This window comes from Budorcas taxicolor, chromosome 25 (assembly GCF_023091745.1).
Source record: "Budorcas taxicolor isolate Tak-1 chromosome 25, Takin1.1, whole genome shotgun sequence".
NCBI lineage: Eukaryota > Metazoa > Chordata > Mammalia > Artiodactyla > Bovidae > Budorcas > Budorcas taxicolor.
This window is the reverse complement of record NC_068934.1, coordinates 26,347,029-26,489,905: the sequence shown is the minus strand read 5'-3', so window position 1 is coordinate 26,489,905 and position 142,877 is coordinate 26,347,029. Positions and strand designations below refer to the sequence as shown.

The window sequence follows — 142,877 nt, the reverse complement described above, 5'->3', positions numbered from 1 at the left end:
GCCTTGGAAGGGCTACATGTCCTTAGGCCAGTTACTGTTTTACTATTTTTTTTTTTTAATGCATGTATTGCACGGTATTGGGGTTTAAAACATTTTTAAGCTTATTTTTATTTTTACCTTTTTTTTTTGTATTGGGGTATAGCCAATGAACAATGTTGTGATAGTTTCAGATGTACAGAGAAGGGACTCAGCCATACATATACATGTATCCATTCACCCCAAACTCCCCCGCCCTCATCTAGGCTACCATATAACATTGAACAGAGTTCCATAAGCTATGTAGTAGGTCCTTATTGATTATCCATTTCAAATATAACAGTGTGTACAGGTCCATTCCAAACTCCCTAGTTATCCCTTCCAACATTCTTCCCCCATCCACCTCCTGTTTGCATAGTATTTGAATCCAATGCTTGATGTGAAAAAATTTCAAACAATATAAAAGCCCCCATCTACCCTACTCAATTTCCCCTCCCCCTTACCTGAGGAATCATGTTGCTAGAGAGGTTTTTATATGTATTTATATGCACAATTATATCCAAGGTAAAATATATGGGTAATGCACATATTTAGGGTACAAAATAGATACCTACATAGAATATATAATATTTTCATATCAATACAGATCTAGAACAGATATATTTGGAAACATGATTTGATATATTTACAGAAATAAGATCATCCTTTGTGTGAATGTATGTATATAATTTTTTTTTCAGTTTAAAATACATTGTAGAGCTCTTTTCATACCAGTACTGTTAAAAAAATTTAACCAAGTAAGTTTGAAGATCTAGTTAGCTTTAATCAATAATTCATCCATCAGGCAGAATCCTATCTTATGACTAGATGGGCGCTCTAAGCGGGGTCATCACAAACTGCTAGGTTCTTATAGGAAGAAAGGTGGGGCAAGGGAGCTATGTTGTTGTTCAGTCACCCAGTCGACTTCAAGAATCTTCTCCAATACTACAGTTGAAAAGCATCAATTCTTCAGCCCTCAGCTTTCTCTATAGTCCAACTCTCACATCCATACGTGACTACTGGAAAAACCACAGCTTTGACTAGATAGACCTTTGTTGGCAAAGTAATGTCTCTGGTTTTTAGCATGCCGTCTAGGTTGGACATAGCTTTTCTTCCAAGGAGCAAGTGTCTTTAATTTCATGGTTGCAGTCACCATCTGCAGTGGTTTCGGAGCCCCCCAAAATAGACAGGTAAGATGGTTTGGTATTCCCTTCTCTCTAAGAGCTTTCCACAGTTTGTTATGATCCACACAAAAGCTTTAGCGTAGTCGATGAAACAGAAACAAATGTTTTCCTGAAATTCCCTTGCTTTCTCTATAACCCAGTGAAGGTTGGCAATTTTATCTCTAGTTCCTTTTCCTTTTCTAAGCCCAGCTTGGACATCTGGAAGTTCTTGGTTTGCATAATGCTGAAGCCTAGCATGCAAGATTTTAGGCACAGCCTTACTAGCATGGGAGATGAGTGTGGCTATCCAGTGGCTAGCACATTCTTTGGTACTACCCTTCTTGGGAACTGGGATGAGAATTGACCTTTTCCAGTCCTGTGACCACTGCTGTATCTTCCAGATTTGCTGACATAATGAAAGCAAAACCTTGATGGCATCCTCCTTTAGGGATTTAAATAGTTCTGCTGGAATTTCATCACATCCACTAGCTTTATTAAAAGCAGTGCTTAGCAAAAGAAAAAAAATTTAAGGCCAGGATGTCTACTTTTGGGAGGTGGGGAATGGGCAAGGTCTTTATCATGCAAACTACCTCTTCTTCCAGGAGGAGATTGGGAATGAAGAGGGAAAGGTGACAGGTCACCTTTGTGTGCTGACCAGAAAATTCCAAAGACTAGTTAAGATTTCATTTCTGGTGAAAGTCAAAGCTACAGTTAGTTTAGGTATTAAATCTAGATTTGGTGTCCTGGGCACAAATGACGCCATTTGGAGCTTTTCTCCGTCACAGTACATATTGATCTTTTAATTGTTTATAGGAAAAAATCATATTTCATAGTATGTATTTTGTAGAGTTTATTTAACCAAACTTAATGAACTATAGGGGCTTCCCTGGTGGCTCAGCCTGCAATGCAGGAGACCCAGGTTTCTTCTGGATTCTTCCAGATCCCTGCGTCTGGAAGATCCCTTGGAGGAGGCCAACTCACTTTAGTACTGTTGCCTAGAGAATCCCATGGACAGAGGAGCCTGGCGGGCTGCAGTCCTTAAGGTCACGCAGAGTTGGACACGACTGAAGCAACTAAGCAGCAGCAGCAGCAATGAACTGTAAGGCTTTAACAAATTTTTACTATCACAAAAAGTGCTGCAGTGAGTATCCTCATACGTGCTTTAACGTGTAAATAAATATTCCTCATGTTTTCCCATGTTAGATATTTAGATACCTAGGAACTGGATTGCTGGGATGAAGTGTATGCACAATAAAAAGTTTGATAGCTACTATTTGATTGTTCTCCTACTATTTAAGTTTACCTATCAAGTTAGATGGGCTCCCTTGGTGGCTCAGCGGTAAAGAATCTGCCTGCAATGCAGGAGACACAGGAGATACAGCTTCAATCCCTGGGTAGGGAAGATCCCCTGGAGGAGAGCATGGCAAGGCTAGTATCCCTGCTTGGAGAATCCCAGGGAAAGAGGAGCCGGGCAGGCTACAGCCCATAGGGTTACAAAGAATTGGATGACTGAAGAAGGGACTTACCACGCACGTACCAATTTAGATTCCTATCAATAATACATTGAAGCACTGTTTTCTCTATACATCAGATCTGAATAGAATTCAACTTAAATTTTTGCCATTTTGATGGGTTAAAAATATTTCATTGTTGTCTTATTTTTCCTATGCTCCATTACTAGCTGGGGTCTTTTCATATGCTAATCAATCATTCGTTTTTCTTTTTCTTCTGTAAATTGTTCACATCTGCAATGGATATTTTTGATTATTTTACTGGCATCCATTCCACTCACTCTCCTATAGTATTAACAGAGATTCCATCTGGGTGTGACCCTACTATCAGCTTTACTGAGTGCTACAACCCAGTCAGCACAATCTCACCTTTGTTTTCCAAGTGATTAAATTAAAAGGCCTAAACCAATCAAGCAGGAGTCTGTATTCCTTAGACTGAGTACAATGCCTAGGGCCGATAGTCTTTTCATGAGCACAGAAAAACATCTTGCTGCTGCTAAGTCACTTCAGTCGTGTCCGACTTTGTGCCACCCCATAGATGGAAGCCCACCAGGCTCCCCCATCCCTGGGATTTTCCAGGCAAGAACACTGGAGTGGGTTGCCATTTCCTTCTCCAATGCATGAAAGTGAAAAGTGAAAATGAAGTCACTCAGTCGTGTCCTATTCCTAGTGACCCCATGGACTGCAGCCTACCAGGCTCCTCCGTCCATGGGATTTTCCACGCAAGAGTACTGGAGTGGGTTGCCATTGCTTTCTCTAAAAACATCTTAATTTCTTCTAAAATCAAAATTTTTAAAAAAAATTAGGTTAAAGAAGGTGCTTTAATAAATGTTATGGGAACTTCCCTGGTAGTCCAGTGGATAAGACTTCAAGCTCCTAATGCAGGGGGCACAGGTCTGATTCCTGGTCAGGCTTCCTAGGTGGCTCAGTGATAAAGTATATACCTGCAATGCAGGAGACAAAGGAGACACGGGAGACCTGGGTTTGATCCCTGCGTCAGGCAGATCCCCTGGAGGAAGGCATGGCAACCCACTCCAATATTCTTGCCTGGAAAATTCCATGGACAGAGGAGCCTGGTGGGTTACAGTCCATGGGGACACAAAGAGTCACACACGACTGAGCAGCATGCATGCAGGGAAGTAGATTCCACATGCTGCAACTAAAAGATTCTGAGTGCAGCAACTAAAACCGAGTGCAGCCAAATAAATACATATTTTAAAAAATAAATGTTCTGGACTGAATTGTGTCCCCCCCAAACTCATCCCAAATCTCCAATATGATTGTATTTGGTGATAGGGCCTTTAAGGAAGTAATTAAGGTTAAATGAAGTCGTGAGAGTGCAATCCTAATCCCATAGGACTGGTGTCCTTAAAAGTAGAGATTGAGATACCAAAGAGTTCTCTTTCCATGCCTAGTTGGAAGAAAGGCCATGTATTTTGCCATGGCCACTGAACAGAAGAATACAATACATAATATTTGTGTATCCATCTTAGCTTGCCAAGAGTCAGACATAACTGAAGCCATTTAGCATGCATCCATCTTTGCTATCAGTGAAGTCGTAAAATATAATTAAAAAACATTTTTAGTTCAGGAAGGGAACCATGAAGGCAAAGGTGCCTAGAGCCCATGAAAGCCATAATATGGCCCTGAAATTAGGCTCTAACATCTCTTGGTGCAGGCCTTTAGAATAAGAGTAGGGAAAGAGGGTTTCCTAAGCAGTTCAGTGGTAAAGAATCCACTTGGCAATGCAGGAGATGCAAGTTCAATCCCTGGGTCAGAAGATCCCCTGGAAAAGGAAATGGCGACCCACTCCAGTATTCATGCCTGGGAAATCCCATAGACAGAAGATCCCATGGTGGGCTATAGTCCATGCGGTTACGAAGAATTGGATGCAACTGAGTACAGTCCCAAAGAAAGGCAATGCCAAAGAATGCTCAAACTACTGCACAATTGCACTCATCTCACACGCTAATAAAGTAATGCTCAAAATTCTCCAAGCCAGGCTTCAGCAATACGTGAACTGTGAACTTCCTGATGTTCAAGCTGGTTTTAGAAAAGGCAGAGGAACCAGAGATCAAATTGCCAACATCCGCTGGATCACGGAAAAAGCAAGAGAGTTCCAGAGAAACATCTATTTCTGCTTTATTGACTATGCCAAAGCTTTGACTGTGTGGATCACAATAAATTGTGGAAAATTTTGAAAGAGGTGGGAATATGAAACCACCTGACCTGCCTCTTGAGAAACCTGTATGCAGGTCAGGAAGCAATAGTTAGAACTGGACATGGAACAACAGACTGGTTCCAAATAGGAAAAGGAGTACATCAAGGCTGTATATTGTCACCCTGCTTATTTAACTTATATGCAGAATACATCATGAGAAACGCTGGGCTGGAAGAAGCACAAGCTGGAATCAAGATTGCTGGGAGAAATATCAATCACCTCAGATATGCAGATGACACCACCCTTATGGCAGAAAGGGAAGAGGAACTTAAAAGCCTCTTGATGAAAGTGAAAGAGGAGAGTGAAAAAGGTGGCTTAAAGCTCAGCATTCAGAAAACTAAGATCATGGCATCCGGTCCCATCACTTCATGGGAAATAGATGGGGAAACAGTGGAAACAGTGTCAGACTTTATTTTTTTGGGCTCCAAAAATCACTGCAGATGGTGATTGCAGCCATGAAATTAAAAGACGCTTACTCCTTGGAAGGAAAGTTATGACCAACATAGATAGCATATTCAAAAGCAGAGACATTCCTTTGCCAACAAAGGTCCATCTAGTCAAGGCTATGGTTTTTCCAGTGGTCATGTATGGATGTGAGAGTTGGACTGTGAAGAAAGCTGAGCACCGAAGAATTGATGCTTTTGAACTGTGGTGTTGGAGAAGACTCTTGAGAGTCCCTTGGACTGCAAGGAGATCCAACCAGTCCATTCTAAAGGAGATCAGTCCTGGGATTTCTTTGGAAGGAATGATGCTAAAGCTGAAACTCCAATACTTTGGCTACCTCATGCGAAGAGTTGACTCATTGGAAAAGACTCTGATGCTGGGGGAGATTGGGGGCAGGAGGAGAAGGGGACGACAGAGGATGAGATGGCTGGATGGCATCACTGTCTCATTGCACGTGAGTTTGAGTGAACTCCAGGAGTTGGTGATGGACAAGGAGGCCTGGTGTGCTGCAATTCATGGAGGCTCAAAGAGTCAGACATGACTGAGCGACTGAACTGAACTGAACTTAGTACAATGCATGCATGCATTTGGTTTTAAATTTTATCATAAAATTATTAAATTAAATATTAATTAATGTTAAACACTAAGATTATTTTTAATAAGAATAGTTTTTTATCCACTCCTCTCCATACTCTTCAGAGTGCACCCTCCCCGCCGCAAGCAACCATACTCTATCCTTCTGGATGCTTCCCTATTATTTAACTTTTAAATGTCTAAATAGTATCTTTATAATCTCTGTCTTTTTAAAAGTATTTGTGAAAAGAAGTGAAAGGAAAAGAAAAAAAGGAAAGGTATACCCATCTGAATTCAGAGTTCCAAAGAATAGCAAGGAGAGATAAGAAAGCCTTCCTAAGTGAACAATGCAAGAAATAGAGGAAAGCAATAGAATGGGAATGACTAGAGATCTCTTCAAGAAAATCAGAGATACCAAGGGAACATTTCATGCAAAGATGGGCACATTAAAGGACAGAAATGGTATGGACTTAACAGAAGCAGAAGATATTAAGAAGAGGTGGCATGAATACACAGAAGAACTATACAAAAAAGATCTTAATGACTAGATTAACCATGATGGCGTGATCACTCACCTAGAGCCAGACATCCTGGAGTTTGAAGTCAAGTGGGCCTTAGGCAGCATCACTATGAACAAAGCTAGTGGAGGTGATGGGATTCCAGCTGAGCTATTTCAAGTCCTAAAAGATGATGCTGTTAAAGTGCTGCACTCAATATGCCAGCAAATTTGGAAAACCCAGCAGTGGCCACAGGACTGGAAAAGGTCAGTTTTCATTCCAATCCCAAAGAAAGGCAATGCCAAAGAATGTTCAAATTACCCTAAAATTGCGCTCATTTCACACACTAGCAAAGTAATACTCAAAATTCTCCAAGCTAGGCTTCAACAGTACGTGAACCGAGAACTTCCAGATATTCAAGCTGGATTTAGAAAAGGCAGAGAAACCAGGTATCAAATTGCCAACATTCATCAGGTCATTGATAAAGCAAGAGAATTCCAGAAAAACATCTGCTTCATTGACTATGCTAAAGCCTTTGACTGTGTGGAGCATAACAAACTGGAAAATTCTTAAAGAGCTAGGAATACCAGACCACCTTCCCTGCCTCTTGAGAAACTAGTGTGCAGGCCAAGACGCAATAGTTTGAACCAGACACGGAACAACAGGCTGGTTCAAAATTAGGAAAGGAGCGTGTTAAGGCTGTGTATTGTCCCCCTGCTTATTTAACTTACATGCAGAGTACATCATGAGAAACGCTGGGCTGGATGAAGCACAAGTTGGAATCAAGATTGCCAGGAGAAATATCAAACCTCAGATATACAGATGACACCACCCTTATGGCAGAAAGTGAAGAGGAACTAAAGAGCCTCTTGAAGATTAAAGAGGAGAGTGAACAAAGCTGGCTTAAAACTCAACATTAAAAAAACTAAGATCATGGCACTTATTCCCATCACTTCGTGGCAAATAGATGGGGAAACAAAGGAAACAGTGACAAACTTTATTTTCTTGGGCTCCAAAATCACTGCAGATGGTGACTGCAGCCATGAAATTAAAAGACGCTTACTGCTTGGAAAAAAAGCTACAACAAACCTAGACAGCATATTTAAAAGCAGAGACGTTACTTTATAGTCAAAGCTTTGTTTTTTTCAGTAGTCATGTATAGATGCAAGAATTGGACCATAAAGAAGGTTGAGCACTGAAGAACTGATGCTTTTCCACTGTGATGGTGAAGAAGACTCTTGCAAGTCCCTTGGAGATCAAACCAGTCCATCCTAAAGGAAATCAGTCCTGAATATTCATCGGAAGGACTGATGGTGAAGCTGAAACTCCAATACCTTGGCCACCTGATGCGAAGAGTCAACTCATTGGAAAAGACCCTGATGCTGGGAAAGATAGAAGGTAGGAGAAGGGGACTACAGAGGATGAGATGGTTGGATGTCATCACTGACTCAATGGACATGAGTTTGATCTAGCTCTGGGAGATGATGAAGAACAGGGAAGCCTGGTGTGTTGCAGTCCATGGGATCTCAAAGAGTCACAGACACGACTGAGAGACTGAACAGAAACAAAAGGTATTTGTTTATTTGGCTGCACCACATCTTAATTTCACCATACTGGAGCTTTAATTGTCGTTGCAGCACATGGAAAGCTGCAGCATGTGACCTCTTAGCTTCCACTCATGAGATCTAGTTCCCTGACCAGGGATCCAACCCAGAGCCTGTGCTTTGGGAGCTGGAAACCTTAGCAACTGGACCACCAGAAAAATCCCCTGATTTCTGTCTTTTTTATTCTAATAATGATCATAGGGGGCTTCTGTAGTGGCTCAGATGGTAAAGATTCTGCCTGCAATGCATCAGAATCCCTGCGTCAGGAAGATCCCCTGGAGAAGGGAATGGCTACCCACCCCAGTGTTCTTGCCTGGAAAATAGAAATCAACACATGTAAAGTGTTTAGTGCTCAACAAATTGTAGCTTTAATGTTATTAGTCATCAAAACAACACAGTGAGGAAAACATTCTTCTGATGAGGAAACAGAGGCACCAGAGCGGATGTTACTTTCGTGAGATTTCACCTCTTGTAAGGGGCTGGAGCTAGGATTCTAAATCCAGAGCCACGGTAATTCACGTATCACCTGCAACCACCATCTTGAAAACCCCTGGGGAGGAATGTGATACGGTAGAAGTGTCTGAGAATAAGGGAGGTAAGGCGTGGTGAGGCTGGGAACTCAAATTTTTCAAAGTTCTGGAATAGGATTGCAGGATAAATTATGCAACACCTAGTTATATTTGAATTTCAGATAAACCAGGAGTAATTTTTTAGTACAAGTATGAACCAGCTAAAAAGTTCTTTGTCATTTATCTGATATTCATATTAACTGGAGATCTTGCATTTTAATTTACTTAAAGAGGTACCTAGGAACCAAGGCTCTTGTTCCAGCACAGGAAGCTGGCCCCAGCAGAGTAGGCAATTAGAGCCCTGGGGATGGGTGGTAAATCCACCCCCTGCCACTAGGAGGCAGTAGAGGACTGAGTAGGAGGGGCCGGGGGAGCTGAGGGTGTCTGCAGAGCAGGCCTGGGAAAAGGCTTTGGGACTGCTGTCCATCAAGACTAGAATTTTAAATCAAATCACAAAAGAAAGAGCACGAAGCTCACAGAAAAAGAACAGCTTATTCATGACTAATAAACATGAACCGAAGCTCACTGCCATTCATAATTAAATGAATAAGCCTGAAATAAAATGAGGTATTTTCCAACTCTCAAATTGGCAAAACTAAAAATATCAAAAGGATTAAAGACTCAGTTTCATGAAAGTATGAGGAAATACTATGTGAGTGGAGTCTAGCATATCGTCTTTGGATTAATATAAAATTTAAAAATGCATGTAGCCTTTACATGCCTTTAAAAATTCATAGGTTTCCCTGGTGGCTCAGCCAGTAAAAAATCCACCTGTAATGCTGGAGACCTGGGTTCAGTCCCCGGGCTGGGAAGATCCCCTGGAGGTGGGCATGTAACCCACTCCAGTATTCTTGCCTGGTGAATCCATGGACCAAGGAGCCTGGTGGGCTGCAGTCCATGGGGTCGCAAAGAGTAGGAAACAACTACTCTTTGAGTGACTAAGGACATGTAGCCTTTAACCAATGGTTTAACTTTTAGGGATCTATCAGACAGATCTGCTTTCACATATAGGTGGAAACATATGAAGATGTTCATTTTTGTATTAGCTAAAACCAAGGCAAACAAACTGCCTAAACATTCATGCAAAGGAACATGATTAATAAATGATAACAGATAATGTAATACCATGGAATCATTTAAAGTATGCTATAGATCTGTATGTTGATAAGTTTTAAAAATCCAGGGTATTTTTCCAAGTGAACAAAGCAGTGTGCACACCATTATACAGATTTTTTCCAGTTTGTATGTAACAGAGAGGTAATGAGATGTATTTATAAATTCATAAAATATTTCTGATAGGATACCCAAGAAACCATCCACAGTAGTTCTGTGGCAGAGGGATCTGGGATGGGCAGGGGGCCTGGGATGAGCAGGAAATTTACTACCTACTGTATCAGTTTTACTTGTTTGTTTTTTTAAACCTTATGTTGGTATAGCCTTTATCAGTTTAAAATAAAGTAGAAATTTGGGAAGATACCCTGGAGAAGGAAATGCAGACCCACTCCATTATTCTTGCCTGGGAAATCCCATGGACAGAGAAGCCTGGTAACTCCATGGGAGTTGCAAAAACAGTCAGAGAGGGCTTAGTGACTAATCAATAACACAAGAAATCTGAAGGGACAAAGAACATCAAAGTCGGGCTAAGAGATAGAAGGCAATGTGTCCAAAAACGAGATAGGAAAAGAAAAATGGTCTAGTCCCTGGGGAACGCGTGAGTCAAGAGGCAGCAGCAAGCTGGGAAGGTCTGTGCAGAACCCATGGAAAACCTCTGCCTCCTAGGATGCCTGGCCTACCTTGGGGTGAGCTAGAGAAGTGCCCACAATCTCCGTAGTCAAGAGGCTACTGTGCAGGGACTCTGCCCATTGGTCGCTTCTTGTGCAGCCAGAAGATAAGATGACTAATACAAACTGGGGTGAGGGAGGCCAGCCCAGGGCAAGGCCTGCAGCCTCTCCTCACCTGGGTACTTTATTTCAATTAAGACAGTCTGAGTCATCACTTTTCTGGTTTCACAAAGAGCTTGTGATCATGTTAGCCACTGGGTTGTTTCTTGTTTTTAAATAATTTTATTTATTTGTTTGTTTTTTGGCTGTCCTGGGTCTTCATTGCTGTGCCGGCTTTTCTCTAGTTGTGGAGAGCCAGGCTACTCACTAGCTGTGGTACACATGCTTCTTATTGCCGTGGCTTTTCTTGTTTTGGAGCACAGGCTCTTGGGCGAACCAGTTTCAGTAGCTGTGGCATGTTGGCTTGGTAATTTCGGCTCCCAGGTTCCAGAATGCTCTCAATAGTTGATTGCGCACTGGTTTAGTTGATTTACGGCCTGTGGAATTTTCCTGGATCAGTGCTCGAACCCATGTCTCCTGCATTGGCAGGCAGATTCTTTATCATTGAGCCACCAGGGAAGCCCAGCCACTGGGTTTCTGATGCTACTGACAGGAGGAACCTAGAATATTATGGATGTGAGAGATGGACCATAAAGAAGACTGAGCACCGAAAAACTGATGCTTTTGAACTATGGTGCTTAAGAAGACTCTTCAAAGTCCCTTGGACTGCAAAGAGATCAAACCAGTCAATCCTAAAGGAAATCAGTCCTAAACATTCATTGGAAAGACTGATGCTGAAGCTGAGGCTCCAATACTTTGGCCACCTGATGCAAAGAACTGACTCATTGGAAAAGACCCTGATGATGGGAAAGATTGAAGGCAGGAGAAGAAGGGGACAACAGAGGATGAGATGGCATCACTGATTCAGTGGACATGAGTTTGAGCAAACTCAGAGAGATAGTGAAGGACAGAGAACCCTAGTGTGCTGCAGTTCATAGGGTCACAAAGAGTTGGACACAACTTAGTGACTGAACAACAAGAACAGAATATTAACACAAGCAAGAAGAGAGAGACAGAGAGGCCAGAAGTAGCGGGAGGGGCTAAATGGGAAAATATGAAGATGTTTAGTCCAGGAGACAGAATTTAGAACGAGAACAGTGGTTCTCAAAGTGTGTACTGCAGACATGGCCATAAACATTGAAAAACACTGATTCCACCTCTGATCACATTTGTAATTAAACAATAAAAAGGTATGGAAGTCCAATAAAGTTCTGAATTTTCTCCTTGTGACATTTTCTCCATTGTTTTGATCTTTTAAATATCAAACAAAATCCTTTCCTCATCTTTCTGCCTCGCTTATTTGCTAATTCATGGAACTTGTGATTTAATCTCAGTACTGGATAATTACTACTAGCATCGAACATATTGGGTTGTCCAAAAAGTTTGTTAGGGTTTTTCCATACCGTCTTACAGAAAAACCCTAACAAACTTTTTGGACAACCCGATACCTGGCTCTTTGATGGCTACCTCAGCACTACTGCATTGGAAGGTCTAGAGGCAGGGCCAGGAAATTGAATTTTAACCAGATGAGGAAATAATAATAAATCCTACAGTAACCAGCACTCAAGATGGCCTCACTGATGCCTGCACCATGATGGTCCCAGCCTTGTGTGGTTTTCTCCTGCATGGTACTGGGGTTAGCATCTGGTGGCTGCAAAGTGATTTCATGCCCAAGATTAGGCTATAAATGTTTTTGGCTTCCACCTTGGGTGCCCAGTTTCCATCTCTTTTCGGAATCTGTCACTCTGGAAAAGCAAGCTTCTACGTTGTGAAGCTTACGTTTTTTGGAGAGGCCTACAAGGCAAGCACTGGGGCTTCCCATGTGGCGCTAGTGGTAAAGAACCTGTCTGCCAATGGAGGAGACATAAGAATGAGGAAGATCCCCTGGAGGAGGGAATAGCAACCAACTCCAGTATTTTTTGCCTGGAGAATCCCACGGAGAGAGGAGCCTGGCGGGCTATAGGCCATAGGGTCACACAGAGTTGGACACGACTGAAGCGACTTAGCATGCATGCACGCGCACAGACACACATAGGCAAGGACTAGAAGCCTCTGAGTAGCTAAGAACTGAAGCTTGTGAGAGTGAGAGTGAAAAAGCTGGCTTAAAACTCAACATTCAGAAAACTAAGATCGTGGCATCCCGTCCCATCACTTCATGCAAATAGTTGGGGAAACAATGGAAACGGTGACAGATTATTTTCTTGATCTCCAAAATCACTGCAAATGGTGAGTGCAGCCATGAAATTAAGAGATACTTGCTCCTTGGAAGAAAAGCTGTGACCAACCTAGATAGCATATTACAAAGCAGAGACATTACTTTGCCAACAAAGGTCTGTCTAGTCAAAGCTATGGTTTTTCCAGTAGTCATGTATGGATGTGAGAGTTGGACCATAAAGAAAGCTGAGTGCCGAAGAATTGATACTTTTGAGTTGTGGTGTTGGAAGAAGACTCTTGGACTGCAAGGAGATCAAACCAGTCCATCCTAAAGGAAATTAGTCCTGAATATTTATTGAAAGGACTGATGCTGAAACTGAAGCTCCAATACTTTGGCCACCTGATGTGAAGAACTGATTCATTGGAAAAGACCCTGATGCTGGGAAAGATTGAAGACAGGAGGAGAAGGGGACTACTGAGGATGAGATAGTTGGATGGCATCACCAACTCGATGCATATGAGTTTGAGCGAGCTCTGAGAGTTGGAGATGGACAGGGAAGCCTGGTGTGCTGCAGTCCATGGGGTCACAAAGAGTCAGACACGACTGAGTGACTGATCTGAACTGAACTGAAGCTTGTGAACAACCATGTGAATGACATTGGTAGAGGATTCTTCAGCCCCATTTGAGCCCTGAGATAACTGCAGCCCCAGGCTTGACTGCAACCTCATGCAAGACTGATTCCAATCATCTCTGCTAGCTACTTCTGCATTCCTGACCCTCGGAATCCGTGAGATAAGAAATGCCTGTTGTTTAAGTTTAGAAGTAAAGTGTTCTGCAGCAATAGAAAACTAGTACAAGTACTTTTAGGGGGAAGCTTACTATGTATTACACTCTCTTCCAAGTGTTCAACACACATTATGCCATGTGAATTTCTCTGCATATTTGTGGGGTAGGGATTATTGTCCCCTTTTTACAAGGGAAAAACTACAGTTCAATGAGAGTGCTAAAATACCATCGTTTTGCTTACAAAGGTTGTACTAGAATATACAAAACGTTGAGTGAAGATATCACAAGCCAGTTACTTTAACAACAAATTAAAAAAATTTTTAACTAAAACTAAGCTTTGGTTTAATTATCAGACAAAATCATTTATAATTCTTCCCCAAAATGTACTCCCAAATGTACCCAGAGTAGCTAAATTAGTTGGCCATTCAACATAATATTTTTCACTTACATTTTGGAGAATTCCTGCCAAGTTTCAGTATATTAAAATTGAGGCATAATTAATGCTAAGGACAGAGCAGGCAACGGCAACCCACTCCAGTACTCTTGCCTGGAGAATCCCATGGACAGAAGAGCCCACCTGTCTATGGGGTCGCACAGAGTTGGACCCGACTGAAGCAACTTAGCATGCAATGCTAAGGCAGCCTTCTTACAATTAATGGGTAGTAAAATAGTAATCCCTTTTTAGTGAGTTTATCAACTTGTGTCAATAAAATCATGCCATTAGCAGAAATGATAACAAAGAAAAAGAAAGATTGAGAGAGTTTAAGAGGCATGTTCTCAGGAATTCCCCGATTTCAGCCATTAAGACTCACTTAACTGAGTGAGCATTCACTGCACAGGGCATTGGTTTGATCCCTGGTCGGGGAAATAAAATCCAGGAAGCTGCATGGTGTGGCCAAATAAATAAACAAATAAATTTTAAAAATGGTAGAGATTCTATGACAGAATATCACAATAAATCTCATTTTCAGAGACAGTGGACTAGAACAATAGTAAACCTGTCATTGATAAACAAGACAAGTAACAGTCACTCACCTTAGCCAAGACAGAAGGATGAGTGGTAAAGATCCTGCAAGCCTCGACTTGGGCCAAAAAATTAAAAGCATGTTCTCACGCTGGGTAGTTGCTAAACTGGAATTTAGCCTAGGCCTCTGCACTCCTGAGCTGGGCCCATTCCTATAGCTTGAGGCTTTCTCTCTGTGAAATCCTGCACAGGCCTCTTACAGAGGCAAGATAGAACTGGGTCACAGGTCCTGATGGCCGCTGGATGTGAAAATGGACTTTACTGGCCATGAAGTGTGACTGGACCTGAGGGAAGAGATAGGGGAAGCTCTGATTTAGCGAGCTGAATGTTAGCTAACTCCTTCCTCCCAACTTCTTCCTCCAACAGTGCTTATCTCTGCTGCAGCAAAGACAACAGATTTTTAGAACCAGCTGGATCTGATGTCTAACCCAGGCTCTGCCACTTACTTGCTGTGTGACTGTGGCCTAGCAATTTCACCTCTGTGCCTAAGCTGCTTATTTTCATTCATTCATTCATTTAATCAACCAATTGCATATTTATTAAAGAGTATTGATTGAGAACTTACTAGGTACTAGAATTTCGTGGTGAACAAGACGAAGTCCCTTATCTGCAAGAGCTTTCATTCTAGCAGGTATGAAAGGGTGTTTGGGAGACAGAAACAAACAAGAAAACTAACAGATAATGTCATGGGAAACGTAGTAGACACTATAAAAGACAAGAAAACAAGTAAAAGGATAGAGTGACCAGGCGTGCTTCTCATATGTAGGAGATGGTAATCCCTACTTCACAGGATTGTTATAAAAATTCTGTAAGATATAATATACAAAATACTTTGCACTGTACCTGGGACGGAGTAGTAATAATGGTAACAGTTACCGAGTGCTTGTTACGTGCTAGATACCATTCCAGGTACTATAGATATATTAACTCATATAATCACCTCGTTCCATAGATGTGCAAACAGGCACAGGTAGGTTCAAGGTCAGGAGGTTAACAGATGATAGAATTGGGACTTGAATCCTAACATTCTGGCCTCAGAGCCTATGATTTTAGTTGATTTGCTAAATGTTAGTGGCTCTCTCTGCCATCCATATCATGGCATCCGGTCCCATCACTTCATGGGAAATAGATGGGGAAACAGTGGAAACAGTGTCAGACTTTATTTTGGGGGGCTCCAAAATCACTGCAGATGGTGATTGCAGCCATGAAATTAAAAGACGCTTACTCCTTGGAAGAAAAGTTATGACCAACCTAGATAGCATATTCAAAAGCAGAGACATTACTAAGGTCCGTCTAGTCAAGGCTATGGTTTTTCCTGTGGTCATGTATGGATGTGAGAGTTGGACTGTGAAGAAGGCTGAGTACCGAAGAATTGATGCTTTTGAACTGTGGTGTTGGAGAAGACTCTTGAGAGTCCCTTGGACTGCAAGGAGATCCAACCAGTCCAGTCTGAAGGAGATCAGTCCTGGGATTTCTTTGGAAGGAATGATGCTAAAGCTGAAGCTCCAGTACTTTGGCCACCTCATGCGAAGAGTTGACTCATTGGAAAAGACTCTGATGCTGGGAGGGATTGGGGGCAGGAGGAGAAGGGGATGACAGAGGATGAGATGGCTGGATGGCATCACCAACTCGATGGACATCAATCTGAGTGAACTCTGGGAGTTGGTGATGGACAGGGAGGCCTGGGGTGCTGCGATTCATGGGGTCACAAAGAGTCGGACACGACTGAGCAACTGAACTGAACTGAGAACCGCAGAGGAGGGCATATTCAGTTTTGTTGGAGTTGGCAGGGATAGACACCAGGTGGGGCTTAGGGCAGCTTGTGGAGCAGAAGCAGGGCATCTGGAATTGAGTAACCAAGTAATCTGATGATGGGACTAGATAACAAAGAAGGGGAGAGTTTGAGATGATGAAGTTATGAAATAATGGAGTAGGATGGTGTCTTCATTGGCTTAGGCTACTGTAACCAAATGCTGTAGACTGTGTGGCTTACAGAGTAGACATTTATATTCTCATAGTTGTAGGGGTTGAAAGTCTGAGATCAGGATGCCAGAATGGTCAAGTTCTGATAAGGGCTCTCTACCTGGCCTGCTGATTGCTCTCTTCTAGCTGTGAAATCAGTGGTGGACAGAAAGATAGAGAGGGAGAGGCCGAGGGCAATGTCTCTTCTTATATGGGCACTAATCCCATCAAGAGAGTCTCACCCACATGACTTCATTTAATCCTAATTACCTCCCCAAAGCCCTATTTCCATGTACCATCGTACTGGGGATCAGGGCTTTAATATTTTAATTTGAGGAGAGACACAATTCAGTCACCAGCAAAGAGGATAGATAGAACCTATGGAACTTACTGCCAGAATCTGGATCCACAAGGCCAATGGACAAGAATCAACAAGGATTAAACATAGTAGGAAAAATGCCAAGTCCTGAATTTAGATACAAAACAATTACAAAGTCAAAGGATGGAAAAAAGTATTTCTAGGTAATTAACTAGAAAATAACCCAAGCTGGTGGGACAAGATGGTCATCAAAAAAGCTGATTCTTCTTTGGTCAGATGTAGGCATTTCTGGGACAGCATTCTATCTGGGCATCCCCCACAACACAGTTCTAAGGTGCTCTGAAGCTTTAATGTGGGGTCTCCCAGCCCCTGCCACCTAAAAACAAATCCTGCCATCCGCAACCCACTTTCCCAGATTTTTTTTCAAAAAGGCTGTCATATTGGTATTCACGAACTTTATGGAGCACTGATACATTAAATTTTTAGCGACTATATGTTACATAACATGCCACAGTATGCTAGATCTTTGTATAGATAATGAATAGCGGTTATTAAAAAGTTAAAAAAAAAACATGAAAATAAAAATTTAAGTTGAGAAAATTAAAATTGAGAACAAGTCTAGAATTATTTTAAGTGGTACAAAACCATGTTCAGGGCAACATACAGAACATTAAGAAACAGTCTGAGAGCGACTGCTTTACTGTGTAATTGCCTCCATCTTTTCAGTCCCTTAAGTGCCTTGTTACCAGTGGGCTTTTCATACTGTGGCCACAAAACCCAGTCCTTCTGTTTCTCCCTCTTCATCATTTTTAGCTCTCCTCCCTCAGTGGCTATATGGCATGTCTAATCAGACAGTCATTCATTCATTTGCCAAATATTTATTGAGCAGCTACTGTGCCAGACTCTGTGTTAAACATTGATGATACAATATGACCAGAAATAGGCATGGTCTCATCTCTTAGGAAACTTCTAATCTGGTAGGGGGAAAGTTAATCAAATAGCCTCATTTAATTGCATCTATAATTATAAATTGAGATGACAACTATAAAAGAACAAATTGATGTAGGCACCATGGGAACAGATATCAAAGGCAGTTCAGTCACCTTTACCATTAAATTTACTTGATTAAGTTAAGGAAGTCATAGGGAGTTAATTATGACAGATCAATACAATGCCTTATGAAAAACACAGTTTATCATCTTGAGTAAACAACCCAGTTTCATACAAAAAGCATCTTAATAAAAGTAATTTCTTTAAAAAATATTTATGGGGTAAATGTTGTTAGTCAGCATCCTTGAAACCATGAAAACCAACCTGTCATATTACAAGGAAGTTCTTTGCCTCTTAGTAAGTAAATATAGAAGCTCAACTTTATAATGACAGGCTATAAGTTAACATAGATTTAACATAAATTTTATGATAATAATATGTAAATATTCTCTAGTCTTTAAATTATCTACCCAAGATGTAAGGCCAGCTGAAAACTTTGTCTCCAAGCAGCTGTGTCAACAGTCATCTTATTCTTTTCAAGATTCCTCATTAAATGGGAAATTAAAGTTTGTGGCCTCTGGCTTCAGATATAATTTCTGCGCAACGTTAATTAAAGAATTCTGGGAGATTTATAATTTCTGTTTCCTTGTACGTGACCTAAGTCAAGTCTCTTAGCCTCTCTGAGCCTCAAGTTACTCATGGAGACAATAATAGGGCCTATATAAAAAAGATTCTATAAGAATTAAAAACTATATAGGGAATTCTCTGGCAGTCCACTGGTTAGGCATTTGCACTGCAGGGCTGATGGGTTCAATCCCTGGTCAGGGAACTGAGATCCCACAAGCTATGTGGGGCAGCCAAAAAAAAACAAAACAACAATAAATAAACAAATAAACTGAATTATTATATAATATAACTATAAATAACTTAGTTCAGTTCAGTTCAGTCACTCAGTCCTGTCTGATTCTTTGTGACCCCATGGACTGCAGCATACCAGGCTTCCCTGTCCATCACTAACTCCCAGAGCTTGCTCAAACTCAAGTCCATCGAGTCACTGATGCCATCCAACCATGTCATCCCCTGTCATCCCCTTCTCCTCCTGTCTTCAGTCTTTCCCAGAATCAGGGTCTTTTCAAATGAGTCAGGTCTTCACATCAGGTGGCCAAAGTATTGGAGTTTCAGCTTCAAAATCAGTCCTGCCAATGAATATCCAGGACTAATCTCCTTTAGGATTGACTGGTTTGATCTCCTTGCAGTCCAAAGGACTCTCAAGAGTCTTCTCCAACAACACAGTTCAAAAGCACTTATATACAGATACAATAAATATAAAATATTATATAATTCAGTTTATTTACTTATTTATTATTTTTTCCCTGTATATATACAGTGAAAGTATCCAACAGAGTGTCTGGCGTATAGCAAACACTAAAAACATTTGTTGTTAATGATTAAAAATTTTTTTTTCATTTGTTGTTATTAATACAGGAAGTAGAGGTTCTAGGAAATTAATTAAACAGAAATGTGATCTTTATATCAGGCTTAAGTGAAGAATTTATATGCTTATTTCCCAGCTGAATTACTGTGCTTCATAGTCATCATAAAAGGAAAAAGGTTTGTTTGGGGAGTAAAGTGCTGGAGAGATGTTTATGAATCATAAATATAATACTTTGCTTTGGCTTAATCATCTTACTTCTAAGAAATTTTCCTAAGAAAATAATCAAAGATGTGAGTAAAGATTTGTGTGGAGTACTGTGTGATTCATTATAGCATCATTCATATTAGGGAAAAATCTGCATATTCAGCAATATGGGAAAATTAAATTATAGTGAATTTATAGTTTAAAACTTAAATATGCATGTCAAACAATTGGAAAGAAATATACCAAAACATTCAGCTCTGATTATCTCTGGACTGTGACATTATAGGTGATTCTTATTATTTATACTTTTCTATATTTTCCATATTTTTCATAATGAATATGTTACTTTCACAGTCAAAAGAGGTTCTTTTTAATAGCTTCATAGACAAATTTGCTCCATTTCCCAACCAGTCAGCAGGAAACTTTGGGAAGGTCCTGCCAGCCCTTGCTCAATTTTCTGGCCTTGGAGACCTAGGGAAGAGGTGTGGAGTGGATGTGGGAGGCTGAGATTGTGGTTTCATTGCATCGGCTTGTCCTGCTGGATCGTGAGTGCCACAAGGACAGGAAAGGTCTGTTTGTTCATATCTGTGACACAGATCTAGCCTGGCCCACTGTAAGTGGTTGATAAATACCAGATTCATGAATGGATGACTGTATCTCAGCGAAGTAACTAGACAAAGAGTCCAGTGAAAGTTCATCTGTTTGGGAAGATGCAGTGTTTGAGAGGAGGAGATTGGAGGGTCTGCTCTGGACAGTTAGCCTAAGGGAGCCGAGGTTGAGGACAGAACTACGCATTCGGTGTCCTGAGGCTTGATGAGTGGGATCTTCTAGGTTTTTGTTTGTTTCTCAAAACCATCTTCCTGCTTAACCCCCAGCCACTTCACTTTTCTTGCTTCTGCTTCCTCATACTAACTTACTTTTTAATAGCTGAAGGAACCATCCAAATGCACAAGCCAGAAAGCTTAGGGTCTGGATGGAGGGAGCATGTTGGGTGGTGGGGGAGGGACTGAGGCTGTTGGTGAGACAGCTGAACTTGGATGACCTCAATACAAGGAGTGACTAAAACACTTGGACTTCACGAAGTTTGGGATGCTAGACTCTTGGGTGTTGGTGGTCTTCTAATCCCACACATCTCACCAAAGTTAGGTATCCCTCCTAGACATCCCTGCACTGAACCCCATCAGGAGAGCCTTGATTTGGTAGTTTCACAGTTAGAGAAATCCACTTATGTTTAAAGTCAGTGATGTCCCTGTCGATAGACAAAGGAAAGGAAACAAGAGTAAGAACCCAGGTGTGTCTGGCCCCAAGCCCAGAAGCCAAACAAAGAGCCCAGAATGTCCTTAGAGATACCGACCCACAAGTTATCTCAAGACAGCATTAAAATTTCGTCCTAATGGAGGGTCTGGAAAGGTGAGTTTTGCTAAATATCTTTTGTCCTTTTCCTAAAGGCTCCAGGAGCAGACCATGAATCATGGGCTATACCAGCTACTCCAGGGCTCATGGTTCAGGTGGGGTCAAGCATGAGAGAGGCATTCTGGAACCAGCGTCTTCAGAGGATGGGTTACACTGGGATTTGGTCCACCTAGGCTGACTCCTGTAAGCAGACAGGGCAGGAGAGACCTTCAGGAATGCCCTGGGCTGGAGTCGAGAGAGTGGAACACACAGTGAGGAATGAAGATGTGTCATTGCTTTCCGTCTTCAGAGTTTCTGAACTACTCCAATAAGGAAGCAGAACCGCCATGTGTCCCCTGTTCTGGAAGGAGGGAGCCAAACCACAAATACCATAGATCATCTATGTGAACATACGCTTCCCTGGGTGTGTCTGTCTCTTCCCTGATGAGTATACTGGAGGTGTCAGAAACAGCTTTGACCTGACTGTTGACCTGTGTGTTTGTCTCCTTCCCAGTTCTCCTCTTTTTTTTTCTTTACCCTGAAATATGACCTTCAGGGCTTGGTCTAGTCCCCCTTCTCTCCTTCTTCAAGATCTCCCTGGCTAATTGCTTCCATATAGTCTTCAGAATGGCTTTGGCTTCCAAGTCTCTATCTGTCTTTTCACCTTGTGTTCTGAGCTCCAGATTTGTAACTGATTCCTCCCAAATGCCTCCACTTGGCACACACATTCAGCTCACTTTCAACAATGCACCAAGACACTCCCCCTGCATTGCTATAGGAACATCTAAACTTATCACACCCTCCTTAATATTTACTCATCATTGTCTGATTTTCCTCCCCAGATGTCCAAGTGGGATAGGGATTGGATGGGGCGGGGTGGCTTTGAGAGTTGGTTAGAGGTGTTCTGGGGATCTGAAACAGTCATGGAGAAATTAGCTGAGATCCAGCAGTAGGTGAGGAATCAGGTAAACAAGCAGATGGTGACTGCAGCCATGAAATTAAAAGACGCTTACTCCTTGGAAGGAAAGTTATGACCAACCTAGATAGCATATTGAAAAGCAGAGACATTACTTTGCCAACAAAGGTCAGTCTAGTTAATGCTATGGTTTTTCCAGTGGTCATGTATGGATGTGAGAGTTGGACTATAAAGAAAGCTGAGGGCCAAAGAATTGATGCTTTTGAACTGTGGTGTTGGAGAAGACTCTTGAGAGTCCCTTGGACTGCAAGGAGATCCACCCAGTCCATCCTAAAGGAGATTAGTCCTGGGTGTTCATTGGAAGGACTGATGTTGAAGCTGAAACTCCAATACTTTGGCCACCTGATGCGAAGAGCTGACTCATTTGAAAAGACCCTGATGCTGGGAAAGATTGAGGGCAGGAGGAGAAAGGGATGACAGAGGATGAGATGGTTCGATGGCAACACTGACTCAATGGACATGGGTTTGGATGGACTCTGGGAGTTGATGATGAACAGGGAGGCCTGGCGTGCTCCAATTCATGGGGTCGCAAAGAGTTGGACATGACTGAGTGACTGATCTGAACTGAACTGAAACAGGTTAGAGCTGCATTACAATGCCAAGTGGGGCAAACCAAGAAAATATCCCAGGGCAAAACTATGGTGATCAGAGATAGAGAAGGCTACTGGTGAGAAAAAGCCCCCAAAGAGGAAAAAAGGCAAGCCCAGACGAATGATCAGTCACCATTTCTGCGTATCCTCCATGTATCTGGTGTGTGAGAGCAGAAAACAACCACAGAAACTAAGGAACAAAAGACAACTGGCTTCTTGGCACTTGTTAGGTCAAGTCCAAACTGGCTGGCAGAACATTCAGATCCTTTCTGATCTGGCTCCTTCTTACTGCTCCAGGTTCACCTTTCCCACCCCCCAGCACTCCCCAAGATGATAGGTGTTTCCCTGAATTCAGTGTGTCTCTTGTGCTTCTGTGTACACACACAATTCCCTCTGTCCATTGTTGACCAAATAAAAAGCACAATATGAGAGTTGTGAGTTAAGTTTTATTTGGGGAAAATGAAGACTATAGCCTGGGAGACAGTGTTTGAGACGGATCTGAGGAACTGCTTCAAAAATGTGTGGCAGGGGACGGTATTACGTATGATTTTAGTGAAGAGGGATACGTGCATATATTGGGCAGAGGGTTGCTGCTAGTCATGAGAAATTTACTGCTAGTCATGAGGAGCAGATACCTCTGTTAATGAGTTTAGTGCTTTTCTAGATATGAGAAGATATGAGAAACTGGGGTCATAAAATCTCCTGAAAATATCTATCTGAAGGCCTGTTCTGCCAGTTTTTTCCAGAGCACAGAGGGCCTCATTCCTGGTCTCCTCCCTGATCTCCTTTCACAGTGTGTTAAAGGTCAGAGACTGCAGTGGCTAGTGGCCTTGTAGAGGTAGAAAGCAAGTGATAATTTTTAGTTGGCACCTAGAACATCGGTGTCTACTCAGTGAAGACCAGCTCATCTCTATAGATTTAGCCGCAGCTTTCTTAGCTCCTCAAGGCATGCTAAAAGATAATTTTAGATGTCTTTTTGATGTCAGGACTTCCCTGGTGGCTCAGACAGTAAAGCGTCTATCTACAATGCGGGAGACCTGTGTTCGATCCCTGGGTCGGGAAGATCCCCTGGAGAAGGAAATGGCAATCCACTCCAGTACTATTGCCTGGAAAATCCCATGGACAGAGGAGCCTGGTTGGTTACAGTCCATGGGGTCACAGAGTTAGACACAACCTTCATACCTCAATTATTTAAATTGTGTAATTACTGTTTACTTGCCTGCCTGAACTGAACTCCATGACAGAACCTATATTTTATTTTTCTTTTGGTTGCACTGCCCGGCATGTGGGATCTTATTTCCTGGAACAGGGATTGAACCTGGGCCCTCAGCAGTGAAAGTGCAGAGTCCTAACCACTAGACCGCCAGGGAGTTCCTAGAACCTATATCTTAAAGAAGGTTTTAAACCCCATCATCTAACATAGTGGCTAAGACATACTTGGTGCACAATAAACATTTGTTGAATGAATGGATGAACATGCTCAAACTTTGGTAGGGGAAACAAGCAAACAAAATTACCAAGTTGTGTGAAATAGGTAGTTTTGGGTACAGAGAGGAAGGGATGTCTAATTTTAGGCAGCCCTATCCCATTTTCTGCCTGTTATACTATGTAATCAACATAAAAACACTACACAGTACATACAATTGCATTTTTGAAACAACTGAGAAATCTTATTCATAGGAATGAAATTAGATAAGCTCTTTCTGTAGGGGAAGGGGGCAGTGCCTCTGCCTCATTGATAACTCACTGTATCAATCAAGTTGCTGATTCAAGAATATAACTTATGAGACGGCAGAGATGTGGGCAGGGTTAAGGAAACTAGTCAGAGCTGAAGAGCAACAACTAGCCACAAATCAGTCAGGGTTGAAGACTAGCAATAGCGGGAAGCTGTTGCCAATCCTAGGCCTGGGGTCCAGGGTGGAAGCCTGGAGTTGTAGCCACGGAAGAGCACAGCCACTATTGGAAATTCAGTCTCACTCAGCAGACTAGTGGTGGGTGGAGGGGGACCTCAACCATGTTCTCTTCCAACCACAGATCAGCCTCTGCCTCTTATTAGCTGACTGCAGAAGCCAGAACACAAGTGAACCCTAGTGATACAGTTCCTAGAGGTCAACCTCCAGGGGCAAGGTGGAGAAGGACCAAGAAAGGATCTGGGTGGTAGAAGGGCAAACAAAATAATCAGCATGGAGGGGAGATGCCTCTGCTTTGTGGACGACCTATATAATTGATTCTCGCCTATTCAGTAATCAGACATTGATACAGCCCTGTGGATTGCAATTCTAGGTCTCATGTTTTATCTATTTGCTGTGCTTAGTTGCTCAGTCATGTCTGACTTTTTCGACCCCATGGACTGTAGCCTGCCAGGCTCCCCTGTCCATGGGGATTCTCCAGGCAAGAACACTGGAGTGGATTGCCATGCCCTCCTCCAGGGGATCTTCCCAACCCAGGGATCGAACCCGGGTGCACGTTGCAGGTAGATTCTTTGCCATCTGAGCCACCAAGGGAAGTCAAAGGTGTTGATATACTCAAGTTTATTACAATCTGTGCCACCTAATTAGCAGGTCTGGGGTGGAACAAGGGTATCTATGTTTTTAAAAAGCTTCCCAAGTACTTTTGATAGGCCCTAGTTGTTGAGAACCACTGTGATAGTCCTCTCATTTTTATGGATAGGAAACTAACATCCAGAGAAATGAAAAATACCCTAACTTGGCCACTCTCTGAGAATTATCCCTTAGGTGACATTAAAGGGTTTAGGTCAAAAGCTGACACATTTGCACATATCTTCTGGCCCAATTTTACCGATAAGAAAACAAAAGTGGAGTGATGTGCCCAGCTATATAACTAGTAAGTCACAGAGGAGGAAGGGCTAGTACTGTGTTTGTAACTTTTAATCCAGTGTTCATTCCAGGCAGCACACTTGGTAGGAGTGTGTGTGTGTGTGTGTGTGTGTGTGTGTGTGTGTGTGACAAAGCAGCTGGAGGCAGCAATTCTAGTCTCCCGTTCTGGTAAGGTGAGTTTCCCCACAGCTCCTGACTAGAAAGAAAGTAGAACAAGGGGAGTTCATACCACTGGGACTCTGTAGCAAGAGCCTGGAGGGGATAGGGGAAGAGTGTGAGTGAGCCTCAGCCCCAGTCCTTGCCTCTCACCTTTATTTCCCTGGCTCTGAATCTCTGCCAATTCTTTCACTAGAAGAGGGCTGCTCCTGGCTTGGAGAGACTGTCATGTGGACCACACTGGCTTTAGGGAAAGTAGGCAGGGTCCAAAAAAAAAGAGGCCTATTGCGGGAGGGGCTTACAGGAGATCTCAGTCTGTGGGCTTCTCCCCAGCCAGCACAAGGAAGAATTAAGTACTATGGTGTCACTATTCCAGGATGCTGAAAATTCCTTTATGGCTGCTAATTAGAGATAAGTAGGGCTGATTACTCCACCCCAGTTCCCAAAGGCTGACACACAGCTACTTCCCTCTTTGTTGCTGTAGTTCAGTCACTAAGTTGTGTCCGACTCTTTGCCATCCCTTGGACTGCAGCACACCAGGCTTCCCTGTCCTTCACTATCTCCCGGAGTTTGCAGCAGATCAAAGACCACCGGGACATCCTTTAAGATGTTTCTGAGATCTGAAATTAATGCTGATATTACACAGACTAAAGGTACATGGACACATTTGGAACCAAGCATGTTCAGAATCATGGGAATTACATGAGAGAAGTGAGAGGCAGTCAAATGAACTGGGACCTAGTCCCAGTTTTACCACTCCAGGAAGACCTCTAGACTTAAATTTCCTGACACCAGCAGCCCCTGCCCTTCCCCATCCTATACATATTGGACTTGGGAGGAACATTGGAGATCATCCACTCATATATGAAGAAATCAAGATGAGATGGGGGAAATGATTCACCCAAACACACAGCATGGGAGTGGCAAAACTGGGACTAGGTCCCAGACCATTTGATTGCCTCCCACTTCTATCACCCAATTCCCATGATTCTGCATGTGCTTGGTTCCAAATGTGCTTGTGTACCTTTAGTTTGTGTTCTATCAGCATTAATCTGCTTAAGTTGCATTTTTGGCAGAGTTCATTCATACTCCTTTGGGTCCTTGAGTATGCTCAGGTCTGCCTGTCTATCATTCCCGGTGTGTTCTTGTGGGTGTTAAGGTGTCTCTTGAGTTGTGAGAGAGTGTGTCTAAGGGTGATTGAGTAACTGTGGTTGTCGGTCTATAGGCATGCCTATATATGTGTCTCTCTTTTCACCTTGAAGGATATATGTGCATCTGGGCCTGTCAGTTTTGTGGCTATGTATTGGTTTGGTGCTTAATTGTGATCCTGTATGTGTTTGTGCATGTGTATGGGTCTCTGCGGGGGCTTCCCCAGTGGCTCAGCGGATAAAGAATATGCCTGCAATGCAGGCGACACAGGAGACGCTGGTTCCATTCCTGGGTTCGGAAGATCTCCTGGAGAAGGGCATGACAACCCACTCCAGTATTCTTGCCTGGAGAATCTCATGGATAAAGGAGCCTGGTGGGCTAGTCCAAAGGGTCACAGAGAGTCAGACACGACTGTGCCACACACACACACACACTCATGGGTCTATGGATTGCTATATGTTTCTTTTTATGTTAAAAAGTTGTGTGTCTACGGACCATCGTGTGTCCATTTCGATGTGTATTTGTGTACAGTGAAGGTTGTGGGTCTAACCAGATGTGTCCATGTGGACTGCATGTTTAAAGGCTGAAGGGAATTTGTCTTTGCATTTTACCCCGGTTTATGAGAAAAATATGTGTAGCCCTGTGTCCGGGACAGGAAAGTGTTTGTCTCTCAGCCAACCTCTGTCGTCCCTCAAAGCCTGAGGTCACAGTTAGGTTCCAGGAGGCCTTGGCACGGACTCCTAGAGGGGCGCGGCCTGAAGAGCCTCTCTCTCTGGGGCAGTAAAGATGGGGTACAGGAGGGTGGGGTGGGGGTGGGGGTGGGGGTGGGGAGGGGCGGGGCCTCTCGCGACTCCCGGGCCGCCCTCCTGCTCTGCGCCCCCGCCCCGGCCGACTCCAGCCCTCTCATTGGCTGTGTCTGCCGTGACGTCGCGCGGATCGCAGACAGAAGCTCCGGCACCCGGCGCGCGGGAGGTATCCTGGGTCACCGGGGCTTCGTTACTTCGTCGCCTCCTCACCTGCGGCGCGTCCCGGGCCGCTGCCTCCCGGAACCGGGTGCCCGCCGCCGCCGCCGCCGCCGCCATGGTGTCCCCGGTCACTGTGGTGAGTGTGTGAGCGAGCGAGCGGGCCAGTGTCCGGCGCGGCCGGAGCCCACCGGCCTGGGGACTGAGCTGCGGCAGGCCAAGCCGCGGGCGGCGGGGCGGGGGCGGTACGAGGAAAGGCAGGGATCCTGCGGCCGCCCGCGTCCCCCCGGCGGGAGGCGGCGCGGTCACGGCCCCCCGCATCCCAGACTCTGGCACCCCTCCTCCGCGCGCCCCCCGCCGGCCCGCGGGAGGGAGGAAAACAGCGGGCACGTGACTCGGAAGCGTGACTTTGTTGATCTCCGTGTGTCCGGCGCGGGTCGGCCGGGTGGCCCGCCTGGGAGAGGAAAGGGACGGCAGCGGGCCGCCAGCTCTGCGTGGGCAGACCGCAGCGACGAGGGGGAGAGCGGGAACGGGGCTGGGACCTCCTGGGAGTCTTTCCCAATTTCTTCCCTCCCTTTCCTCATCTTTACAAGAAGTCTCGGGCAGTGTAGGTGACGCCTCTGAGTCTAGGCAGCCTGGATCACGCGCAGAAGGGAAAAAGGGTCGTTCTCTATTGACACCCCTTGTTCAGACTTTCTCACCTGAACTTTTGTCTCTTCTCTGCCCCTCTCCTACTCCTAGCGCTGGGTTCTCCAAGACTGTCAAAGCCTCCCCCGCTACTACTGCTGTTTCTTCTTCTAGGGAATAGGGGACCTGGGGGAGAACTGTGGGACTGTGCTTCCAAGGGCTAGCAGGTGAGGCTGGGGAGATCTGGGGACTGTGAGGATAAGCTCTCTCCTCCTCTGCCCGTGTCCCTACCCTGACCAGCCTGCACTGGGGAAATCTCCATAGGAAGGAACTCTTGTCATCTCTTCTCACTGCTCTCACCCCTGGCAGAGCAAGGGCAGGCTTAGCCCCTGGATCCGCATCTGCCTCTTCCCAACCTCCTTCATCACAGTCTGTTCAGTGCCAGGTAACCACAGCCTGGAGATCTGAGAGTCTGAGTGTGTACCCATGGCCCTGTGCTGGGCAGCTCACTGGCCCAGAGACCTGTCTCTTGGGCAGAGCATGAATATACTGGGAACCTCAGCTCCTTCACATCACTCTCTGAGCCCCAGTACCAAATGTCCAAGAAAAACAGCTTCAGGGTATCCGAAATTCAGAATATCCACAGCAGCTCCCTCCCTGAGCTTGCAGAGTGCCTGCATGGCCTGGGAAGCAACACTTCTTTAGCTCCCTTCCCCCCTAATCCGGCTGAGACCCAGTCAGCTGCTCTAACTTCCCCCTCTCAGTTCCTCATCTCCTCCCAGCCTGACTGCTGGCTTCAGATCAAAAGCTGGTGAGAGAACCCTGCCTCCCCGTCCTGCCTCTCTTTCTGATGTGCCTGAAGTTGCTCTTGTTTTCTGGGAAATGAGAATGACTGACACCCTCTCCAACCCCCCAACCCCTGAGATTGCTGGTATTCCAGGGACAGCTTTCTTGCTCCCCACTCATGGGTGCATTTCTCTAGGCAGTATCCCTGTCTCTTCTCCGTGTCCCTGATGGTACCTTTAGGCTAGGGTAGCTAAAGTGGAGGCTGAGTTGGAGACTGGCTGAGAAGAGAGCCGGTGGGAGCTGAGATGGTTGACAGTGCTCATTCTCACGCATTCCTGGCACTCACCTGGTGTTGCTGGGCCCGTGTCCTGGCCCCACTGCTGAGGATCACGAGTTGGCCAGCTGTGGCATCTCTGTGGTCTGCTGCTGACTCCACTCTATTCCAGACAGCTGGGGATTGATGCTGCCAGAGAGAGGCTGAGGGGGCTTTGTAGGGGAAGAAGGAAGGGGCAGAAAGGGAGAAGCCTTGGGCTGCAGGATGGGACACTATCCCAAAGTCTGCTTTCTGCCCAGTGACTATTTTGGTCCTGCCCCAGGGCCAAGAATGGGACGTGAGTAGCAGGCTCAATGGAGCCCTTTGTCTTCCTAATCATTTAAGCCTCAAGTTAAGACGGGCTCTTTCACACTGGCTGCTTGGGGCAGGTCAAACTGGGTTTGTGTCAGTCCTCCCTGCTTTGGTGGTGGGCCTGTCTTTGGGGTGGATGCCTGGGCTGAGGGTCCTGCTCTGAGCCCTGCTCTGGGCTCCCATGCTCTGAATGCTGCCTTTGTCCCGTGTCTTCCAGGTGAAGAGTGAGGGACCCAAGCTGGTGCCCTTCTTCAAGGCTACCTGTGTGTATTTCGTGCTCTGGCTGCCCTCGTCCAGCCCATCGTGGGTCAGCGCCCTCATCAAGTGCCTGCCAATCTTCTGCCTCTGGCTCTTCCTCTTGGCCCATGGCCTGGGATTCCTGCTGACCCACCCCAGTGCTACCCGCATCTTCGTGGGGCTTGTCTTCTCTGCCATAGGCGACGCCTTCCTCATCTGGCAGGACCAGGGTTACTTTGTCCACGGTCAGTCATCACAGTCACCACCTGGGAGGAATCTTGGGCTAGAGGACCCTGGGGAGGGGCCAAGGATTTAGGAAAGAGAATTTTTTTAAAACAAGAACATGGGGAATTAAAGGGGTTCTGAGGCCAAAGACTGTTGGGGCCCCTGTTGCCGCATGACCTTGCCAGTGATACGGTGATCCGTTCTGGAGTACCACAGGAGAGTTTGGAGGTATCTTTGCCTTTGTGGATTTCTCCCCACCCCTGTTACTCCCCTGGCTTATCCCAAGCACTGCACTCCTACCCCACCTCCTGTTACTCGTTCCTCACCTGAGCTTGCCTTCAACATCCCATCATCCCCTCTCACTCCCAGGTCTGCTGATGTTTGCTGTGACCCACATGCTCTACGCCTCGGCCTTTGGCATGCGGCCACTGGCTCTTCGGACAGGTCTGCTGATGGCAGTATTGTCGGGCCTGTGCTATGCCTTCCTCTACCCAAACCTCACGGGTGCCTTCACCTACCTGGTGGGGGTCTATGTGGCCCTTATCGGCTTCATGGGGTGGCGAGCAATGGCGGGGCTACAGCTGGTCGGAGCAGCCTGGCGCTGGACTGAGCTAGCGGCGGGCAGTGGCGCACTGCTATTTATTGTCTCAGACCTGACCATCGCCCTCGACAAGTTCTGCTTCCCTGTGCCCTACTCACGGGCATTCATCATGTCCACCTACTACGCCGCCCAGATGCTCATCGCCCTGTCAGCTGTTGAGAGCCGGGAGCCAGTGGAGGACTACCGACTGAGCAAGGCCAAATGAGGGTCAGGTTCTGGTCACCTCTCTCTTCTCCTGGGACTGGAGTCCAGAACCTGGGCGTCTGCCAGAGCTGGATTGAGATGACCACAGTACCAACCTGGGGCAGCAGGTACCACCTGTGAAATGTGCAAGTTTGAGGGATAAGTAGAAAAAAGATTCTAGCAAAGCTAGTGGTCCAGGACCATGCTGAGAACTAAAAAAAGCCAGCCTAATGCTCCTTGCCGGAGCCAGGATCTTCCCACCTCTACCCCATCCAGACTGTCAGAGCCCCTCTGGAGGGCTGTGGTGCTCAGCCTCTTGACCTCCCCCACTTCTGCTAGATGGAAGAGTCTGACTCACCCACTTCCACTCTTTCTGATTTACGCAGAGTTGAGTGAGGAAGGGAAGAGTCTGTGCTGAGATGCCCAGGGCTTGAAGCCCCTTTCCCAGGCCCCTAGGTGGAAAGACTGGATGAGGGTGGAGTCTCCCTTTCCTGCATCTATCCTTGTTACTTGAACAATCTTAATGTCTAAGTGTTGGGTGGGAAGGTGGAGGGGTGTCTGTCTAGGTAGGCAAGATTGGGGACTACTTTGGCCTTGGGAGTTCTGCGTACCAAGGATTCAAGTTGGTCCCATCTCTCAAAGGGCATCCCAGAGTTCAGGCCCCACACCACTACCCTCAGACCCTATCCCCAGGGCTAGGGTGAACCATGCCAAAGGAAGGGGCCAGCCTCTGTGTGTGTGTGTGTGTGTGTGTGTGTGTGTGAGTGTGTGAGTCTTGTTTGTATGGTCTGTCTCCCAGCCTACCTATGTCTTACTCTGCCAGCTGTCTCTGACCTGCTGTGTGTCAAAGTCTTACAGGGAGAGGGCTTCAGGGAGCTGCTGAGGGGTTGCTGAGCCTGGCTCAGGTAGCTTGGCACCCCCCACATACACACCCACTCTCAGTTCTTTCCTCCTTGCCCCTCCTGCACTGGGAGCAAGAGGAACGGGCTCCAATGACACTCTAGGGTCATAAGACCCAAGGCACATTCAATGCAAGGGGAGCAAGGATGGGACAACTCCATCCTGTTGCTCACATGAAAAAAAAAAAAAAAAAAAACAAGAGTCACTGGCTGCCCTGCTTGTCTGCCTGTGTGGCACGTGCCTGTCCTGGAGAGGTGGGGGTGGGGCATGGCACCAGGGGCCCTGGATGTCCTCACAGCGCGGGTCACAGTCCTGTCCAGTGCATGTTGGCATCAGGCCGGCTCCCTGGCTCTGGTGACACTGTCCTGGTTGGAGTAGGTCTCTTTCTGGTCACGTGTGTGGGTAAGGATGTAGTTCGGGAGGATAGGGGATGGGTAGTAGTTGCCACCATCCAAACTTGTCCTTAATGCCCTCCCCTATGCACAGGTGCCCCGCGTCTCATTACTTGGTGTCCTCAACTGCTAGCCACCTCCTCCCCTCCCCAGCCCAGACTTGCTACCTGCTCCAGAATAATCTAGATTCCCTTCATGCTTCTCCTCCTCCCTGGAGTCTGGGCTCAGCTGAACAGCTGGGAGGAATGAGATTAGATTGTATGATTCATGCTTTAGATGTGAAGCCCTGGCAGAATAACGTGTCACCTGACTCCAGGGGCATTTTCATCTTAATGGGCAGTTCCCTGACCCAGAGTAAAAAGGGAAGTCATGGATGGTAATGAATACTCCATCAGGAGAGGGGTTGTACAGTTGTGGGGATGTGGTAGACTCAAGCCCCGTATGGATGTTGGATGAATCAGTAATTTTCAAACTAGCATCTGTACAGAGATTAGTGTTGGGAGCTGAAAGTGAAAGTCACTCAGTCCATCTGACTCTTTGCGACTCCATGGACAATCCATGGAATTCTCGAGGCCAGAATGCTGGAGTCGGTAGTCTTTCTCGTCTCCAGGGGATCTTCCCAACCCAGGGATCAAACTCAGGTTCTCCCACATTGCAGGCCAATTCTTTACCAGCTGAACCACCAGGGAAGCCCTGCTGGTGGGAACTAGCAAAAGAATAAAGTAGAGGAGGGAGGTTCAAAGACCCCCATCCTTGTTTCAAGTCCAGTAGCTTAAAATTTTTTTAAGGAAGAGTTTGCTGCTGTCAGACATAGTGAGGTGGATGACCAATCCTATTTCAGATTCTCTAATTCTCAGGAGGAATATGCATGAGTGTGTGCTCGGTCGCTGAGTTGTGTCCCCCTGGACTGTAACACACAATGCTCCGCTGTCCATGGGATTTTCCAGGCAAGAATACTGGAGTGGGTTGCCATTTCCTTCTCCAGAGGATCTTCTTGACCCAGGGATTGAACCTGTGTCTCCTGTATCGGCAAGTGAATTCTTCACCATTCAGCCACCTGGGATGCTCAGATAGTAGGAACCCTGCACACTAAAAAGGCAAGGTCTTGATCCATTTAAATCCCAGAACTGAAGACATACCTACTTGTAGTTAAGACATTGGAAGGGCAGGCCGGGGAGGAAGTTGCAAACTTCCCTGCTAAGCCCTGAGGGGAGGGCCAGGTACAGTGCAGCTGTAGAGGAGGGAAGGCAGGGCAAGGCCCAGCCAAAAGGGGACTGGTCACTCCCCATGTGGGTGGGTTTGGAGCAGGCTCTTGGGGGTTGGGCTTCTGAGTATCCCCATCCCACTCCCAAGTCCCATTGGTCCCTGGTGCACACCATGGTCAGGAATATACACAAAGGCACACTCACTCAGTGTATTGTCCTATCCCTTCAGTGAATGTTTATGTTGACAAAGACCACAGAGCATACAGGGCCTCCCTCACTGGAACCACACAGAGGACAGGCCAAGAAGCCCCACATCACAACATCCTCCTGATGCCTGGGCTGGACTGGAGCTCACATGAGGTACTTTGATTTCTTCTGCAGACTCTCAGTGACAGATGCTAGAACTGACTTGTCGTCTTTGTCTGAAAGAGCAAAGAAAGTTTTTGTCAGTGTGAATGACCCTAGGGACAAGGGAACCTCCAAACTCCTGGACTTTGAGTCACTATGCAGAAACCAGAGGCTGGACCCTGCCTAGGATCCTCAGTCATTTCCAGCTGCAGTCTGCCAAGGTCAGCCGAGTGTGTGGGGCCAAGAGCTGCCAGTTATTCATTTAATGTATGTCACGCATAGTGCCAGGCGCTTCTATGCACTATCTCATTTAATCCTCATAACAGCCTTAAGAAGTAGATGAGAAAACAAGCTTAGAGTGGCTTGCCAAGGTCACATGGCTGATTAGTGTTAGAGCCAGGGCCTTGTGCCCATGTGCTTAAACCAGAATTAAGTTGTCAGGGATCTCTCTAGCTGTGGAATGAGAGCTGGATGTCTCCCATGGTGCCTTCCCTGGCCTAGTTCTGTTACACAGTTCAGCAGCCACTGTGGAGGCATCATCTCAGTGCCAGGCACTTAGCTGAGTACTTGAGAGACAGAGCAACAGGACATGGTCCTTTCCCCAGAGAAAGACATCTGTAACAGGATGGTTACAGTCTGTAACCATGGAGACTGTGGACACCAATACATGCCATGGAAATTTCAGAGAGTGGCAGAGGAGGAGGCTGGAGAGGTAGGTGGTGGGGAGTGAGTTTAAAGGATCATAACAAAGCTAGGAGGCTTAAAGCAAAGGCGGAAGAGCAAGGTAGGCCATCTTTGCATTTAGAGAGTTCATGCAACTAGCTGTCTAGCTGTGAAGACAGTAGAATGTAGGAAGAAATAAAACATTTCCCCTACTTGTGCACACACGAGCAGAGACATGGCACACCTGTGTGCAGAGGGAGGGCCTCCCTTGTGTGCTTCAGTCATGTCTGACTTTGCGACGCCAAGGACTGTAGCCCACCAGGCTCCTCTGTCCATGGGATTCTCCAAGCTAGAATACTGGAATGGGTTGCCATGCCCTCCTCCAGGGGATCTTCCCAAGCCAGGGATCGACCCCTCCTCTCTCCTGCAGTGGCAGACAGGTTCTTTACCACTAGCGCCACCTGGGGGGCAGCCTTTATTCCCTTACAGCACCTCCTGTCTATCCTTATCCTGAGCCACTATAGTTTTGTCTTGGTTGCACATCAAAATATATTGAAATTTTTGTCAATATAAAAGATTCCTTTTAGAACCCTACCAGGGAGATTGTGCTTGTCAAGTCTGGTTTAGACCTGATCACTACTGTTTTTTTTTCAAATGCGTGTTTAGGCCCACCGAGGGTTGCAAACTACCCTGATGCTGGGAAAGCTTGAAGGCAGGAGGAGAAGGGAACCACAGAGCATGAGATGGTTGGATGGCATCACCGATCCGACAGACAATGAGTTTGTGCAAGCTCAGGGAGTTGGTGATGTACAGGGAAGCCTGGCGTGTTGCAGTCCATGGGTTCGCAAAGAGTCAGACACAACTGAGCCACTGAACTGAACTGAAGGGTTGCAAACTACAGACTCTTTTTTTGCCAACTCCCAAATCTGCAAGGGCCAGATACATAACAAATGATATGGAGAAGATGGCAGAGTGGGTCCAACTTTGGTCAGTTAGAGAATATTTACACCACCCCATGGTAGATTAAATAAAAGGTAGTGTCAGCCATAGGAAAATAATCTATCGACCTCCCACAAGACTGCCATTTTGCGCTTCCACCCCCGGTAGGACTCAGCCTGGGGCGCCCACCACCTCCAGGCCTGCCGGAGGCAGGCTCGGCACCCTCACCGTAGACCGTAAGCTTGCAGCTGCTGCAGTCCTTGCCCAGCTTATTCTCCACCAGCACGCAGTACTCGCCGCTGTCCTTGAGCGTGCAGGTGGGGATGACGATGGTGCACACGCTGCTAGTGGAGATGTACCAGAACCGTGAGTTGGCTGTGATGTTGACGTGGCCCTTGTAGAGGGTGATGGTGGGCCGCGGGGTTCCCCAGGAAGGCGCGGGTCACGGTGCAGTCCTGGCCGCGCAGCACGTGGCGCCAGTCCTTCTGCTGGTACGGCTTCAGCTTGGTGCTCAGGTCCTCGATTGTGCGGGGGTCGGGTGGGGGTGAGGGTGGGGGACGTGGCGAGCGGTAAGCGCACCCCAAGGTCCCCCACCCACCGCGCTCCCGCCTAGAGCTCGAAAGACCCGAATACCCATCTCACGAAACCCCGATGACCTGGGTTAGATTCCCACACACCGTCAGCTCTAGGGCCCCGACTTCATAGTGGTTCCTGAAGTTCTCCCTTCGTCACTCTCCCACTCCCATGCCACTGCTAGTTCCAAGACCCAAACCAGGTCCGCGGGCTTTTGCGTTTTTCCAGACCTCAGCATCCTAGACTTCTTTCTGGCCACCAGCTTCTGGACCGGGCTGTTGACTGCCATTTTTTTCCCCCTAATTAATTAATTTATTTTAATGGAGGCTGATTACTTTACAATATTGTGATGGGTTTTGCCATATGTTGACATGAATCAGCCACGGGTGTTCATGTGTCTGATCACCACTCCCCACCCCCACCCCACGCCCGCCCCCGCACCGGTCCAAGCTTTCCCCAAGGCCATCCCAGTCTCTACCGTCTCTGCTCTCTCCAGTTGAATCATATTTTAAGTTTCCTGCAGCTTTCCCAATCCTTAATCCCCTCCCGCCGGGGTTTCTGGATGTCGTCCCGCTTCTTGGACCCTCCCTGAATCCTCAGTCAGGACGTCAGTTAGCCTCTCCCCTGAAACAGCTTCTCAGCTCCACATCCCCGTCCCCCACCTCCATCCCCGCCCCTCCTTCCCGCCCCCTACCGGCATCCCCGCCCCCAGGGGGATCTCCCCACCTCCGCGTTAGTCCCACCCCTCAGAGTCCCCCGAAGGAATCCCCTCCCCTAGGCTTCCAGACCTCAGCTTTTCTCCCCAGGGTCCCCGACGTTAGTTCTTTCACCTCAGTGCTTCTCAGCATTGGGTAACCCTGGCAATCCTTATTTCATCCCCGCCAGCAGGGATCAAAGATCTGAACCCCTAAGTCCCCAGACTCACTCCTGTCCTTGCTGACAAGCCAGGCAGGTATCGTTGGAGTCACCGCTGCGTTCTGGGCCAGCACTCAGAAGTAGTACTTCCTGCCGAGGAGCGAGTCGGTCACCGTGTACTTGTTGCTGAAGACGCGGTCGACCGCCTTGAGCCAGGTGGCGGTGCTGGCATCCCGCTCCATGATGGCGTAGTGGACCTCGCCGCCCTCCTGAAGGTCGGGGCTGTGGTTCCAGGTCAGAGTCACCGTGTTGGTGACCTCCTCCTGTGGCTTTGTGGGTGGCCGCGGAAAATCTGGAAGGGTCCGAAAAAAAATCCATCAGCCTCCCTGGGGAAATATCGCGCCCGAATATCGTGCACATCCCCGTCGAAATATCGTGCCCCCGTGCCAGCCACCTGCCAAGTCCTAAGGAGGATGGGACGGGGCACCTTCACCTTCTAAGTCTCAGGCAGCCAGAGTCTTGGAGTCAGAACTATTTATGAAGTGTAGCTCTAGCTTTGTCATTTACTAGTCCTGTGAACTTAGACAAGTTACTATCAGAGACCCATTTCCTCACTTGCAAAAAAGGCTAACAATAACTATCATAAAAATGTTTGGGTAAAGTGCCCATTTAATAAAAGTTCACCCCTTCATCCCTTGGGGGTTTAGGGCTTTATTATAAAGCTTCCAATTCTCTTTAAGAGGTCACCCCAATTTGGAGGGGCTGTTATGCTTTTAACAGAGGGAGGTACAAAATGCATCAATGCAAAAGAATGTTTCACATATTCTTTAGCATAGTGATTAATGTAAATTTAGGAATACACAATGTGTTAAACCTCAAAACCTGCAGTTTCCTGAAACTTAAGGTGATGAAAAGACTCTTAGGTTTTACCCACCATCTTTATTATTAAAATTCTAAATGGTATCTGGGGGGAAACTAAAAATTAATAGCAAGCTCATTTCAGCTGTGGTTCAGGAATTCTAATGAAGCTATATGGCAGTGACACTGTGGGATTGTGAAGTTTCCCCAAAAGGGCTTTCTAGGTGACCACATCACATGCTTTGAAAGTATTTCCAATAACATACAGGCCAGTTACCCCAATTTTTAATGGACTCATTTCCGTCTGTCTCTCCTGCCTCTTACCTGTTCCTGCCTCTCTCTCTGCTCACTGACCCTACTCTGCATATGCCCTGAAGCTCTCCAGATAGGACTGCAAAAACTGAAACAAGGGCTTAGTCTTAGTTCAGTGCCTCTGGGGTTTCAAGACACTGAGAAAAAGTAGAAACAACTCTGCCCATTAAGGCAAAAGCTAAGAGTCTTGCTCTGCGGTGCCAATAGGAATGCCGTTACAGTGGTAAAAGTCCAGCAGCAGAGGGGAGTGTAGGCAGGGATGTCTACCCAGGCCTCCGCTCATTGTCATACCTGCCACACACACGTGGAAGTCGTGGTATACCTCTCCAGACATGTTCTGGAGCTCAGTGTGGTACACCCCTGAGTCAGAGCACTTGGTGCTCTTGATGAGGAACTGGGAGTGGTTTTTGCTCTTGGTGATAATTTCCCGGCCCTTGGTAGGGACGCCATCTTTCGCCAGATCACGATGGGTGGTGGGGAGCCCTGGGTGGTGACAGGAGATAGCACCATGGGTCACCTGGGTGGTATTTGGGGGCCGGCCCCCTCCCACTGTCCAGGAGTCTCCTATCAGCCTCTGGTGCCAGAGGTCTGGCGAGGGGCAGAGGGAGAGGCTATGGCAGCCATGGTAGCCATCTGGGTTTAGTGGTGGGCCTCTGGGGGTCAGGGTCAGGAATGACTCACAGGGAAGGCGGCGTGGATGCAGAGGGCTGTCCCAGCGCAAACCACCGTATGACTCTTCAACCGGGCACTGAGGTCAAACTTGGGAGCAGCTGAGATGGAAAAGACAAAGATGGGAGCAAGCAGCGCTCTATCTGGAAGACTCAAGTTGAAGCCTCCCTTCTGAAGCCTTTCCCAATCTCTTCCCCTTCATGCTCTCACTTCAGGCCAGACAGGCAGCTAGGAACCCTGCAGTGCTGCAAAGCATTTATTTTTTCTCATCTGTCTCCCTCTATTTTTATGTAAGACTCTTTAGGGCAGATCCTGTGTTGTTGATCTTTCCCCCTATATCCCTAACAGCTCCTTTGACACACACTATCTGGCACACAATAAGTGAGATTTTGGTTTTTGGGTTTTTTATTCTGTTTTGTTTTGGGTGGGGAAGCCCCTGGGGTTACCCCTAGCTCCATCCCCAGCACTGCCCAATTGTCTCCTACGGGATGAGGTCCAAGAGGAAGCGGTGGAGCTAGGATGTTGAGAGGGCTAAACCCCAGCCCTCTCTGCGTCTCTCCTCTGGTGTTGGCAAGGCACAGACCCCCTCATCCAGCTCCACTGCCTCTCCAACCGCAGCCTCGTTCACCACCAGGATTCGGAAGAAGTACTGCTGCCTCTCAGTGAGGCCTCCCACTGTGTAGCAGGTGCCTGAGATGGGGATCTCTGTGCACCTGGACCGCTCCATGGTGTCTTCAGCCTGCATCTCAAGGAGGTAGCCAGAGGGTGGGTCTCCCCCTGCAGGCTCTCGCCAGGCCAGGGAGATGCTGGTGTTGGAGGAATCAGACATGTGCAGGCCTTGCACCAGGCCTGGGGTGCTCTGGGTGACACAGACAACTCATCAGCTCCCACACTCTTCCCACTCAACCCCAAGGCCAATTCCCATGCTCAATAACCCTGAAAACTTTTACCACCTCTACTTTGAACACTCATAGTTGACATGTTCAGCACCCAGCCTTGCACCCTCAACAACCTCCAAATTCAATTTTCTCACTGACGCAACACTTTCAGCCTTGAAGTCAGTACCCTCCAAATTCAATATGCACTATATACTCCAACCCTCTGCATTCAAAACTCCAGCCTTTAGCCCAACCGTCTCTACCACATCCAGTCTTATGCAGTGTCCCCATCTCACCACCTGAGCTCAGCACCTGCCCAACCATTTACCCACCACCTTGCTCAGTCCTCACACATTTCTCTACCACCTCACCTAACCAGACATACTCTACTTTTGATAAAAACTTTTTTTTTCAGCTGCCTCCTCGCTATCCCTAACACTCAATCTTTATTTGCTGGCTTTCTCCTTTCTGTGAATCTTGTCCCTCAATCAGGCTGGCAGCTCCCAGAGAGTAGAGACTGTGTGACCCCTTTCCTGTTAGACTTTCCCAAGAAGAAACCCTCTTTCTACCTCAAATGGCCATTTCCACTATGTGCTGGCAGCCCTGCACTCACTCACTGGGTGCTTGGCTACCACTGAGTTGGATGACATACTGGATGTCCAGGGCCTGACTTATTCGCAGCTACAACTCGGAGTTCATATTCTGTGTCCTCCAGGACATCATCCACAGTGTACTTGGTGCCTAAAATTGGCATTTGAGGGGTCATGAGGCTGGGGTGGGGGGTGTCCATGTGGTAGGAGACCATAGAATGAGTGAATGTGGATGAGGGTTCATCAGTTTGCTATTAAAACCCGCAAAGGAATATGAGGAGGAGTTATGTTCCGAGCAGCAGGGGTACATGGGTCCACCCAGCAAAATCTCCCTTGGTCCCTCCTGGGCCTTTGTCTCTAGGACCTCACCGTGGATGGGGTCCTTGTTGACTGGCACCCACAGGTTACTGCCTTTCTTCCTTTGCTCCACAACGTAGTGGAGCCCTGGGGCTCCCCCATCTTGGGTAGGGGCATTCCATGTGACGGCCAGGGCCTCATTGGTCACGTCAGTCACTTAAGCCTGGGAGGCAAGACCAGAGGCTCTGTGGGAGACAGAGGGGGTGAGAGAGGGTACAGGTTAGGAGGGGGAGTATGTAGACAGTTGTCCAACTCATGCTGAGCTCTGGTTCCCTCCTTTTTTTTTTTTAATTTTACTTTTACTTTACAATACTGTATTGGTTTTGCCATACATTGACATGAGTCCACCACAGGTGTACATGAGTTCCCAATCCTGAACCCCCCTCCCACCTCTCTCCCCATATCATCTCTCTGGGTCATCCCAGTGCACCAGCCCCAAGCATCATGTATCCTGTATTGAGCCTAGACTGGCGATTCGTTTCTTACATGATAGTATACATTTTTCAATGCCATTCTCCCAAATCATCCCACCCTCTCCCTCTCCCCCAGAGTCCAAAAGTCTGTTCCATACATCTGTGTCTCTTTTGCTGTCTCGCATACAGGGTTATCATTACCATCTTTCTAAATTCCATATATATGTGTTAGTATACTGTATTGGTGTTTTTCTTTCTGGCTTACTTCACTCTGTATAATCAGCTCCAGTTTCATCCACCTCATTAGAACTGATTCAAATGTATTCTTTTTAATGGCTGAGTAATACCCCATTGTGTACATGTACCACAGCTTTCTTATCCATTCGTCTGCTGATGGACATCTAGGTTGCTTCCATGTCCTGGCTATTATAAACAGTGCTGCGATGAACATTGGGGTACACGTGTCTCTTTCAATTCTGGTTTCCTTGGTGTGTATGCCCAGCAGTGGGATTGTATGCCCAGCAGTGGGATTCCTGGGTCATAAGGCAGTTCTAGTTCCAGTTTTTTAAGGTTCCCTCCTTAAAAACCTTAAAGCCGATGATTCTTAACTAATTCTGGTTGCGCATTAATGTCAAGTGAGCAGTAAAAAAAAACCCCAAAACACCCTTCCAACAACTAGTGTCTGGGTTGTATCTCCTGATTTAACTGGCCTAGGTGGAGTCCAAGCATCAGCACTGTTTTAGAGAACTCAAGTGGTTCTAATGTGAAGCCAAGATAGAGAACGGCCACTTGAATTTTCTAACCTGTGTTGTCCCCAAAGGCACAATTTTTAAGGTACTGTCTTGACACATAGAAACATGGAGATCAGTTTGGAGGCCTGTAGCAAGTAATTAACTAGTGATCATAATTAAAACACCAATGTTGTCAAGAGTTTTCTTTGGAAAAAGCAATTAGAATGGGTTCAAGGTAATCCCTAAAGTAACATCGCTCTCCCTTGGATGAGGGATGGTTTCTGGAATGGAGGAACAAGTGGAATTACTTTTCTGCTATTGTGCATAGTTCTGGATATATACACAGGGGTGTGTTGTACATGCGACCTCACTGGAAAATGTTGAGCATTTCTGTCCAACACGGTTTTGCTCTTACTCTAGAATCTATCTGTCTCATAGGGCAGCTACAGATGACCCTGTGGAATTCCCCACTAGCATTTCTCACCAGCTGAAGGCCCCACAGTGGCTCCTGGGATCCATAGTGAGCTATCTCACTGACCAATAGCATTTCCTGAAAATACTTCCTCTGCCTCCGGGGAGTAGCTCACTCCTTCTGAATTGACAGCCAGGATAGGAAACTGGTAGGCTTTCTCTGCTTCCACCTTGTTGGTGGAGAATTTGGTGACTTTGCTGCCCACCTCCCCGATCTTAATCCAGGACTTCTTGCCGACTGCCCTCGGTTCCTCTATGAACTGTGTTATAAGCCACTGTCTGTTGTCCTTAGGGGCCTTCCACTTCATGTGCACACAATTACCCAAGAGCTCCAGGAACTCCACCTGGCCCTGGGGAGGCTTGGGATGGTCTCAGGACAGAAGATAGTATCAGAATGGGGCTTTGGAGCAAAGGACCAGAAGGGCTTCATCCTACTGGTTGGAGTCCACCAGACTGGAACATAGCTAGATCCTGAGCTTTGCAGCTCTCTTGTGCTTCTCTTAGTCACTGTCCTCCTAAGACCTGCTCAAATAGCTTGATCCTTGCCCTCACAAAGATTCTCATCTGCCTAGGAATGGGTGAACTGGAGACCTGAGGGGGCCCTGCCTCAGCTGATTCCCACTTGTCCTCTTCAAAGGTCTCCCCTCCTCTCAGCTTCCAGAACTCCAGTATAACAGTTTATTTTGTAATTCCATGTCTGCTGGGTTTTTTTTTTTTTTTTTCCCCTATATCCCTTTTAGGTTGGAGGACTGCTGGGGATAATTCATCCCTGTGTCCACAGCACTGAGAACACAGAGGAGGTGCTCAGTCATGCTGCCAAACTGAACTGAAACCCACTCCATTCCAGCCCACCACCTGATGGAGATGCAGGTGGGGGAGGTGGTCATGGTATGTCTGTGTTGGACGTTGACTATGAGTTCATTAAGGCCAGGTCCGCATCTCTTTCCTTAACATTATGTTCAGACCATCCCAAATCCCATTTCTACCGGCATTTCAGCTTTCTCTCCAATTTCACTTTATTCTTGACCCTATCTTACTCCCTTCCCTCCGTTTCACTTCCAACTCCAAAATGCTTCCCAAGGAACCTCACTTTCATCCCTAAACCCCACCTCTCTTTCACCCCATTTTCACCTTGCTTCATCTCAAAGTCGATTACAATACTTCAGTAACATGTGAAGGTCAATAATGTGCTGTGTACTCTTCTACAGCCTTTAAATTCACTCATAAAAAGACACTTTAAACAACCACCCTATCACAGATGAGAAACTGAGGCTCAGGAAAGTTAATTGACTTGCCCAAGGCCACCGAGTTAAGGAACTGGAAGCGGTCTCTTCTGGCTGCAAAGTCAGCACTCAGTCCCATTCTCAACCCAGACTCCAACTCTGTCCTCAGCCTGCTTGTTGCCCTGAGCCCAGGGCAGCGGGGGTCCCCAGCCTGGCCGAGCAGGGGCCCTGCGCTCACCCAGCACGCTGAGGTGCAGAGTGGCTGTGACGGAGCCATGGTCATTCTTGAGCCCGAGCAGGATCAGGCCGCTGTCCTCTCCCATGCACTTTGAAATGGTGAGCAGCGCCTGGTCGTCGCCACGCTTCATGGACACGCGTTCCTCTTCTGTCATCTCCCTGCCTTCCTTGTACCACGTCACTTTGGGCAGCGGCTTTGCTCGGAAGGGCACCTTGATGTTCCCGGTGTGGCCCACCTTCACTGTGACCGGGTGCGCGGCCAGTGCCTCCAGGACGGACCGGTGGACTTTTGGCGGATCTGCAAGGAGGGGCGGCAGGAAAGGCACGCCCAGCAGGGGTGGGGGAGGAGCCCACGGGGATGGGGGAGGGGCTAGGAGTAGGTGGGTGGGCCAGGCGTGGTCTCGCTTTGTCTACAGCGGGCGGCGACCTTACCTGCGATAAACACCGAGGCTTCCCTCTCTGCACCCTTGACCCTGAAGGTGTAAAGGGCTGGTTGCTGCTAAGTCGCTTCAGTCGTATCCGACTCTGTGCGACCCCAGAGACGGAAGCCCACCAGGCTCCCCCGTCCCCGGGATTCTCCAGGCAAGAACACTGGAGTGGGTTGCCATTTCCTTCTCCAATGCATGAAAGTGAAAAGTGAAAGGGAAGTCGCTCAGTCGTGTCCGACTCTTAGCGACCTCATGGACTGCAGCCTACCAGGATCCTCCATCCATGGGATTTTCCAGGCAAGAGTACTGGAGTGGGGTGCCATTGCCTTCTCCGAAAAGGGCTGGTGGCATCTATCAAAATCATTTATGATGAGCAGGATGTTTAAAAATGGGCACGTGGGTAAGGGGTCAGTGGAGGGATTAGGGCCTGTAGGTGGGGTTTGGGGGAAAGTCAGTGGCATTGAGAAATGGTAACCAGGAATTCTGGGAGATGGCTAATGGGGGGCTGATCATCAGAGCATATGGTCAGTGGGAACTCAGGCTGCTCAGGTGAAGAAGACTAGATGGTGGGATGCAGATGGTTAGTGGAGCTGGGATGTTTAGCTGTGGTTATGCTGGCCGGTGGGATGCCCAGGGTTTATTAGGAGTAGAGGGTGGCCAGGGTCAGTGAGAAATGGCCAGGGATAGTGAGTAGGGCCTGGTCAGGGTCAAGGGATGTGGGATGATCAGATTTGCTGGGGGTGGTCAGAGTCTCGAAGTAAAGGATGGATGAAGTCAAGGGATTTCAGATAGAGTTCAAAAGATGAAGGACGATCAGGGTCTAGGAGGTAGAAACGGTCAGAATTTGGGAGACGGGGTTGGTTAGAGTGGGGAGGCAGAAATAGATCAAGACCTGGAGGAGGGCTGATGTCATGGGGGACTGGTGTTCACCCCATGGTAGGAAAGCGGAGGGTCAGTCGGTGGGGACTGACAGGGTGGGTGTATACCTTCCATGGTGACCACAGCAGTGCTGTAGTATTCAGCCCCATCCTTCAGAGCCACCACGGTGTACCTGCCACTGTCAGTGAGCTGTGCATCCTCAGTGAACAGCCCTGCTCGCCTGCCCTCATGGTTCATGCTGTACTTGGAGCTTCTCGCCAGCAGCTGCCCATTCTTCCGGTACAAGGTCACATCCTTGGACGTCAGCTCACACTCAAGGCAGGCACAGCTACTCTCTTTCACACGCACATCCTTGAGGGTGCTTACAAATTTTATAGGGATGCCTATGGACAGACAAACGAACAGTTGCTTCTGCTCCCAACCTCCTACGACGCTTTCCTGCAGGTAGATGCTGCTGTGGTCCTCTTTTTGACCCCAGAAACTACAGGGCCCTGTGACATGAAGTGTGTACCCAACTCACAGAAGTACCTGACAGGGAAATTCCCAGCTCTGCTTATTTGCTAGCTGACTCTGTGCAGTGTATTCACTTCCTAAGTCTGTTTGTTTGCTCATATGTAAAACAGGGCAACAGCTTTTACCTCCTCACAGGACTGCAGGCAATATCTCTAATGCCCCCTTGGCCCTCCAACCATAACTGCATTGTCTCTCTGGTGTCTGGACCTTTATACGTGCTGAAAATGTTCTCTTCTCTTGCCCCTTCTCTGAAAACTGAAAGCCTTTTCATTTTTCTTGGTAAAGCTTTGCCATCATCTTATCACATCCCTTCTGACATTGCAAGGTGGTATCTCTTCTCTGGGTTCCCACAGCCTCTGTGTCTCCCTCCATCACAGCAATGATTATTCCATGTCACATGTGTCAAGAGTGGTTCACATGTGTGACTCACCGTCATGTGTAACTCTCCAAACTAGCTATAAGAATGTGTGTAGTCAAGATGTAATATATGGTATGTGCTGTAATATATGACACTAGAGCCATAAAGGCTAATAATTTCTTGGCTCAAGATCTCCCAGCTGATAGTAAGATCTTAGTGTGTCTTGATTCCTTGCTTAAGAACTTTTTTTCTAATTCCATTTCCACACCTACATCTCCCACCAGACTAGGAGTTAGCAGAGAGGAGAACTCTTTATTTTTCTAATATCCATCAAAGGACCTTGCAAGGAGGAGACGGATAGATACATGGATGGCTGGATAGATGGATGGATGGATGGAGGGATGAATGCCCACATCGAGGCTGCTGTGGCATGAAGCCCACCACTCAAGCTCTGGCCCAAACACTCATGGTCAGTAGTGAGCTGGGTCTTCTGAACCAGGTCTCCTGGCTTGGCAGAGAACTCACCACTATCACTGAATCTGGCATCCTGAATCTTATACGTGTGGGTCAGACCATCCTCAGACGCTGTGATTTCATACTTTTCATCCCTCTTCAGCTCCTTTCCATTGAACTTCCACACAAAGTCGGGCACTTTCCTAGAGAGGCGGATCTCAAACACAGCTGTGTGGCACTCTGTCACCTTCACCGGCTTCATCTCTCCCAAGAACTTTAGTGACTTATCTGCAGCAAAGAGTAGGAAGGGCAGTCCTTGGGCTGATCCCTGGTCCCTCCTGAGGGGTAGGATGGTGAAGGCAGCATAAAGACTCACGTGTCATTAGCCTCTTGTAGCCCACAGGCTGGGGAAAACATACTTCCTTTTGTTCTGCTTGTGAATCATGGGAATCCCCTCCCATGACGTTCATATGGTCTCCTTCCCAATAACATTAACAGCAATTTTAGAAAGAATATGTACCTATGTGCCAGACACTATTAAGGCATCCAGTCCTCATACAGGAAGAGTCTGTTATCTCCCATTTTACAGATGGGAAAACTGAGGCAAAGAGAAGTTGAATCACTTGTCCCAAATATACAGCTCATAAATGACAGAAGTTAGGATTTGAACTCCAGTAGTTCAACTCCAGAGGCTGTACTCTTAACCACTGTGCTACATCGCCCCACGGCACTTTATCTCATAGTCGTATCCACAGGCCCCATGTTTCTCTCCTCTGTTAAGCCCAACCCCATGCAGTCTGTGCTAGCTCTGCAGTCCTTCCTGCCATATCCCCATGGACCCCGGCCCTGGTTCTTCCTTTGCCCTGACCCTGACCCTGACCATGTCCTCCTTGTGGCCCCTGGTGCCCACACTCGTGCCCAGCACCATGAGCTCTGCATCCATCCGCCTGTTGGCCACAGCCAGGCTGTAGGCACTTGCATCACTCATGTAATGGGCAGCACGCACTCGGTGCCCATCTGCTTCACATCATATTTCCCCAGGAAGTACCGGATCCTCAGTGGCTCATTATCCTGCCTCATGGACTAGGTAGAAAAACTGATGAATGGATTTAAGAGGAGATTTCTATTCCATTCCATAAGGCCAACCTGAGCTGAAAGGAGCCATATCTACCTTTCTAAGGCTCTCAAACACAGTCAGAGGCCCCTAACATTTTTCTAGCTTCATTATCTGGCTTGGTGGGATCCAGGGTCCCTGCCTCCCCCAAAGCCTGAACTCTTAATATGCATGAGTTCACTAGATGTTTTCTCTTAGAGGTCCAGATCATCAGTAATCTTCAGGACTGTTTAATTCAGCCCTTTCAGATGGGTAGGCTGAGGCACAGAGAAAGGAGAGTAATTGTCTCAAATCAAACAGCAAACCGGTGGAACACCTAAGAATAAAGCCCAGCTCCCAGCCCATTTCAGCTGTGCCGGATGGCATCGTTTTCCTGGGATGGAGAAGAGGACAGGGCTTATGGGTAATGAGAGGGTCTTGGAAGGAAAGGGGCGAAGAGGAAGAAATGATATTCCAATCATATCCCTCCCTGGGTGCTCTCCCCACCTTGACCCACGGCATTTTGACATTGGGGTCCTTTAGCTCCATGATGCAGTCAGAGACCACCGTGGTGTCCACCTTGGCTGTTCTGTCTTCCAGGGATTTCAGAATTCATATGGCCTGAGGGCGTGTGATAACAAACAGGCAGGTGTCAGAGGCATCTTAAATCTGTCCAGTCTGTGTCCCCAGGCCTGGAGAAGCCCTCTGAGCTTCCGGGGACAAATGACTAGGCTGATTAATTAGACAGCTGCGTTCCCCTCCCTCCGCATGGAACAACTTGAAGATCGAGGAGGAAACGGACATGATAAGGGAAGAAAAAGGAACACCATCCGAGGAACAGTTACCGAGTACAGAGGTCCCCTTGTGTATAGATCCTCTGATTCTGGTGCAGATGTTTCACAATGCCAAGTTGATTGAATGAATGAGTGAGAACAGCAATATAAAAACAAATGAACGGGGCAAAAGTAATTTTCATTTTGCAGATGAAGAAACAGGTTTGGAGAGACCCCCCCAAGTTCACTCAGTTAATAATGCAGTAAAACTGGACTTTGAACCCAGGTCTCTCAGATTCCAAAGTCGATGCAAATGTATTAGCGAGCAGTCAAGAGAAAAGAGGTGGAAGGAAGATGACCTGAGTTCCTCACTGCCCTGGCAGTAGAGATCGCCCTTGACTAGGCACGGGCAGGGTGGGGAAACCTTGCTTCCAGGAGTCCCAAAGGCATTACCCCTTTGGTAAGGCCCAGCCCCTGGCCTGCAGTCCCCCTTCCCCCTGGTGGCCACTGACCTCTACCTCCACTTTCTTCATCCCTTTGAGCTTCTTGAGCAGCCCCCAGAAGTTGGTGAAACCATACTCCATGCAGACCTTCTCAAAGTCCTTCTTGGGCATCTTGGAAAAGTCTATAGCATCTCTTTTTCACCTGTCACCTTCTTCTGCTTCTTCTTGGGAGCAGGGGGTCCACTGGGAGGAAGGAGGTGGGTGACAAGCCTGGATTTAGTGCCTTTCTCTGAAGACAGAGGGAGGCTCTCCCAACCTTGACATGCCCCTCCCTACTCCATGGATTCTTGGAGCCTGGGCCATTAACTCAGGGCCCTGTTGAAAAGCCCGGAGGGTGGGGGGACCACACCCTGGAAAGAGGAGCCTCCCAGTCTCACTTCTTCTTCAACATCTTTTTGAAATCCAATTTTTCTTGACCTGAGGACAGAGAAAGGGACAGGGTCAGACAGGGGGAGTTTGGTCCCCAAGAGGAAAGGCCAGGAGGATTGGACTGGCTCACCCTCAGTCACCAGCAAGGACACAGTGTAGATGGCATCTGCGTGGTCATTGCTTGCAATGCACTTGTAGTTGTCAGAGTCGTCCAAGGTCAGTGACTCCAGCTGGATCAGTCAGGCCGTTAGTAGGGGGTGGGGGAGGGAACCACAGGGAGACAGGGTGTTTTGGGAGGAGGGGGAGGAGCTGAGTGCTGGATTTATGTATGGAGGACTGAGCTGTCTCTATGATTGGAAGGTGCCAGGGAGCAGTCAGTGTGAGTGTGTCTGTTTGAAGCCTGATTCCACATTGGATTCTCCCCCTTGGCTGTGAGCTCCTGGAGGACGAGGACTTCCTCTGAGTTGCAACTTTATCTGCAGTTTCTGGCTCTGGGCTAAGTGCTGTTTTATTTAACACAGACTTACTCCTCTGTGTCAGGTACTGGGTTGAGCCCTGAGGAAATGGGGGTGAACAAGGCTGCCTTGGAGCCTGTAGAAAGGAGCTTAGGTACCAGTGGGTTTCCTAAAAGGTCTTGCTGACTGAATGAGCTTGTGTAAGGAGTGGCTGGCCAGTAGGGGGCTCTGGAGCAGCTTGTGTGTACTGTGGGGAGTGCTAAGGCCCAATGATGGGTCTTTGGGAGGGGAAGGAAGCACCTGGCATGGGTGGGGAGAGGGGAGGCTCTGTCCTTTCACAGTGGGAAGTCAGGGCAGATCCAGGAACAGAAGTAATTATAGACCTAGATCCCCCAGGGACCCATCCCACCCTTTCCTCAAAGGGTCTGGACCCAGAGGCTGCAGAAGATGCTTAGACCTTAGGATGATCGGCCCTTGGCATTGCTCTTCTGTAATGTTCCCCTGAAGAGCCCAGGAATCCTAACCCTCACCTCCACTCTATGACTAGCCCTTCCCTTCGTGCAGATCCCGCCTCACCTCAGCCTGGTTGAGGTCCCTTGGTCTCATTCCCTTCTAGCCATGCGCATAGCTTTTGTCTCATGTTCCTTTGAGGCTCATCACCTGCTGGAACCTCTCTCTTTTCCATTTGCTCCTGCCCTCTCCTTGTTCTGGCATTGCCCTAGCTCTGCCTTGCCCTGCCCCTAATTTTGGCCCCCTGCTCACTCTGGCAAGGACGCCTTAGCTCCTGACTCACCTTTCTTATCCTGCTCCTCCTCTAGGGCATTGAGAGCCCCTTTTCTCATCTCCCAGCTCTTGGGTCTCCACTGTGGATCTCTTGGCTGTGAGAGGACCTGGGGCTCATCCCAGGGTCTTGGCCTCTGGCCTTAGGGGTCACTGGCCCTGGCACCTTCAACACATGCTCCTTGTTCACGATGTTGTAGAAGATCTTGGCAGAGTCCTTGATGGGCATGCCATTCTCTCTCCCAAAAACATTGGGTTTGGGGTTCCCCTGCACCCGGACTCGGAACATGGCTTTATCCCCTGCAGTGGGCACCTATTTTTGCCCCTTAGCCTGGAAGCTGCACCTCGACCTGTTCCCAGCTCTGGGCTGGGGAAAGACCCTTGGCCTGTCTCCACCAGTGATTGTGTACTGGGGGGACGACGGCGGGGGTGGCAGCAGCAGCGGGGGGCTGGGGCACTGGGATAGAAAGGGAAGCAGCCGGGGCCTTGGGGAGACTCTGGGAGGGATGCACCCTCGGGTGAGGCAACCGGCTGAGGCTTCTCCACGAACTCCGGGACATTCTCGCCAGCAGAGATGTTTGAACTTTGGGTCACCAAGCTGAAGAACTCTGTGGAGCTGGAGAACTTCCTCCTCACCACTTCCTCTGTGCTGACAGTCTAGAGAGGTCAGAATAGGCTCCAGGCAGAGCTTAGTCTGGGACCTCTTCTCGAGGGGACAGTGGAGCATTTTAGGTCAGTGAGAACAGGAAACGCTTTGGCCAAGAAAGGAGGACCTTAGAGTCGGTGGGTCATTGTGTTATGGCAAATACCAACCACTAGGGGAGTGAAAGCCTTATCCATCCCTCAGTGGTCAATCTCTACAATCTTTACTGGGTCAAGGTCTTGCGTTCTACTCCCCCCTCAGCACCACCGCCCCCCCCCCCCCCCCCGCCCCGGCCCATTTTTTAGAAGGAGATTTCTTTTTTAGATTTTATGGGTCTCTTTGGGTTCCTCTCCTGGAAGTTCTGGTCCCCCAGTGACCAGAGGTCTACAGGCTGCAGCCGGTCTATTGATGTTTTTTATTTGACATTTCCAATGTTTAAATGGGCTTCCCCGGTGGCTCAGGGGATAAAGCATCTGCCTGCAATGCGGGAGACCCAGGTTCGATCCCTAGGTCAGGAAGATCCCCTGGCGAAGGAAATGGCAACCCACTCCAGTATTCTTGCTGGGAGAATCCCATGGACAGAGGAGCCTGATAGGCTACAGTCCACAGGATGGCAAAGAGTCAGACACGACCGAGTGACTTCACTTTCCTTTCCTTTAATATTTAAACAAAAAGGAGCCCTACATCTAAAAATTGAGAAATTTCACATAAAAATTCGAATTTCTGGATCCTTAACACTGGACGCATATTCCTACATGGCAACAGTCAGTGGGAGGTCAAGAGGGGCTGTCCCTTTCGATGGGCTACATTCTGGGCAATTCACCTCAAACTTTTTTTTTGCATTTATGTTCCCTGCTGGACGCTATCTGACAGTGGTTTTCAAGTCTGGCTGCAAATCAGGGTCCCTGGATATCTTAAAAACACTATCAGATTTAACGGTCTGAGGTAAGACTCACATGTCACTGATTTTTTTTACTCCATTCTCCCACCTGTACACTAAAGTGGTTCTGTTGTGCCATCAGGGCTGAGAATCACAAATTATAGTCACTTGAGTTTGAAGCTTCTGGTCTTGAGTCCCAGCTGTTCCACTTGCTATGCCTCACTTGTGGGCTTCCCTGGTGGCTCAGAGGTTAAAGCGTCTGCCTCCAATGCGGGAAACCCAGGTTCGATCCCTGGGTCAGGAAGATCCCGTGGAAAAGGAAATGGCAACCCACTCCAGTATTCTTGCCTGGAGAATCCCATGGACAGAGGAGCTTGGTAGGCTACAGTCCACGGGGTCACAAAGAGTCGAATAGGACTGAGTGACTTCACTTTCACTTTCATGCCTCACTTGGAGAAGGAAATGGCAACACACTCCAGTACTCTTGCCTGGAGAATCCCATGGACGGAGGAGCCTGGCTGGCCATGGTCCATGGGGTCGCAGAGAGTCGGACACGACTGAAGTGACTAAGCATGTATGCACACATGCCTCACTTGGCCAGGGGGACTTGCTGCTTATCTGGCCTTGACCTCTGTGCACAGAGGACTGACTGAAGGAGGGATGGCTGGGATATCCTGGTTCCTTGTCATCTTTGAATCACTCTCCTCTAGAGACATGGCTAAAACAATCTGTTCTGTTCTGAGGCCATTTCTCAGCTTTCCCTTGGCTCTGCCCTCCCTTAAGTCTGGTCCCCAAGTCTGAACACCTGGAAGCTCAAGTCACTTGTTTATGTATTCATCCTCTCTCCACTGGCAGCCCAAGTCTTCTCTTTCTTAAGTGGAGCAGGGCCAGCATTATTCTTTAGTAGATAAGGCGGCTACCTCCCTAACTTCTTCCATGCCTGAAATTCTACCATTAGAAATTTGTGCATTTGCCTATGGCTTTGGTCTCCAGCAATTAAGAGTTCAATCACTTACACATATCCATGTGATTGATTTTTCCTAAGCTGTTTTCCTGGAGATAGCATTTGTGGACAAGCATCCTGCTGGCTTAGCTTTATCAAATCACAGATTAGAAGCACAGGTTGGGAGGGTTGTTTGTGGTATCTTGGGCTTTTGAGGGGTCCCTTGGTCACAAAGATGGGAGGAAGAAAGGCTGCCTCTACCTAATTCTGCCCCCTTACCAGCCATCCCACTCTATTTACCTCCCACGATCTTGGTTGTCTTGGAGAAGGTCTGCATGTGGGTGGTAGAGCTGGAGAACTCCATGGACACGTGCTCCTGAAGTATCTGCTTGTGGTGAATGGTTGTCATGGTGACAAGGCGTGGGCACTCACCTGGGAGGACCAGGAAGGGGATGAGGCCGTGAAGGACAAGGAAGGGAGCAGGACGGAGACTCAGAGATGTTTGTGTATGTATGTATGTGCATGCACAGCGGGGTAGGGGAAGGGACAGAACAGGTGAACACAGAGAGAGATGACTGTTTACAGGGAGGGTGAGGAGAGGTTGGGTGGCAAGCCTCTTCCCTCTGTCCTCTCTTCTCTTCCCTTGGTATCTCCTTTTCCCTGGTTGGCTACAAGGACCAATGGGCCTCTCACTGAGTAACCCCAAACCATTCCAGATCCTTGGAGGGGGAGAAGATAGGGTTTAGACTTACCCAGTGAACCCAGCAAGGCCCAGAGGGAGCTGAGGATACCTTTTGATAGCTACATGGAACTGGTGGGGTGGGGCAGTGCTGGAGGCTTCATCAGGAGGGAATGAAGTCAGACCTGAGAAGGAACTTCCTGACTAAGCCATACTGGAGCCGGCTTTGAAAGGAAACTGGATCTTCTTGCTGGGCCCTGGGGAGCCCTGGCATTGGGGGAATGCTAAGACAAATGACAGCACATTCCTACCACCCTGCTTTCCTTTCCGATATGATAAAGACGGAGGTTGAGTCTTTGTTTCTCATAATTTTTGAGTTGGTAATTCAATCACATGGTTAAAAAACAAAACAATAGAAACATCTATTGTAAAGAGGCTCCCTCCTGCTCCCAAGGGCCTCTATCTCCCAGCCTTCCACAACAGGTAACCACCTGTGGTCTTTGTGCTCCTTTTGGAGCTCTTTCCGGCAAATTTGAATATGTTTTTTCTTCATTCCCCCCTTTTTTTAATACATAAGGTAGCCTATTATACAAGCTATTCAGCCCTCTTTTCACTTTGTACACCTTGGAGGTCTTTCCGTCCCTGTTTATGAAGTTTTCGCATTCTTGTTAACACCTACACAGTATTCCATCGAATAGATGTACATATCATCTTTTCTTTAACCAGAGTGGTATGTGGGAATCTTTAGGTACAACACAGTGTTAGTCGCTCAGTCATGTCCAACTCTTTGCGACCCCATGGACTACGGCCCATCAGGCTCCTCTGTCCATGGGATTCTCCACAAGAATACTGGAATGGGTTGCCATTTCCTTTGCCACAGAGTGGCAGTTTTTACACCCCAATTTTTTGTATATGAGAAACTGACATCTGAGAAATAACCAAGGGCACTCAGACTAGAATCCTGGCCCCTTGACTCCCAGTCCAGTGCCCTTCCAGAGGACCCCAAGTCCTTCTTCCAAGCCAGAAAGAAGGTTTGGGGCTAAACTTTGCCCCCTCATCCGATGACACCTCTCTACCTGGTCCCTCTGGGTTTGGAGACGTCTCCCCAGCCCCAGCTCCTGCTGTCCCCCTCTGGGCTCAGAAAGCAGACTCTGCCCCTTTCCTCAGGAAAGGGGGAAGCCTTACCTTCATGTCACCAGTCCCTTCTAACCCTCAAGGGCTGTGTCCACCCACGACTTTGGAGACCCAGCTGGTTCCTGGGCTGTAGACTGACCAGTCTCCTTCTTCTTTGTCCCAGCAATGTGCACCAGGAGTCACTGGTTCCTTAAATGTCTGGCCCCCTGGGGGTGACTCCTTACTCAGGCTCCACAGCTGCCCCAGCCAGCTGGCTCACTGCTTTGGGGGGTAGCTGGGGCCAGGGCTGGAGGAAGTGCAGGGGTCTGGGCAGGCAGGTGGCCGAGCGTGGTGGTCCTGGGGTACTTTTTCTGTTCCTTTGTGCAGAGGTTTGGGTTCTCACTGCTGCTGGGTGGGACCTCTCTGAGCTGAGGGGGCTCAGGGTAATGTGTGTGTCCAATAGGCTTGGGGAGCAAAGCAACAGGTCTGTGTTTTCCAGGGACCAGGAGCAGGTGAATGGGGGAGTCCAGGGAGCACCGTTCATGCCGTGCTCTGCACTTGGTGCCTGCACAACCTGAGTGGCCTCACGGGGCCACCCCCAGGAGAGAAGGGGAAATGTTAGCTCTTCCTCCCCATCTCACTCTTGCTGCTCAACCCCCTGATCTGGGCGGAGGGGTAGGAGGGCCCATCCTCTTGTTGGAGAGTAGTTGGAGGGCAGGCCCCCTTCTCTGGGACCTCTGTCTAAGCCACTCCCCTGTTCTTTCCTCATTGTCTGCAGTAAATCTGCAGCCCAGACCCTTGACCAGCCCACTCAGGGCTCTGCGACCTTGTAAGGACCTGCTCGTTGGTCAACAGTCCTGCCCTGGCCTCCCTCTTGCTCTGGGGTGACCCACCCGTCAGCAAGGGCAGGACAGCTACGTTTGCTGCATCCCTGGGGGCTGGGGTAAGAATAGAGTGGGAGTGTCTGGAAGGCACAGGATCTTGGTCTAGGGGCAGATTTTCCAGGTTCCTTGGGCGGGACTGCTGTCAGCCCAGGCCTTGCAAGGCAAATTGCTGGGCTGCAGCTGCTGTTGTGACCTGCAGGGCAAATAAGTGGGCTGGTCAACAGGGAGGGGCCTGTGTAGTCTGAAGGTCCCCCTGCTCTGACCTTGGCATCTCTGGCCCTCTGTCGAAACTGATGGCCTGCCAGCCACTTTTCCTTCTATGAAAGCTTCCAACATCTGTCCCTGTGGCTTTGCAGGGCCCCTGGCTTCTGGCTGGGTGCGAGGGTGCAGGTATATGAGAATTATGGTCAGTGGACTTTGGAATTTCAAATCTGGATTCACGCCATCTCCCAACCTACACAAGGGGGCACTAGGGATCTCAAAGGCCTGGGTGTGTGTGAGTGTGTCTGTGTGCGCATGCGCATCTGTATTAGTAGGCGGGGCAATAAGATGGGGGTACAGGGAGGCAGGAAGTAGAGGGGAGAGGCAATTACACAGACCCAGGAGGCTAGTTTTGCTCAAAATGCTCCATTTATTGCTCTATTCAATGACCATGAGCAAATTATAAAAAGACACCAAATGTCTCTGTCTGCCATGGAATAAATATTCAAAGTCACCAATAAAAACACGTGGCTCCAAGATAACACATGTTGCCAAAGAGTCATGCACGCCCTGCTGACGGGCTCTCAACACACGCATGAACACAGGACACACGCAGAGCTACACACGGCAAGACTTCTGGGAGGGGTTTCCCACAGCGACACAGAAAAATGCTTCACACGGATCTGGGGCCGAGTTCCCACCCTACCCTCAGAGCTTCCCGTCTCCCACTGGCCCAGGCCCCCTGGGTTCATTCTCCCCTATGTGCCCCCTTTCTCACCACTGCCCCACAGGCTAGTCACTGCCTGCTGAGGGCGTCTGATACCTGGGGGTCCCCCTGGATGCGATCCTCCTCCCCCACCCCCATCCAGAGATCTCTCCCCAGCTGCGATCTTCCTGCCAACCCCTCAGGGCTTTCCTGTGCCTGACTTCCGGGGTCTTCAGGCCCTTCCTTCCCATCCTGGTTCCAGGAACTAGGGGCAAAGTGCAACCTGTCTGCTGGGAGAAGCGGGCTGGGGGCCTGAGGCAGGCACCCGTGCCAGGGCCCCTGGGGGGCTGGAGCTCACAACCCCTCTCCTGGGCTGAGGAGACACAGTGTTCGGTACAGACAGCAGAGACGATGGACAGACAGAACACGCTGCGGCAGGACACGTGGAGTTGCGGCAGGGAAACGTTTTGGATCAAGTAGCAGTGGAACCATCGTTAAAAACTGAGGCCCCAGGTCACGCGGTTTGGGTCAGGCCCTGGGGCCCCAGGCCTGGCCTGGCACACCCCTCCCCCACCCTCCCCACTCCCCAGTATGTACAGTAGGAAGAGCTATGTTGTGGGGGCAGGGGTCCGGCCGAGGCAGCGGGGGAGGGGGAGCAAACTGAAGAGAGGAAGCGGGAGGGACGGGGAGCAGGCCGGGACCTGAGGCAGGGCCCTGGGTGTGGCTGCGAGGAGGGCCCCAACTCAGGCTGGGAGGTACCAGAGGACCTCGGGGAGGCGTGTGGTCACTCCGGGGACTGGCGGGACAGCTGCTTCTCGTAGAGGCTCATGACGTGGTGCACGAACTGGTACTGCTCGCACGTCTGGATCATACCGCCCCTACCCGACAGATGAAGGGGCCGGGTCATGGAAGAACGGCTGCGGAGCCGCCCCCAGACCCACAGAGTGCCAGTCCTCTGGGAGGCACATCAGGACCTCTGTGCAGCTTAGAGAGGTCAGCCTTGGCCAGCCAGCCACTTCCACCTGCCCTTCCTGTCCCTCCTGGCTCTGGCATTCACAGCGGGGACAGAGGTGGCATGACCCTCCACTCTCAGCCTCTGCCCCCGTGTCCACCAGCTCTGTCCCTCTCCCCTCTGCATCCCAGCTACCAACTGCCTGGATCTGGGTTCTCCACCCATCTGTCCACAGGTCGGTCCCCGTGGGGTGTGTCCCCCTAACCTTCACCCTATGCACAGGTCAGGCTCTCTCTGCTGCCCTCTCCCCCGCTCCCCAGCTCCCCATGGGCCCCACCCTCAGCTGACCTGTCCTGACGGAGCTGGCATGTGGTCTTCAGGATGTCCACCACGCCCTCGTGCCGCAGCTGCTGGCAGCAGATGCTGGTGGCGATGAAGCAGCCGGTCCTCCCAATCCCTGCGCTGAGGGCCCAGGGCACGGGGGTGAGGGGTGGGGCCGCCGGGGAGCCCCGCCCCGCCCCAGTGGGTGTCTGGGAGGACCCACCTGCAGTGCACCACGATGGGGGCGCAGCGGGGCCCCTCCTGCTGGGCCGCCTCCTCCACCTCCCGCACCAGGTGCAGGAGTGGGGGCGCGCGGTCTGGGGTCTTCTGGTCGGGCCAGGACGTGAACCAGTAATGCTTCAGGCCTCGCTCTTCTGTCCCGCTCTGTCCAGGAGACAGAGGCCCACCCCAGATACACGTGAACTGAGCCCAGCAACCAGCCCAGAGATAGAGATGGGAAGGGAGAAGGAAACACAGGAGGGAGGCCACAGGGAGTGGGACCTCGGACCTCTGCCATCTACCCCGTACAGCCCAGTGGCAGCAGCCAGAGACCCGAGGCCAGCTGGGCAGTGGGGACTGGTGAGTAGCGTCAGCACTGGTCTTCACATGGGTTTTGCCCTAGTGACTCCAGGATCTTCCAAGAGAGGTGAAGAGCCCCTTCTCCATTTCACTCCTGTCTCCTGGTTGCCCCTTCACAGATAGCCCAGTCACCCCCACAAGAGCCCTGGGACCCTTCCTCTTGCCTCAATATACTTTCCTGCCCACGAGTACCCCTGGTCCCCCCCAGCCAGTGTCCCAGTGCTATCCTCTCCACCACCACCTTCACTTTGTTCTCTCGACTGTGTGGGGGCCCTCCCCTCCTCCTCTCTGATCGCCCAGATCCACAGTGGTCCAGAAGGCCTGTCTACAGCCCATCCTGTTCTACCGCTCAGAACGCTCTGATAGCTCTTGTTGCTCTAAAACTCAAACACACCCTCCCCACTCTTCATTTGGGCAAACAAGACACACGGTACAGCGTCTATCTCTCCAAGCCCAAGTCCTCCTGTGAACTTGTACTTGATGCCTTTGCACTCCAAATGGTTTGTAGATCAAACCTCTGCTTCCCCCATTCCCTGTACATTTATACACAGAGCTGTTCTATCTTCTGTGCCCTTACTTTTAGTTTCCCTTTGTCTGGAATGCTTTCTCTACATGTCTGCCCCCCAGCCAACTCTTATCCTTCGGAACCCCATTCAGCACCACCACTTCCAGGAAGCCCTCCCTGAGCACCCTAGCTGACAACATGTCCTTCTTCTCTGCTTTTACTTATTTCTAGGTCAGTACTTACCATTTTATAGATGCTCCTTGAGGAGAGAGTCCAGGCTTTGGACAGCTCTGTGTTTTCCCAGTACCCAACCCAGAACCAGGCTCAGGGCAGGTGCTTGTAAAGGTTACGGACAAAAGTAAATGCCCAGTGGTCCCTGACCAGTCTCACAGCACTGAGAAGATGTGGCAGCCCCAGCCTCTCTTTCAGGGGAAAAAGGAAGCTGCTCCATGGGCTACCACAGCCTCTATCCTCCACCTCTGAAATGCCCTCGAGCAAGCCTACATCCTGGAAATGCTTACTGGGCACTGCCCTCGAGGGGCTGACTTCTCCTTGACACGCCGGTTTTCACCTTCTCCAGTGGGAGGGGGCAGCTCAGAGGAACAAGTCTCACGCCCTTGACACCCTATTCAGACCCTGTGGCTGCCAGCATCAGTGGACCTCCCTGACTGTTTCTGGATAGGATGTCAGCTTCTGGCACCTAGGCCTCCTCTTCCAGACTTTGGGATAATTACAGTGGTACCACTTTCCCCAAACAGGGTTCACAAAGATTTCTCAAAAGCAGAATGCACTGATTTTCTTGACTCCAAAGGAACAATCTCCCCTATTATGCTGAGCCTGGAAGAAGCACAATCTTCAGGGTGGGAGGATACTTCCCCACACTCTTCTGGGCTGTTCTGTACTGCTCGTAATTTTTATGTCCTCTTCTCTTTTTCCTGTAACCACAACCTCCCTGTGCTACCCAAATGCAGCAAAAAGCGCCTGTCCTCTAGTGGACAGATTCGGTACTACAGGTTGGAAGCCCAGCATCCCAGGTGAAGGGATGTTTCCAGGCAGAATATGGAAGCTGCTGAAGCCCCCTCTTCCAGACAGTCTTGGCCTTGAGTACATTTGAAGCCGAGCTGGAAGACATTATGAACGACAGTGTGGATGGACAGACGCCAGTGATAAGAAATGCACTGAGAATTTGGTCCTGCCTCTGATGTGCAAGATGACTCACCCCTTCTTCCCCTCATCCCTGCTCATCAGGAAAGCCTGGAGTGACACATGCCTTAATTTCAGCTATTTTGGCCTCTGGGACCCTGTTGGCTGTGGAGTGCCCCCTCCTCCCAGCCCAGCCCAGCCCAACCCCAGGCCTCACCCTGAGGGCAATGAGCCGAAGCCGGTAATCCTCAGTGTGGATGACTTTCCGCACGGTGATCTCCACGCCATCGTATACCACCTGCTCCTCCGGCCAATACTCGGTGCACTTCTGCAGGGGCCCAGATCAGGCTGAGATACTCCCAGCGCCCCGACCACGCCCTCCCCAGTGCCTGTCCCGGGCCAGTGGGGAGACAGACAACGGGGCAGTAGGTTTGCAGTTAAGAGAGCTCAAATCTCAGCTTCTCATTTGTTAAGTTACTTCCCTTTTCTGAGTGTCAGTTTCCTCATCTGGGAAAATGGAAGTAATACTCAGTTTGAAGGACCTTCATGGGACTTCAGTTAAATGGGCTGTGATGAGTATGGAAGTAGCCAGCATCAGCCCTGGCAGGCTGGGCGGCAGCGGAGCAGCGTGTTTAAGATCCTGAGCACTGGAGGTGGAGAGGCCAGCTCCAGGCCCTGCCTCTGACTATTTGTGTGGCTCTGAGTAACTGACTTAACCTCTCTGAGCCTCACATTTCCTTCCCTGGGCAAGGCAGCGAGGTGAACATACCAACCTCCCAAGATTGCTGAAAGGATTAACACGGAAATAAGATGCTTGGCACGGGGCACCAAGCAGCAGACACCTGGTGAGGTCCAGAGGGGCCTACCTCGTTCATCTCCTCGATGTTGGTGATCATGACAATGATGGGCGTGTGCTCCTGCCACACCATACGCCAGAAGTCGCCGACCGTGCTGACGATGGGTCCCTGAGTGGCGATGTACACCTTCTCTTCCCCACCATAGCCCTGTGACCAGCCAAGTCCAGGCCATCAGGGTCACTTGTTGGGCTCTCGGGGCCCATTTCCCCCACTCAGCCTCTTCCCCGGGGGCTGGCAGGAACCGGACGGACTTAGGGACAAGCCTAGTGGATGGACCCCATTGACCCGGGCCTCCCTTTTAGGGAGAGACTGTTGGGATGGGGTTACATACCCGAATGTAGTTGGCGTTGATGTAGGAACTCAGAGGGTCGTCAGGGTCTGGTGAGGTCAGACACACTCTGCTGTGAGGGTCTGAGGTAGTGGAGACAGGTGAGGCTGGGATTTGAATGTGCAATCCCTCTTGTGTGGGCCCACCTTCTCTGGCCCATGTCAGGGCACCTACATTTCTTCTGGGACGGGAGGTTCCTTCTTCCCTTGCCAGAAGCAAAACACTGACCCATCCCTGTGGCCCATTCAGGAAGGTGAGGACCCAGGCTGAAGAGAATGGTACAGGGAGGCCTTGGCTCTCTCCCTCTGTAGGATCCAGGCCACCTTTGCCTGCATCCCTTAAGCTGCCTGGTCCTCTCTGTGCTTCATGTTCTGGGGAGGAGACAGCTCAGACAGTAAGAAATTCCCTAAGGGATACATCCTAGCCAGCAGGACCAGCAAGAGTTTGAGTATACATTGTCCCCAACCTGCTGTGTAAGCTTGTAAAGCACATGGCCTTTTTAAGCCTGTTTTCCGAGCTGTAATATGGGGGTAAAGATGCCTAGTTCCTCGGATTGTTGGGAAGACAATTGAGAAAACAGATGGGAAGTGCTATGTTAATTGTAAAGCACGTTATAGCCAAGATTTGGGTAGGATGCCAGGGGAGAGTATCACAATGAAAGGACTAAAGTCTTCTGAGCCTGAGATGAGACGACACACACGTCCATAAGGGTTCACCCCCACCCCAATCTAGTCACCTGTCAAATCCCAGAGCAGCAGATTCTCACTGCGTCATGCTCTGCCTCCTAGAGCCTCCCTGAATTGATTCAGTCTGTCCTGGAAACTCACAGAGGCTGGGACTGAGCCAGGAGGTTGGGGGGGCTGGGGGCCTGGGTTCTGGGCTCTGTTCAGCTTTGTCGCCAGCTTGCATCTCCTCCCTTCTTTGGCCCCCAGGGTCTTTCCTGTGGAAGGAGGGTTGGACTAAAGGCCCTGCCCGTGTGCCCCGTACAGGGCTCTCAAAGACTGCATCAGCGGTCAGGAGTCTACACCGCCCACCAGCGAGCCTGGGTTCAAGTCCTGGTGGTGTCAGTGCAGGCCATTCACTGAGTACCCCTGTGCCTCCTCCGTAAACTGGGAACATTCCTTCCGTCACAACCTCACTCATCCTGTCAGGGTTCAAGAGTGGCTGTTCATAATGAGTCCTCAGACCCATAACTTAGGCCAGCACCCAGTCACTATAGAGCAAGTTGGTGCTGCTATTGATATCACTGCAAGTATAAATTAAATCAATTTCTAAATTAACAGGTCAAAGGAGGATCCCAAACCTGGAATATGAAATGGAAAGGGATACCCACAGAACTCCCCTCGCCAGCCCTTTCATGCCCTGGCCCAAGTGCCTGAGGTTTGGGCAGGTGATTTGTGGAGGGGAAGGTGGGGGTGAGGCAGCTCTTGTGGCGAGGGGTGTGGAAGAGAGTCAGGTATGGGGAAGGGCGAGGGTGAACGGAAGGGGGCTCTGTGTGACCGGGGGAGAGGAATGGGCAGCCCTGCATGGGCCCTCTCCCTCCCCTCATGGTACCCAGATTGGGATCCAGAAGTAGCCTCTGAATGAACGAGAAAGCAAGCCTCGGGGTGTCCTTGATCCAAGAGGGGCCTCTACCACCCACCCCAGTTCAGTCTCTGAGGGCACAGGGTCAATTCTTGCTGGCTGCAGTGAAGATTCTCTGTTGGGCTCGGGGGCTGCAGGCATAGGGTATGGCTGGAGGCTGGATTACTCTCAGGAATCCAGTGGGGACCAGATGGAGCGATGGCCTGGCTTTCATACTCCCCCGGTGGCTATTCTGAGTGGCCGGCAAAGTCCGAGACTGTGGGGTACCTGAAGCCCTCCTTTCAGGTAGGGCTTGGTGGGTGGAGGGGGGAGCAAGAGGAGGGAAGAGGTGAGCAACCCCAAATCTTGGCCTTAAATGGTGCTTTGTCTAACTGGAACTACCTAGACTCTGTGTAACCATAGCAACCACAAGTCGATATTCTAAAAGTTAAAAATAAGTCATGACATCTTACATGTTGTTGGAGATGCTGATGGCAAAACTGCTTTTTTAAAGCCTCCTTACTCCATAAACTGAGTGAAGTAGGTTTGTGGGGATTTGGTTTCAATAAGTCACCCCCCAAGCTAGCCCTAGGGCCTTGGGCCAGAACTTGGCAGGGGTGACACGCAGACAGGGGCCTGATGAAAGTTACCTGAAAATGACATCCCAGGCTAAAAGAGGAATATCAGGTTACCTGGTCTAACCACCCGCAAAGGGGGAAAATCCCTATGAAACCTTCCAGGGGGACCACTCATGCATTCTAGCTTGAATACCCTAGCCAATGGGGAGTTTCCTACCTGACAGGCAGCTTGCTCCCTTTTGAGGTGGCTCTGCCTGTTAGAGGATTCATAATCTAGCCAAAGTGAACTCCAGGTAGACAAAAGAGCTCAATTTTGAGGTTACAGAGGCCTAGTTTCAAACTTGGTTCTGTACGTCTTAGCTGTGTGACAGTGGATGAGCTACTTAACCTCTCTGAGCCTTAATGTCCTCTCTTTAAAACCTGTCCACTCTGAAGAGACCAGGGATGTGCCCACAATTTTCAGCCACCATGCCCTGTCTAGGAGCTGCTGTTATTGTTCCCCTTTTTCTCTGGGTTTCCACAGAGCCCAGCACAATGCTTGTCCAGGGCAAAGATCTGGAGAGTGCCGTATGAAGGAACCAAGAGCCCTCTGCCCTCTAAAGGGGGTGTTTCCCTTCACCGCGCACCCCCACCTTCCATCCCTTTGCCTGGCGACCCTGGAGGCCCATGCTGGAGTTAAGGGCTCGGGCCTCAGGGTTTAAGGGCACCCAGGTGAGGGGCAGCCGAGTACTCACTGGGAAGGATGGTTTTATATCGGTTCTTCCGCACCAGCCCAGGGATGTCATATTCTTTCGGATCCACAAAATTCATGGGGATTTCCTGTAGGAGGAAGGCACAGGGTTGAGAGCAGCTGTGGGCTGGCTTGATGCATGCATTCATTCAACAAACATCGACTATTAAATGAGTGAGGGCACATGAAAAGCGTCCAGAGCAGTCCTGGCACATGCTGAGTGCATAATGAATGTTAGCACCACCACTGTTTATGGAGGGCCAGCCTGGCACAGAGTCAGCACTCAGTGAACGCTGGATGAACAGAGAAGAAGTGACCTGGCTAATCACCACCTTCATCTACACCCTGCGCATCGAGTGGCTTTGCTGACTCACGTTCCTGCCCCAGGTAGGTGCCCCGCTCAGGGCCTTGGGTCGTGCTGCTTGCCTGGTAGTAACATCCATTCCATCCTCATCTTCTCATGCCCTGCTGTGCACCGTAAATGACACCTCCTCCAAGAAGCCTTCCCTGATTCTCCAGCAGGGAGGCAACCTCGTTCTGGGCCTTCCCAGAGTTGTATTTGCACCTCTCAATCACTCTGCATGTCAAGAGCGCCAAGTCTGAACTTTTCTGCCTGGAATGTGAGGTCTTCTTGGAGCTGGCCTTTCTTTACCACCAGCTGCTCTCAAAACCCCCACCCTCCAGTTGCGCCCATCTCTTCCCTGTAGTTAATCTCTCAGTCTCCGGCTAGCCTCCACGTCTGAGTTCGCGGCACTCCACTTGCGGGGAGCACTGGTCGCATCCCTCTTCATCACCCTAATCCTTCTCAGCCTTTAAGGTTCTCTGCTGCCCCTCCCGCCAGGTCCTGTGGGATGACTCCTCGGTGACTGTCCTCTCGCACCCCTTCCTCTGTCTACACACTTTAGCACCCTTGCCATCTCTCACCATCATGAATCACAGTGTTCACTGTGGACACACTAAGAATGCACTTCGTACAAAGAGGATCACGAGACTCACTTTCTAGGTGGTTGTGAGAATCAGAAGAATAAAAAGCAGGTGCAGAAGTGCCCATGGGGTAGGTATGTGAGCATCCCTACTTCCTCTCTCTCTGGGCAAAACTGACAATGAACTATGAAACCGGAGATGACAAGGACATGCCACACACCCTTAAGGGGAGGTGTGGCCATGGGGACACATCCAGGCTGGGTAGCCCAGGAAGGCATCTTAAGGGCCTCCAGGGTGAGGGCTGATGACTGTGAAGGCGCGGGGAGGGGGTGGGCCGGGGGCCAAGTTTGAAGTGGGCAGTCCTGCGGGGATGGGGCCCTGAGTCTGGAAAAGGCGGCTGGGGCTGGCTCAACTCAGGTAAGGCAGGCTGGACCACATACTGGAGACTTTGGAGCCACCTCCATCAGAGGTGATGGAGGGCTGCCCAGAGAGGAGAGCCATCCAGTTCTGCTAGGGAGCAGGTGGCCTGGGGCAAGGGGAGCTGCGAGGGAGGCACGCAGGTTCCCCATCCCTCAGGCTTCTCCCAGGAGGGGCTCTCTCCAAATGCTCCTGGCTCTTGCCCATTCCTGCCCACACGGTGGGTGAGTTACCGGATGGTGTCTGATTGAGAAACTCGGCTTTGGGGCGCTAGCCCCTTACATCCTCCTCCGACCCTCCTGCTAAGAAAGAATTACAGGACACCCCCATGGGGTGAGGCTGGCAATGTACCAGCACTGCAGGAAAGTTGCTTCATTCTGGCGGTTGGTATTAGGAAGCTCACAACTGCTACATACGTAATCCTCGTGTTAACCCTAGCATTGGGACTTCGTTGCTGGTCCAGTGATAAAGAATCTGCCTTCCAATGAAGGGAACATGGGTTTGATCGCAGCTCAGGGAACTAATATCCTACATGCCTCCGGGCAACTAAGCCTGCGTGGCACAACTAGAGAAAGAAGCCTGTGGTCTGCAGCAAAGACTCAGAGCAGTCAAAATGGAAAAACAAAAAACAAACAAGAACAGAAGCTTATCTAGCCTTTATCAGCAAAAATAAAGGTGGTTTTGTGATCTTCTCTATCTTAGCTTTTAACTGGTTGAGTGCTCGGGCAGGTGAAACAGGGGGGTCATTTATAAGCCCCTCAAAGTCCAACAAGAGGCACTTGGAGGCTGCTGTTAGAGTCTGGAGGGGGAGGTAATTAGGACCACCCTAAGCTGGAGCCACAGAACTGGAGAGATTTCAAAGGAGGATGAACATTGTTTGGTGATGCCAGGTAAAAGGAGAGTGGGAAAACGGGAGAGTCAGAAGAGAAGGCTTTCGGGATTTGTCTGGCGGGCCAGTGGTTGGGATTCAGCACTTTCACTGCTGGGCCCCAGGTATAATCCCTGGTGCCACATAGTGTCACGCCCCACATCTCCAAATAGAGAAGAGAAAGCTGTCTAAGACTTTCGGAGGACAATCCTAGGTGATGATGACTTCAGAATGCCACAAACACCAATCACCTGATGGGCACTTTGCACACTTTCTGCATCTTTCGAATCCTTGCAACACCCCTGTTATCTTTATCCCCATTTTCCGGATGAGAAACTGAGGCCCAGAGAGGAAGCAGCTAGCCCAAGACAGTAGGAGAGGTGAGAATGAAATGATGTTCATCAGATGCTGAGTTTGGGGTACCCTGTTCCAAAGCCTTGCTCGGAGGACCAACTTGAGCATAAAGGGCTGGCCCCTGTGGGGGTGCTGGCACAGGGGGACTCACAAAGAATTCTGCCTGCAGCAGGAAGGGGTCCAGGGCCTTCTCGTGAAGCTCTTCGGCCTGGAGCACGCGGGAGGCGCTGAGTAGGTACTCTCGGGCTGACTCCTCACGGGGGGACATGAGATAGCCGAAGCCTTCCTCGTTGCAGCCCGGCGTGCACATGTCCAGGGTCAGGGAGACATTGGAGCCCCTCCTGGAAGGACCGGGAAGGGGGGCGGTGAGTATCAGGGGCAGGAAGGGCCATTAGCTGGGGGCCTTGGAGCAGGAGGATGAGGGAGCGGCAGATGGGGTGGGAACCTGATGGGTCCCAGGGAGAGGAGTGGGCATGATGTAACCCCAACACAGACAGCGTGAGGCTCAGCTCTAAGGCTTAAGCCTGCCACCCACTTCTGCCCCATGCAGCAGAGTAGCTAACTGCGTGTGGGCTTGGGCCCCAGTCCCAAAGATTCCATGTGAGGCCCCTCAATACAGTCCTTCCCTGCACTCTCCTGTGCCCCTGCCAGAGACAGCTCCCAGAGCCAGGGGAAGCTCACCGAGAGGGCACATGCCTGGGGCAGAGAAGCAGGGCTCCACCCTCAGTACCCCAGCCCCCAGGGCTGCAGCCTCCAAGGACATCTCATCCAGGAAAGGCTCAGGAAAGACGGGATCCCAGGGGTAGCACAGCTCAGCAAGGATGAGTGGACTGAGCAGACTCTGCTGTGTTCAGAGTCTAGTGGCCCATTACCCTCATTACCTAGAAAGGGAAACTGAGAGCCACAGAGGGGATAAGAATTGCCCAAGTACGTACAGTAAGGGGGTAGCAGAGCTGAAACAAAAACCTAGGTTTTCTGACTCCTCCTCCAGTGCTCTTTCCATGACATCATGTGGACAACACAACCCTGGTGGGATCTAGCTAACCCAGCCAGGCTCTGCAGAGGGTGTTGGCACCTCCCAACATGTGCTGTGTGGAACTCTACGAGACACTATGAAAGCAGGGTTCTGAGGTCGGATAACTTTGAGGAAGGCTACACACAACCCCTTGTCAATCTACAATGACTACAAGCATGTTAAAGGCTCCCAACAAGTCCTACAGTAAAGAAAGCTATCCGAGCCACAAGAGTTCTATGTGTGAGTGTGCACGTGTGCACACCTGTGCATGCCTACATGTCTGTGTGCAGTAACGTTTCTTAGTGTTCACTTTGGGGCATTCAGATCTACATGAATCAGACCTGAAGAGCACATGTCTGCATTGGTGGGGCTATGAGCTCAGCTCTGCCCTGGGCACTGAGTCAGTCAGGCGTCTGCCCTTCCGACAGGGAGCTAAGAGCTCCATGCACCTCTGCCGCACCCACCTCTCCTGCAGACCCATGGCTTTGACAGTCAGGGAGGTGGGGTCAGCCTCCAGCTTGATGTCCATCACGCAGTCAAACACAGGGGTCTCGGGGACGGGGTCCAGATCCAGGAAGTCATCCTCGACTTTCTCCTCCATCCACTCCGAGTAGGTGAAGGAAGGCTGACGGCTTACTGATTGGCGCCTGTCCTCGGGGGGCAGCGGGCTGGGTGGCTCTGGGGGAGTCCTCAGGAGGAGCCACACCTAGTTGGGGACATAACTGGCATCATGGACCATGCTGGCAGCAGCCCCCGGATGATGGCGTGCCCAGGGGCTTGAGCTCCCTGCCCCTCCATGTGTCTGAAGCAGGCTTGTTCTCCTGGGAACTGTCTGCAGAGTACCACCGCTCACCTAGATGGGAGGCTACCTAGATGACCTTCCGGCCCCCTCCTTCCCCAACCCTCAGGTTGTTATGCTTTGAAGCTTTGTTAGTGGGGTGGGGTGTTCCTACTCCGGTTTTCACACTGTCTCAGCTCCTTTCCCCAGCCAAGAACACTGCAAACCAATTTTGAGAAAGAAGGGGCCTCTCTCCACCCCAGCCTGGGCACATTGGTGGAAGACGACAGGTGCCCCTCCTCAGCCCTACCCACAACATCTAGTCTGTAGGTCAAAGGAGACAAGGTGGGGACTGGGTCTTGGAGTCACGGGAGGGGAGCAGCGAGGTCGGGTCAGGAGGAGCCTTACCAGGGTGGTGACGAGGATCACACAGAGAGAGACCAGCAGCAGACTGGGGATGTCCCAGGTCCCAGTGCCCAGCCAGGCCTGGGGAACATCAGACAAACAGCTCAGGGTGATGCGGGTGGGGGGTGGGGGCGCGTTCTCATCTATTTCAGCACGGGTAAGACTGAGGCTCTGAGAACTTTGTGCCTGGTTCTGGGGAGGGGACAGGAAGAAGCCTTTCAGGGTGATCATCTGAACTCAAAGAAGCCCCAGGCAGGGGCTGGTGGGGCTGGAGGCCCCCAAGCGCTCCCTCCTACCCTGTGGCTCCCTGGAGCTTACTCACCGCGGGTCCCAGCCGCTCCAGGAACGTGAGCGCAGAGGAGACGACGTCTGTGGTGTTCTGTGTCCAGATGGGGCCAAAGCCGCTGAGCCAGAGCATCCCACAGGCGAGCTGGGGTGGCCGGGGCCAGCGCACTGAGTTCGGAGTCTGGCCTCCTTGCCCCCATATCTCCCCGTTCCCCCACCCTCAAGAGTTCACCTGGAGCCTCAACCTACCGCCTACCCCGCCTGCGCCCCCACCAAGGTCCGGACTGTGCAACGAAGGCCAAGGGCATAGGACTTTGCCTGGAGAAAATCTGACTTAAGGGAGCCTTCGCAGAGGGGAGCCCACCACCCCACCAGGTATACACATCACAGGGAGAGTCTCCTGGAGGTGCCTGCAGAGACAGGAAGTCCTCAGAAGGATGCCCGCAGGACCATGGGGGGCTGGGGGCCGGGCCTGCATCCCTGCTTCTGAGCTCAGCGCATGAGGGGCTCAGCCCTCAAGGCTGTGGCTTGGAACTCCAGCCTTCTCTCACGCCAGCCGGATGGCCGCAGGCACGAGGGACGCCGGGAAGGCCCCTCACTCCTCTGTGTCCCCAGGCGGCCATCTTGGGGAGGAAGTGGAAGCCATCCCTCAACCCGCCCTCCCTCCAGGCCCGGCGAGGCCTGTGATGTCCTTACCAGGAACTGGGAGGCAGCCAACAGGCACAGGCTGCTTCTGGCGGTGAGGGAGTGGCTCCCAGCGCCTCGAGGTGGCGGCTTCTGAGCTGGCTCCAAGGGCGGAGAAGCAGGTGGGGGTGGTGGCATCTCTCTCTGTGAGGCCGCGGGCCCCTCGGCCTGGTCCAGCGCCTCCATCCCTACCGGCTGGCGGACACCTGCGGAAGGTGACAACGTGGCCGGTGACCCGGGCCCTGCCGACCCTGCGGGCTGCTCCTTCTGGGGTTGCCGTGGCTTCCTCTCAATCCAAGATCAGTCAGCCTGGCTCCACTTCCAGCAGTCACCCTCGACTAGCAAAGCAATATTCACCTACCTTCGTCAGAAAGAGCTAAGTGTGGGTGGACAAATTATTTCTCTTTTATTTCTCCAGTAACAGAGTTAAAATGGCAGGAGGTTTTTCAGGGAGTTAACATTGTGGTGTTTACGCAGCTTCATTCTGTTCCCATTTCTTAAGGAAACAAAAAACAACCACCTCAAACTCAATTAAAAGAGAGAGAGACGGAAAAAAAGGCACAGCGTAACCAGGCCGTGACCCTGAACAGCTCACCCACGCCTGCCCTCCCGATTTTTGTCTCTCATTCTCTGTATCCTGACTTGACAAGGTCACAGCCACATGCCCCTGCCCCACCTTGAGACACCACACTAGGGGAGTGGGGGTGGTCAGGAGGCAGTGGAGCAAAACCTTGGGGTAGCAGAGCTGATGTCAAATGTCTGGGATCCAGTTCTGGGTCTGTCCCTGGCTGTGTGACCTTGGCAGAGTCGCCCCCTCCTCTCTGGACCTGTTTCCACACCTCAAAAGCGGGGGCTAAGCTCCTCCCTTGGCTTTCTGTGTTTCAGGGAGCCCTGGCGTTTTTCTCGGGTGACCCAGCTATGACCAGGTGCTCTGAGTTCCCATACCCAAGCCTCAGCCATGGAAGCTGTTCGGTCGCATTCCGTATAGTGGGTATCCTCTAAGATCATCTCAACACAAGGCCCAACACTAAACAAGTCTGAACAGCACTGGGCTAGAGCTGAGGCCCCAGTGGAGTGGGGGATTCCAGCAGCACCACCTTACTGAACTCCCCATCCAAACTGACGCCGTAGTCTATTGCCAAGAAGAGAGGGACCATGGGACTTCCCTGGCAGTGGTCCAGTGGTTAAGACTGTTTCCAATGCAGGGGGCGTGAGTTCAATCCCTGGTCAGGGAACTAAGATCCCACGTGCCATGTGGTGGTGTGGCAGAAAAGAGAGAGAGAGAGAGAGAGAGGGACCAGCAAAACAGATGTGTATAGCTTGACAGTGAGGGGTTGGGACAGTTCACATATTATGTATATGGGACAATAGACTCCTTTTCTGGATGGGGGACTTGGAATAGTCATAGCCAAGACACCACGTCTGCATGCTCGATTGCTTACGTGACAAATACTTACTGAGCCTCTCCCACTGCCTGGATCAACAGTGTGGAGCAGAGCGCTGGGTCCTGGAGATGCCTGAACTTCTGTGCCAGTATTTCCCTCTCTTCCCAGGGAAAGAGCCTACCCACTGTGTTTTGAGTATCCTGTCCTCTCTGCCAGGATCATCCCTCCAACATCCTGCTCCCCTCACCTGCCTCCAAAACACTTTGCCAAGTTAACTCCTACTCATCCTGTAGAACTCCATCATTTGTCTCCTAAAGCAGGTCCTCCCCGTCATACACACCTGGCAACCCACGTCTCTCCTTCATACGGCCAGCAAAATAATACACTTGGAACATAGGCCTGCTCTGAGTGCTTTGCGCATGTTAATCTATTCACTCTTCATGGTACCCTATGAAGTTGGCACTCCTGTGATCCTCATTTTACAGAAGAGGACGATGAGGTGCAGAGAGGCTAATAAGTGGTGGGTTTGAACTAAGCCACCTGGACAGGGATTTGATTTAGGTCATACCTGAATGGTCTAGTGGGTTTCCCTACTTTCTTCAATTTAAGTCAGAATTTGGCAATAAGGAGTTCATGATCTGAGCCACAGTCAGCTCCTGGTCTTGTTTTTGCTGACTGTATAATGTTTCTCCATCTTTGGCTGCAAAGAATATAATCAATCTGATTACGGTATTGACCATCTGGTGATGTCCACGTGTAGAATTTTGTGTTGTTGGAAGAGGGTGTTTGCTATAACCAGTGCATTCTCTTGGCAAAACTCTGTTGGCCTTTGCCCTGTTTTATTTTGTACTTCAAGGGCAAATATGTCTGTTATTCCAGGTAGCTCTTAAATTCCTACTTTTGCATTCTAGTCCCCTATTATGAAAATGACATCCTTTTTGGGTGTTAGTTCTAGAAGGTATTGTAGGTCTTCACAGAAATGTTCAAACTTTGGCTTCTTCGGTGTTACTGGTTGGGGTATAGACTAGGATTACTGTGATATTGAATGGTTTGCCTTGGAAATGAACAGAGATTATCCTGTCATTCTTTTTTTTAATCCTGTCATTTTTGAGACTGCACCCAAGTACTGCATTTCAGACTCTTTTGTTAACTATGAGGGCTACTCCATTTCTTCTAAGGGACTCTTGGCCACAGTAGTAGATATAATGGTCATCTGAATTAAATTCACCCATTTCAGTCCATTTTAGTTCACTGATTCCTAAAATGTTAATGTTCACTCTTGCCATCTCCTGTTTGACCACTTCTAATTTACCTTGATTCATGGACCAAACATTCCAGGTTCCTATGCAATACTGTTTTTTATAGCATTACATTTTACTTCCATCACCAGTCATATCCACAACTGGGCGATGTTTTTGCTTTGGTTCTGTCTCTTCATTCTTTCTGGAGTTATTTCTCCACTCTTCTCCAGTAGCATATTGGAGAAGAGCATACCAACCTGGGGAGTTCATCTTCATATATTTTTGCCTTTCCATACTGTTCATGAGGTTCTCAAGGCAAGAATCCTGAAGTGGTTCACCATGCCCTTCTCCAGTGCAATAATACATAATGGTTTTTATGTGTTCAAATTTATAATGTTAGTATAGTACCTAGCATAGAACTAAAACAAATAATAGGTTTCTAATATCTATTGATTGATTGTAGTTAAGAAGAATTAGCTACAGTACGTGAACTGTGAACTTCCAGATGTTCAATCTGGATTTAGAAAAGGCAAGGAACCAGAGATTAAATTGTCAACAGCTGTTGGACGGTCAAAAAAGCAAGAGAATTCCAGAAAAACATCTACTTCTGCTTTATTGATTACACCAAAGTCTTTGACTGTGTAGATCACAACAAACTGTGGAAAATTCTCCAAGAGATGGGAATACCAGACGACCTTACCTGTCAACTGAGAAATCTGTATGCAGGTCAAGAAGCAACAGTTAGAACCAGGGAACAACAGACTGGTTCCAAATTGGGAAAGGAGTAATGTCAAAGCTGTATATTGTCACCCTGCTTATTTAACTTATATGCAAAGTACATCATGTGAAATGCTGGGCTGGATGAAGCACAAGCTGGAATCAAGACTGCAGGAAGAAATAAAAATAACCTCATATATGCAGATGATACCACCCTTATGAAAGGAATCAAAGCAATAAAGAGCCTCTTGATGAAAGTGAAAGAGGAGAGTGAAAAAGCTGGCTTAAAACTCAACAGTCAAAAAACTAAGATCATGGCAACTAGTCCCATCACTTCATGGCAAATAGATGGGGGAAACAATGGAAACAGTGAGATAATTTATTTTCGGGGCTCCAAAATCACTGCAGATGGTGACAGCAGCCATGAAATTAAAAGATGCTTGCTCTTTGGAAGAAAAACTATGACCAATCTAGACAGCATATTAAAAAACAAAGATGTTACTTTGCCAACAGACGCCCGTCTAGTCAAGGCTATGGTTTTTCCAGTAGTCATGTATGGATGTGAGAGCTGGACCATAAAAAAGCTGAGTGCTGAAGAATCGATGCTTTTGAACTGTGGTGTTGGAGAAGACTCTTGAGAGTCTCTTGGACTGCAAGGAGATCCAACCAGTCCATCCTAAAGGAAATCAGCCCTGAATATTCACTGGAAGGACTGATGCTGAAGCTGAGACTCCAATACTTTGACCATCTGATGCAAAGAATTGACTCACTGGAAAAGACCCCGATATTGGGAAAGACTGAAGGTGGGAGGAGAAGGGGACGACAGAGGATGAGATGGTTGGATGGCATCACCAACTCGATGGACATGAATTTGAGAAAGCTCCGGGGCTTGGTGATGGACAGGGAGGCCTGGCGTGCTGCAGTCCATGGGATCGCAGAGTTGGACATGACTGAGTGACTGAACTGAAACTGGACAGGCCCTTGAACTACATTACACTCCCTACAGTGTGTCCAAATTATTTGTTGAATATATCATCTTTGCCAGTTCTCTGTAAGTTCCATGACGGGAAGAGCAGTTATGGTCATCACGACTGTCCACAGCATACAGCGTCAGTGCTAGCGTGTAGGTCTACGATAAATATTTCTGTGGTGAGTGAATGAGGATGGACAAGTGATGGACGAGGATGATGGTACATTTGAAAAGTTGTGATGGGAACTTCCCTGGTGGTTCAATGGTTGAGAGTCTGTCTTGCAATGCAGGGGATGTGGGTTCAATGCCTGGTACAGAAACTAAGAGACCACATGCCTTGAAGCCTGCACACTGCAACTAGCAAGCCTGTACGCCACAACTGGAGAGCCAATGTGCAGCAACTAGAACCCGATGCAACCAAATAAATAAATGAATACATAAATAAATTTAAAGCAAAGAAAAGCTGTGATGACGACAGTAGATCCTATGGATGAAACATCAAACTTGGCACTGAGTGCTCAAGACACATCAGATAATAATGACCAAACGTAACTCCTGCCTTTAAAGGCTCAGGTCAGCTGGGTCAAACAGACCTGTGGATCCGTATTTACCATACAGCGCCCTAAGTGAAAAAGCTAAGTGCTGGTGGAGCCTAGGGGCCTCTGCCTTTGCCCTGGGAGGCTACTGTTACTAACCACACGAGCAGACACCTCAGATCCTGGCCAGCAAGGTGAAAAAAGGAAAAGCCGCTGTTAAGAGATGGATCACATAGAAGTCGAAAGTTTCCAAGACTGATAAGTAGAAGGTCAGTTACTCAAGCCGCAAGCTTTCCACCCACACCCTCAGAAACAGTGGTCGATACGTGAGTGCAAACACGGATGGGTGGGACAGGTACAGCTCAGAGGCTACCGGGCTTGACTTGTGACACTCACACTGGACCCTGGGCAATCCGTTCTCCTTCCCAGGTCTCAGTTCCCTTAATTGTAAGAAGAGGGAGAGCTCAGAGCTTCTCAGATGTTTCTCCCATCTTCAGAGCGGAGGGGACATGGGTCTTTGGGGGAAAACTGCAAGTCACATGACCTGGACTTTGCTGCTTTGTTTTAAAATTCATGGGCGTTCTTTATTCTATTCTGTAGCATATCTGTGCTTGTTTTGATCTTAATGTTTTTTTCCCCTCCCAAAGCTTGGAATCACATTTATGCTTCAGGAAAATGTTCTACATTTATCCTGTGGCTTTGCCCTCAGGGGTACATGCACCCCAGTCTGAGAAGCCTGGAACCTGCCTGCAATAAAACATCATCATGCTGCCGTTAAAAATGACTCCGTAATGAATATTTAATAACAGGGGAAGAAATTTCGAAGGTGTGGAGTAAGAAAGGCAAAGTTACAAAACAGCCTTCTCTGCTTGGCCTCAAAAACTAAGAAAGTATAAACATGCATATAAAAAGGTGGAGAATCCCCGATGAATGAAGAGGTTGGGGACTTCTCTGGTGGTTCAGTGGTTGAGAATCTGCCTTCCAATGCAGGGGACAAGGCTTTGATCTCTGGTTGGGGAACTAAGATCTCATATGCTTCGGGGAAACTAAGCCTGTGTGCCACAACTAGAGAAATTCATGCAATGAAGACCCATTGCAGGTATAATTAAACAACAACAACAAAAAGATGACGGATTAACTCAAGTGGTGCTCAGAGAGCATGAAGCACAGTGGACGCTGGGCACATAGTAAGTGTTCAATGAACCTCATACACGGTACATGGGAAGAACAGAAGTAGGATAGTAATAGTTTTTGGAGGATGGTGAGAATAGAGTGATATTTTTCATTGTTACTTACTCTAAATTTCCTATAATAATAGGCACATACATAAAGAGATAAATATATATGTATATACATATATATTTATTAATATTTGTAATGAGGAAAAATATTTTTAAAAGGAGGGTACCGTTTTGAGTTCAGATATTACAAGGCCTGATTAGTATTCCTGGGTCCAGGGCCCTGACGCTCACCTGTCACATCTAAATGCAAGTGGGGGGACTGGAGAGATGGACAGGGAGTGCAAGGCTCTGTGAGACCCACCCAACAGGAGCGCAGCCACTCAGAACACTGGTCCCCTGACGATGCTCCATCATCACTTGTGCATACGAAAGATGGCAGGTTAACTGCCTGGCACCTTATGGGGGTGGAAGGAAAAACTAGGTTTGAAGGGTCCTGCATGTACCTTTCAGAGACAAGGGTGGAGGCTGGTCTTTTTTTTTTTAACTCACAGAGTACCTGGCAGTCCTGGAGTCCAGGTGAATCCATCTGAGCGATGTACCTTTCAGGGCCGGGCTTATTTAAAACTTTTCCTGGACAGAAATCTAACATGTCTTCACTCAGGAAGATGCCTGCACACACACACAGACACACACACCCTCGGTTCTGTATACAGTTCTGGAGGGGATCCATGGACCTCAGGTTAAGAGCCTCAGATCTCAGGGATGGGGAGCGACGGTCTGTGATCAGGTGGCAGAAGTTGGGAGGCAGAGAACTGGGCTGATTTTAGTCTCTGCTCATTCATGTGTGAGTTCAACACACGTTGAGCACCAATTATATGCTGTGCCAAGCACTGGACTAGGTTTTGCGGATACATACAGAGCAGTGAATGGGCTTCCCTGGTGGCTCAGATGGTCAAGAATCTGCCTGCAATGCGTGAGACCTGGGTTTGATCCCTGTGTTGCGAAGATCCCCTGGAGGAGGGCTTGGCCACCCACCCCAGTATTCTTGCCTGGAGAATTCCCATGGGCAGAGGTGCCTGGTGGGCTACAGTCCATGGGGCTGCAAAGAGTCGGACACAACTGAGCGACTCAGCACACCACATACAGCAGTGAGCAACACAGTGCCTGCCCACATGAACCACTGAGGTCTTGGGCCACTTTGTTCTTTGGGTTTTGCTCCTAGAGATCACACGGGCCCTTCTCCTCACTCTGTCCATCCTTCACTCACTGTCCTGCTCTGCAATGAGAGTGCCAGCTCTCTGGGCAGGCCCCATGCAGCTTCCGGAGCGTCTGTGTGCACGCAGCTCCTTTTGCTTCTCTTGGCAGCCGCCCCCTACCCCGGGGTGGGGGGTAGGCATTAGCATCATCAACCCCGTTCTGCCGGTGAGAGGCGGGAGCTTGTGTCAAGGACTGGCTTTTCAGTAGTTCACAGCGAGGTACATGCCTCTGTCATGCACGGAGCCCTGACTCAGAGGCAGCTTGCTGACAGCGACGGAACACCCGGCTCCTCACCGGCTTGCCTCCTGCATCGGGTGAAGGGGATTTTTCAGGCATGGAAATCAGGCTGAGTGAGCTGAAGTGGCTTGCCCAAGTACAGGCAGACCCAAGAGGCAAACCCTGGCCTTCCTGATATCCAGTGATCTTTCTGCTTTCCCAAACTGCTTCTCAGGAAAGGGCCACTACGGCAAAGGCAGGGAGACGGTGAGAACCCGGGAGGCAAGGAAGGAGTCCCTGTGTCTGGGGGACCCTTGAACTCTAACCAGCAGCATGGGGGTGGTGGTGCAGCTTTTGTGCCTGATCCTGGCTGATGGCTTCCCAAAGCCTGCATCATATGAAAGGGAGGTACACGGGAAGGCAGGGGCTCTGTACCCTGGGCCAAAGCTCTAGGGGCTCTGGGTAGAGCACGCAGGCAAAGGGCCTTGAGAGTTTAGTTGGCAAATGGAAACACTGCGACCCCTCTCCTGTCACCTGGCACCCAGGTCCCACTACCAAACTCTGCAGCCAGGGTGTGCCCTGAGGCTGGCAACACCCGAGCCCAAGAATCCATGGCTGCTCCTGCTGGTGACTCATCCTTGGAGCTGCCAGTTGCCATCCACCAGGACTGGAGCTGGAGGCTGGCTCAGCCTGTTCCTGTTGACATGAGGAGGGAGCTCCTGGCCCATTCAGCTTTTCTTCCCTTCCCAAATGTGGCCAGGAGGGACTCCCCACCATGCCGACACAGTCACAGGGCTGCTGACCAGCAGAACACCATGCTTAGCCCTGCCAGGGCTTCTAGAACCACTGATGGGCAGACTCTTACTGGCCCTGAGGGGCATCTGGTCTAGTCCGCTGCTTTCTCAAATAGGGAAACTGAGGCCAAGGGGGAAAAAGAGGCTTGCCGTAGGTCAGCAGCCAGCCGCAGGCAGAGCCAGGACCACTGACGGCTAACGCCTACCGAGTGCTCACCACGTGTGGGCACTGCTCTAAGTGCTTCATATATATTAACTCATTTAATTTTCAACAGTCCTAGGAGGTACTGCTCTCACTCCCATTTTACAGATGAGGAAACTGAGGCACATGGGCGCTAAGTCACTTGGCTGAGGTCAGCTAATAATGGGCAGAAGCTAAGACCAGAAACCAGGCAGCTTGCAGCCAGAGCCCATACCACCAACCAACCCATCAGATGAGACTAGCTCTGGTGATCTGCTCTCCTTACCTGGGCATTCTTAAGAATGCATGCCTGACCCACCATGCGTTCACAAGTATGGCCTCGTCCCCGTGGGAAATGGTGCTTGGCGCCACAGCCCATCACTGTGTCTGAAACCCCACCCATAGACATGGACACTTGTTTATAGGATTGCTGCTCCTACCTCACTGTGGGGAGGAAGGGAGTAGAGGCTGGAGGGGCAGGAGGCTGAGTGCTGTTTGCAGACCCCCGAGGAGGCTGTGCTAGGGGAAGGGGGCCTGTCAAGAGATGAGAATAGGACCAACGTGTGGCTGCTCTTGGGAAGTAGATTTCCAAGTATCTCAGAGACACTGTGGGTTCAGTTCCAGGCCACTGCAATAAAGCAAACAGCGCAATAAAGCAAGTCACACTAATTATTTGGTTTCCCAATGCATACAAAGTTACATTTATACTCTGACTCATTGGAAAAGACTTGGATGCTGGGAGGGACGACAGAGGATGAGATGGCTGGATGGCATCACTGACTCGATGGATGTGAATCTGAGTGAACTCCGGGAGTTGGTGATGGACAGGGAGGCCTGGCGTGCTGTGATTCATGGGGTCGCAAAGAGTCGGACATGATTGAGCGACTGAACTGAACTGAAAGTCTATTAAGTGTGCAGTAGCATTATATCTTAAAAAAAAACTATGTACAACTTTAAAAAAAATGCTGCTGTAGAAATGGCACTGACAGACTTGCTTAATGCAGGGTTACCACCAAATTTGAATTCGTGAAAAACGCAGTTGTCTATGAAGCTGGATAAAGCGAAGTGCAGTAAAGGGCAGTACGCCTGTAACAAGAACCAGCTCTCAGACCTGGCCCCACCCAGTCAGGACTGCAGCCCCTGCAGTCTCTACAAGAGGCTTGTTTCTGGACAGGAAGCTCGTTCTGTGGGAACTTCCAACAAAAGCTCTGGAATCACCCAGACTTAGGTTTGAAGCCCGATGGTGCCACTGACGACCTGTGTGGCCCTGGGGAAGCAACTCAACGTCACCTCTGGACAACAGATCTACTAAGTCCTGCTAGCTGGGGTCTGAGGATGCCATCAGGCATAAAAAAAAAATGCTCAGTCCTTCGCCTGGTCCCTGGCACGTAGTGAACACTCAGTAAACAGCAGCAGAATTTAGACAGGAAGGGGAAGACGGGGGGAAGCACGAGAGGCAGGCAGCAGGACTTTCCTTTCATCTGCCAGGTGAGCCCCTCAGAGGACAGTGGGGGCCCCACATCTTACGTGGGCAGGGGTTTTGAGGCTGCTGGCGGGCACCTGGGGTTGGTGGATAGAGTGGACATAGGCTGTGGGTGGCGGAAGTGGGGAAGCTTTGTCTCTGTCAGTTAATTAAATCTGAAATGCTAACAAGCTTCCAAAACAAAAGCCAACTCAAGTACTCTTTGGATGGCATATAATAAAATGGTTCTATCTGAAATTGCAAACAGCTTTGTTGCTGCAAACAAAGGCTTGGTTCTTTGTGCCTCTCTGGAGCAGAGGCCCAGAAGTACAAGGGTGAAAAGGGTCAATGAAACTCTGAGGGTGCAGTGCCTTCCTCCCTCGAGCCCATGGTGAGAACTAAAAGAACAGAAGGAGAGGCCGTGGGAAGTGGGACCAGAGGTTCCAAGTGCCTGAGACTAAAGCACCAACATGGAGTGAGGGGGGGACAGACGTGGGAGAGCCTCTTGCTCCACACTCCCACTTCACAGATGAAGAAACTGAGGTCTAGAGAGGAAAAGGCAGAACCAGGATTGGCATGCATGTCTTTAACCCTCTGTTTTGGTTCTCACTCATTGAGCCAGCAAGGGATGTTTCGCAGGGCCGTCTGTGGGCGTCTGATAGTCTGGGGCCTCCCTCCCTGGAAGCAGGAGGGTGGATCCTGGTAAGCGCCCTCAGAGGTCTTAGAAAGTCCAGGGGATAGGGGGTGAGCAAGGTCGACCCAAGATCCTGCCTCTCCTGTCCAGGGACAGATATGCTGACAAACCCCAGCCCAGCAGAGGCTGCTGCCTTCAGATAGCCCTCAGCAATCAGGGAGGCTCACAACACTGGCCAAGTGGCGGGGGCACCTGGGTAGCAGTTCTGGCTCTGTTAACTAGTCACAGTGGGCTCTGTGATCCTGGGCATCTCATGGCCTCTGGGGGCCTCAGAGGCCTACTGTAAATTCAGAGTGTGCCTAGAGGTCTCCAAGGGTCCTTTTAGCACTAAAGATACACTGCTTCCTTAAAAAAAAAAAAAAGGCAAACGAATCTGAGCCTTTGCTGTAGTTTTTTCAATGGCTTCCCCTTGTTCTTGGGATAAGGACCCAGATCCCCGCCATGGCCATCAATAATGGCCCAGCTTGCTCCTGTGTGTCTCCCCATCTCCACCCACACCACTTCTTCCTGGTTTTCTGTGTTCCAGTTTCTCTCTGATTTTCTGCTGGAACCAATCTGGGAAGTAGAAAACTCTGGAAATGAGTGCGTCCGCTCAAAAAAAAAAAGCCTTACACAGTCCCAGGAAACACACGAGCCAAAGTTCCGTCCTGTGCTACCTGTGGTGGGGTGGGAGGAGGGGGGCATCTACATGCCTATCACTTGGGGGAGCTGGTAGGCCATGTGCAGGTTCAGAGACACACGGGGGAATACACTGCAAGCCTCGGGAGCAAAGGGTCAGAGGACAGATGGCACGGTGGAAGGATCTCAGAAACGGGGCTGCTGACGAGAAGAATGAGATTGAATGCAGCAGACACAAATTTAAAATAGACACACACGCACAAAACATTGCCCCCTGTTCTATAAGAGCACACAGAAACAAACGAACAAAATGCACATGATACATTAGAGCACGTTAACTACGAGGAGAAGGGACAGGGCAGTGGGAGGCAAAAGAGAAACACGTGAGTGAAACCAGAGGGGCCTTGTGAGGATCTCTGAAGATAACCAGGCCGCACACAGGGGAGTGTGCCTGACAGTACCTAAAGCTACCAACCATCATCACCCTTTCCTCTCCCAGGTCTAGACAAAACCAGCTGAGCTGGAAGTGGGGCCGAGGGCCAGCGTGGGAAGAATGAACGAAAGCAGAGGACACTTCAAGCTGGCCGCGTCCTGGGACTGGGAGAGCTGCAGAGAGGGGACTCCGCCAGGAGGCACAGACTTAGTGAAACAGAGCTGACTGCCTAGGACCCCTGAGTTTCTCTTTGTCTGAACTGGTTCACCAACATGCTGTAAGTAATTTCATTGGCTTTCTGGAGGGAGATTCTGTCTCCATAGATGCCCCTGCAGGATTAACTAACTCCTGTTAAGATCCTTGGGGTTGGGGCTTCCCTGGAGGTCCAGTGGTAAGGAATCAGCCTGCCAATGCAGGAGACATGGGTTTGATCCCTGGTTCAGGAAGATCCCATGTGCCACAGAGCAACTAAGCCTGTGCGCCACAACTACTGAGCCTGCGCTCTAGAGCCCGGGAGCTGCACCTACTGAGCCCACGTGCCACAGCTGCTGAAGCCCGAAGGCCCTAGAGCCTCTGTACCACAACAGGAGAAGCCACTGCAATGAAGCCACGGCTAGAGAGTAGCTGCCACTTGCTGCAACCAGAGAAAAGACCACACAGCAACGAAGACCCAGCACAGCTAAAAAAGAAGAAAATCCCTGGGGTTGGGTCAGCCCAGACTGCCAGGCTGAGCAGGGGCCCGCACTCCCTCCCTCTGGCCATCCCACTCCCCAGGAGACGAGAGGTCCACTGGGCCCAGGATATGTGCACATGCCCCTCTTTTCAGGCCATGCTCTGGCAGTGAGGACTCCAGGACCCTCTGTCCAAATGGCCTGAAGCCTTCAGGAAGGCACGAACACCCTTCTGAGGGGAGACACGGCCTTCCACAAGGGTATCTTTAGGTCTGAAGGGTGACCGAGGGTCAGCTAGCAGGGTGGAGTGTGGCCCACAGACTGACGTGCCCCTATGCATGCACACAAGAGCCCTCACCATGCGGGACTGGGCAGGGGGTGGCTCCCCACCTGCAGTCTGACCTTGGTCCCTGCCAATGTCAGGAACAGGCCTGCCCATGCAGCTGCCTGCTGGAGGTGCTGTGAACAACACACGGTGACATCATGCCATCATCAGCACCTACTGTTGTCTTTTTTAAAAAATAATTTTATCTTTGTTTATTTTTCGCTGCGCTGGGTTTCTGTTGCCACGTGGGCTTTTCTCTAGCTGTGTTAGGAAGGGACTACCCTCCAGTGGCGGTGTGTGGGCTTCTTACTGCAGCGGCTTCTCTTGTTGTGGAGCACGGGCCCCAGGGTGCTTGGACTCAGTAGCTGCAGCTCCCCAGGTCTAGAGCACAGGCTTAATGGTTGTGGAGTATGGGCTTAGCTGCTCTGCGGCATGAGCGCTCCTCTGGGATCAGGGATCGAACCTGTGTCTCCTGCGTTGGCAGGCGGATCCTTTACCACTGAGGCACCAGGGAAGCCAAGGAAGCCCCTGCTGTCATCCTATTCACCTCCTTCCTCTGCCCCACACCCCTGAGGAAGCTGCTGGTCCCAGGCCAGGCCTGCACTCGTGCTGTTCGGCAGGAGCCGAGGCCCCAGCATCAGCAGGCTTGCCTTGTTCCTCGCAAATGTGAACACCTACACACAGAAGGGGGGTTGGGGAGTGTGAGTTTGCATGTATAAATGTGTTTGGGTGACTGTGAGCAAGTAAATGAGCAAGGAAGTGAGCAGGCAAAGGGGACGTACAAGAGGAGGGTGAGCATGTGGAAAAGAGTGTGTGCACACTGGAAAAAAACCTATGTGCGCATGTGCACAAAGGGGAGTGTGTGCACGCCCTTGTCCACCACAGCACGTAGCAACTGCATGCAGTGAGGGCTGGGGACAGGGTGGAGAAGCAGCGGGAAGGAACAAGCCTGCTTATCTGCACGTGCAGGAGAAGGGGGCGTGGCTTCAGGAAAGAAAGAGCCCTAAAGAGGAACAGTGAAAAGCAAGTGTGTCCACCTCTAAGCTCATCTCTAGTGGAAAGGGCTGGATGACAGGGCGGTGGAGCTGAGAGGTCCTGGGTGTGCAAGAGGAAGAAAACTTGCAGGTGTGGGGGCTGCGTGTGCCCAGGGGACTGAGTGTGGGTATGACGTGCACGTGAATACATGAGCATGAGGCTGTGACAAGTGAGCAAACACGGGCACGTGTGCGCCTGCGTGGAATGCCTCCGGGCATGCGAGCGAGTGTGCCTGTCCCGGGGGGCAGCTGTGGGCTGCCTGCAGGTGTTGGCGATGCCTGATGATGTTTTCACCCAGAAATCTCAGTCTGGGAGGACTGGATGACCTGCTTGGCGCCAGCTCAGGATGACCGCGGCCCCGGGAATGTTGGCCGTGTTGCCCCTGCCTGGCAGTGCGTGTAGGAATGAGTGAGTCACCCAGGCATGGCTGGTCCTCACTCTGCCTTGCCTCTTAGTCTTGCCCAGTGGGGAAGACAGCTGGGAGGGGGAGAGATTACTCAAGGGCTGTATTTTTACACCATCATTATGCAACTGCTTGCCATGCCCGTGGGCTCATTCTAAAGGCCCAACGTCCCAAGTCTCTGGGCCTGTATATCTCCATCTCCTTTTAGGTCCAAGTGGAGGCTTAGGTCAGTGGTTCTGGCTGATTAAAACTGTGGAAGTCTACTCCTTATCAGGCTTCAGGGCTACCCTATTCATAATGCCAAGCCCCATCTCACCCCGCCTCCCGAGTCCCAGTCCTTTCCAACCCCTCCCTTCTTGGCTTTAAATTCTCCAAAGCACTATCACCATCTGCCCTTCTATATATTCTCCTTATTTATTGTCTATCTTTTCCTTAATAGCAATGCCTATGTAATTTTTTTTTAACATTTATTTGATTGTGCCAGGTCTTAGCTGCAACACAAAGGGTCTTCAATTCTTACTGCAGCACGTGCAATCTTTTTTAGTTTCAGCACGTGGGACATAGTTCCCTGACCGGGGATGGAACCTGGACCCCTGCATTGAGAGCCTGGACTCTTAGCCACTGGATCACCAGGGAAGTCCCACAAATGTTTATGCAATACTCGCTACATTCCAGGCACTGCTTCGAGCTCCATTCATTCATTTCATCCTCCAACAGTTCCATGTGGGAGTGAATGTTATTCTTGCTGTTTTTGTGAACGGAAGGTACTAAGAGGCTAAGGAGCCTGCCCATAATCACCCCAGTGGTGGAGCCACGTTTGGGTTCAGAATGCCTGCTCTTAGCTAGTTCACGATCCTGTCCTGTGAGGGGGGGAATTTTCTCAGGTCGGCTCACTGTTGAATCTCTAGGACTTATAGAGTGCCTGGCACATGGAGGTGGTCAGTGAACGGTGAGTAAACAGATGAAGACATGAGTGAATAAATGCTGCCACGGAGGACGGAAGAGAGAGGCAGTTGCCTTCGAAGAGCTCATGGCCCCATGGAGGAAACAGACAAAAAGTTATTTCAGTATCAATCAAGATGTCTAGAGGGGCACATAACTTGCCTGGGCCCTGGCAAGCAGGCTTCCCAGAGGAAGAGCACAGATGGAGACAGGCATAGTGACGTCACCCAACTCCTCCTAAAGCCTCCCTGGAGACACACGCACCTTAGTTATTTCTGCCTCCGTCCACAAGGTACCAGGAGAAGATGATGGGGCAGTGGCTCCTGGGCTCCGGAAGAAACTGCCTGGAATGAAGCCTCCCTCTACCACACACGAGCTAGACAAATCTGGACAGACTCTCTAACTTCTCTGGACCCTGGTCCTTTCTTCTATGAGAAAAGTGAAAGCGTTAGTAGTTCAGTTGTGTCTGACTCTTTGCGACCCCATGGACTGTAGCCCACCAAGCTTCTCTGTCCATGAAATTGTCCAGCCAAGGATAATGGAGTGGGTAGCCATTCCCTTTCCCAGGGGATCTTTTGGACCCAGGGATCAAACCCAGGTATCCTGCATTGCAGGTGGATTCTTTATCATCTTAGCCACCAGGAAAGTCCCTTTCTTCTATGAGATGGGGGATAGCAAATAACATCTGATTTCTTAGGGCAATCATTGTAGTTCCTAGGGAAATAATACCTAATTTCCCAGGGCAATCATTGTTTCCTAGGGAAACAATGGAAACAGTAACAGACTTTATTTTCTTGGGCTCCAAAATCACTGCAGATAGTGACTGCAGCCATGAAATTAAAAAATGCTTGCTCTTTGGAAGAAAAGCTATGACCAACCTAGAAAGCATATTAAAAAGCAGAGACGTTACCTTGCCTACAAGGTCTGTCTAGTCAAAGCTATGGTTTTTCCAGTGGTCATATATGGATGTGAGAGTTGGACTGTAAAGAAAGCTGAGTGCTGAAGAACTGATGCTTTTGAACTGTGGTGTGGAAGACTCTCGAGAGTCCCTTGGACTGCAAGGAGACCAAACCAGTCAATCCTCAAGGAGATCAGTCATTGGAAGGACTGATGCTGAAGCTCCAACATTGGGCCACCTGATGTGAAGAACTGACTCATCTGAAAAGACCCTGATGCTGGGAGAGATTGAGGGCAGGAGAAGGGGACGACAGAGGATGAAATGGCTGGATGGCATCACTGACTTGATGGACATGAGTTTGAGCAAGCTTCGGGAATTGGTGATGGACAAGGAAGCCTGGCATGCTGCAGTCCATGGGGTCACAGAGAGTCGAACATGACTGAGCCACTTAACTGAACTGAACTTCCTAGGGCAGCAGAGAGGATTGAGTAAGATATGTTACGATATTATGATTCATAAGAAATTTATAATTGGTCATTCAGATGACCAAAAAATATATTTCTCAAATATACTTGGGCTTTATCCACAGTTTCTAACTCATATCTTCCAAAACCTTTGGAATTTCTTGAGCTAGAAGAGCAATGGGATAATATTTGGTCACATCTCTAGTTCCTGAAAATGCTTCAGGGAAGGTGCCTTGTGTATCCCACCCAAGGGTGGGGGCTGGTAGCCAGGAGAACCATGTGATTAGAGCACGGGAACTTTCCAGTCCCAGGCCCGACCTCGAGAGACAGAGGCCGGGGATGGAGTCAGTCACCAATGGCCAATGATTTAATCAATCGTGTTTATGTAACACAGCCTCGGGAAACATCCAGAAGGACACGACCTGGAGAGCTTCCGGGCCAGTGACTACATGGATGTGGGGAGAGTGGTGCTAGGAGAGGATGGGGCCTCCGAGCAGGGAAACCGACATCCTTCCCGACGCATCGTCTTCGGTCTAGGCGGTCATCTTCTGCATCCTTTAATATCCTCTTATAATAAACTGGGGATCTGAAAATGTTTCTGAGTGCTGAGAGCCATTCTAGCAGACCCGAGGGCAGTGTGCTGTGGGAACCTCTGATATATAGCCAATCATAGGTCAGAAGTACAGGTGACCTTCAGGACTTGTGACTGCATCCTGAGTTGGAGGGGGTTGTTGGAACCTCCAATTGGTAGCGGGTCACCAAAAAGCACAGGTAACAACCTGGGCTTGTGACTGGCATCTGAAGTGGAGGGTGGACTTGTGGGTTCGAGCCCTTTACCTGTGGAATCTGATGCTCTCTCCCAGTAGACGGTGTTAGGAATGAGCTGACTACTCACATACCCTGCTGGTGTCCCTGCCCCTTGGCATACAGGTAAAAGCATTTAGTACAGTGCCTGGCACCAGGAGGGCAATGTGCTGGCCCTGTGGAGGTGATCACTACTCCCCTTCCGTTCTCTGCTGGTTGCTGGCTTTTGGGGAGGACTGGGAAAGAGGGTTGGAACACATCACGCCTATTACTGCAGCCTCTCTGCAGTGGCTTCATGCTATTTTCCAGAAGCAGCTCAAAGCAGGGCAATGACTATGTTTGTTATTCCTAGCACAGTCCACTATATTCCTAGCATACCATCTGACACACAGTAGGTGCTCAACAAGTATTTGCAGAATGACTGCTCATGTGATTACATTTATTTCATTCTGGTGAGGATTAATGTACATATTGTTGTCTCCATTCACAAACAAAGGACTAGAGGACCAGCAAGGTTAAGTGACTTGTCCATAAACACACAGCTTGTATACACAACAGCCGGATTCTAAGGCCAGAGCCAGTGTTCTTTCCTCCACACTATGCTACTCTGGATTCCTATACACTATGTCCTATTTTCTGTAGATTTTTTTCTAGCCAGTGGGGCCATCCCTGTTTGTAGAATCATCTCTGAATTCTATGACTCATATCTGAATCACAGAACTGTTTAATAGTTGAAAGGACTGTGATGTCATCTCGACCTCCCACCCTTTGCGGAAATTTCCAGTGTCTATCCAGACAATACTTGAATGCCTCGAGTGACGGAACACTCATTTTGTGTTGAATTATCAAGTTCCGGGACCAGATTTCTTTTAGAGTCAAAAAGAAGGTTCTGTATCCTGTGGGCCAACAAGGTCTCTTTTTAAAATTTCTATGTATTGGATTTACGCCCTCTTTCTGAGACATACAGAATGGATATGCTGTCCCCTTCACAAGACAGCCTTTCAGATGTTTGTAGACAGCTCCCATAGCCCTTTGGAGAATTCTTCCCCTCAAGATAGCTGTTTTGGGTTCCCACAACGACTCTGGTACAATGGCATCCATCCTAGCCTATCTTAACAGGCCATCCAAAGTGTTTTGAGCAATGGCACCCCCTACTGGACAAGGTATGAATTACGTCAAAGGGCCAAACGCTCATTAGGAGCCTGGAGGAGCTTCATCAGTTGCTGGGGCCCTGGCTCCTGGTGTGAATAAAACAACTGCTTAAACAGTCATCGCTATTCTGTCAGCACTGAAACATGTATATTATCATATATGAAACAGATCGCAAGTCCAGGTTCGATGCATGAGACAGGGCTGGTGCACTGGGATGACCCAGAGGGATGGGATGGGAGGGAGGTGGGAGTGGGGTTCAGGATGGGGAACACAGGTAAACCCATGGCTGATTCATATCAATGTATGGCAAAAACCACTACAATATTGTAAAGTAATTAGCCTCCAACTAAAAAAAAAAACACCAGTCATCGCTTTAGAGTCACACCTAGTTATTTTCTGTGTCTTTGTTAAAGAGGATCGCTGAAGACTCGATACTCTGTTTCCTTGCCAATCATGAGGTTTCTGACAAGCTACAGGTCTGAGCTGAGTGCTGAAGAACTGATGCTTCTGAACTGTGGTGTTGGAGAAGACTCTTGAGAGTCCCCTGGACTGCAAGGAGATCCAACCAGTCCATACTAAAGGAGATCAGTCCTGGGTGTTCATTGGAAGGACTGATGCTGAAGCTGAAACTCCACTACTTTGGCCACCTGATACAAAGAACCGACTCACTGGAAAAGACCCTGATGCTGGGAAAGATTGAAGGCGGGAGGAGAAGTGGATGACAGGGGATGAGATGGTTGGATGACGTGATGCACATGAGTTTGAGTAAACTCCGGGAGTTGGTGATGGACAGGGAGGCCTGGTGTGCTGCAGTCCATGGGGTCGAAGAGTTGGACACAACTGAGCTGAACAGGTCTGAGACTTCAAAATTAGAATTCAAAAGCTGTTGATTTTCCCTCAACAAAGAGGTCTGGCAAGGGAGGGGCTTCCCTGGTGACTCAGGTGGTAAGTAATTCACCTGCAATGCAGGAAACCTGGGATGGATCTGTGGTCGGGAAGGTCTGCTGAAGGAGGAAATGGCAATCCACTCCAGTACTCTTGCCTGGAAAAATCCCATGGGCAGAGGAGCCTGGTGGGCTAGCCCATGGGGTTGCAAAGAGTCGAACATGACTGAGTAATTAACACTAACACTTTTGGAAAAGGAGCTATGAAAATGTATGCCGTGTGATAGGATTAGGGTGATTTTTCTTTTGTTTTTTTTAACTTGTCTTTATTTTCTAGTATTTCTACAATGGATATTTGTTATTAGGACGGAAAAATCAATAAAAACTTTCATAAAAGGTAAAAGCACACAAAAAACTCCCCCCACCTTCCTTCCTTCCTTCCAAGGCGGTTTATCATGACTTGGGTATCTGGTCTCTAACTGGGATGGGCTGCCATCTCGTGGGCAGGAGTGCCTTGGTAATATCTCTGCGGTGACAGTAATGGTCTCGGTTCACACTCTGCGCAAGAGCAGTCAATGGGACTCAGGCAGCATAACTGGACATTCACAGCCAGGCTTCCCCCTAGCCCTGTCAAGGAGTTTCTCCACATTGTCCCCCCTACCCTTGATTCATGCCACGGTGAGGCTGTGTCTTCTCATCTTACCTTTCGAAGTCTGCCCAGTACACCACTGGCCAGCGGTCATGTCCCAGTCGTCTGGACTCCCTAGCTCTCCCCCCGTCTCTCCACCCTCCCCACACACCTTCAGCTGCCTGCTCGACCCTCCAGCTGAGCCTAGAGCAGCTCCAAACGGTATCAGAGAGACATCAGGGATGTGCAAACCAAATCTTCACTGAAATGAAGACCTATGGACCAGCCGGGTCACTCTTCTCGAGCTGATTCACAGCCACCCAGGTTCTCCTCCAGCCCCAGGGTCTTTGGGGGCTCTCTGCCTCCATTCAGAGCTCTGGGAGCACCTGGGTGCTGGGAAGACTCACCGGGCAGCCTCTCGCTGCAGCACATGTCCAGGGCCCCTCCCTCGGAGTCATCAGCAGTGTGGTTCTCTCTCTCTCACTCCTGCAGCAGGATGAAAAATGGGAGGTGAGGCTGTTGATGAGTGGGGATCAAGACAAAACCCTGAGCAAAGAGAAAAAGCCTTCCTTTTTTGAACCGGGTCCTTTGGAATAACCCTGTCCCATTAGGGGGATCCGAGGAAAAGACCAACCTACGGAGGGGTCAAGCTGGAGAGGCAGGGGCAGAGTTTTGCAGGTGTCTTCCACGTGGAATAACACCATATCTCCACCATAGAAGGAGGGCTTACTTCATGCAAAGCACTTGACAAACTTTATCACACTGAGTCTTCATCAGGACCCCATGAATTAGGGATCATTCCACTTGGCTCAGAGAAATTAAGTAACCTGCCTCAGGTCACACAGCACCTTCGGGTAGAGCGGGGTATGAAACTACAGTCTAGGACTCCAGGCTCACATTTGCACTGCTGTGCCATTCTGCCTCTGAGTTTCTGTGGGTTTGAACCATGGGTGGTCAAGAGGGATCTGGGTGACGTCCAGTCGGTGTCCAGCACCCCCCCCCCCCCAAGTCCTGCACATTTCCTGTGGCTCAGGCAGTACAAAGTGGTATGCAAAACTCTTCTCTAGAAACAGCTAGAAAAAGAAGCTCTCGATGTATTTGCATATTCTAAATGTTCTATTTCCTTCTGAAATCAGAAAACCTTCTTTATCAGGGTTCCTTTCAGGACTAGGCTGGAGTCTAGAGTTTCTCCTTTACCCAATAAGCTGGAAAAAGTTTGCTGGAGATTAGCCAGACCCCAGGGAGTTTCTGTGGACTTCCCTGGTGACTCAGACGGTAAAGAAGATGCCGTCTGGGTATCTTCTGGGTTAGGAAGATGCCCCAGAGAAGGGAATGGCGACCCACTCTAGTATTCTTGCCTGGAGAATCCCATGGACAGAGAAGCCTGGCGGGCTACAGCTCGCGGAGCAGCAGAGAGCTGGACACAACTTTCCCTTTTCACTTTCATTTTCCAGGGAGTTTGAGTCGTCTGACATATCCTGAGGTGACCGCTCTTCTCTCAGGGCTTCCCCTGCTTTGGGAAGGGCCTGCTGCGCAGCGTGGGCTCCAGGGGCTCTGCCTGCCCTTTGTGTTCGACCCCCAGCAGTAGCTGACTGATTCTCGGCTGGACAAGCCCACCAGCCTGGGACAATCAGAACCTCTCCCCTGCACTTTTCAAATGTATTCTGGGGGCTGGACCACGGTAGCCACAGTGCCCTGGAGAGAAGGTCCAGAAACATCTGCTGCTGAGGGCCTTGGAACTGCTTCATTCTGGCCCATCGTGAACCTTTGTTGAGCAACATGCCTGTTAAGACCATCAGACGCCCCAGGATCCTTCCAATTGCTGTTCAGTCACTCAGTCGTGTCTGACTCTTTGCGACCCCATGGACTGCAGCACGCCAGGCTTCCCTGTCCTTTACCACCTCCCAGAGCTTGCTCAAACTCATGTCCTTTGAGTTGGTGATGCCATCTAACCAACTCATCCTCTGCTGCCCCCTTCTCCTCCTGCCTTCTATCTTCCCAGCATCAGGGTCTTTTCCAATGAGTCAGCTCTTCTCAACAGGTGGCCAAAAGTATTGGAGCTTCAGCTTCAGCATTAGTCCTTCCAATGAATATTCAGGGTTGATTTCCTTTAGGATTGACAGGTTGGATCTCCTCGCAGTCCAAGGGACTCTCAAGAATCTTCTCTAGCACCACAATTTGAAAGCATCAATTCAGCCCTCGGCCTTCTATATGGTTCAGCTCTCATCTCCATACATGACCACTGGAAAAACCATAGCTTTGACTAGATGGACCTTTGTTGGCAAAGTAATGTCTCTGCTTTTTAATACGCTGTTTAGGTTTGTCATAGCTATTCTTCTAAGGAGCATCTTTTAATTTCATGGCTGCAGTTACTGTCTATAGTGATTTTGATCCTTCCAATAAATTCCAATATTTTAGCTTAAGATGGTGGTATTTGATTTCTGAAACTGGCAGCCAGAAGAAACTTTAATCTACCCTTGCTAGCATAGCACTGCCAAGAAGTTCAAGAGGTCAGCTGCCTCTCCACCCACTAGCCCTGCAATCCTGCCTCTTAGACTGGTCCTGAGGCCAACTCCAGGCCCAGCTGCAACCCTGAAACAGTGAAGGGCACAGAGGTCGGGGTAAGGATGCCCCTTTTGATTCTGACATCTTCTGTTCTCAACTGGCAACTGTTTTACTCTTTCCTCAGTCCAGTTGCATGATCTCTGAGAATCCCAAACCCCAGGGCCTGGCTCTCCTGCAGAGAGACAAGTGCTATCTTCAGGGCCCTTTAAATGTCTCTGGAGTTTCTCCACTTTCCCCCCCTCTCTGCCACCTACATCTTGGTCCAGGGCAGCATCTCTTGCCTAGATTCCTGAGGCTGTCTTTTAACTGGTCTCTGGCATGCACTCAGGCTGGCCTCCGAAACCTTCTCCATATGGTTCTAATATATGTGGCTTCGTAGGTTGTGCAGTTTACAACCTGCACAACTGGATAGGGGAGGCCTGAGCTAGAATCAGCTCTTTCACACTTACCATATAACTCGCTTCTTTTAAAAAATACTTGAATGGCATCCTATTACACTCAAAACAGAGACTATAATCCTTAGATGTGGTTTGCCAGATCTTGAATGTTCTGTCCTCCATTCATCCCTCCAGCCTTATTTCATGCCCCTTTCCTGTTTAACCTCTGCACTCTAGCTACATCAGGGCAGGCTTTTTTCTGCACAGTGCCTTTGCACATGCTTTTCTCCCTGCCTGGAGAGCTCCCCACCCCCTGCCCCCCAAGGTCTAATTCCCATTAGTTTTTATTCATAGCCTTTGATAAAGTTTGAAATTTCATTTTACCTTATGCCATTATTTGACTAACATTGGATTATAAATGACATGAGGGCAGGGACCACCATTTGGGTTTCATTTATCACTGTAGCTTCAGAGTCTTGCTTGGTGCCTGCTTCATAGAAGGTGTTCAATACATAAACAAACACTCAGTGAATAAGTGAATGTTGCCCTGACCTTCTTGAAAAAAACCTCAGGCCCCTCAAACATGGCCATTATCTGAGCTGCCTTTGTGAAGGAAGATCTTCGTGAAGGTACTTGGAACCCTTCTCCCCTGCTGCAGTCCACAGCAGACCAGTAACACGGAGCTGGAAGCCCTTTCATTTAGCAGAGGAGGAAACGGAGGCACAGAAGGGAGGTCTGCCTGGCCCCAGGTTATATGCCGAGTGGGTAGCCAGCAGATGGGGATGGAGAACACCTACCCTCTACCTCCTGATCCAGAGCTTTTGCTTTCTTTACCTTGAAGAGAGCCCTGGCTGGAGGGTAGCCCCAAAGGTCTGACCCTTGGCTCAGTGCAAAAAGGTAACCCAGGTATATCCAGATACCTCTGCAACAGGACCCATGAGTGACTCACAGCTGCTTTCACACCTCAAGCCTCCCAGGCCCCAAGTCGTGTTCAGAATAGCTCAGCCCTGCATGTGTGCAGCGGACTCTATAAATAAGCTTCCTAGAAAATGACTAATTTCATCATCAGGAAAGCAGAAAGAGTAGCACCTCTCATCTGGAGAGGACAATGAAGCAAGAGCCTGCTCTGGGCCCTGCAGTCGAAAGACTCCAGGCAACCTCGCCAAAACCTGCATGTCGAGGCTGTTCAGGGGAGGGTTTGGATTAGATTTCCAAAGGGAAGAGCTGGTGCATTCAGGCTGACTCGAGAAGCCCACTCTCTGGGCACTGTCCTCCCTCCTCCCAGCCAAGAGAAGAAATAGCGGCTTGCTGTGGATTACTGCAGGCTCCTTCTCTCCCCTTATCCGGCTGGGGACACAGGAGGAGAAAACTGGCCTGTGACCACAGGCAGCCACTTGCTGGGCTGGCCCCTCACTGCTACTCTTAGAAACCAGAGAACCCCCGAGAAAAAGGGACTAGGCGATCACCCGGCCTGTCCCTCCCTCACCGATGGAGAATGTCTGGGAGGGGAAAGAACCTTTCCAAAGCCACTGCCCCAGTCACCAAGTGCTCACTGAGCAGCTTCGGGGAGCAAGGCAGCAGAACTAGGAACACAGTGATGAACACGCCAGGCCCTTCCCCCCGCAACCCCCAGTCTTCTGGGGAGACACACCGGCAAACACGATTGCTCCCACACCAGCTTTAATAGGCTGCATGCCCATGATACCTTGGGGAGCTCAGCTTGTGGTGAGGGGGTGGCAAGGGGAAGATAGGAGCCGGTTCTTAAAGGATGTTTCCAGGTGGATGAGGGGTCACAAGGAAAAGGACTTCTTTCATGGTGCAAACAGAAACAGGAGAACATCCCGGAGGCTCGAGATGGAGAGAGTATTTGGCATTAACTGGAAGTAGTTGGCCAACCGGCTGGGGAAGTGATGCAGGCCAGGACACAGCAGAGGGACCTGAGCAGAAATCCTGCCACCCAGGTGGGGCTTCCCTCGAACCAAGAGGTGCCACGGGCTCCCCCATCCCTGGGCTGAGGAGGTCTGTTGTAGGAAGTGTGATTAGTGGCATAGATTTGAGGAACAGACATTAGACCCAGTTGGTGGTTACCTGATTTGGTCCCAAACTACATTTGGGGTAAAATTCACATAACATAAAATTCACCATTTAAACCATTTTAAATCATAAGAAATGCTGGGCTGGAGGAAGCACAAGCTGGAATCAAGATTGCCGGGAGAAATATCAATAACTTCAGATGTGCAGATGACACCACCCTTATGGCAGAAAGTGAAGAAGAACTAAAGAGCCTCTTGATGAAAGTGAAAGAGGAGAGTGAAAAAGTTGGCTTAAAGCTCAACTCAACATTTGGAAAACTAAGATCATGGCATCCGGTCCCATCACTTCATGGAAAATAGATGGCGAAACAGTGGCTGACTTTATTTTTCTGGGCTCCAAGATTGCTGCAGATCGTGATTGCAGCCATGAAATTAAAAGATGCTTACTCCTTGGAAGGAAAGTTATGACCAGCCTAGACAGCATATTAAAAAGCAGAGACATTACTTTGCCAACAAAGGTCTGTCTAGTCAAGGCTATGGTTTTTCCAGTGGTCATGTATGGATGTGAGAGTTGGACTATAAAGAAAGCTGAGCACCGAAGAATTGATGCTTTTGAACTGTGGTGTTGGAGAAGACTCTTGAGAGTCCCTTGGACTGCAAGGAGATTCAACCAGTCCATCCTAAAGGATATCAGTCCTGGGTGTTCATTGGAAGGACTGATGTTGAAGCTGAAACTCCAATACTTTGGCCACCTGATGCGAAGAGCTGACTCATTTGAAAAGACCCTGATGCTGGAAAAGATTGAGGGCAGGAGAAGGGGACGACAGAGGATGAGATGGTTGGATGGCATCACCGACTCAATGGACATGGGCTTGGGTAGACTCCAGGAGTTGGTAATGGACAGGGAGGCCTGGCATGCTATAGTTCATGAGATTGCAGAGTCGGACACGACTGAGCGACTGAACTGAACTGAAAACATACAGTTCCAGGGTACTTATTACATCCATGATGTTGTGACACCACCACCATCATCTAGCTCCAGAAGAGTTTCATTGCCCCCAAAAGAAAAGCCTGTACCCCTTAAGGAGTCCCTCCCATCCTCCCCTCCCTCAGCCTCTGGCAACCACTATCCTCTTCCTGTCTCACAGATTTGCCTGTTCTGTGTATTTCAACTAAATGGAATCTTACAGTATTGTAGCCTTTTGCGTCCGGATCCTTTCACTCAGCGTAACATGTTCTAGGTTCATCCCCGCTCTAGCATGTGTCAGTACTTAATTTCTTTCAATGGCTGGATAATATCCGACTCCACGGGCAAACTACATCTTACCCATCCATCGTCTGATGGACTTCTGGACTGCTTCCACCTTTTGGGTGTTGTGAATAGTGCTGCTATGATCCAAACTTACCTTTTAAACTCTGCTCCCCACTTGCTTATGACTTTGGGCAATCCTCTTTCACTCTGGACCCCTGAGGCTTCATCTATGAAATAAGGTGGTTTAGACCCTAGGCTCCTGGAACCTTAAATGTCATCAGTGTCATTCGTCCATTCATGTTTGAAGGTGCTGGTGCATCTGGCGGGCTGCTGGAGACTCAGCCTGGACCAGCCCACCTTGTCTTCCAGGAGCTGATGGGGGAGACAGACCAGGTGACACTGGGGACTGCATGAAGAGTGCTAACAGAGGCCTGCCTGGGATCGACTGTGGGCACATCACCTCTGCCTGGAGGGTGGGACGGTGGATGCATGGGTGCTCTTAGGAGACATCCTGGAGTGGATGTCAGCTTTGCCCAGGATGCACGCAGAGAGATAGCTGACGGGTTTGGGGAGGGAGGCAGAGGAGTCTGCACTCTCCTCCCAGGTGGGTGAGGAGGAGCTGGGATGCTGAAGCCAGCTTCTCTGGGTGGGAGGCTGAGCCCCTAGGAACCTCCTGACCCAACCCCAGGCAGATATGCCCTCTACCTTGGGATTCCTGCTTCTGGGGCTCCCAGGGCTCGCTAGAGCAGGGGTCTCCAACATTTGGGATCTAATGCCTGATGGTCTGAGGTGAAGCGGATGTAATAAAGAATACATAGAAATAAAGAATAAATAGAAATAAAGTGCACAATAAACGTAATGTGCTTGAATCATCCCAACACCATCCCCGACTCCCATCCGTGGAGAAATTGTCTTCCATGAAACTGATCTCTGGTGCCAAGAAGGTTGGGGACAATGGCTCTAGGCTCTAGACACCCCAGTGTCCACACGGAGTCTCCACCACCTCCCAAAGCTTGAATCCCACTACACGGCCATGTCCTCAGGACCAAACCTGCCCACTCCGACTTCCAGGCCTCTGTTCATGCTGTTACCTTAGCCTGATGTTTCTTTCCCCCCTCCTGTCAAATTTTACTAATTCTCCCCATCGCCTCTTTCACGAAGCACCTCCTGATCTCCGGGGAAGAATCAAGCTCTCCCATCGCTGCTCCCGGCCCACACTGGCTCTTACTCCTCTCTGCCTCTGACTTTGTTCTGCTGCTATAGTTAGCTGTTTGTGCACCTGCCTCCCCGAGCACTGACTTGAGAGCACACTCACCCCATCAGCCACCCCTGCAACCCAGGTGTTCAGGGCCCAAGCCTGTTGATGTACATGTTAAAGGACAGATGGAGGGCAGTGGCAGGGTCTTAGCGGTAGTGGTTTTGAGGGTTCTGGGTGGGCAGAACCTGGCCGGGAGCTTCCCAACCTGGAGAAGACGGACACGCCATGGCCAGAAAGGGACCCAGAATGCCACCAGGTTCTCATCAGCACTGCAGTGTGCAGGGGCAGAGGACATGCTTGCTTCACGGAGAACCAGGCTGACCGCCTCCTGCAAATGAGCCACGTGCTTTAGAGCCGGCAGGTGGAGAGACCTCACCCTCCTTCCCAGGGCTGTAGCAGGGAAGCACATAGGTGCTCAGTCACCTTCTCATCACTATCTGCAGCCAGGGCAGAAAATTTTCTCTGGACAAAGCACATGAGATGTGAATGCAGGAGAGAGGCCGCCTTTAGGATACCCCCAAAGGGAAACCAAGGCAAGGGAGATTCAGTACATGCCTCAGGTCACAAAGGGTGTGAACAATTGTTTGCAGGCACTTAAAAATCCCGATTCCCTATCAGGAGTTGCCTCTCTCTTCCGCAGGTGCTCTGCCGGTCCCCTGCCGCAGGGAGGGCCCAAGACCAGAGATCAGTTACCTGTCATCCTGTGTCACACCCCGAAGCCTTCTAACAAGCAGCTTTCTTGCGTAAGTTTGTCAGTTTCTGTTGCTGGCAACCACAGTGCTCAGACTGATGCGTGCAGCTAACTCGTGGAACAGATAGGCTCTGAGCCCAGGACTCCCAATGCTTAGTTCACTGCTATTTCCATCCTGCCAAGCTGCCTACCCTCCCTGCCCAGCTGTCCACTGTCCAGCCATCTGTCCCCACGTCTGAGCAGACTGCAAACTCAGAGCGCTCTGGATCCCAAACACAGGGTCTGTGAGTCCTCTGCTTGGGACGTGCCCTGATGAATGATGACGCCTTCTCCACCTTGCTCTGCTGGTGGGAGACAGTGGCGTGGGCGTGGCAGACAGCCAAGGGAAGGGGAGATGAAGCGGTGCTGGAGAGGCCCAGGCTGCAAAGGGGTGGGGGCTGGGCAAGATGGAAGGAGTTTTCCATCTTTCACATGAGTCTGATTCAGGTCTGGAACACTCATGCGTTTGACTAGTGATGACCAAACACTGCTGCTGCTGCTAAATCGCTTCAGTTGTGTCCAACTCTGTGCGACCCCATAGACAGCAGCCCACCAGGCTTCCCCGTCCCTGGGATTCTCCAGGCAAGGACACTAGAGTGGGTTGCCATTTCCTTCTCCAATGATGAAAGTGAAAGTGAAGTCGCTCAGTCGTATCCGACTCTTAGCGACCCCATGGACTGTAGCCCACCAGGCTCCTCCATCCATGGGATTTTCCAGGCAAGAGTACTGGAGTGGGGTGCCATTGCCTTCTCCGTGACCAAACACTAGTGCTTACCAAACACCAACTATGCGCGGGCCACAGGGGGAGGCCCCGGGGATACAGCAAAGCGCAGGCTCTCAGAGCACAGAGGGGGAGTACAGGGAAGCAAAAGGCAAAGAAACACAGGTGGCCTGTTTGATGGGAGAAGTGCCGGGTGTAGGGGCTGCTGGTGAGGCCCCAAGACAGGCAGGAGAGTCGGGGAAGGTTCCCAGGAAGGAACCGATGAGGGGACATGAAGGAGAGGAGGGGGGCAGGACTTGCGGAGTGACAGAGGAGCAGCTGGGGTGTTCCAGGCCGAAGGAAGGCCCGTGAAGGGGCCTGGAGTTGCGAGGAAGCGGGGCACGCTCAAACGACGGGAAAGAAATTCAGTCTGACAAGGGCATGTGGGAAGGGCGTGCGGACGGGGACACCTTCCGAGGGGCTCGTTTGTCATGATCTTCCTGTGTGTTTTCCTCCTCCCTCCCCTTCTTTCCAGAGACATAAGGCAGACCTTAATCTCCACAACAGCCCTAGGAGGCATATGTGATCATTACCTTGTAGTTTCTAGATGAGGAAATGGAGATTCAGAGAAGTCCAGCGACCTGCCCGAGGGCACACAGCTAGTAGTAACAGGTCTGCCTCTTGCTGCCCATAGTCCTCAGCTCTCTTCTCTTCTGGCTTTTGGTATTCGTTGAAAACAACACTCTGAAAATAGGAAGCGAGTGAACGTGAATGAAACGGCAGTTACCTTGCACATGTTCTTTGAAACAATCCTCACCTAGGTCTTTGGGGGCAGCACGCCCATTTTACAGATAAAGAAACTGAGGCTCAGGTGGTGAAGTGACTCGGCTAGATTCATACAGCAGGTGACTTAGTGAAGGAGCCCGAGGGGGAGATTCCTGTCCCCAGGGATCTGAAGAAGTTCACAGCTGCAGGGCCGTTACCTCGTATGTCCTCCCCAGGAACAGAAGGAAGCCCTGCCCTGGACCCTGGCCTCAGGCTGCTCCACCTGAAGCAGCAGCCCAGAGATCCCGCCTTGGGAGACTGGCTGGAGTGGAGAGTGTGCGTGATAGTAGCAGCCGTGCTCCATGACTGGAGGAACACAAGCGCTCCATGGCCCAAGGGCACAGCAGCCCTGGGCTCTAGTCCAGCGTGTGACCCTGGGCCAGTCATTTCCCCCAATTCGAGTCACAGCATCCACAAATGAAAATTTAAAAAAAAATGAATTTAATGACATTTAAGGGCTTTTCCTTAAGGTCTCAAGTTTTGATTCTGGGGTATCAAGGTTTGATGAGGCAGGGCTAGTGGAGCAGGGAACCAGCAGAGGGCGCTCCCAGCAGCAGGGAAACAGGCTTTGGTCCATGGGTGGGGCTGGGGGGGAGTGGGAGTGCGGGGTAGAGGGTGGGGCAAAGGGAGCTTTCCCACCCCAGTCAGTGATTGACACAGGCCCAGCTCCCCTGGGTGGGTCAGTATCTGTTGCGGACAGGTATATCTGTGTGGTGGACAGGAGACCAGAAGATGTTCAATCGAAGACTGGGATTTCAGGGCTGAAAGGTCATCTGGTTTAATCCTCTGCTCTCCAAGATTCTGAAAACGCCCCACTTCGGCCCTCTCTTTCTCCACCCGAAGTATATAGTTTAACTTACAAGGAGGAAACAGACAGTTACAAATGTGAAGGCGTGATCACATCTCTTGCTAGGGGAGTGTTTTTGTTTCCATTCTGTTAGATGCTCGCTCCTACTCCGGATGCCTTGGAATGCACTTCGCCCTTCAGGGAAAAGCCCCCATTTCCCTTCTCTGCTTGAAAAACTCCTTAAGACCCTTTCAAGACCCTGTTCAAATGTGGCCTCAGCAGTACTCTCCCTGACTCCCTTAGAAAGAACTGGGTGCCCCCTCGGTTCTCATGCTCTATTCAGTGATTATTTTTTAATTATTATTTTTCTTGGCCATGCCACGTGGCATGCAGGATCTTAGTTCTCCGACCAGAGGCTGAACCCGTGTCCCCTGCAATGGAGGAATCTTAACCGCTAGACCACCAGGGAAGTCCCTCGGTGATTATCTCCTGATGCCTGTATCCCCACCTCACACGGAGCTACCCAAACACAAACCTGTGGACAGTAATCACGGCAGCTTCCTTCTATGGAGTGCCTAAGGGGGTGCTGGATACTGTGCCAATACTGCCCATGTATTACATCACTCATCTCTCACCACAACCCTATGAGCTAAACACAGTTGTCAGCCCCCTCCTACACATGCGGAGATGAGGACTTGGAGACAGTCACTTGCTCAAGATCATCCAGTTGGTAAGTGGCAGAAGCAGGCTTCAAACTCAGTTGGCCTCCACCCCAAACCCAGGCTTTATTGAAGCCACCAAGTGCATGGCCTCTGATGTGGACGTTTCTATCTCCTCACTTAATACCCTGTCTGGCACCAGGAAGATACTCAAGATCTAGTCTTGAAAAAATAAACAAAAATAGGGCTAGGGTTTGAGCGTGTATAGATGGCTCATCAAAAACGCCACAAAGCACAGGCTTTGGGATTGGGTGGCCAAGTCTGAGTCGACGCTCCCTCATTGACTGCCTGATCTTAGATAAGACGCTTGACTTCTCCGCAGCTCAGCCTCCTGATCTGTGAAACAGGGAAAGCAGTGTCTACACTTCAGAGGGTCTCAGGGAGACTGGATGAATGCTGATCCGTACACGAAGTTTTTACATGAGATGCAAGTAAAATGCTTAGACAGGGTCCAAGTGTTGCCTGCATTTCAGTTAATACAAGCCTTCTCGCCCATAGGTGAGGTTCATGGAGGCTCTGGAATGAGCCTGAAGTGAAGTGAAAGTCACTCAGTCGTGTCAGACTCTTTGCGACCCCAGGGACTGTAGCCTGCCAGGCTCCTCTGTCCATAGATTTCTCCAGGCAAGAATATTAGAGTGGGTAGCTGTTCCCTTCTCCATGGGAATCTTCCCAACCCAGGGATCGAACCCAGGTCTCCTGCACTGCAGGCGGATTCTTTACCCTCTGAGCCTAGTGGTATGCTAACAAACTGGTTCTCAGAAAAAAAATAAATAAAAAATTTAAAAGCTATAATTTGTGGCATTTGCCAATTTCCCTGGTGTAAATGCTCCCACCATGGCTGAGGGCAAGCTATGAATGTGCGGGGCCATGCTGCCAATCTTGGAAGAGATCAGAAGTTTGACTTAAACGCTTGGTGCCTCAGTTTTCTCATCTGTAAAATGGACCTGTAGCACGGAATGCACTACATAAGTGCTGTTGTTGCTGTTTAGTCACTAAGTTGTGTCCAACCCTTCTGCGACCCCATGGACTGCAGCCTGCCAGGCTTCTCTGTCCACGGGATTTCCCAGGCAAGATTAGAGCAGGTTGTCATTTCCTTCTCCAGGCTATCTTCCTGACCCAGGGAGCAAACCCACATCTCCTGCACTGGCAGGCAGATTCTTTACCACTGAGCTATCAAGGAAGCTCATTTAAGTGTTAACTATTATGTTCACAACAGTCAGTCTCACTCTTGCTCATCTGGCTCTGACACTGCCCCAACACTGGCCCCATCCCAGCACCTGGCCTTCCGCCTGATGCCCTGGCAGGCACAATCTCTGCCTCGGTCATCTTCCTTCGAGGATTGAGGCCTTGTCCACTCTTGCAGCTCTGCCCTCTCCAAACGGAACTAGAATCCTGACCTAGCCAGTGCTGGTGACATACACACCCTGATCGCAAATGATTCTGGGCTTCTGATCTCTACCTGCCTCTGGTTTTAGCCCTAGATGTCCCCGATGCCAACCTTGGGCCTGAATGCCAGGGCCGCCTGTGTGTTGCTCTGGATTATCCACGAAGATCCTGTCTGGCATCTGCTCCGCTCTCCGTCACCTACAGAACCACCTCTCACAGGGCTCGAACACACTTGGAAAGGAGGGGGCTGGGGTACAGAGCTAGGTCTGTTCCCACCTGCGGCTAGGGAGACCTCTGGCTCCTGCCACACCTCACTGTGGCGTCTAGTCCTCCATCAGGGCCCTCACCCTCAGCCTCTCAGGTAACCCTTCTGTGCTCAGGTTGCGAAGATGCTGGCACTTCAAGGTTTGGTAAAAGAATTAGGCAAAACTGAGACACACAGCCGGGGCGGGGGACGCAAGACGGAAACTGTTTGGAAACGTGAGCTGGGTCTGAGGCAGCTTTGCTAGGAGAGAGGATACTGTATGAGCCAGGATGTTGAATGGAATAGGAAAGAGGAAAAAGGAAGCCAAAATTCAAGGCTGAAAAGAGTCTAGAGACCTGGGGCCGGGGGAGGACTGTGACCGAGCCGTCAGTCGCTGGGAGAATCCCTCAAAACACAGCAGACTGGACATTCTGAGGTCGCACACCTCAAGGTAACCACGGTCCTCTGCAAAAAGGATGGATTCGGAGGCCGAGAGACCAGGCTGAAACGCTGTGCTCTGCCACCTTGTCCCCATGGGGCCCTGGACCTGTGTCCTAGCTTCTCTGAGCCTTGGTTTCTTCTTTTGGGCTGCGGAAGCAATAGGAGCTGCCGGTCACAAGCTTGTGGTAAAGACGGTGGAAGTGACCGAGGCAGAGAAAGTACGAGGCCACCTGGGGCTGACAGCCTCCCTATCTCCATGCTGACCTGCTTCAACGCTGCCTCTCCCAGGGCCCTCCAAGTCAACCCCGCACGGGAGCCGCTCCTGCCCTCCATACCAGGCGGTGCCATCAGCTGCAAAGCTCTGTTTGCTTTGTCCTTAGGCTCCGCCAGGTGTCCTGGAGCTAAGGAGAGCAATGCTGAAGAGGCTACCTTGAGGATGAACGGGGCCTCTCCGGCAGAACTGCTCTCTCCCCTTTGGAGAGCCCTGGGCTGTTTCGGGGTCCCCTGGGTCAGACACAGGGCCCAGAGGAAGGTGGGGCATAAAGAGCTGAAAACCCAGCTTCGTGGGGCTCCCCAGATCCTCTTCCATCATGAACACCGCCCCAGCCCCCAGCCATGCTCACTGTTGCTTCTCAGCCCGTGTCTCTCTGATCCTCCGTCCTGGACAGGCCCCCCTGCTCCTCTCCCCTGAGCTGTGGCCAGGGCCTGCCAAAGCTCACGCCACCTCCGGGAAGCCTCTCCAGGGAACCCAGTGCACACTGACCCCTCTTCCAGCTGAATTCTTTCTCTAGTGTTTTGATCTGTAACTCAGCACCTGGCGATGGCCCACACTCCAGCCTGGGCCACTCCCTGGCTCTCTTGCCCAGAACCTTGACTGTTGTGAGCTGCCCAGGCTGGGAGTAGGGGGGATAGGGGATGGGCCTCCTTCTGTCTCCTCTAAGATGGGGAGTCCAGTACACCGAGGACGGGATGGAAGGCCAAGCAACGTACATCCAGCTCCTCCTGCACATTCAAGTTTGTAAAGGAGATGCAAAGGAGATTAAATAGGAGAAAAGAGGGAAGGAAAAAGTGAATGAAAAGGAGTGAAAGGTGAGGGAAGGGGACCTATGTGAGACTCAGGACCAGTCACAAGAAGACAGATCAGACCATGATCCAGGCTGCCTTGGCTCATGCTTTAAGGCTTTCTATAGATTCCCCTTGATTATGTAACTCTGGCTCAACAGACTCCTCTCTCTGAAAACCCTTTGGAGCTTACCTCCTCCAGGCAGCCTTCCTTGATTGGCTCTACTCTTTTGCCCATCCCCTTGACTCCCTGAGCTGTATTACTTTGCACTTATTAATGCCCATGGATTTCCCATGAATCCAGATCCTCTAGGCAAGGGGTCCAGGTTTCTGCCTCACTGTAGTGAGTTTAATGCTACATTTATCATTTTTGGTCAGAGATTACACTCTTTTTTCCATCACTTTTCTTTGATCAATTTCAGAGGGTGGTTTGGGGATATATTTTGCACAGCTGTTTTAGACCCAATTTGCCTCGAAGTAAGCTTGAGAAAGGATCTGCTATAATCTTAAATCTGTTTCTTTACTATCAGGCTCTGTGTGTTGGACCTGCGAGGATATACAGATGACTAAACCCCAGTCCTGCCCTCAACCAGCTTGCAGTCCTGTGAGCAGAGTTGAATAGGTGCTAAATGTCAGTGGAGGCTGTGGGATATGGGTGCCTGGGAGGGCACAGTGGGAAAATCCAGGAAGCTGCACAGGAATTGCTGTCTGAGCACCCTGAGGACCAAAGGACCAGGAGAGCTCACCAGACTGTGCAGAGGGTGTTCCAGGCAGAGAACACTGCAGCGGCAAAGGCCAGAAGAGGTGAAAGGGCAAGGCGAGCTGGGAGAGGGCCCCTCAGTGTGGCTGGACAGTGGGCAGGAGGGGGCCTCATTTCCCACGGCTGAGGGCTTTATGCATCCTGCGAACACACACAGACTGTAACTCACAACCCATTTTCCCTCGGTAGGATAAAGGCGAGGACTGCCATTCTAGCTGGCATTTAGGGATCTGCATGTCGGGGAGAGTGGGGGTGTAACAATACAGATGGATTTCAAAAACTACTTATGACACAAAGACCACACGCTACCTGACTTCGTTTATACCAAGATCAAGAACAGACAAAAGTCATCTTCAGTGACAGAAATGGCAAGGACGGTTCCCTCTGAGGGTGGGTACTGACTGACAGAGAAAGGAACTCTGAGAGGTGATGGAAATGTCCCACATCCCAATCCCGGTGATGGTTATTCCACTTCATATAGTCATCAAAACTTGCTGAATGCAGCGCTGAAGGTCTATACATCCTCCCGCTCATAAACAGACCTTCAAATGTGTGTGAGCATTCTGTTGTCCTGATGACTGAAGGGTGCTCCTGGGAAATATTCAGGGGAGTGGGCAGGGATGCTGTCGTAATAAAGAACTCCCCACCTACAGACCAGCAGGGTCCTTGTTGAGAAACACTGCTGTAGGCCTCAGGGAGCTACAAGGGGTTCAAAGAGCAGAGAGAACTGGCTACTTCTGGGTTCAGGGCTTTGAGGTGATGGGAGCCCACAGGTCCAGGTACCTTGGGTGTGAAGCGACACAGAGGTGGATATGTGACTTCCACTGCCACTCCTGGGCCTTGTATTTGGCCAACTCCAGCCCACTGGCCCAACGCTGCCCAGACCTGGGAGGCATCCTGGGCTGTCCCTCTAAGGCATCCCAGAAGGGGTTGGAAGGCAGGCAGCTAAGGGAGTCAGAGGCAGCAAATGTCAGAGAGAAAAGGACAGGCTCCACGCTGGCCTCCCAACCTCGATAAGCACCAGGGATGCTGACTCTGAGCGTCTTCCTCTGAAACGTAGTCTCAATGGAGCTGGAGCAGGTGGAGATTGTGGGTGCCCTGGGTGACCAGAGGCACAGGAAGCAGGGCTGGATGCTGCCACTGCTTCTACCAAAAACCATGTTCTGAAATCATGAGCCACAGAAGAACACAGCCAACTTCCACCAAGATGCTCACCTGACCCCTTCCTTCAGGAAGCCTTCTCTGACCTCCACAATGAGCAGGTGCCTGTCCTGGGTCCCCACAGCCCTCAGCTCATCACCAGAGCACGGCTACATACCTAGGTGTGAATTCCGGCTCTGCCACTTACTTGCTGTGTGTTTCTGGCAAGTTACTTAAACTCTCTGAGTCTTTATCAATACACTGAGGATAATAAAAACTTGTCTGCAATGAACCATGATAAGAGATCAGTGAGATAACGTAGTAAGCACTCAGAAACTTTAGTACTTATGACCACCATAGTGAGCATCTGTACAGACCACTGTTGTCCGGATATTCACTGGTGACCCCAACAGACACACACAAGATTCTGTGGGCAGGGTCCCCACGGCAGGTTGATTTCCTGGCGCAGTAAATACCTGCATGTGTGAATGAATCCCAACTTTGAAAGATCTCTCCTGAGAGCTTTCTTTTTCCACCCACGATGCCTCTAAATCACCATAATTCTTCAGAAATGGAGGGTGGATTCATTTGTATTCTGCTCCCTTTTCTCTCTTCCCTCCAACGCCATGGAGAAACCTACACAACATTTACTTAGAAAAATTAATGGTTTCTTCCTGGACCCTCCACTCCTAAGACTTCAATTAGTGGTCTTTTTCAATGAGTACACAAAAATCCTTAATAAAAACCACCCTGTGGTTCCTCAAAAAGTTAAATATAGATGTACCATTTGATCTAGCAATTCCACTTCTAGGCATGTACCCCAAATAATTGGAAGCACGGGCTCAAGGAGGTACCTGTATGTCAAAGTTCATAACAGCACTATTCACAATATCCAGAAGGTAGAAGTAACCCCAGTGTCCAATCAACAGATGAATGGATGAACAAATGTGGCATATCCATACAATGGACTATTAATTCACTCTTAAAAAGGAAGGAAATTCTGACACATGGTACAACATGCGTGAACCCTGAAAATATGCTAAGTGAAATAAGCTAGCCTCAAAAGGACAAATGGCATATGATTCCACTTATACACGGTGCCTAGAATATGTGAAAGCAGAAAGAGCTTATCAGAGACTGCGGTAGGGGGAACAAGGCGTCATTGTTTAATGGGTACAGAGTTTCAGTTTTGCAATGTGAAGAGTTCTACAGATAGCTGGTGACAATGGCTGTACAACAATATGAATGCATTTCCTGCTGCTAAACTGTATACTTAGAAGGTTACAGTAGTATATTTTATCTATTGCTTCCTAATTTAAAAAAGGCACCCCAAACCAAATCATCAAACCGCTGGAGGAGCTCCATCTGAAATCTGACACCCCTCTATCACACCCTCAATGCCTGTGACTCTGGCCTCCTGGCCCACAGTCTCCCTTTCCAGCCTCTCCTTGGCTCTAGCTTTGGTATCCACTGTTCTCTTTCCACCTCAGGATCCAGGGCCATGTCATCAGCATCCATGACATCAACCTGCATCGACATGTTCTTTAATTGTGTGCTCCTCTTCCCCCCTCCCCAGCAGCCCCGTCCTGTCCACCCTCTTCAGCTCAGTCGTGTCCGACTCTTTGCGACCCCAGGAATCGCAGCACGCCAGGCCTCCCTGTCCATCACCAACTCCCGGAGTTCACTCAGACTCACGTCCATCGAGTCAGTGATGCCATCCAGCCATCTCATCCTCTGTCGTCCCCTTCTCCTCCTGCCCCCAATCCCTCCCAGCATCAGAGTCTTTTCCAATGAGTCACCTCTTCACATGAGGTGGCCAAAGTACTGAAGTTTCAGCTTTAGCATCAGTCCTTCCAAAGACTCCACCCTCTTGGGGACGGTTAAATCAGAAGCCTTGAGGATCTGAGATGGAAGAGTTGTGTTCATAAAGATGTTCACTACTGAGTATGTCCACCAACTAAGAAATGGCTAAGTAAAGTATGGTAAAACCACTGAGGATGGAAGAAGGTCATGCATGAACACAAAAGTTATGAGAAAATGTTAAGTAAAAAATGCTGGGTACAAAATTAGTTGTGGACTGATTTCAACTATTAAAAGATACAGATCTATAGAAGAAACAGAATGGAACAGATAAAATCATGGTTCATCCTACATTTAATTCTACAGTATGGTTCTGTTATTTTTATGGTATAACTTATTTTTTAAAGACTGGACCACTCTCCTAGGCAGATGATGAAATCTTTGGGTCCACTCCAGACAGCCACATGCTGCCCACCACTGAAGTCCACTGAATCCCTCCTGAGTGGCTTCCAGAGAATTGGGGGGAGAAAAGGAACATTTCCACTCTTAAGAAAGACATCTTAAAGCTTGGTACAGTATGTCTCTCTAGGTCTCTTAGCCAATCATCTCATCACATGAAGGTCTGTATGTTGCCATCACAGTAACCAGATACAGTCAAGAACAGTCAATGCCCTTCATTAGGCCAAAGTCAGGAATTCTTACTAAGACACTGCTCACTTACGAACTGTGGATCCCCTGTGTCTAGCTTGAGGGGATCCTTTCCCAACTCAACGTGCTGCACTCCAGCTATAGAAACTTAAGTCTAGACTGTGTCAAGGGGGCACACAGGAAGGAAGATGGCTTTGATTCTAAGTGCACAGTTGAGCAGAGAAGGCAATGGCACCCCACTCTAGTACTCTTGCCTGGAGTACCCCATGGACGGAGGAGCCTGGTAGGCTACAGTCCATGGGGTTGCTAAGAGTCGGACACAACTGAACGACTTCAATTTCACTTTTCACTTTCATGCACTGGAGAAGGAAATGGCAACCCACTCGTTTTCTTGCCTGGAGAATCCCAGGGACGGGGAAGCCTGGTGGGCTGCCATCTATGGGGTCGCACAGGGTCGGACATGACTGAAGCGACTTAGCAGCAGTAGCAGCAGCCACGTTTGAGTGGGAAAAGCTTTATTCTAAGAGTCTGGGATTTCTGGAGCTTTGTCAGACATTGCTGGCCAAGGTACTCAGCCCATATCTTACCAGATGCAAAAAAGATGGAGGTAATATTAAAGAATGGGGGAAAACCTTATTTTCCACAATGCCACTGTTGATAGTAAGGAAGAGCTTTTTGGTGATGGTGTTGTACAAAAATTAAAAGGGTTAAGGGTTTTTTTTTCTTCAGCTGACTTGAGTTTCCAGTTCCCAGAAGTGACAAGACATGCAGAAATCAGATGGAATTTGGACCAGGGCACCTAGAGACAGTCTATGCTTATCAGATTTAGATTACCTGTCAACTTGCCCCCTCAGAAGGTCCGGCCTAGTATCTGGTTCTGTCTGCTTGGTGGAAGCATCCTATCTTCTCTGTGACAGGACCACCTGTCTGCCTCCTATATGTCACGTCATCTGAGTGTCACAGGGAGCCACACCCCCATGCTGCAACACTGGTCACTGTCCTCCGGGAAGATGACAGTGTGGGCCTACAGATATCACAGACCACCGTGCTGAGTCCTCCAGGGCCCCAGAAACCCAAGCCCTACCGCCCAGAGACAGGGAAACAGTTTGGGAGAGGGGAAGGACTTTGACCCAGCTCACGTAACTACAAGTAAGCTTTGAACTGAACAGATATATACACACGGAGAGCTATGCTGACCCTTCCTGGTAAGAACATCTTTCCTGGTCTGTGGGTTAAATTTTCGGTAAAAGGTGCCATATATTTTGAAGTGTTCACACATATCCCGTGTTCAACTTAACACAGACAGAAAGCTTTAAACGATTAACCATCTTCTGGAGCTTTTCCATTCCTACTTGTAGATCCATTTAAACAATTAATTAGGTGCTTGAAGAATTTATACTTCTATGAATAGCTTCTCTCTCCCCACCACCCTCCCTGCTTTCTTTGAAATTTGTCAATTTATTGAAGAAGATGATAATTCCTTGTCCTGCCAATATGGGCCTTTGTGCTTCAGGTGAGTTAATTTAAAATCTCTATTAAGGGAAATGGCTGAGGGCATGAGTTGCACAAGGGAAAATCTGAAATGAAACCAAAAGGCTGTATATTTGCACTGGAAAGGGGATGAGGGAAGACCATAAAAGGTTACCATTTTAACTGTATTACAATCATTTCAGGTCTGTTTTCCTATTTCATCTTAGTCAACAGTCACACTGAATATGCAGACATGACTCAAACTGTCATACTTGAATGATATCACAGATATTCAGATCATCTGAACTTTATCATTTTGATCATACACAGCTTACCATGCCCTTACCTTACTATGCTATAATATCTTTATTTAGTCCAAGATATGAGGCTTTAAGAGAAAGGGAAAGTTAGACAGCATCATCAACTCAATGGACATGAATTTGAGCAAACTCCGGGAGATAGCGGAGGACAGAGGAGCCTGGAGTGCTGCAGTCTATGAGGCTGCAAAGATTCAGACACAACGGAGCAACTGAACACCACCATCAACACTTTCACTTTTCACTTTCATGCACTGGAGAAGGAAATGGCAGCCCACTCCAGTGTTCTTGCCTGGAGAATCCCAGGGACGGGGGAGCTTGGTGGGCTGCCGTCTATGGGGTCGCACAGAGTCGGACATGACTGAAGCGACTTAGCAGCAGCAGCAGCAACACCAAAAAGCTGCATACATAAATGGTGGTTTCCTGCTTGTTAGACAACTATTTAGTGAGCCACTGCTGAGTGTCAGGCTTGGTTCTCTGGGCATGAAACACACATGGAGAATGGGACTTTAATTCTCTTGGACCCATTAACATCATGTGATTTTTTCTTACTCAGGCCTGTGTGATCTGGGCCTGCCCCTCTCTCCTCCATTTTTCCTTCCCACTCTCCCTCTTGACCTATGTTGTCTAGCCACACTTGCTGTTCCCTGAAAACACCAAGCTATTCTTACCCAGGGGCTCTTGCACTTGTGGTCTCCTCTCCCTAGAACCCTCTTCCCCAGGGTCTCCTCCTCACTCCATTCAGGACTTTCAAATACCACTTCCTGGAAGACGAGTCTACGTAAGGGTGAATCTCTTCCCCCCAGTCACCCCTCACTGGGTTCTGTCTGTCTCCAGAGTATTGCTCACCTCTTGAAATGCTGTACTTATGATTTCTTTCCTGTCTCCCTTGGTAGAGGCAGTTCATCTTTTTTAGCAATGCGTCTCTACAGAGTCGAGAACAACCTCGCGCAACAGATGTTTCTATGTGAATAATGAATGAAGCAACGGGTTCTGGACAGGTTGGGGTGCTCGGTGAGCCAGCTTGGCAGGAGTTGTTCTGGTGCCCTGTCAGATCATGGCCCCCCACTCCTGGGCCTCCCCCTCCCCTTCCTGCTGGACTCTTGTCTGTGAATGGACGCTCAGCCACTCAGGTTCCAAGCCTTGCCATCATTTCTTCTTCCTCTCTTCTCTCCTCCCATATCCAGTCCACCACGGATTCTGATGACACTGTGGCCTCTGCATCAAATCCTCTTTCTCCTCATTCTTACAAACCACTTGCGCTCCCTGCCCCGCCCAGACCCTCCTTATCTCTTACCTATAGGACTGTCATTGCTTCCTACCTGAGCTCCCTGCCAGCAGGCTCTCTCCTCCAATCTGTTCTGTGCAGCCAGAGTGAGTTTCCTAATGGCCGTGTCTGATCACGTCTCTCCCCTACTCAAAAACTAAAGGCCAAGCCCTTGGCTTGACACTCCTGCCCTAGCCACTGCCTCCACGTTCCTACCCAGCCTTCCTTCTCACAGCTCCTCTTTTATCCTTTTTGCTCCAGTGGGAATGAACAACTTTCCAGTTTCTACACTTGTCCTAGAAGCCCCTACCACCAGCTCTCTGCTCTTGCTGTTTTCACTACTTGTAATATTTTCCTCCTTCCTTCCACCATACAAATCATGCAGACCCAGCTCCAATGCTACTGAGCTTCTCCAAGAAGCCACTTCTCATCTTCCAGAAGAATAAAGCCTTCCTTCTCAACTCTGTCCAAGGGGTCAGCTGTCTCTTTCAGGACAGGTTTCAGGAAAGGATAGGCAAAGTGACACAGAAGAAAGGGTTCAGGTTAAACTCTGAGTTTTAACTTCCCCATCTATAAAGTGGGAATAATAACACTATTGATATCATAAGATCAAATATGTGAGTGACAGCCTGTAAGAAAAACTTTGACTGTACATAAATGATCAAATTCAATCACCTTTAGGCATGAAATAACTAATAAACAAAAGCGCGACTTCTCCTAGGAAGCTTCATGGATGTCCTATGCTGGCTGAGCCCTAAGTCCAGGAATAGATCAGTGGAGGAGGGATTTTTTGAGAGACAGGGCCTTTCAGGATCTAAAATCTCATGTCCTTGAGCAATCTTTAAGAAGAGAAGAAGTGGAGGGTATATCCATAAGGCCAGGACCTAAATGGTATTAATAGCTACCTATTCTGAGTTTTTTCTATGCCCCAGGCACTGTGCTAAGTACCCTACATAAATGATCTCATCATAGAGTAATAGAAGAGGAAAACCAGGCCCACAGCAGTTATATAAATAAGTGCTTCTTCCCTCCCCCCACCACACTAACAATTTAGACCTGAAAGCTATCCTGAAAATCTCTAATCCAATGATCTTATTTTTTGGATGGAGAAATTGAGACCCAGAGAGGTTATAAGCATTCACTGAAACTGTCCAGCCAGGAAGGAGACCTGGAACCCAGATCTCTTCACTCTGAGGGTGAGAGACACCGCATTGCAATTGCAACTCAGGGGCCACCGCTCATTATGAAGTCTATGCAAACGGTGCTTCTGGAGCACTATGCCATTTACATACCCAGCAATATGAGTGGTGGCTCCTGGAGAGATGCCAGCTGGTCACCCTGTCTCTGCTCCTTGCCAGGCTGCTCCCTCAAGAAGGAAGCTCTTGAGACAAGAGCCTCAGGCCCCTAGAGATTGAATACTGTCCTCCTCGCCAACTCCCCCATCCAACGCAGTCTTTTCAAAGGTGACTGACTTTATCCATTCACCACCCACCTTGCACTCACTCCATCAACACACCTCTCAGGACACCTCTCTGTACCAGGCACTGGGTTCAGCTCTGGGGACACCCAGCTGCCCTTGAGGGAACCTTGCCTTGAGCCACCACCTGAGCCTGATGGGGCTGTAACTCAAGCCTCCCCAGCAGCTCCATCAGCAGTACCAAGAGGCTGCACGCAACAAACATCAAGGAGGGAGAGATGGCCGGACAGGAAGGCCCTAGAGACCTCTGCAAAGGGATTATGAAGGGAGCTCGGTTGGATCAGAAGGGTGAGGCCCTTAAGGTGAAGTGGAGAGTGAGGGGGAAGGCATCTCATCAGGTCAAAGTTGGGGGGGGGGGGCAGGTGATGGCTCCTCAACCACGACATCACCTGGTCCAATTGAGGACACTGTTTCAATGATTTCAAACCTGGAGTACCTGCCTAAGAGAGATCCCCTGTGAGGCTGAAAGATGCAAATTGAAGGCCAGCCTTTTTTTTTTTTAAACAGTAAATATGGTAGCCATTGAAGGGTACCTGCTGCTCCAAGGTGGGGGGGGGGGGGCAGGGTGGAATTACAAAGACTTTCCTGATATACTGGGGTAAATTTTTATGTTCTAGGGTTTCGGTAAGGATAAGGATGGAATTGTATAGGAGAGGAAGTAAGTCTGAAAGCCAGGGACGCTAGATTCTAATGCAGGCTTTGCCTTGAACCCTCCTGTGACCTTGGTCAAGCCACCACACTGGGCCTCAGTTTCCCCATCTGTAGAATGAGGGGGCTAAATGAATTCCCAAGGTTCACCTGGTCCTGACCCTCGAAAGCCACACGATCCCTGGTAAGGTAAGCCCCTCAGAGCTCTGACCCGAGCAATCTCCAGGTTTTGCAGGAGTCTGGGCCTCAGCCGGTAGAAGGGGCACGCTGGGGGAGGGGAACGCGCTGGGCTTTTATTTTGGGGGTGGGTGGGGGAACTGGTGGTTTAAGCTACACGGTCGGGGGAGGCAAAGCGAAGGCTGGGAGCCACGGTTAACAGGCCAGCAGGCTAGCGGCGATCTCCAGCCTCCCCCCGGAGCTTCGGACCCTGGAGAGGTAATGCAGCCGGGAGCCGCGCACCCGCCACAGCAGCAGAGGCTCGGACCCGGGACCGCCATCGCGATCCCTCCCCTCTCGGGAACCGCGCACGAGCTTCGTGGGGAGTGGCTGCTGCTCCCTTCCCTCTACCCAGCGCCGGGACCCCTCCCGGGCGTGGAGGACCCTTCCCCCAGTCCGGGGGCGTCGGGAGCCCCATGGGGGCGTGGCGGGGGCGGGCGCCGGCTTCTCCGCCCGGGGGTCTGGAGGAGATGTGTTGCCGGGCCTCCCGGGGAGGGATCCTGCGCCCTCCACCTCCCAGCTCCCCACACAAAGGCGCCGACTGAGACGCCGCACTTACCGGCCAGAGGGCTCCGGGCGCCGGCGAGCTGGCGGGCAGGCTGGCGGGAGGATGTGCGCGCGCGAGTGTGCGTGTGTCCCTGTGTGTGTCAGCGCGTGTGTGAATGTGTGTATGTGACGGGGACCTCGCCGAGCTCTGCGCGTCTGCGTGTGCGGGGGCGTCCGTCCGTCCGTGGGTCCGTCTGCCCTGCGCTCTGTCCCGTGCTCCGTGCGCGCTCCCTTGCCCGGCCGCCTAGCCAAACCGGCTTCGGCTGCAGAGTCTCGGGCGCAGCCGCCGGGTCGGCTCGGCACCCTCGGCCCCGGCTCCGCCCCGCCCCCGGGCGGGCTTGCGCCGCTCCGCGGGAATTGCGCAGGACCCGCGGGGCTCGCGGGCGGGGGGCGGGGAGATCTGGCGGCGTCCGGGGCCCAAGTCGGGCGGGATCACAGACCCTTCATCCCTGCCTGACCCTGATCTCGGGCGCCTCCACCCCGCAACTCCGCTTGGAGTCCACGCAGACTCTGCGCCCGCGCCGAGGTTGCCTGGACAGGGAGGGCGGGGGAGCGGGAGCACCGCATCCATTTCATTCATGATTTTCTCCTCTCGGAAGCCCGGAGGCCCGGGCCGCGCCGCTACGGCGGCCGTCAGAGGGACCCCGGCAGGGCCGTGAGCGCCGAACCCGGTGCAGGAGGGACAGGCAGACAGCTGGGGGTAGGGGAAAGCAAGACAAAGGGGTCATAGCCGGGTTGGGGGGAATTCTATGGAGGGGGTGCTGTGGCGCTCCCCGCATGACGCCCGCAAGATGTCATTGCCACACCTGCACAAGCAGAGTGGTTGCAAACACGGGGCGCACGCAGTGCCGGGTTCCCAGGACCTGCTCCCTTACTGTCGGTGGAGGCACTCGCCTTACCACCCTTCCCTGTTGAGTCGCTGAGGAGTAAAACCTTCCTCTGCCGGATCTCACCCTCCTGATGCGCGTCATGGGGCGTGCATCTGTCTAGGCTTTATGGCGGGGGGGGAGGGGGGGGCACCGGGGGGCCGGAAGTTCAAGGAGCTGCCCACGCACCCCACAGACCCACGTTCCTCAGGCTGGCGCCCCATTCTGTCCCGACTTTTTGAGATATTGGGAGACACACAGGGCCGGGATCCTAAGCTTCGTTTTTACAGGAGGTTACCAAGGTCCACCAGCACAGAGCTACCACCCTAATTCCAGCTACCGCCCTCTTTCGCCTGGATTTCTACAATAGCCGCCTTCCTGGTCTCCCCGCTGCCACCCTTGGCCCCCTGCAGTCGATTCTCTACTGTCAGAGCTAACCTTTGAAAATGTAAGTCAGATGGCCTTGCTCCTTTACTGGAAATCCTTCAATGGCTCTCCACTCATTCAAGGGAAAGCTACAGCCCCTGTAATGGCCTGCAAGGCCTCTCATGAGCCGGCTTCCTTTTGTTTTAACTCTGTGACTTCACTTCCTACTGCTGCAGTCACAGGGGCCTTTTTAGTGCATCACCAACATGGTAGCCACCCTGTGGCCTCAGGGCCTTTGCACTGCTGTTTTCTCTGCCTGGAAACTTCCCCCAGATAGTCACATGGCTTGCTCCTTTACCTCTTTAAAGTGTCGCCTCAAACAGGCGTCTGTGACCACTCTATTTTAAATGCACACCCATTTTCTCCATGGTAGTTATGACCTTTGTTTCGTGTTCCCTGCGCATAAGGTTCGCTGGCCCTTCACTTCCAGCTCTCACCTTAGTCCTCTGGCACCCTAGTTCTCCAGCCTTACCGCACTCTTCTCTAAACAGACTGCGTTTTCCCATTTCTAGCCTTTGTTCAGGCTGTGCTGCATGCATCAGCCAGTACTCAAGGACCCTCTTTCTCCCCCAGAAAGCATCATCTCCGTCATCCAGCATAAGGCTGATTTTCCCCAGACAGTGTCGGTGTAACCTTAGCAGCTACCATTACTGAGTGCTCAGTGTGTGCCGGGCATTGTTTGGTATGCTTCCGATGCTCTTCATGGCGACTTCGTGAGGCAGGCATTTTGATATCACCGTTCTTAGAAGAGGAACCGGAAAGAGATGACGTGTTTACAGTCCTACAGTTGTTATATGAGGGGTATGTGTTTCAAATCAAGAGCTAGCTGATTCCCAAGCCCAAGCTCATAGAGTAGACACCCTGGTGGCTGAAGCGTGAGGCAGCCTCAGCAGGGTCCACCATGGCCCCGGTTTTTGCTGAAGCCAGCTCAGGAATCACAGGGGCGTGGCTCTGGGGGTGAGAGGAGACCTTGCTGTCTGTGGTACCTGGGATGTCCTATGGTGGAGGCTAGTTGTTGCCCTTCATGAAGTCAACTTTGGAAGGCCAGAGCTGCCTCCTAAGCATTCCTCCCTGTGTGCCCTAGGTTCATAGCCCAGCCTCAGCTGTCAGGTGTGGCTAACAATGCCCATGTCGAAGGGTTATGGTGAGGAAGGAGCATGATAATATACTTACAGGATAGGAGGGGGTCAAAAATGGTCTTTCTCCTCTGCTTCTTGTGGGCAGTTTCTGTCACTTAGAGATACACCCAAACTTGTCTTCTCACCCCATCTCTCCCCTGTGCATCCTTTCATTTAAAATTTCCAAATTCCTGTAGTCCATTGAGCATTGCCCTGGGGTACAGGTAAGGAAAGAAAGCAACATTTATTGAGGGCTAGCCATCTACTTGTGCGCACTCTGCTTTCTTCTTCGCAAACCCTTGAAAAGGGAGGTCCTGTTGTTACCAGTGAGGACACTGAGGCACAGGGAGTCCAGAGGACTTCCCTATGGCTACAGCCCCCACTAATTAGTAGCAGTAAAGAGATTCTAACCTGCATCTGATGCTGCACTTAGCCACCACCTGTCTTCCTCAGTCTCATCACCATGAAAAACACCTCCATTGATTTCCTTTCTCGTCCCTGATGGGGAAGAAGGAGTGTTTTCCGAGGTCCCCAGCAATGAAGTAGTTGTGAGGTTGGGAGGATTTAGGCTTCCTGAGTCATTTTGTGTGACTCACTTACCCTCCCTTGATGGAGAGAGGAAGAGGGGTTTGGGAGAGAGAAAGATGGGCTGAGTAACCAGAGTGTGTCTTGCTGGTGGTTTCTGATGGACTGTTAGAGTCAATATTTCTTGCTTTTGACTTCTCTTCCAATTCACTCTATCAGTAATGAAATGTTTTGCTTTGGTGAAAATGTTCCCCTATCCAGATTTTTATTTATTTACTTACTTATTTATAATCTGCCCCAATCCTCAAAGGATTTGAGGTTGCTTACCACTGGAGTAGAAACCATAAAACAATGTTAAAATATCAATAGAGACAGAGAAGCAGGACCAGGGAAGATGTAAATAAACTTTGAGAGACAAGACCAAGGTTTAATCCTTACAGCTGATGTTTATTGAGTTCTTCCAGTCTGCAGAGGAACTTTGTACCTTATTCCATTTAGTCCTTAAGAGAGTCCTGCATGGTGGGTGCTCTTATTATCTTTATTTGGGGATATAGGGAACTAAGGCTCAGAGATTAAATATGATGACCAAAGTCATGTAGCTAGTCAGTCATAGCAAAAGTGAACGTTTAGTCACTCAGTCGTGTCCAACTCTTTGCGACCCCATGGACTGTAGCCTACCAGGCTCCTCTGTGCATGGGATTTTCCAGGCAAGGGTACTTGGAGGGGGTTACCATTTCCTTCTCCAGAGGATCCTCGAACCTGAGTCTCCCACATTGTAGGCAGATGCTCTACCATCTGAGCCGCCAGTGAAGTCATAGAGCCAGTATTGAAGTCTAGTTTGGCTTTGGAACTCATGTCCTTAATTACTGTCCTGTCTTGCCTCTCCAAGGGACAAAAGACTACAGGCTTGCTGACCACTCTGGATTCCTCTAGTGTACTGGATTTGAGTCTCATATTTGCTTTTGATTTTCTTGGCTATCAACAAAGAAGGGAAACAGCAAGTTAAATGGCACTAATACCCTCATAGCCTTCAGGCCTTTGCTCAATGTCACTCAGTCTCAATGGGATCTACCCTGACTCCTCGTCCTAATTCATACTGGAGCCTGCCTCTTCCTGCTCCCTTCAGCAATCCCAATCTCCTTTTTGCTTTGCTTTTATGATGGCACATTTTATCTTCTAACATTGGGATGCTTTATTAACTATATTATATATTTCAAATATTGCATACTTTGTGCAGCACACAGGAGGTTCTACAGTATAGTCTATAGTAATAAATTCATTTATGAATTGCAAATTAGGTACTTCATCTGTTTAATACGTTCATTGTTTAATTGTCTGTCTTCTTCCTCTAAAATACCATGGGGAGCATTGTTGTCTGTTTGGATTACTGTTGGATCCCAAGTGTCATGGACCATGCCTGATATATAGCAGGTACTCAATAACAGTTTTGTCGAACATTTAAATGACAATTTCAGAGAGGAAGGACAGAACCACATATCTGAAGTGGCAAAGTGGGTCAGTGTTTTACCGGCTCATGTTTTCTTTCTCTTTCTTTTCTCATTTTCTTCCTTTTTCTCTACTTGTTTCCATGATGAACTCGAGGCAGCTCTAGCACTTAACTCTCAGACCAACTCTTCAGGAGGGTTTTCTGACTGTAGATCCTGACCTTACTGTCATCATTATAGCAAATGTGTCAAGGGGTTTCATGATGCTGATTTTGATGGAATCTTTCAACGAAAGATGGACATCTAAGTCTGCAAAGGCAATCCTTGGGTCTAAGAATAGTGTCTAAGTACCATTCCCAACGATTTGGGTTTTATAGCAGATCCTGTAGGGATGGAGATAGGAAAATAAAAAGTGGAGTTTTTGTGTGAAACAATTGATTTAAAGGGAGGACATCCTTTGTGTTCCTAGGAGGTCACCTCTGGAGTCGTCTTTCCTGGCTGCAAGCCTGAAGGGTGAAAAGCCAAGGTCGTTAGTGAGGTTTATCAGAGGAGAACCTGAGCTGAGACCAATTGCTGGGGTGCGTGCGGGTGCGGGTGTGATGTGAGCTTCCGTAGGAGCTGGCCACAGATCTCAGCCAAGCCTCTGGGAGCCACAGACACTGGTGTCACCTCAAGGAGAAGGCCAAGGGCACCTGGGTGCCAACCCCAGGAAGAAACATCGGAAACACTTGTGTCAGGAGGAGTGAAGAGTCAGAGCTTTGGCTTTCTCATGGTCCCTGCTCTGAAATATATTCAACAGATATTTTCAGGAATGCCTACTCTAAGTTAGCCATTGTTTCAGAAACTTGAATACATGTTAGAGAACAGGGCAGTCAGCTTCTCTGCCCTCACGGAATTTACATTCTGGTGGGGACACACTGCCAGGGAACTGGGTGAAAACAATGAATGAAGGCTAACTTTCAGACAGTGGTAAGTGCAGTGAAGAAAAAGAAAAGAGAGTTGGGGTGATGGAGAGTACAGGTGGAGAGGGGACAGACTTTGGACTTTGGGGGTTCAGGGAAGGCCTCTCAGAGGAGATAACTGTTGAACAGGGACTTGAGTTATCAGAAGGTGCTCGCTGGGCAGGGAAGGGGAGGACCTACCCAGTCAGGACTTCCTCCTCTGGGCACAGCAGGAAGGCCAGACTGAGAGATCAGGTTGGGGAGGAGGGCAGGAGCCGGGCTGCAGGGGGCCTTGAAGGCTGAGAGGACTCTGGGTTTTACTGTGATGTGCTGAGAAGCTACTGGCAGTTTCTAAGTGGGGAGAGTGATGAGATCTGGACTCGGATCGTGTGTGTCTGGGGCAGCAGCAGCATCGTAGAAGCGCCGAGACTCCCGGCCCTTCTGTTCTCAGAGGGCCCCCCAGAGGCTGTGGACTCTGAACTCACTGTGTCCCAGAATCATTTGGGGGAACTGTTAAAAAAGATGTGGATTCTCAGGCCTTTCCCTGGAAAATCTGGTTCAGTAGGATGGAGGAGAGGGTCGGCTTTAAGGAAGTTCCCCCAAATGCTTCTGGCTGATGGGCCAGGGTTGGGGACCACCCTTCTGGTCAAGGCTCCCACATTAGGAGAAGGGTACTGAGGTTCCGAGAGAAGAAATGCCTCTCCAGGGCACACGGTGAGTTGAGGGCTGACCAGTGTCCTGACCGCAGAGCAGTGCATGGATGGGGTCTCTGGAAATAAGTCATAGAAATGTCCCTCTTGGCAAAGAGGGGTTAATTGGAAGGCCATGGGGAAGTTCATGGATGGAAGGGAAGGCTGAAGAAGCATGCTTGGGAGGGGAGAGTGGTCAGGAAGCTCTGGAAGCTTGCAGGGTTGGGAGCCTCTCGACAGTGACGTCAAGGTGGTACCACCAAGGACGCAAGAATTGCCTTTCCTACCTCTCAGAGTCCTGGGAGAGTGAGAGGTGGACTGGCTGAGTTCTGGTTGTGGGCTCACCCCGCTGGCTAGTGGGGGGCACACCTTGATTGACAGTCCCATCCGAACTGCACTGAGATTTCATCCAAAAGGAAGTCACAAGGCTGTTACCAAAAGAGCAACCAAAAATGTCCTCTACCTCTGGCGCCTCAGAGAGTTGTAATGACCAGTCATCATTGCTATCACTGCTGGGGTCAAAGTAATACTTACTCATTTAATAATTATAGTGTGCCAGGTACCATTCAAAGCATGCTATATTTATTAACTCATTCAACTCATACTCTAAGGCTGTGGGACGGGTCTGAGCTGGGAAACTGGAGCAGAGAATGTATGTAGCAACTAATGTCTAGATCCTGCTTTCATAGGTTCCAAGTCCCATTTATGCCTGTTGTCTAATTTGCTCGTCACGACAGCCTGTAAGGATAGGGCATTTCACAGATGGAGAGTGGGTGCGCATGCTCTAGAGTCACACAGCTAGTTAGTAGCGGAATCTTTGGAGTCATATAGTCATTCGTTCACTCATTCATCAAATAGCAAGTGAAGTGGCTGTCAGGGGTCAGGACTGGGTTGAGTTCTGGGAGCTCAGTGGTGAACAGCTGCAGTGTCTTCTCTCCATGAGTTTGCCAGCTCTGGGGGCAGAGGCAGGAGAAAAGGCTAGAGCCTGGGTAAGGGTCCGGAGCCAAACCAAACCAAGGGCCTCGTCTTAAGGAGGCAACTGTGGAAGGATTTCAAAACTGGGAACTTGTGTTTTATGAAGACAACTCTGACTGCAGTGTGAAGACTGGCCTGGAGGGGGTAAGAATAAAGGGAGGGAGATAGTTAGGGGGCTGATATGGTGGGACTGACAGGACTTGCTGATTGGATGATGGGGGAGGGAGAGGGAGAGATTTAAGATGAGGGCAAGGTTTTTGACTTGGGCATCCAGGTGGGGAGTGGTGCTGTATACTGCGGGTAAAGCCAGTTGAGGGGTCATTTGGGTGGGGGAACCTATACACTCCATTTTGGACAAGTGATGTTGGCGTTTCCAGGGGAACAGGGATGTGGAGAGAGACAGGAGTCTGTGGGCTTTTTGCCTCCAGATTACGCTCTGCCCGCGATCCCTTGCTAATTTAGACTCTCCGGTCTGTAAAGAACGCTGAAAAACTGCAGACTGTCAGATCAAAGTTCAGAGACCGCCTTCACATTTCAGATGAGAAAACAGAGGCCAAAGAAAAGTTGTTTCTGGAAGACCACAAAGTGAGTTAGACGACAGAGCTGAAGGCTTCCTCCTCCCTGCCGCCCACAGTGCCCTGGTCCAGATTATGTACACCGGAAACTTGCAGCTCAATTCAGACTCCAGAAGGGCTCTGTTTGGCCTATCATTAATTCAAATTAGTTGTCATCATGAAAAAAAAAAAAAATGAGGACATTGCAAGTACAAATCCATATTGAAAAAAACCCAACAGAACAGATCTGAGAACTTGAGGCTCACATGCCTGCAGGACTCTGGCCAGTGAATGGGGCAGCACCGAGCCCTGAGGCAGCCCGTGTCCAGTTTGCCTTGATCTCCACTCTTACTGCCTTTACTAAGGGCCCGTGTTATTTGCCATTTGTCAGGAAGCTTGCTCTGTTGCTTTTCTTAAAGGGGAAAGTCACATATTTCCTGGAACCTATCTAAGGGATCTCTTATCTGACCCCAGCTTGCTCCCTGTTTCCCTGGTGTCTGTGAGCATTTGAATTATGACGCTTCCCTTCTGTGAACCACAGATTCCTCACGTGTAAAGCAAGGCATTTGAATATGATGATTCCAAGGTCCTTTCCAGTTCTGGCTGGCAAGGCTCTCCAAGTCTGCACTTGAGAAATGAGTTGTACTATTGACAATGCTTAATTGTTCTGCAGATGGTTTTTGAGGGATTGCTCACCCTTGACTCTTTTGTCCTTGAATTATGATTTATCTAAGCCCTTAGAAGAAAAATGCCTTTTGTTTTGGGAGTTTATCCTTCATCTTTTGATTTGGGGGAAAAATTGAGTACTTCAAACAATGCAGCATAGCTGCAGTTGCTAGGAAGGGCGATTGGCCACAGAGGCTGCCTGGAGACAAGGCCATCAGAAAACCCCAGTCTTCCTGCCTTACTTCCCTTCTCCCTCCCTTCCTCCTCCCTCTTTCGTTCTCTTGCTCTCTTTTTATCTTTTGAGCAAAGATATCAAAATCAATTTGTTGTTGTGTTAGTCACTAAGTCATGTCTGACTCTTTGGCTACCCCATGGAATATAGCCTGCTAGGCTACTCTGTCCATGGAATTTTCCAGGCAAGAATACTGGAGTGGGTTGTCATTTCTTCCTACAGGGGATCTTCCCGACCCAGGGATCAGACCTGGATCTCTTATGTCTCCTGCATTGGCAGGTGGATTCTTTACCACTAAGCCACCAGGGAAACCCTGTCAAAATCAATAATCCCTTCTAAAAAGACCAGTCTTAATCACTAGTAGAGTTTAGGTTGCCCTGAAACCAAAAGGTTATTTTTATTTATTTATCTATTTTTAATTTAATTTTTATTTTTTTAGGATATCTTTTTATTTGTTTGTTTATTTATTTTTATTTTACTTTACAACACTGTATTGGTTTTGCCATACATTGACATGAATCCGCCACGGGTGTACATGAGTTCCCAATCCTGAACCCCGCTCCCACCTCTCTCCCCATATCATCTCTCTGGGTCATCCCAGTGCACCAGCCCCAAGCAAAAGGTTATTTTTAAAGACCATTTCCCACCAGCCAAATATTGAATACTCAGTGAAATGACCTTCAGGGTTTTAATTCTGATTCTACCACTCATTTGTCATCTGACCTTGGGTAAGTAATTAATTTTTCTCTGGGCCCCAGTTTCCTCCTCTGTAAAATAGGTTGGAAGAAATGCCTGGACACTCTTGTATTTTCACGTGAGCCGTAATATTTTAGGAGACTGCCAGAGATTCAGAGAATAACATTGCACCATCAAGTAATGTCTCTATGACTCTCTTTCCAGGTTAGCAAGGGCCTGGCACCCCTTCACCTTGAAACCATAATATTCAGCTGTTGGTCTTTGGCTTTCTCTCTGGTTATTTAATCAGCGGTAAAGGAAGGATTTCTATCCACCCTTCTCAGTAGATGTGATGTGCCCCAGGCATCTGCCTTTTAGCATCTTACGTTTACCATCATTCCTTTATTATATAAAGGGACAGTGACAGAATCTAAATGTCTCTGGTTAATTATTTTTCAAGTCCAATATCGCACTTCAGACTCTGCAGGTCTCCAGCGTCAGAGACGATTGTGACGATTTAAGTAACACGTTCGCCCCCTGGTGACCTTTGTGAAAATTGCAAAAAGACTCAGCCATTCAACAAATACTGAACTTAAATCCTGCCTCTCCCCAGCCTTCAAAGGCAGGATTTAAAAAGTGGATATATCATGTCCTGTGGAAGAAACACAAGCTGGAATCAAGATTGCTGGGAGAAATATCAATCACCTCAGATATGCAGATGATACCACCCTTATGGCAGAAAGTGAAGAGGAACTAAAAAGCCTCTTGATGAAAGTGAAAGAGGAGAGTGAAAAGTTGGCTTAAAGCTCAACGTTCAGAAAACTAAGATCATGGCATCCGGTCCCATCACTTCATGGGAAATAGATGGGGAAACAGTGTCAGACTATTTTTTCGGGCTCCAAAATCACTGCAGATGGTGATTGCAGCCATGAAATTAAAAGACACTTACTCCTTGGAATAAAAGTTACAATCAACCTAGATAGCATATTCAAAAGCAGAGACATTACTTTGCCAACGAAGGTCCGTCTAGTCAAGGCTATGGTTTTTCCAGTGGTCATGTATGGATGTGAGAGTTGGACTGTGAAGAAGGCTGAGTGCTGAAGAATTGATGCTTTTGAACTGTGGTGTTGGAGAAGACTCTTGAGAGTCCCTTGGACTGCAAGGAGATCCAACCAGTCCATTCTGAAGGAGATCAGCCCTGGGATTTCTTTGGAAGGAATGATGCTAAAGCTGAAACTCCAGTACTTTGGCCACCTCATGTGAAGAGTTGACTCATTGGGAAAGACTTTGATGCTGGGAGGGATTGGGGGCAGGAGGAGAAGGGGACGACAGAGGATGAGATGGCTGGATGGCATCACTGACTCGATGGACGTGAATCTGAGTGAACTCCGGGAGTTGGTGATGGACAGGGAGGCCTGGCGTGCTGCGATTCATGGGGACGCAAAGAGTCGGACACGACTGAGCGACTGAACTGAACTGAATTGAAAGTAATACATAGTTTAAAAATGAGAAGGTTACATATGTGAAGCTTGTATTTCAGAACCAACTGTTGCCCGTTTGGCACTTCCACACTTTTGCCTTCCAGCTCTTGACTTTGCAGTAGGGGTAGAGGATGTATTGAATTCCGTGTGGCCCTCCTTTAGTTACGCTTGTCTCTCCGTGCAGCAGTGGAATTGGTTACTCCAGGAGATGATCAGCTTTCTGTTGTTGGAGATGCAGAAGCAGATGTTGTGGGTGTGCTTCTTGTCCTTCTTGCAGTTGTTAGAAAAGGGTATGGATGAGGCTAGATCCACTGACCTAAATGAGCAAATATTTGTGAGTACCTGCTATATCCCAGAAAATTCCTAAAAGACAGGATGTACAAGTTGTGAACAAAACAAAGTTCTTGTTTTACAAGCTTACATTTTATTGGGGAAAATAGCCCCCAGTGTTATTTTCTAATCAGAAATTTTAAGATTCATAATTCCAAGGAATAGGAGTCTGGTTTGGCAAACGTTGGTAACAGATTTTGGCCAGGGACTCAGGGCCCTAAGGAAATTTTGTGTATCAGACTGAGAGCAATTGAGGCCTCTGGACATCATGCTGACAGACAGGAGCCCTACCACTTGGAGCTATTCTGGGTCCTGAAAGTAGAGAAGCTGGTTCAAGGTTTTCATTCTCTAAGGTGCAATCAATCCTGGATGCAGCCTGTAGATGGGAGGACAGGACAGAGAGGAACTTGTAGAGACATCAGGAGTTGCATATATTTACAGTTCTCTAGAGCTGGAGGCATGTTTGAGATGATCTCTTAACATCCTCATTTTATTTATTTTTTTAGTTTTTTAAGTTGAAATATAGTTGATTTACAATGTTGTGTTAATTGCTGCTATAAAGGAAGTTGATTCAGTTGTATATATACATATCATACACATATGTATATATACATATGATATATACATACATACATGTATGGGCTTCCCAGGTGGCTCAGTGGTGAAGTACCTGACTGCCAATGCAAGAGATGCGGGTTCAGTCCCTGGGTCAGGAAGATCCCCTGGAGGAGGGTATGGCAACTGACTCAAGAATTCTTGCCTGGAGGATCCCATGGACAGAGGAGCCTGGAGAGCTACAGCGATAGGGTCGCGCAGAGTTGGACACGACTGAAGTGACTTAGCACACACACAGCGCATGCACATATATGTGTGTGCATCCTTTTAAAAACATTCTCTCCCATTATGGTTTATTATAGGATATTGAATGTAGTTCTCTGTGCCATATAGTAAAACTTTGTTGTTTATCCATTCTATGTATAAAAACTTCCATCTGCTAACCCCAGCCTTCCACTCCGTCTGTCCCCCAGCCCCTCACCCTTGGCAACAACCGCTCTGTTTTCTGTGTCTGTGATTCTTTTCTGCTTCCTAGATTGGCTCATTTGTGTCATAATTTAGATTCCACATACAAGTTATATCATAGTTATTTGTAATTCTCTTTCTGACTTAACGTCGCTTAGCATGGTAACCACTGGTTGCGTCCATGTTGCTGCAGATGGCATTATTGTGTTCTTTTTAATGGCTGAGTAATATTCCATTCTATATGTAAATATATATACACCACATCTCTTTATCCACTCATCTGTCCATGCACACTCAGGTTGCTTCCGTGTCTTGGCTATTGTGAATAGTGCTACTGTGAACATAGGGGGGTATATATCTTTGTGGATTGCACTTTTGTCTGGATATACGCTCAGGAGTAGGATTGCTAGATCATATGGTAATTCTGTTTTCAGTTTTCTGAGGAACCTCCGTAATGTTTTCCATAGTGGCTGTACCAAGCTACATTCCCACCAACAGTGTAGGAGGGTTCCTTTTTCTCCACACCCTCTCCAGCATTTGTTATTTGTAGACTTCTTAATCATGTGGTGTGAGGTGGTACCTCATGGTAGTTTTGCTTTGCATTTCTCTAAAAATTAATGGTAACATCCTCGTTTTAGAGATGGAGTAACTCAGCCCCAGAGAGAAATACCTTTCCTGAAATCATAATCAATGATCATTAGCAAATGGGAATTAAAAATTGAATCTGTATGTGTTGACAGGAGAACAAACATATTACAATAGTGTGAATAGCACGATTCTAATTTTGACTAAAAATCATATGTGATTGTTTTTTGGAGGTGAGATTGCAAAGGTATTAAATTTTCTTTGTTTGCAGTGCTGTATTTTAAAAATATTCTCTAGTGAGGATACAGAACTGTAAAAAAAAAAAAATTATTCAAAAGAACTTGTATTTTCAGTGACTCAAAGGAAATAAACCAAAACCCAAAATGCAATAGAACACACACACACACACACACACACACACACTTGTTTCTTTTTTCCATTTTCATGAATTTTCCACATTCTAAAAGTAAGTGTTGTAGAAACCAGTAGTCTTCCCCCTATTTAGTTCTTCTCTCCTCTGGCCATATAGCAGGATCACCTTTCCTTATAGCAGGATTACCTTACTCTTCTTTGGCTCTCACACTTATTGTAGGATCATATGACTAACTTTGGCCAATAAGTAGGGACCCATGTGATCAGAGTAGTCAGGATTGCCTCAGGGTCACCGCATTTAATTCCCAGCATGAGTCTTTCTAGCACCAGGGAACTCCAGGTCTTGTGTTGAGGTTGAAGTGCCTTAAGATGGGAAGCTTCCTACACGGCTGAGGAGTGGGTCAGGAGGACAGCTGCCCTGAAGAGGTGCCCAGACATGCTGTGGACTTGGATGAAAAGGAAATAAACTTTTACTGGGTTATGGCACTGAGATTTTGGTGGTGTTTGTTGCCCCAGCTTTGGTGGTTTAGTCACGAAGTTGTATCTAACTCTTGTGACCCCATGGACTGTAGCCCATCAGGCTCCTCTGTCCAAGGGACTCTCCAGGCAAGAATACTGGAGTGGGTTGCCATTTCCTCCAGGAGATCTTCCCAACACAAGAATCAAACCCAGGTCTCCAGCATTGCAGGCAGATTCTTTGCTGACTGAGCTACAAGGGAAGTTTTGACTAATGCAGTAGCATGTATCACTCATATACTGTATATAACTTATGTACTAAAAAGAATTATTACCATTTCACAAAATGTAATCAAACATATACCATAATCAGAAATGTTTATGTCTAGTTTTATATTGAATTAAAGTTTTAACGGGCTTCCCTTGTGGCTCAGCTGGAAAAGCATCCACATGCAATACGGGAGACCTGGGTTTGATCTCTGGGTTGGGAAGATCCCCTGAAGAAGGGAAAGGCTACCCACTCCAGTATTCTGGCCTGGAGAATTCCATGGACTGTATAGTCCATTGGGTTGCAAAGAGTCAGACATGACTGCGTGACTTTCACTTTCACATAGTTTTTATGAAAAATCATACTAAGATTGATTTAAAATCAAGATCACTGATTTTTTTTTTTTTGGCTGCTGCTTGGCATGTGGGATCTTAGTTCCCTGACCAAGGACTGAACCTGTGGCCCCTGCAGTGGAAGCATGTAGTCCTAACTGCTGGACCTCCAGGGAATTTGCACACTTTTTTTTTCAATTAAGGGATGTTGGTTTGTAATGAAAAGTTATTTGAATCATAGACATGTAGTATTGGGAGAGACCTAAAAATTTTATCTTGCACATTCCACAAGTTGGTATAGAGAGAGGTATATAGCAACCATCCAAAACAAGTAAGTTGTCTAAACCATTGGCTTCTAAATCCTTGTTGTTGTTGTTCAGTTGCTCAGTCATGTCCTACTCTTTGCAACCCCATGGACTGCAGTACGCCAGGCTTCCCCATCCTTCACTGTCTCCCAGAGCTTGCTCAAACTCATGTCCATTGTGTCAGTGATGCCATCCAACCATCTCATCCTCTGTCATTCTCTTCTCCTCCTGCCTTCGGTCTTTCCAAGCATCAAGATCTTTTCCAGTGAGTCAGCTCTTTGCATCAGGTGGCCAAAATATAGGAGCTTCAGCATTAGTCCTTCCAATGAGTATTCAGGGTTGATTTCCTTTAGGATTGACTGATTGGATTTCCTTGCAGTCCAAGGGACTCTTGAGTCTTCTCCAGCACCACAATTTGAAAGCATCAATTTTTTGGCGCTCAGCCTTCTTTATGGTCCAGCTCTCACATTCGTACATGACTGCTAGAAAAACCATAGCTTTGACTATACAAATCTTTGTTGGCAAAGTGATGTCTGTTTTTTAATATGCTGTCTAGGTTTGTCATAGCTTTTCTTCCAGGGAGCAAGCATCTTTTAATTTCATGGCTGCAGTCACCACCCGCAGTGATTTTGAAGCCCAAGAAAATAAAGGGTGTCACTGTTTCCATTTTTTTCCCATCTATTTCCCGTCTTTCCAAAACCTTAATGAGCTGAAGTATTGTATCGTGCTCATGCTCAGTTGCCTGAGTGATGTCCGACTCTTTGTGACCCTATGGACTGCAGTCTGCCAGGCTCCTCTGTCTATGGGATTCTCCAGGCAAGAATACTGGAGTGGGTTTCCATGCTCTTCTCCAGGGGATCTTTCCAACCCAGGGATTGAACATGTATCTCTTACATCTCGTGCATTGGCAAGTGGGTTCTTTACCACTAGCACCACCTGGGAAGCCTGAAATATTGTATTGGGAGAACTGTAAAAAACTTGAGACTCCTAAGTCACACTTGTGGAATTTTAGTTAGGAGGTCTAGGTTAGGACCTAGACATGTCATTTTCAGAATTTTGCCATGTGATTTCAGTCACAAACTTGGGAATTGCTGGTCTCAAGGATGACTTCCAAATTGCATTTGCCATTACTTCAAACTGAGCTTTATTTAAATTCTGTATTCACATTAAAACTAAAATCACTTTTGTAAATGCAGGTCAGATTCTTTAGAAGCAGAATCCAAGACGGGGATTCATGGGCATGTAATTTATTAAGGCATGCTCTCAGGAGAAGCCTGTATAGGAATGGGGAAAGCCAGGCAGGAGAGGAGAAGAAGCCGAGCAAGAATATATTTCAGCAAAGTCGAGCTTCAGCTGAATCTTGCAGAGAGCTTGGATGTGCAAATTGTACTACAGAGCAAGTTTATTTGGCTGCACTGGGTCTTAGTTGTGGCCTTCAGGAGCTTTAGTTCGGCATGTGGGATCTAGTTCCCTGACCAGGGATTGAACCCAGACCCTGTGCATTGGGAACATGGAGCCTTAGCCACTGAACCACCGGGGAAGTCTTGTACTGCCTCACTTTGGTGCTGGCCCTGACTCTCTGAGCCTTACAATAAGGCTGCTACTGAAGACACTCCAGGCAGGAAAGGCAAACGATATACCAAGACTGTGTGCCAGTCCTAGAGGGAAGAATTGCTGCCATTTCCAGGAGCAAGGTTCCACTTGTAGCCCGAATGGCAATAGGTGGCTGGTTGGCCTCCTTGAAGGATGGTACCATATTGGGGGCCTGAGCGTGGGTCTTTGTTGCTGACACGTTGGATATCAGCAGCAGCAGTAGCCAGATCCCAGAGAGTTCCTCTCAAAACTGGCATCCTTCCGTATCACTCAATAAATAGTTCACACCATGTGATATATGCTGTGTCCAAAACCCCAAGAGGCTTATCAGTGCTCTTTCTTGGTAGCAGTAGGTATAACATGTATTTTACTTTGAAGGGAATGTCCTGGCAAACCACTGAATCCCTAAACTTCCTCAGTGGGGGAGGCAGACCTCTGAATTTTTGTAATATTTACTCCTGGATATCCAGAGTAGTTGCCACTTCATGGACGCCAGGTCAAATTAATATGCTGTCATCAATATAGTGGACCAGTACAGTACTTTCTGGAATGTCTGGATGGCCCAGGTCCCTTCAGAATATTTTGCAACAGAGAGTGTAATAGTTATCTACTCTTGCCCATCCCACCTGAAGCAAACTCCTTCCAGTTCTCCTTCCTTATGGATATTAAAAATAATGCCAGATCCAAAGCAGCACTGTGTACCGGACACCACGTTATTGTGTTCTAGTAAAGAGGCTAAATGTAGAGCAGTAGCTGCCCTTGGTACGACTTCTTGGTAGATATGAATAGTTCACTGTCTACTGTATTCATTTGCTTCTTGCAAGGGCCAGACTAGTGAACCAAATGAATGTACGGTTGAGATAATGAGCTCTGCGTCATTTAAATCTTTGAGGGTAGTGCCAATCTCTGCTGTTCCTCCTGGAATGCAATGTCTTTAGTATTATTATTATTTTGTCTAGAAGAAGGTATAGTTTTAGGGACTTCTACTTGATCTTTCATACACAGTAACTTTTACTCCATGAGTCAAGGAACCAATATGGGCTTTTGCTAACTGCTAAGTAAGACCATTCCAACTATATATTTAAGAGTTGGAGAGATAGCGCCAGTTAGTCTGTGGACATGGTGGATTCACTGTGAGATGGATTTGGTCCAGGACTGTGTTTATTACTTGATCTGAATCTGACGGTTCTCTAACAGGAATGGGTCCCTGGGCTTCTATGTCAGCTCAGATGCCGTAAATAACAGCCCTCAAAGATCTAGGTATTTCTTTTTATCCAAACATTGGCACTACAGTTATCCAAATACTTTGAGAAAGGACTGGAGGAATTACTACTATATACACACATGATCCCTGGGTTGAGAAGATCCCCTGGAGGAAGGCATGGCAACCCACTCCAGTATTCTTTTTTTTCCCTTTCTTTTAAAAATTAATTAATTAATTTTTTAGTTTATTTATTTTTTAATTGAAGGATGATTGCTTTACAGAATTTTGTTGTTTTCTGTCAAACCTCAACATGAATCAGAATCTCATGGACACAGGAGCCTGGTGGGTTACAGCTCCATGAGGTCACAAAGGGCTGGACACAGCTGAACTGACTAAGTAGGTACGCACCACACACCTGGTATTTCAGGGTACTTCCCCCAAGAGAACGCGGCCTTTCTTTCTTTTAAAGAAAAAATGCAGGTTTTTGTTCGTTTGTTTTTTTAAAAGGTTTTATTTTGAAGCAATTTCAAGCCTATAGAAAAGTTTCAAGACTAGTACACAGGAATTTTGCATACTCTCTCACGAAAGCCCCATTCAGATTTCATCAGGAACATCCTTTACGGCATCTTGTCCAGGATAACATGTCCCATTCACACGTGCGGTGTCTGTGCTCTCGTTTAGATAGGGTCTAGCTGCCCCATCTTCCGTTATCGTTCATGACTTTTACATCCTTTTTGAAGAGCACAGGCCAGTATTTTTGTCAAAGGCCCCTCAAAATGGTTTTGTTTAATAGTTACATGTGATTAGACCTGGGCTATCCGTTTGGGCCGAAATACCGCAGAAGTGATGCTGTGTTTTTCTGATTGCAACCCTACGGGTGTGGATTTGTCCTGTCACTGGTGGTATTACTTGATCACTTGATCAAGATAGTGTCTGCTGTGTTTCTCCACTGTGGCTACTTTTCTCCCTTTTGTAAATAGTAAGAATTTTGCTGGGAAATACTTTGAAGCTGTCATAAACTCCATTCCTCATCCCGTTTTAGCCCACTAGTTTTAGCATCCTTTGCTATTTCTTGCCTTAATTATTACTTCAGTGGTTGCCAAATGTTGATTTTCTAATTCCATCAATTTTCACTTGGCATTCGACTGTAAGGAAATCCTTTTTTCTTTTCCCCATTTATTTCACTCACTTATCTATTTGTGTCATTGTGGACTCACTGATGTTTATTATTCACAAGTTATAATCTGGTACTATCAATTATTTATTTTGGTGATTTCAAATTATACAGGATATTTCCAGCGAGAGTTCCATTGAGCTGGCTTCTGTGTTCATTTTACACGTCTCCATCATTCTTTGGACATGTTCTTACTTTCTAGAATAGTAAGACTTTTCCAGGGTCACTTTGTTCTTTTCCTGTTTTAGTCCTGAAATCAGCCACTTTTCCCCCCAAGCAGTCTTACGTTCTTTAAATGGACAGTGGTATTTAGAAATATCTATTGGAGTATTACTGCTTCCAGGCCCCTCAGTTGTCAGAACTAGACGTGTACCTGCATTTGTTGTTGGTCAGTCGCTTAGTCACGTCCTACTCTTTGCGACCCCGTGGACTGCAGCACACCAGGCTTCCCTGTCCATCACCATCTCCTGGAGCTTGCTCAAACTCATGTCCGTTAAGTCAGTGATGCCATCCAACCATTTTGTCCTCTGTTGTCCCCTTCTCCTGCCTTCAATTTTTCCCAGCATCAGTGCCTTTTCTAATGAATCAGCTCTTCAGGTGGCCAAAGTATTGGAGCTTCAGCTTCAACATCAGTCCTTCCAATGAATATTCAGGATTGATTTCCTTTAGCATTGATTGGTTTGATATCCTGGCAGTCCGAGGGACTCTCAAGAGTCTTCTCCAACACCACAGTTCAAATGCATCAATTCTTCGGCGCTCAGCCTTCTTTATGGTCCAACTCTCGTATCTGTACGTGACTACTGGAGAAACCATGGCTTTGACTAGACAGACCTTTGTCAGCAAAGTGACGTCTCTGCTTTTTAATATGCTGTCTAGGTTTGTCATAGCTTTTCTTCCAAGGAGCAGGAGTCTTTTAATTTCATGGCTGCAGTCACCATGAAATTGTGTATCTGCATACATGCATAATATATATGTGTGTGTGTGTGTGTATATACATCTGTGTGTATGTGCATTTGTGTGTGTATGCATATACACACAGATAAATATGGATATTTCCATTTGTATATATTGAAAACCATTAGTTTATATCTATACCTCCAATTCTAATCCAGCATCAGTCCAACAGCGTTCATAGCCGGCTCTCATTATGCTTGATATATTTACTTATTTGCTAAACCTCTGGAATATAATCCATAACCTGACCCCCCTGGGCCAGCTCTCTGCCTGGACCTCTCCTCATGGAACCCTGATCCTGCTGCTCTGCCTCACCCCCTGCTCTGGTGTCATCCTTGCATGAGCTCATCAGCCTCCTTTCCAGCTGATGGGCTCTGGGTCTGAGACCGAGCTCATAGTCTGAAAACAAGGTGAGGTATCATGACACTCTCTTGAGGTGACCTCAGCCTTCTACGCATTCATTCTTGATTTCTTTTGGTTATGTATAGTAAATGATATCTTTGATGCCTGAAGGTCTTTATTGCCCCAGGGAATACTGTGCCTTATCCTTCAGGTCAGGCCCATCTCCATACAGTCCTCCAGGTTAGGTCCCCTGGCTGCTGTTCTGACGTTATTGCTCATTGTGGTTAATTAAGGCTCTCTTGCCTCTAATGATTAATGCCACTGTTTGGTCTTTACTACTCCAGAATCCTCCTATCCTTGTTGAAACCAGGGAACCCAGTTCTGTGACATCATCTCCCATTGCCAACTCTGGCCTCCAGGGGACAGCCGCCATAGAGCTTCTCAGCTACCTGATGTCGTCCTCCTCATTCACTCCTTCTCAGTTTGGTAGAGGTAGCATCCTATGGGCTGTTCTGAGGAGCAGAGCCTGAAATGGGGATTCCTGGGATTAGTTAGTGGAGTGTTCTCAGGAGTAATCTGTAAGAGTGAGGGAAGTGAATAGGGAAGGGGCAGAGCTAAATATGGCAATGGTTTCAGGAAAAGTCAAATCTGATCTTGACCTTGAGTATAAGCTATCATGTGGAGTCTGTCCCATGTTGAGGCAAGAAAGGAAGGTTTTTATTTTAACTTCCCTGTTAGCCAGGCATCTCCGGGTGAAGTGGCCCCAGTTACCCAAGGACAAGCTTTTGGAGAAAATTGCAGATGTGAGCTATTAGCAGTGGCTACTGAACTAGCTGGTGGATGGACAAATGAAACCAAGAACACAAAAGAAGTTTCAGGGATCTGGACAGGTCACCACGCATGTCTGCTCTACCTGGAAAAACAGACTGGCACATTTTTATAAGGATAAACACATACTTTCCGTTTGGTCCTACAATCCCACTCCTAGATATTTACCCAAGAGAGGTGAAACTGTTTGAATATATATATTCATATATACACATATTCAATATATGTATATTCATGAATGTTCAAAGCCACTTTCTTCACAATTTCCAAAGATTTGAACATTTCCAAATATTTTCAAATATTCAACAGCAAGTGAAAGTGTTAGTCGCTTCATCGTGTCTGACTCTCTGTGACCCCATGGACTGTAGCCCATCAGGCTTCTCTGCCCATGGAATTCTCCAAGCAAAAATACTGGAGTAGGTTTCCCTTTCCTTCTCCAGGGGATCTTCCTGACCCAGGGATGGAACGCCAGTCTGCTGCATTGTGGGCAGATTCTTTACCATCTGAGCCACAAGGGAAGCCCAACAGCAAGTAAATATACACACAAGTTTTGGTACATACAATGGAGTACAACTTAGGAATAAAAAGAATGAAGTATAGATGCATTCAATGAAGAAGACATAGAAGATTACACAACGTAATCAGTTCAGTTCGGTCATACAGTCGTTTCTTTGCCACCCCATGAACTGCAGTACACCAGGCTTCCCTGTCCTTCACCAACTCCCAGAGCTTGCTCAAACTCATGTCCATCAAGTCGGTGATGCTATCCAGCCATCTCATCCTCTGTCATCCTTGTCTCCTCCTGCCTTCAATCTTTCCCAGCATCAGGGTCTTTTCTAAGGAGTCAGCTCTTCACATCAGGTGGCCAAAGTACTGGAGCTTCAGCTTCTGCATCAGCCCTTTCGATGAATATTCAGGACTGATTTCCTTTAGGATTGACTGGTGTGATCTTGCAGTCTAAGGGACTCTCAAGAGTCTTCTCCAACACCACCCAATGTAATTGTCCTTTCTAAATCAGGAAAAATTATTCTTTAGTAACAGAATACAGATCAGTGGTTGTCTGGGGCAATGGACAGGGTTGGAAGATTGATTACGACAATGCATGAGGAAACTTTTTGGAGTAAGAGAAAAGTTCTGTATCTCGACTGGTGGTGGTGATACATGTCAAAGTTCATTTTGATGATACATATATACATAAATGGGTGCATCTTTGATATATAAATTTTAGTTTAATGTTGCTTAGAAGAATATGAAAAGGACAAACTAAGGATAAAAGTTGTCCTTTAAATGGACTAAATACAGTTTATTGAATAACAAAAAATAATATCACAGATTATAACTCATTCATTTTATACTAGCTCAGAAAGTTGTTAGGGAATTAAATGTCTTCATCTGTATGGTGATACTAGTGACACTATGTAACACTACTAGTGATACATAGATGTTAGCTGTGTTTATTATCACCATCATAATCACCATTGTCAACATCAAATTATTAATATATCTTAGCTCTTTGCTCGGAGAAGGCAATGGCACCCCACTCCAGTGCTCTTGCCTGGAAAATCCCATGGATGGAGGAGCCTGGTAGGCTGCAGTCCACGGGGTCACTAAGAGTCGAACACGACTGAGCAACTTCACTTTCACTTATCACTTTCATGCATTGGAGAAGGAAATGGCAACCCACTCCAGTGTTCTTGCCTGGAGAATCCCAGGGTCGAGGGAGCCTGGTGGGCTGCCGTCTATGGGGTCGCACGGAGTTGGACATAGCTGAAGTGACTTAGCAGCAGCGGCTCTTTGCTACCTGATGAATAATGGGACAAATCCCCAGAGACACTGAAACTAAAGTTTGTTACACTAACCAAAATTTTGTAATAGCTTATTACAATGTGAGTTGATGTGTGAAAGCCAGAGGAAAAAAAATGAAAGCAAGTGCTCACAGGACAAGGTAATCATGAGAACAAAAGCCTAGTGTGACTGAGAAATTAGAAGTACCATAAAAGAGGCAGAACACCGCTTAATCGATGTACAGGTCTGTTCCATCATCAGAAAGGTCCCTTGTACTATCCTTGTAGTCACAACTCTCCCCGTCACTGCCCCCTACCTTGTTCTTGGTATCCTCAGATCTATTACCTACCTCTATAATTTTGTCATTTCAAGAGCATTATATAGATGGCATCATAAATAGCCTTCTGAGATTGGCTTTAAGAATTTTATAACTAAAGTACAGTTGACATTCAATATTATATGTTACAGGTGTACAGTATAGTGATTCACAGTTTTTAAAGGTTATACTCCATTTATAGTTGTTATAGAATATTGGCTGTATTCCCTGTGTTTTACAGTACATCTTTGTAGGTTACTTTATACATAACAGTTTGTACCTCTTGCCCCCTACCTCTATATTGCCCCTTCCGCTTCCCTCTCACTACTGATAACCATAGTTTGTTCTCTGTATCTGTGAGTCTGATTCTTTTTTTTTGCTGTATCCATTAGTTTGTTGTATTTTTTAGATTCCACATTTAAGTGACTTCATACAGTATTTGTCTTTCCCTGTCTGACTTATTTCACTTATCATAATACCATCCAAGTCAATCCATGTTGCTGCAGTTAGCAAAATTTCTTCCTTTTATATGGCTGAGTGATATTCCATGATATATCACATCTTCTTTATCCAGTCATCTGTTGATGGGCACTTAGGTTGCTTCTCTATCTTGGCAGGGAGCCTGGTAGGCTGCAGTCCACGGGGTCGCACAGAGTTGGACACGACTGAAGCGACTTAGCAGCAGTAGCAGGAACTTTGGGGTCAATGCATATTTTTGAATTAATGTTTCTGTTTTTTTCTGGTATATACCAGGAGTGGAATTGCTGAGTCTTAAGGATACTGCTATTTTTAGTTTTTTGAGAAACCTTCATACTGGTTTTCACAGTGGCTGCACCAGTTTATATTCCCACCAGTAGTATGACCTAAATCAAATCCCTCATGATTATACAGTGGAAGTGAGAAATAGATTTAAGGGCCTAGATCTGATAGATCGAGTGCCTGATGAACTATGGAATGAGGTTCGTGACATTGTACGGGAGACAGGGATCACGACCATCCCCATGGAAAAGAAATGCAAAAAAGAAAAATGGCTGTCTGGGGAGGCCTTACAAATAGCTGTGAAAAGAAGAGAGGTGAAAAACAAAGAAGAAAAGGAAAGATATAAGCATCTGAATACAGAGTTCCAAAGAATAGCAAGAAGAGATAAGAAAGTCTTCTTCAGCGATCAATGCAAAGAAATAGAGGAAAACAACAGAATGGGAAAGACTAGAGATCTCTTCAAGAAAATTAGAGATACCAAGGGAACATTTCATGCAAAGATGGGCTTGATAAAGGACAGAAATGGTATGGACCTAACAGAAGCAGAAGATATTAAGAAGAGGTGGCAAGAATACATGGAAGAACTGTACAAAAAAGATCATCACAACCTGGATAATCACAATGGTGTGATCACTCATCTAGAGCCAGACATCTTGGAATGTGACGTCAAATGGGCCTTAGAAAGCATCACTACGAACAAAGCTAGTGGAGGTGATGGAATTCCAGTTGAGCTATTTCAAATCCTGAAAGATGATGCTGTGAAAGTGCTGCACTCAATATGCCAGCAAATTTGGACAACTCAGCAGTGGCCACAGGACTGGTAAAGGTCAGTTTTCATTCCAATTCCAAAGAAAGGCAATGCCAAAGAATGCTCAAACTACTGCACGATTGCACTCATCTCACATGCTAGTAAAGTAATGCTCAAAATTCTCCAAGCCAGGCTTCAGCAATATGTGAACCGTGAACTCCCTGATGTTCAAGCTGGTTTTAGAAAAGGCAGAGGAACCAGAGATCAAATTGCCAACATCCAATGGATCATGGAAAAAGCAAGAGAGTTCCAGAAAAACATCTATTTCTGCTTTATTGACTATGCCAAAGCCTTTGACTGTGTGGATCACAATAAGCTGTGGAAAATTCTGAAAGAGATGGGAATACCAGACCACCTAACCTGCCTCTTGAGAAATCTGTATGCAGGTCAGGAAGCAACAGTTAGAACTGGACATGGAACAACAGACTGGTTCCAAATAGGAAAAGGAGTATGTCAAGGCTGTATATTGTCACCCTGCTTATTTAACTTATATGCAGAGTACATCATGAGAAACACTGGACTGGAAGAAACACAAGGTGGAATCAAGATTGCCGGGAGAAATATCAATCACCTCAGATATGCAGATGACACCACCCTTATGGCAGAAAGTGAAGAGGAGCTAAAAAGCCTCTTGATGAAAGTGAAAGAGGAGAGTGAAAAAGTTGGCTTAAAGCTCAACATTCAGAAAACGAAGATCATGGCATCCGGTCCCATCACTTCATGGGAAATAGATGGGGAAACAGTGGAAACAGTGTCAGACTTTATTTTTTTGGGCTCCAAAATCACTGCAGATGGTGACTGCAGCCATGAAGTTAAAAGACGCTTACTCCTTGGAAGAAAAGTTATGGCCAACCTAGATAGCATATTCAAAAGCACAGACATTACTTTGCCAACAAAGGTCTGTCTAGTCAAGGCTATGGTTTTTCCAGTGGTCATGTATGGATGTGAGAGTTGGACTGTGAAGAAGGCTGAGCGCCGAAGAATTGATGCTTTTGAACTGTGGTGTTGGAGAAGACTCTTGAGAGTCCCTTGGACTGCAAGGAGATCCAACCAGTCCATTCTGAAGGAGATCAGCCCTGGGATTTCTTTGGAAGGAATGATGCTAAAGCTGAAGCTCCAGTACTTTGGCCACCTCATGCGAAGAGTTGACTCATTGGAAAAGACTCTGATGCTGGGAGGGATTGGGGGCAGGAGGAGAAGCAGACGACCGAGGATGAGATGGCTGGATGGCATCACCGACTCGATGGACGTGAGTCTGAGTGAACTCCAGGAGATGGTGATGGACAGGGAGGCCTGGCATGCTGCAATTCATGGGGTTGCAAAGAGTCGGACATGACTGAGCGACTGAACTGAGCTGAACTGAACAGTGTCTAAGGGTTCCCTTTGTTGTACATCCTTGCCACATTTGTTATGTACGTTCTTTTCGAAGATAGCCATTCTGCTAGGTGTGAAATGATATCTCATTGTGGTTCTGATTTGCAATTCCCTGATAACTGTGGTGTTGGAGAAGACTCTTGAGAGTCCCGTGGACTGCAAGGAGATCCAACCAGTGCATTCTGAAGGAAATCAGCCCTGGGATTTCCTTGGAAGAAATGATGCTAAAGCTGAAACTCCAGTACTTTGGCCACCTCATGCGAAGGGTTGACTCACTGGAAAAGACTCTGATGCTGGGAGGGATTAGGGGCAGGAGGAAAAGGGGACGACAGAGGAGAGATGGCTGGATGGCATCACCGACTCAATGGATGTGGGTTTGAGTGAACTCCTGGAGTTGGTGATGGACAGGGAGGCCTGGTGTGCTGCGATTCATGGGGTCACAAAAAGTTGGACACGACTGAGTGACTGAACTGAGCTGAGCTGATAATTAGTGATGTTGAGCATCTTTTCTTGTGCCTGTTGACCATCTACCTTTCTTCTTTGGAAAAATGTCTATTCAGTTCTTTTGCCCAATTTTTAATGCAGGTGTGTGTTTTTTTTTTTGATGTTGAGTTGTATGAGCTATTCATATATGTTGGCTATTAACCCTTTATTGGTCATATCATTTGCAAATATTTTTTCCCATTCAGTAGGTTGTTTTTTCATTTTTGATGGTTTCCTTTGCTGTGCAAAAGCTTTTGAGTTTACTTAGGTCCCATTTGTTTATGTTTGCTTTTATTTCCTTTGCTTTAGTAAAGTAAGTAAAATAAAGTCACTCAGTCGTGTCCAACTCTTTGTGACCCCGTGGACTGCAGCCCACCAGGCTCCTCAGTCCATGGGATTCTCCAGGCAAGAATACTGGAGTGAGTTGCCATTTCCTTCTCCAGGGGATCTTCCCGACCCAGCGATCGAACCTGGGTCTCCCACATTGGAGGCAGATGTGTTAACCTCTGAGCCACCAGGGAAGCCTGCTTTAGTAGACAGGTCCAAAAAAAAATATTGCTGTGATTTTTGTCAGAGTGTTCTGCCTATTTTTCCTCTAGGAGTTTTATGCAATCCCTATAAAAAATACCAATGGAATTTTTCACAGAACTAGAACAAATAATTTAGAATTTTATGTGGAAACACAGAGGATCCTGAATAGCCAAAACAATCTTGAGGAAGAAGAATAAACCTGCAAGAATCACATTCCCTGCCTTCAGACTATAGTACAAGCTGCAGTAATCCAAACAGTATGGTTCTGACACAAAAAAGCTCCACATAGATCAGTAGAACAGAGTAGAGAGCCCAGAAATAAATCCAGACACTAATGGTCAATTAATCTATGACAGAGGAGACAAGAATGTACAATGAAGAAAAGACAGTCTCTGTGATAAGTGGTGCTGGGAAAACTGGACAGCTACATGTAAAAGAATGAAATTAGGACATTCTCTTAACAGCGTATACAAAAGTAAGCTCACAATAGATTAAAGACTTAAATGTAAGACTGGATACCGTAAAACTGCTAGAGATTGGCTTTTTTTCCCCCAGCATAATCGCATTGAAATCCATTCAAATTTTTGTGTATATCAGTAGTTTATTCTTTTTACTTCAGAGTCTGGATGTACTATAGTTTGTCTAACTATTGACCCACTGAAAGACATTTGGGTTGTTTCCAGATTTTGGCTGTTATAAATATGTTGTATACATGTTTTTGTATGGTCAGAGTTTTAATTTTTGTAGGATAAATCCCCACATGTGAAATTGCTGGATTATGTGATAAAACTATGCTTAGTTTATTAAGAAACTACACTTTTTTCCCTGAGTGTCAATGTATGAGAGAATGGCATTGTATTTTAATTTCATATTCTAGCTGTTTGTTGATAGAATACAGAAATGCAGTTGACTTTTTTTCTCTTTGACCATATAGCATGTCATTTTACTGAACTCAGTTATCTTACTAATTCTGGTAGCTTGTTGGAGCTTTCTTAGGAATTTCTATCTGAATAGTCACATTGTAATAAAGAGAACTTTACTTCTTTCTTTACATTTGTATGCTATTCATTTGTTTTTCCCCCCTTTCACTGGCTAGAATCTCCAGAACATTGTTAAATTAAAGTCACAAGAGTGGATATTCTTGTCCCTTAAATTAGAAGTAAAAATTCTTTCAGTATATCACCACAAAGTATAGCGTTAGCTGCAGATTTTGTGTAAATGCCCTTTATCAGATTTATGCAGTCATTGATTTACTTATGGCTGTGCTGTGTCTTTGTTGCTGTCGGGCTTTCTCTAGTTGCGGCGTGGGGGCTAATCTCTAATTGTGATGCATGGGCTTCTTATTGCAGTGACTTGTCTTATTGTGGAGCAAGGGCTCTGGGCTCAGTAGTTGCAGTAGACAGGCTTAGTTGCTCTGAGGCATGTGGGATCTTCCTGGACCAGGGATCAAACCCATGTCCCCTGCATTGGAAGGCAGACTCTTTTGTTTTTATATGCTTAAAAATAAGTATATAATTATTATTATCATGAGCATTGTTATCATGGGCATTAAATTTTGTCAACTGCTCTTTCTGTATTAAGACATTCATGTGATTTTTTCTCCTTTAATTTGATAATATATTGATTAATTTAAAAGTGATTAAAAATTTAAAGACATCTTTTATATTTACGCTGCCATTTCTAATACCCTTCATCTCTCTAGATCAAAATTTCCATTTAGTGTCTTAGGACTTTTATATGGACTCTGGCTGTTGACAATGAATCATCTCAGCTTTCAGTTGTTTGAAACAAATCTTTGTTATCTTCTTTCTTGAAAGCTGTTATCAAAGGATGTAGAATTCACAGTCAGCATTAAAAAGAAATTCAATCCTTTAAAAATGTCACTCCATTGTCTCCTGGTCCTCATAGTTTCTGAGAAGTCATCTTATAAATTTACCTTTTGTTTTGTTTCTCTCTATATAATCTTTGTGTATTCCCTGGATGTTCTGAAGATTTTCTCTTTGTCTTTGATGTTCAACATAGTAGTATTGGGGCTTCCCAGCTGTCTCAAGCAGTAAAGAATCCGCTTGCCAATGCAGGAGACGCGGGTTGGGAAGATCTGGAGGAGGAAATGACAACCCACTCCAGTATTCTTGCATGGAAAAATCCCATAGCCAGAGAAGCCTGGCGGCCTACAGTTCATGGGACCGCAAAGGGTCAGACATGATTGAGCACACATGCAAACAAAAAATAGTATGAAATTGAATTGTATCCCCCAAATACGTATGTTGATGTCCTAACTTCCAAGGTGATTGTATTTGGAGATAGGGCTTTTTGGAGGTAATTCAGGTTAAAAGGTAATGGGGTCATGAGAGGTGAGGGGTCTTAATCTTAAGCCTCTGGATTCTGCCATTCTCAAAAAGTTCTTCCCTATCAGCATGATCTGCTCACCCTCTCTGGTGAAAAGAATGGAGGATATGTAAGAATTTGCTTAAGAGTGATCTTATTTTCAAAGCCAGTGATAGTTTTTGCAATTAGTCCACATCTTTATGGCTCCACCTTGGGGTGCGGTATGTGGGGGATCATGGCGCACCCTCAGGAAGAGACAGGGAACAGGAAGCTTCCCCTCAAAAGCTTTGGGTGCTTGCAACCTTGCAACCTTGACTGGCATCACTG

At 48.5% G+C, this 142,877-nt stretch overlaps 3 protein-coding genes across 10 annotated transcripts; 1 reads left to right on the top strand and 2 right to left on the bottom strand.

The window, feature by feature from the left end:
• The first annotated feature begins 27,427 nt into the window (after window positions 1–27,427).
• Window positions 27,428–35,397, top strand: TMEM86A (transmembrane protein 86A). 8 transcript variants are annotated; one of them, XR_008201516.1, is made up of 4 exons: window positions 29,643–29,934; window positions 30,284–30,826; window positions 32,938–33,555; window positions 34,873–35,397. XR_008201516.1 is itself a non-coding variant. In XM_052662013.1 (3 exons), the coding sequence occupies exons 1-3, from the start codon at window positions 27,533–27,535 to the stop codon at window positions 30,718–30,720; spliced, it is 723 nt and encodes a 240-aa protein (XP_052517973.1). In that variant the 5' UTR covers window positions 27,428–27,532; the 3' UTR covers window positions 30,721–32,930. The 8 variants fall into 8 exon arrangements, 1 of the variants encoding a protein (XP_052517973.1); XR_008201517.1 differs by having other exon boundaries at window positions 32,938–33,764; XM_052662013.1 differs by lacking the exons at window positions 32,938–33,555; window positions 34,873–35,397 and adding an exon at window positions 27,428–27,553 and having other exon boundaries at window positions 29,670–29,934; window positions 30,284–32,930.
• IGSF22 (immunoglobulin superfamily member 22) lies at window positions 33,547–52,791 on the bottom strand. The gene is given in 26 exon segments (XM_052662393.1): window positions 33,547–33,617; window positions 35,374–35,566; window positions 35,568–35,670; window positions 36,646–36,925; window positions 38,035–38,199; window positions 38,202–38,226; window positions 38,425–38,513; window positions 38,950–39,269; window positions 39,900–39,942; window positions 39,945–40,031; window positions 40,250–40,422; window positions 41,916–42,222; window positions 43,314–43,610; window positions 43,745–43,801; window positions 44,727–45,002; window positions 45,953–46,231; window positions 46,862–46,933; window positions 46,936–47,014; window positions 47,544–47,657; window positions 48,322–48,437; window positions 48,440–48,495; window positions 48,690–48,729; window positions 48,812–48,911; window positions 50,083–50,216; window positions 50,429–50,560; window positions 52,683–52,791. Coding segments are annotated over 26 exon segments (3,717 nt in total).
• Window positions 52,792–56,749: 3,958 nt separating this feature from the next.
• PTPN5 (protein tyrosine phosphatase non-receptor type 5) lies at window positions 56,750–113,545 on the bottom strand. Its single transcript, XM_052662392.1, has 14 exons — window positions 113,540–113,545; window positions 89,550–89,619; window positions 69,264–69,457; window positions 68,605–68,712; window positions 68,286–68,363; window positions 67,564–67,805; window positions 66,236–66,425; window positions 63,526–63,610; window positions 60,654–60,733; window positions 60,332–60,469; window positions 59,683–59,793; window positions 57,462–57,622; window positions 57,266–57,379; window positions 56,750–56,843 (listed from the first exon to the last, which is right to left on the bottom strand). The coding sequence occupies exons 1-14, from the start codon at window positions 113,543–113,545 to the stop codon at window positions 56,750–56,752; spliced, it is 1,671 nt and encodes a 556-aa protein (XP_052518352.1).
• Between the last annotated feature and the right edge of the window lie 29,332 nt (window positions 113,546–142,877).

Excerpts from the sequence above, each read along its gene's own strand:
- PTPN5 (XM_052662392.1), bottom strand. Across the intron at positions 68,364-68,604 it reads TGGAGCGGCTGGGACCCGCG|GCCTGGCTGGGCACTGGGAC; the intron begins GTGAGTAAGCTC and ends GATGTTCCCCAG. Across the intron at positions 59,794-60,331 it reads ACATCGAGGAGATGAACGAG|AAGTGCACCGAGTATTGGCC; the intron begins GTAGGCCCCTCT and ends GGGCCCCTGCAG.
- TMEM86A (XM_052662013.1), top strand. The coding sequence starts at position 27,533 with ATGGTGTCCCCGGTCACTGTG. Across the intron at positions 27,554-29,669 it reads TGGTGTCCCCGGTCACTGTG|GTGAAGAGTGAGGGACCCAA; the intron begins GTGAGTGTGTGA and ends CGTGTCTTCCAG. Across the intron at positions 29,935-30,283 it reads CCAGGGTTACTTTGTCCACG|GTCTGCTGATGTTTGCTGTG; the intron begins GTCAGTCATCAC and ends TCTCACTCCCAG.